The sequence below is a fragment of the Manis javanica genome, chromosome X (assembly GCF_040802235.1).
Source record: "Manis javanica isolate MJ-LG chromosome X, MJ_LKY, whole genome shotgun sequence".
NCBI classification, from domain to species: Eukaryota; Metazoa; Chordata; class Mammalia; order Pholidota; family Manidae; genus Manis; species Manis javanica.
In genome coordinates this window covers 10,901,986-11,043,415 of record NC_133174.1, presented here as the reverse complement: position 1 = coordinate 11,043,415, position 141,430 = coordinate 10,901,986, and the positions used below count along the sequence as shown (strand labels likewise).

The 141,430-nt window shown below is 39.9% G+C and overlaps 2 protein-coding genes and 2 long non-coding RNA genes across 5 annotated transcripts; 2 read left to right on the top strand and 2 right to left on the bottom strand.

Annotated features, from left to right (window-relative positions):
- The first annotated feature begins 2,333 nt into the window (after positions 1-2,333).
- Positions 2,334-7,705, top strand: LOC118972786 (uncharacterized). The gene is made up of 3 exons (XR_012127370.1): positions 2,334-2,647; positions 5,537-5,698; positions 6,267-7,705. It is a non-coding gene; the product is annotated as an uncharacterized lncRNA (long non-coding RNA).
- A 53,553-nt stretch (positions 7,706-61,258) lies between these two features.
- RBBP7 (RB binding protein 7, chromatin remodeling factor) lies at positions 61,259-81,746 on the top strand. 2 transcript variants are annotated; one of them, XM_037020461.2, is made up of 12 exons: positions 61,259-61,592; positions 62,416-62,560; positions 66,786-66,931; positions 70,432-70,605; positions 71,641-71,756; positions 74,011-74,171; positions 74,900-75,026; positions 75,142-75,219; positions 75,805-75,881; positions 77,621-77,678; positions 80,423-80,533; positions 81,296-81,746. In XM_037020461.2, exons 1-12 carry the CDS (start codon positions 61,577-61,579, stop codon positions 81,362-81,364), a joined length of 1,278 nt encoding a protein of 425 aa, XP_036876356.1. In that variant the 5' UTR covers positions 61,259-61,576; the 3' UTR covers positions 81,365-81,746. The 2 variants fall into 2 exon arrangements, with proteins under 2 accessions (XP_036876356.1, XP_017513539.2); XM_017658050.3 differs by lacking the exon at positions 61,259-61,592 and adding an exon at positions 61,968-62,132.
- A 602-nt stretch (positions 81,747-82,348) lies between these two features.
- TXLNG (taxilin gamma) lies at positions 82,349-140,029 on the bottom strand. The gene is made up of 10 exons (XM_037020460.2): positions 139,859-140,029; positions 105,679-105,982; positions 103,376-103,467; positions 98,952-99,122; positions 97,467-97,661; positions 95,107-95,226; positions 93,537-93,611; positions 88,296-88,388; positions 86,238-86,333; positions 82,349-85,278 (listed from the first exon to the last, which is right to left on the bottom strand). The coding sequence occupies exons 1-10, from the start codon at positions 139,958-139,960 to the stop codon at positions 84,976-84,978; spliced, it is 1,551 nt and encodes a 516-aa protein (XP_036876355.1). The 5' UTR covers positions 139,961-140,029; the 3' UTR covers positions 82,349-84,975.
- LOC118972766 (uncharacterized) lies at positions 127,065-139,852 on the bottom strand. Its single transcript, XR_005061846.2, has 3 exons — positions 139,676-139,852; positions 130,595-130,711; positions 127,065-128,482 (listed from the first exon to the last, which is right to left on the bottom strand). It is a non-coding gene; the product is annotated as an uncharacterized lncRNA (long non-coding RNA).
- Positions 140,030-141,430: the final 1,401 nt, after the last annotated feature.

The following is a 141,430-nucleotide window of genomic DNA, read 5'->3' as shown; positions in this document are numbered from 1 at the left end:
GTGTTTAAGATATGGAATTGTATTACTAATCTATTGCTGCATAGCAGCAACTGGAACAACAAACACAGTTTCTAAGGGCCAAGAATTCGGGAGTGACTTCGCTTTGTGGTTCCAGCTTAGGGTCTCCCAGGGGGTTGCAGCCAAGCTGTTGGCCAGGGCTGCAGTCATCTAAAGGCTGGACAGGGGCTGGAGGATTCATTTCCAAGATGGCGCACCCACATGGATGCTGTGAGAAAGTCTCCATTCCTCCTTTTGTGGGCCTCCCTCCACAAGGCTGCCTGAGTGGCTTCAAGACATGGCAGCTGGCTTCCTCCAGAGCTACTGATCCAAGACAGAGTGTTTCTGCCCACCGTCTTCTATGACCTAGTCTCAGAAGTGACACAGCACTTCTGCCATATTCTGTTTGTTAGAAGGAAGTCATTAAGGACAACTCACACTCAAAAAGAGGGGAACTGAGCTCCAGCTCTCGAGAGGAATGTCAAAGAATTTATGGACACATTTTAAACCACCACACCACTCTTCACGGAACTGGTTCCTAACTGCTTTCCTGTTCTTCACAGAGTCCCTCTCAAATTTGCAAAGGACTTTTTCATGTAATTTTGAGTTCAAATTAATACCACTCTATTTATAATGTTACAGTGAGAACAGACAGGATTTTTTAAATTCATAGGCATTATTTCAGTTTATTACCTTTTTGCAGTAATTTCAGAATCACAGAAAACTGCAAAAATAGTACAAAGAATTCCTATATGTATTTCACCCAGTTCTCCCAAATATTTCCACATTTGCTTTATTATTCTGCCTCAATCTCTCTATATACTTTTTCTGAATAATTTGAGAATAAGTTTTAGACATAATATCCCTTCACCTCTGAATACTTCAGTGTACATTTCCTAAAAACAAGGATATTCTCTTGTATTACAACTGTACAATTATCAAAATCAGGAAAGTAACTATCATCTGATCTACAAACTTTATTTGATTGTCAACAAATGTCTTTTAGAGTAAAAGGGGAAAAAAACATTTTTCCTCATCCAGAATCACATGTGGCATTTAGTTGTCACGTCTCCTTAGCCTCCTCTCATCTGAAGCAGGTCCTCAGGCTTTGTCTTTCATGACCTTGGCAATCTTAAAGACTACAAGCCTTTCATTACCTCAGCTTGGGAGCAGATAGTATTTGATTTGTTTAAAAACCTGTAATGTAAGTTTGTATATTCTTCTGAGAAGCACATGAAAACAAGCCCTGCTCAATATTTTTAAAGTCTATCAATGGCTTGTGAGCCAACTGATACTTTTGAGAATTGACAAATAAAGGGAAAGAAGCAAACATTGAAGCTGCACCACCAGGGAACCAAACAGTAGATGAGGTCGAATTACAGGAGGAATGACAGAATTAAAATATCGCCATTTTGCAACCCCTAATGAGAAAAAAAATCCAAACATTGATTAATCATCAATGACTGCTAACATTCCAAAAAGAGTCAGATATTATATGCTCTGGCTAGACGTACCCAACACTACCTATGACATACAATTGCTGGACAGCAAACATGAATTTCATGAAGTCTCTCTGAGTCAGCACTGTCCAACAGAAACATGATGCAAGTCACTATGTCATTTTAAATCTTCTAGTTGTCACATTAAAAAATTAAAAGAAATACGTGATATTAATTTTACTACTACATATTTATTTAAACCAATGTATTCAAAAGATGATCACATCAACATGAAAAATTATTAAAGAGATAGTTTACATTCCTTTTTTGTACCAAGTCTTTGAAGTCTGGTACGTATTTTACACTTATAACACATGTCAGTTGGGACTAGTGTTAAAGAAGATAATTATTCAGACTCTTTAGTTAAAGATGGTAAGTCAGACTTCATTCAAAAGGGAACACTACTATGAGGCTTTGAGGTAGGGGAGAGAGATGGGGCTCAACTCCAAACACAAGGGCAAATGGAGATATACAGTCAAGGAGCAGAGTGGAGATCAGTGGATGGAAAACTACTCAGAGCAAACAGCAAGGCTAGGTGGATTTTTGTAAGAGGGATTTGACAGGATTCTTGCTGTAGGCAGGCCAGGGTGATAAGATATGAACGTCTAGAGATGAGGAATTTGATCAGCTATTAAGAATGGGAGATTTTCACTAAATTGACCTGGCAGGATTCTTGCTAAAATTGGACTAAGAAAGCCAAGGACAAAGCCAAAGCCCGAAACCTAGTCAGAAAAAGGACTCAGGAGAGCCTGACTCAAGTTTGGTCAAGGACAGAGTATTTGTCACTAATCACATCTCAAATGCCCAATAACCACACAGTGGTCAGCATATTGGACAATGCAGCCCTAGACAGAGCTGTTAATGTGCAGGAAACACAAGACAGAAACACATTAGACACCACCACAGAGAAGCAAGCAGCCAAAGCCAGATAGTAGGAGTGTCTGCAAGACAATTTGATTTCTTCAACAAATAAACTGCAAGAGGAGTAAGGAGATGGAGGGGGAACCTCTACACAAAAAAAGATTCAAGATGTATAGAATCCAATCACATCTGTGACTCTTGTTTGGATCCTGACTCAAAAGAACTAAAACAAATGTATGGCACTTACGACACAAATGGAAATTTGAACACTGGCTGGATATTTTGTAATAGTAATTATCATTTCAGTTTTTCAGGTATGATAACAGACTTGTAGTTATGTTTAAAGAAAAGGATAAGGATGTTTTTTAAGGATACATAGTGAAGAATTTGTGGATGAAATTATATGGTGTTTCAGATTCAAAATTATTATAAGGGGTATCCATTTATATGAAATATCCAGAATAGGCATAGCTATAGAGACTGAAAGCAGATGAGAGGCTACCAGGACAGGGAAGATGGCAGAATAGGGAGTGAGTGCTTAAAGGATGTACGGTTTCCTTTTGGAGGGAATTAGGTAGTAGGGATGGTTGCACAAAATTGTGAATTTCTAAATGCCACTTAATTGTACACTTTAAAATGGTGGAAATGATGAGTTTTATGTTAGATGAATGTTACCATAATAAAAAAAGAAATATATTTGAAAGAAAAATAAGACTATATGGAGAGGAGCATGTGGGACTATAGATGGAGCAAGGAGTTAGAGTTGATCATTGTTGAAAGTGGGTGATAGGTCCAAAAAAAAAGGAAAGTGGGTATAGATGGGGGTCATTTTATTATTCTCTTTATGTTTGTGTATGTGTAACATTTCTCATAATAATAACACTAAAGAACAAAGTCTGTCAACCATGAGGGAAATTTGAGTATGGACTGAATATTTGATGATCTTGAAGGATATTATTTAAAGCGCAATAATGACAGATGGCATAGTGCCTACGGAAAAAAACAGCCCTTATGACTTATGGATGCATTCTGTATTATCTGCAGGTGAAATGGCATGATATTTTGAATGTGCATCAAAATACTCAGGCACAAAAGAAAAAAGTGGGGAGGAGTTAGTTTGAAACAAGGATTGGAAAATGTTGACAATTGTTTAAGCTGAGCAATGGGTACAAGGAAGGAATTATATCACTCTCTCTAATCTTTTATGTTTGAAACATTCAAAAACAAAGTATTTTTAATATATGTCAACCCTTATCAGCACCCCTTAGTAGTCCCGTTTTTCATTCCAAAATATAAGTTCTCACCTGGACTCCTGTATCTAAGTGGTTTTGAACCTTAACATTAAACAGAAATGTTAAACAAAATAAAATGTTAGGTTCATGCCTTTCTCTTTGAAAATAGTGAAATACCTGGCAACTACTCACACGTGTTTGTTGGTTTAGAATGTGACTGTATGAGAAAGCTCAGCACATCTGGCCAATAATGCCCTGCCTTCCTTTTGCACTGGATGAACTAGAAGAGCATGTTCATTTCAAGAGGATGTTTATTTTGGATGCGGTGTATTCACTAGACTTTGCCTCTTAACTCAGATGGGAGCCAGGAACAGGAGCACCCACTAAAAAGCTGGATTTTTTTTTTCAGCTTCAGAAAGCCTTGAGGGAATATGTGTTTGCAAAAAAAATTTTCCATATTACCACACATGCCAACTCAGTAACTACGAAAATAACACCACCAGATTAAAAAAGAGTTTATCACCCCTGTAATTTCCATTTTGGAGCCAGAGTATTACATTGATGGAAAAAGGCCTTAATGCACAATGAGGCTTTAATGTGAGACCTTGTGCAACAGAAAAACTGGAAACATTTTTGAGTTCATGAAGCTCATTCTCAATTTTGACGTAAACCAGCTGTTTCATTTAAGCCAATGGATATTAAAAAACAAAACAAAACTATCTTTTCTGGAGCCAGATCCCACCTAGCAAAGCCTCAAGAGACTTGTGCTCCTTTAGGAAAGCACTATTAGAAAACTTCTACAAGTGTGCTCCATCCCTGGGACTGTGCTTAACAACCTGCATAAAATATATATAGCCAAGTGTATGAGAGTTCATCAGACACATAGCGTGACCTACTAGGTTGGCTAGAACCAAAAAGACAGACAATAACAAGTGCTGATGAGGATGCAGAGAAACTGGAACCCTCACACACCAATGATGGAAACATAAAATGGTGCAGCCACTTTGGAAAGCAGTGTGAGTTCCTCAAGAAATTCAACAGAATTACCACATGGCTCAGCAATTCCCCTCCCAGGTATATACCCAAGAGACATGAAAATATCTACATAAAAGTTATACATGAATGTTCACAGCAGCATGATTCATAATATCCATAAAGTGGAAACAACCTGAATGTTCATCAACTGATGCATGGATAAACAAAATGGGGTATAGACACACAAGGAAATACTTTTTGATAATAAAAAAGAATGAAGTACACATACAGGCTACAACATGGATGAACATGGAAAACATTATGTTAAGTGAAAGAAGGCAGACACAAAGGCCACATATTGTATGATTCTATTTATATAAAATGTCCAGAGCTGACAAATCTAGAGAGATGGAGTGGTTGCCTAGGGCTGGGTTGGGGAAGGTTGGAAGGAAATGGGGAGTGACTGCTAGTGGGTACGAGATTTCTTTTTGAGGTGATGAAAATGCTCCGGAATTAGTAGTGATGCCTGCACAACCTTGTGTATGCTAAAACCAACTGAATTAACACACTTTAAAAGGCTGGATTTTACGGTATGTGAATTATGTCTCAATAAAAAAAGTGTTTTCAAATACATAGCACTTCACTGCCACCTCCCCATCGTTTCCTTGTAGGAGCAAATAAAGAACAGTGTGTAGTGAGTAAGATAACAATGTAGTTCCTCTCCTTTGCCTAAGTCATGCTTGGAATTTAACGCCCAGCCTATACCAATCCACACTGATCCGAAAAGGTAACACTTCACACTGGAAGTTGCTGCTCTTTCACCACTGCATTACACCATGCAAATGCCATGAAAACTGTGGACTATGTCAGTTAAAAGCAAATGTAAAAACTGGGCAGTGACAGCATGGAATTCAGCCTTCTCAAATGGTGCCCTTCTAAATCTTGCTTCTCCCTGCTTCTGTCTTACCCCAGATCCGAGGCTCCAACAGAAGTACCACATGAGGCAGCTCCATCTGGTGGTCCAGCCGGAGAGGGCAGGTCTCCAGCCTCGTCCCAGGCTTCCTGACAGGCATTTCTCTTTTCCAGCCTGTGGGGAAAACAGTTAAATAGCTCAGTCATGTCTCACTTGACACAGTGGGTATCTTTCAGATATGCTTCTGAAACTGTATAAACCAGATTTTCAGAAGGATAAGTGAAATTTGAACAAATTCAGGGCAGGCTTAAAAACTAAATATTATCAATCATTTTGTCGAATGGCTAGTTACCTCTATTTCTTTGTTGGGTCATATTGATTTCATATATCTGGTTTACTTTGAAGAACAGGAGATGTATAATATAGAGATTCTGTATTATAGATACATGTGTACATATCTGAATATTTATTTATACCTATAATTCATCCAAGAAGAGCTTCCTGAACCCAGAAAATAATTAGGTTAGGGTCTTAAGTAGAGAGGTGAATTTTAAACTTTCTTTTTAGCAACTTTCAAAACCACACATCTAAAACATACTTCATAAGTTAGGCTAACTTATTAAGTTAGTAAGGCTAACCACAAGTGGGTTGTGTCTTATTTTCTTCATTCTTTTTTTAATTAAGTGAAAATTCTCTCTCAAATAAATGTATATAAGAATGAGGCACGGTAAAATATATAAAATAACAGCTAAATTAAAAAAATTATCTTGCCCAAATTTCTATCAACAGGTGAATGAATCAACAAAATGTGGTGTATACATATAATGGAATAGTGTTCAGCCATAAAAAGAAGGAAATCTTGACATATGCTACAATACTGATGGACCTTGAGGACATCCACAAAACAAGTTCAAGACAAATACTGTATGATCTCACCTACACATGAAATCTAAGAACATCAACTCATAGAAACAGGGAGCAGAATAATGGTTGCCAGGGACTGAAGGGATGGGGAAATGGGGATATGTTGGTCAAAGGGTACAAACTTCCAGTTATATGATGAATAAGTTCTAGAAGTGTAATGGTGACTATAGTTAACACTGTATTGTATGTTTGAAATTTGCTGAGAGTAGATCTTAAAAGTCTCAATCTGTGGGCTACCGATGTTTTGGTAAATCATACTGTTGACACTAATGGTTCTCCCCCCCACTATCAAGGCTTTCCTGTCCCAAGCCATGTCCTTGGTCACCCTCCAACAAGTATCCTCTGAGAAGTGCAGGCTGCGTACAATCTTCAGATCACTGGTAGCGGCTGGAGTCCACAAAAAGATCTAAAGTCTTCAAGGAAAAATAAAATATTTTTCTCCATATACTTCTGATAAATTTGAATTTAAGAAAACTTAGTATTTTTATAGAAACTGCAGTTATCACAAACCTAAAGTGTGTACATTCACCATAAACACTCAATTGATCAGTAACATTGATTTGCTAGGATGCATTTGATCTTAGCTAATGTATTTTTATATCATCTGCATATTATTACTTACATTTGTCCAGTCGGCAATTTTTGTTGTTACTACAGTGCTTCATCATATTCCCAATTTGTAAAAGTGGATCAGCAGTCCACTGAAGCATAAGAGTACTTAAGAAAAAGTTATCTAAATATTGCCATGCAGAATGACTTCATAAATACAAATGCCTAAAAAAGTCAGTGTGAATATAGAGCTGACTCTGTATTGCTGGGGCAAGAGAATGTGTAATGTGATGGGCAGACAAAAAAAGAATAGGAATAAGAAATAGAATAATCATATGAAAATTAGATTTGTCTCTAGATCCCTGTTCTGTGCCTGTTATGAAACTGTCAAAGAGTGGCAGGAAGCCACCAAAGCCTTGAATACTTTTCATAAACAAAGAACAATGACCTCTGGTAAACCAACTGAGATTTTTCTAGAATAAGCCAAAAACTGTGTTTTCCTGGATGCTAAAGGTTCAAGTCGTACTACTGCCAAGAAGTTTGCAAAACCACTCACAAAATTAATGGAAATGTTATGCTAGAAAGGAAAATGGAATAGCCTGTTGGCAAAATTCTCTGATCAAATGATGGTGTTGTACATCCCCTAATATCAATGGCATTCTGTATAAACAAGCACTTATGGTGCTTATGTGAATAGGAATTTCACATTACAGCTATAATAAATTTGCTCCTGGCATATGAAAGGAGCATGTGTGAGTGAGAATTGTTCAGTTCTCTTTTGTCTCTGAGTATCCATATTACAAAAGCGATTTCTCATAAAGGTAAAAATTATGGTGGCAGCCAATGCCAGGGTAGCACCAGCTATGCAAGCAGCAATGCAGGGCTTTGCTAGGTGAACCAGATTGGTGGCAAGTGATAGAAAAATATTGAAACTGCCTTACACCACAGAGCATTTATTGGCTCACATAACTTAATTCAGGCATTCAAGCAATATCATCCCAAAGCTGTTTTATCTCCATCTCTGCTCTCTGCTTTCTGCTCTGTTAGCTTCATTTTCAAACTCTGAAGAGTATCTCTCACCTACTCTAATCACACATGCTCTCAGGTTGAAGTCCAATTTGCCACTCTTCCTAAAGCCCCAACCAATGTCTACTTGAATCTCACTGGCTAAATCTAACTGGGTCACATGCCCATCCATGAATCAGTAGTTTCTTTGGCCAAGGGCATGCAGTGCTTGGGCTTGCCACACTTGAGTCACCATCCATCCCTGGAACTGGGGATGAATTCAACTCTCACCATAGACCACAGCCTGAGATGCAGGAAGGGCTGATCTTCCAAAAGGATATCAGGGAATTACACCAATGAGGGTTGAGTGGGAGATGGGGAGGGGGGATGATAATAGATGGCAACTATAGTGTGTGAATAAGATGACATTTTCCATACAAGTAAAATGAGCTTTTTCATGCTCCTTTGTGCACTTAGGACAGCCTGATATCAGCAATATGTTTTTTGATTCAGTATGGAAGTAATCTGACAAAACGACTACCACTCAGTATACATTTTTTCCAGTATGCTGGGAAAGTAAGATGCAGCATGCACAAGATGGTTTTCCCATACTGGGGTGCATTCACTATCAAGAAAAAGGTGCTCATATAAGCAGGACACCAATAATGCCAGTAAAGGCCATTTCTGCATATTCCAGTGCTTGCAGCTTTCCAAAGAGCAGTTCAGTGATGCATTTAATACATTGACTAGTCTGAAGTTGTCACTTGAGATGCAAAACTGTGGTTTCTAATGTTCAGCGTAAGATATTTGACTTTTAAAAGATCAGACTGAGGCACAAATCGCTGTCTAGGACTTTCACCCTCTCTCAACCTTTGATGAGTTTCTTCATTTGGTGGAGAAAGAAATCACTGCTATATTTGGGGGTGTATTTTAGAATCACAAGGGGTTCTAGTTAAACAAGGCAAACTGACCTCATACATATACCTTGGATCCCTTTTGAAACCCCATTAAAAGACAAAAATGAAATTTTTAAGACACACTCTCACAGGGAAACAGAAAGCCTTCAAAAAGTTGATGGCTGATATGAAAACAAAATTTTGAAAGCTGGAAGGTGGATAGCCAAATAGCATATGATATAATGGAAAAGAGAAAGCTAAGTGCCTGCAAGGTGGGAAACCAATAAAAAGTAAGATGATTCATGTCAATAAACCCCCAGAGAAACTTAGGAACTAGAGAGAGAACACTTGGAGGGTGGGATGCAGGGTGGTGCCAAAAGCAGAGCTGGGGAAAATTCTTCTAAAGGAACAACTAGACCTTAAATCTCCAACCTACCCGTACCCCAAAATGGAATGAATGCAGGTAAAAAATTAACTTAATTTATAATAAAGAAACCTGCAGCTTAGCAAAGCTGGTTCCAAGACCATTTGAGAAACCAAAATGTATACCTTCAAGCAGGAAAAAGATGCTGAAGTAAGTTTATTTAGAAACAAAACTATTAATAATTTATAGGACAGAGAAAGAAGAACAAAGCTGGGGTATTATGCTTCCTGACTTCAAACTATACTACAAAATTACAGTAGTTAAAAGAGTATGGTACTGGCACAAGAACAGACCCATAGATGAAAGGAATAGACTAGAGAGCCCAGATATAAACCCAAGCATTTATGGTCAATTAATATACAATAAAGGAGCCATGAACATCCAATGGGGAAAAGACAGCCTCTTCAACAGCTGGTGTTGGCAAAACTGGACAGCTACATGCAAGACACTGAAACTGGATAACTGTCAAATTCCATACAAAAAAGTAAATTCAAAATGGATCAAAGACCTGAATGTAAGACATGAAACCATAAAACTCTTAGAAGAAAACATAGGCAAAAATCTCTTGAACACAAGTATGAGTAAATTTTTCCTGGACACATCTCCTCGGGCAAGGGAAACAAAATAAAAAATGAACAAGTGGGACTATATCAAAGTAAAAAGCTTCTGTAGAGCAAAGGACACAATCAGCAGAAAAAGGCAACCTTATATGATAAGGGGTTAACATCCAAAATATATAAAGAACTCATATATCTCAAAAACAAAAAACAAATAACCCAATTAAAAAGTGGGTGGAGGACCTGAAAAGACAGTTCTCCAAAGAAGAAATACAGATGGACACCAGGCACATGAAAAGATGCTCCACATTGCTAATCATCAGGGAAATGCAAATCAAAACCACAATGAGATATCACCTCACACCAGTTAGAATGGCCACCATCCAAAAGACAAGAAATAACAAGTGTTGGAAAGGATGTGGAGAAAAAGGAGCCCTCCTACACTGTTGGTGGGAATGTAAATTGGTGTAGCCACTGTGGAAAGCAGTATGGAGGTTCCTCAAAAAAAACTAAAAATAGAAATACCATACAACCCAGTAATTCCACTTTTAGGAATTTACCTGAAAAAACCAAAATCCCTGATTCAAAAAGATATATGCATCCCTATGTTTATAGCCACATTATTTACAACAGCCAAGATATGGAAGCAACCTGAGTCCATCAGTAGATGAATGGCTAAAGAAGAAATGGTACATATATACAATGGAATATTATTCAGCCCTAAAAAAAGAAATCCTGCCATTTGCAGCAACATGGATGGATCTAGAATGTATTATGCTCAGTGAAATAAGCCAAGTGGAAAAAGACAAATACCATATGATTCCACTTATTTTGGAATATAAAAACAAAGCAAAACAGAATGAACAAAACAGCAGTAGACTCATAGACACTGAGAAGTGACTGGTGGTTACCATGGGGGAGGGGTTGGGGTGGGAGGTTAGGGAGGGAGAGGGGGATAAAGGGGCACAAAAATTTTCAATCATAATATAAGTTGGTCACGGGAATAGTAGTACAGCATGGAGAATATAGCCAATGATTCTGTAACATCTTCCTATGGTGACAGATAGTAACCACACACTAGAGGGGGTCAGGATTTAATAATATGGGTAACTGTTGAGCCATTATGTTGTATATTTGAAACCAATACAAAATTATACATCAATGATACTTCAGTAAAAATTAAAAATTTTTAAAAAATAGTAATAATAATCTATGTGACAATAAAACCATTACCTTTGGGGTTATCATTTCTGCTAGATACCTCTATTGAATAAAAATCTACAAGTTAATATGTAAGTTCAGAGTATGAACCCTAATTAATAGAAGGCAATATGTCAAACAAAAGTACATATTCCTAGAGAATGGGCAAGACAGCACTGCCATATGACACTGAAAGGACATTCAGTCATCCTTTTGCCTTGTTTACATGTTTTGGATAATTTTTCTTAATAAGAGAAATAAACATCTCTTTGAAAAGCCATAAATTGAATACTTACTTACAAGCATTCACCATATTACAGTAGTAACATTAATATTATCTCACATGTGGTTTCAACCTTTTCTGCTGTTCTAGCTCCTTCCCTCTTCAAACACTGGTTCTTCAAACTAAATGTGTAAAACATAACTCGGGGTGCTTGTTTTTTAAAAAAGACAGATTCAAGCCCACCAGAGATCTTGATCATATTTTAATTTTTACATAATTTTAATTATTACCTAAATGTATTATGTGGACATTCATAAAGTAAAGAAGGATTTCACCACTGACTGGGCAGAGTCAAGGGACCAACACAAGGCAGCCATCGTGCCCATGAGGATCCCGGCTCTGCCTATAGTCACATTCCAGACTGTCTTCTCCACGTTCATCTGCAGGCCCTCAAGTTTCCACTGGCCTCTTTCTTGCTTCAGTTTTCTCCTTCCTCAAGCCTGTCAGCCCACCATCTCCCAAACCAGGATAATCTTAATCCCGTCCTCATACAGCATCATTCATCCCTTTCTCCTCTCTCTTTTAAAGTCACTGTTTACAAATAAACTTTATTCCCAACTCCTTTAAAGTTCTACCCTTTGATTTACAAAAACCTTATCTTTTCTCAAAAACCCTGGCTCGTGCAAATCAAAGCACCGGCTTTCATGTTATGTCCAATACTGACCTTTCCAAATACCACCAAAATAAACTGTTGATAAGCAAAACTGAGCTTATTCCATATTGCAGTAAGGGAGACCGCTACGTTGGCAGTCTCAAAGCATATCCAAAGGGTGAAGGCCAAAGGCCAAATTGGGAATTTTACAAGGTTGTTTTTTTTTTTTTTTGGCAGGTCTGGTTTAAGGCTGGTCTTTCATACGGGTTTGAGTAGGAATGAGAAAGGATCTGATCTTGATAATAATAAGATACAGTAGTTTTAGAATTGGTGGGCACAATGAGGGGAGTGTTGGGTCAAGTCTAAGAGAACAATTGAGCTATTTAATGCTATCTGTTGAGATGTTGAGTAGTGTGACATTCCTTTAAATCAAAGGCTTCTGAACAGAACACTAAAGTGATTTCCACTTTTCTCTTCCTCCGTGAGAGTTACATGGGGTAGTTAAGTCATATTAATAAAGACATTGGAATAGCAAAGGCATGTTAATATATACAGGTAGCAAACTGGGTGAATAGATGGACTTCATTCTCAACCACTACCTCTGAAATGGGTTTCAGAGACTAACTTGGTGATTAAAAGCTAGACATTGACTTTCTCTTCGCATTCCTGCTCTAAGAATCTTTAAAATCCTCAAGACAATGCTTGCCTCTGGCTTAATATGGTAAGGTTCAGTTTTTTCAGGTACGACCTTGAAAACACAATTACATATCCGTAGCTTTTCTCTTCCTACGTAAGTATGTTAAAGCCTCTTGGATATTTAAAAACACATCTTTCCAGGTAACCTGGGAGCACATGGGGCATTCATCATTTTCTGTGATTCCTGCTATGTCTGGCTTCTCATCATGCTCAGATACCTGTTTCCGGAGGACAGGGAGGGTCCTTGCCACCTCTACATCCCAGCAGCTCTGGTAATAGCTCCTGTGCATGGCAGATGTACACTAACTGCTTGGACAAGAAACAGCAAACAAACGAAAACCCCAAATAAACAAAAGTAATAACGACCTCCGAGCCTTTTGAAAGAGGCCCATAGTCACTGTTGCTATTAAAAAACAAAATTCAACCAAGTAAACTTGAAGATCTAATTGGCTTTATTCATGAATCCAGCAGCATCCTCTCTAGTGGACAGAGGCTCTGAGGAGCTGTAACAAATGGAAGGTTTTTATAGGCAGGAGGGTGGGGCAAGAGGTTATTAGCAAAAGGAAAGAAGGAATCATTTCAAGCCAGGTCACCCTCCCTTAGGTGGACATGCAGGGGGGCTTATCACACAGGTTACCTCATCTTCTTTTGGGGGTGTGTGACAGATTATGTCATTGGTATTGACCAGAAAATTCCTGCCCAACTACATTTCTGGGGGAGGTCGAAACTGCAATTAGGTTATGTATTAAGCCCCGGTTTGGTGATTTGGCCTAGCAGAAGTGACTGCATTCTGAGCCTGTGGTTTTCTAAACACTAATCTCTTCCCTCTGTCCTTTCTAATCTGTTTTCTGTCTCCTCCACTCCACAACTTTTGCTAAAAGTGTGGATGACATGATTACTAACCCAACAGTCATTTCTTTATTGCTTATCTTGCTTGATCTCTCTGCACATCTGGAATTCAGAAGGAATTAATCAGAGAGGATGAAAGATAATCTGGAAAGCACAGTATCATGGAAGTCTACAGAAGAATTTTAAGAAGGAGGGAGTGATCAACATTATCAAATACTTCAGAGAAATAGGACTAAAAAATCATCCCAGGCTTTCGGCAGGTAGGGGGTGATTTGTTTGGAGAGAGATTGCAGTCTGTTGGGATCCAACACTTCCCCAGTGTTCTTGTAAGCAGTTTCCACCATTCAACCATGGTTTGGCAAGAAGTACAAATGCAGGCAGAAGCCTGTTCCCCTCAAATGAAGGATGATGGCTACTGCTGTTGATTTATTACTAATTCCAAGGAGTCTAAACTAACAGAAACTCCCTTCAAGTTGTACTGGGGGATGTTCTTGTTTTATCTTTTCCTCCCACTCTTCACTTTCTGTACAGTAATACAAAGCATACAGACTTTGTCAAAGTTCACACAAAGACTACCAGAGCCATCCTTTAATCACATAAAGAGGGGGGGTATGAAACTTGCTGAGTAAGGGTGAACCCCAAATTCACAAAGTCTCAGTAGTGACTTACAAGAAAGAAGTTAGATAACCTACATACATATAGGGTTTTGGAGGCTGGCCTCAGATGATTCTAAGGCTGGTCTGGGCAAGAAATGAACATGTGCCAGAATTTGTGAACCACCCAAGTTCCTGAACCTTGGAATACATGGGTCTGAATTGGCTGATGTTAAAACAATTTGAGCTTAAGCAGTTTTTGCTGCAACTTTGTGGTTTGCCTTTCTGGGACAGACAGTCATGTTGTCCATTTTAAGAAATTATTCTGTGAACAGTGTTCCAATAATGGCACTGAAAGAACATGAAGCCATCATTGTGCCTGTTTTTAGGTTCCACATACTTTTTTCTTAATAAAACTCAGAGCTACGCATTAGAGGTCCGGGAGCAGCATGATCTGCTGCAGGGATGACAACCTATGGATCCACTCCGCGGCACTGGTCCACAGTGCTGGGTTGAGAAGGATTTTCAGGTTGTCTCTGGGGTCTTAAAGAAGGAATCCTATAATCTATTACAACTCTCTTTTAGGGGGCTTCCTGTTCTATACAAATTGGAAAGCTAAACACTTCATGTATTAGATTCCCCTGGAGCTAGAGTTTCAGATGTGTTTTGGGTTCTGCCAGTCAGATCCCCTCAAGCCAGCAGGGCATGAGGCATCTCTGTGCCGGCATGGATTGTGGCCCCAGACCCAGGGATTCCTTGGTTGTGCCCTTCTGGAGCATGGCTTCCTTGAATTCCATGGGCCAAACCAAAACCCTGTCATCAAATCTTCTTTGTTACTTAAGTGAATCCTAGTTGGGCTTCTGTCACTTGCAACCAAGTCCGTAGTGATATGTTAATTTACACAAGTATTTTGTATTCAATTTTAGGCCCTCACAAAACCTACCTGCAAACCCTAGGTTTAAAAAACATATCCCCACAGAGGGCTGTACAACACAGAGAAGACAAGTAGTGATTTTATAGCATCTTACTACACTGATGAACAGTGACTGTGAAGGGATATGTGGGGGGGAGTTGGTGAAGGGGGGAGCCTAGTAAACATAATGTTCTTCATGTAATTGTAGATTAATGATACCAAAATAAAAAAGTTAAAAAAATTAAAAATATACTCCCACAATCATGGGGAGAACAGTGTAACCCAGAGAAGGCACACAGTGGATCTGTGGCATCTTGCTGCACTGATGGACAGTGACTGCATGGGGCTATGGGTAGGGACTTGATAATATGGGTGAATGTAGTAACCACATTGTTTTTTCATGTAAAACCTTCGTAAGAGTGTATATCAATCATACCTTAATAAAAAATTCAAAAAAACATACCCCCACAAACCCAATGTAAGAACTTAATATCATTTTACTCTTGAGTGTGTCTATATTATACTGAAAATCTAGTAGAAAGTTTATGAAATTGCTATCACATGCCTATAGTAAAGTGGTTATAAATAAGTCTTTTCCTTTTCCATTGACTCACCAAGTACCTAAAAATCCAGTCTTTAGGATATACTTCTCAGTGTTAAACTATGATACCTTATTCATTCTTTTTTTCCTTCCAGAAAATAGATACTGCATCCCAACTACAGTGGGCACTACACTACACGAAGAACATAGAAATGGTTCATGCCCCTGTGGAGCTTTAATTCAAATGAGGGAGAAAGACAAGTAAGTTGGGGGAGAGATTTCTTATTTAAATGCCCCTGGTGTACCATTTATCATTTATTAAACAAAATAATAAATTTATTTACAAAATGTTTGATCAGTTTAACATTATCTCCTAAAGCTAAACATATGCCATCCCATGACCCAAAATCCCACTGCTAGATATAGAGCCAAGAAAAATCCTGCATGGGTCTACTAAAAGACTTATACTATAATGTTTAAAGCAGCTTTATTCATAATAGCCAAAAGCTGGAAACAACCCAAATGCCCATGAACAGGACAATGGATAAACAAAGAATGGCATATTCATACAAATAAAAAACTACACAGCAATAAAAAAGCACAAATCCTAGCTACCCCCCAGTCACATGGATGAATCTTACAGACACAATGATAAGTGAAAGAAGCCAGACACTAGAGAGTACATACTGCATAATTCCATTTCAATGAAGTTCACGAACATGCAAAATTAATTGATGGTGATAGAACTCAGTAGAGTGGTTACCTCTGGGTTGGGGAGTGGTACTGCCTGGGATGGGAGCATGAGGGAAGCTTCTGGGTAGCTGTAAATGTTCTATCTTCTGATTTGAGTGGTCTCTACATATGGGTTTATAAATGTCAAAATTCTTTGAGCTTTATGTATGAGATTAGTGCATCTTACATACTTGGCTGTTGTTTTGGTTAGCTATTGCTACAAAACAGACCGCCCAAAAACTTAGTGGCTTAGAGCAATGATAACAATTCATTATCACTCACTGTGGTGTGGGTTGATTGGGAGGCTAATCACATGTTTCAGTCACATGGTAGCTGAGGCTGGAGTCATCTGGAGGCTCACTTGGGATGCTGGGGTAACTGGGCCTTGCACTTTCTCTATATGGCCTCTGCAGTAGAGCAGTACGTGTGGTGGCTGTGGGAGAGCGCCACTCACATCTCCATCTAAGAGAGAACCTGCTGTGAGGTTGTAGCTTTGGGATCTACAGCAACTTTCACACAGAGGCCGTGTTCTCCCTGGGCCTCCTCTAGCCAATGACTGAGTGCAGTGGGGGTCCTAGCGCTGGGCCATTCCAGCCCACTGCAGAACTTCTCTAACAGGTAATATTTTCTCTGGGGCTCCCCATCAGCCTGGCCAAGAATTCTCAGAAGTAAAGTGCTTCCTACCCAGTCCTCCTCTTTCCCTCTTTCCTTTCACAAGTGTCAGACTTGCAACGTGATCTGAAAGCTTTCCCAGGCTATACCTGCTCTTTCTCCCTTTCCTCCTTCATTAGCATTTCCCCTAATGAGTTTCTTGCATCTATGATTAGGTCTTGGTGTTTGCTGCTCAAAGGATCCAAACTGAAAAGCCTCCTGACAATGAGTGTTTCAAGAGAAAGGAAGCAGAATCTACCAGTGTCCATAAAAGCAGGCCCAGAGCTGGCTCAGGACCACTTCTGCCACACTATTGCTTAATTCAAGTCATAGAGTTAAGCCAGATTCAATGTGGGAGGGGAACACCAGAGCATGAATTTGGGGCCATTTATGAAGACTATCTACACTGTATACAGTATGTTACACCCCACTTTTAAAAGCTTTTTTAGAAGTCTTATCATTTAGAGAGGCTTTGAACTCTGGAGCTGGAGGGAGGTTGTCTACTGGGGAGGTAAGAGCATCAGAAATAGAGAGAGAGACCTCTCAAGGACACCACCTGTATTCCTGCCATGTGGCAGTGTTGAAAGAGAGATTTGGAAGTGTCACTGCCCATGTTTGGCCTCATATGTGGGCTTAACTGTGACCTAGATGTATTCCATTAACAGGGGCCATTTATCTGTCAGCTCAGCCTTGTATACTTCCTGGTGATTGAGGCCGGATACACGAAGGATGGGTTAAGACAAGAACTGGTTGATTTTGGTTGATTTCACCTGTGAGCCCTTATCAGGATATTTTTCAGTTTAATCATTATTTGAGATTAATATAAACAGTAATCTGATCTAATTAAGTTATTATATTGCATCGGATTTGGCAGTTAGAAAAGCCAGAGACACCATTGTGTTTCCTTTTCAAAAAAATTAGAGAAGAAATAAAACTCAAAAGAGACAAAACATTTTTAGTTTTTCATTTCTATTGTGTTTTAACAGCAAAAGCTAAGACAGGAAATAAAAATAGAACTTGAGGCAGGTAGGGCAGCCTTTACTGAATCCCAAAGTGAGATTGGAGATAAACCACAAGATCGTCAGGTTCCAATAGGTAACCCGTGTGGAGGAAGCAGGTCAGAGCTCCGGTGCTCATGATACCGGACTACATAGAGGGTCTTAGCCTCAAAGAGAAACTTTTGCACTGTAGGTTGGCCTTGCATTTTCTTGGATGGTGTGGGAGTGGGAGGGGCTCTTATTTTTGAATTACAATATAGTTGACTTTTAAAAAAAGCCACATAGATCTTAAGTGTACAGTTCAATGGGTTTTGACAACTATATACCCATGTAACCAATATCCTAATCAAGACATAGAATATATCCTTCATCTCATAAAGTTTCTTGTGCCTCTTTCCATAGGATCTCCATCCAATCCCAAACCCCTTTAATCACTCTCAGATTTTTATCACCATAGGTTAATTTTGCTTGTTCTAGAATTTCATTTACATGGAATTTGACAGAATGACCTTTTTCCTTCAACCTAATGTTTCTGAGATTCATCTGTGTTGTTGCGTGAGTCCTACTTATTTCCTTTGCATTACTCAGTAATATTCCATTGTATAAGTGTATCGTTATTTGATAATCCATTCCCCGCTGATACATACTGAAATTGTTTCCAGTTTGGGGCTCTGATGAATAAAGTTGCTATGAACATTTTTGTACAGGGCTTTTTTGGACAAATGTTTTTCATGACTCATAAGAAAATACCTAAGAGTGGGATTCCTAGATCCTAGAGTAGATGTATGTGTAACTTTATAAGGAACTGACAAAAAGTTCTCCAAAGTTGCTGTGCCATTTTACTCTACCAGAAATTCCAGAAAATTCCAGTTGCTCCACATTCTCATCAATAGTTGTTGTCAGTCTTTCTTATTTTAGTCACTGTATTCATAGCTCAATTAGGTTTTAATTCCATTTCCTTGATGATTAATGATTTGAGTACCTTTTCATGTGATTATTGGATATTCCCATATTTTCTTTTGTGAAGTGTCTGTATTTTTTTAATGCCTTCAATTTGCCTTTTTTATAGTCTGCTTTATCCACCTTAAAGAAGAAGATATTCAAGTTCACTGCCTAAAAGAGTTCTGTGACAAAACAGATCAATTCAAGCAATATTTTTAGCCAAAAAGCTTTTTATACTTGTCCAATTTCACTGTTAAAAAGCAAATACTCTTGCTCAAATAAATTGGTGTGACCTCCAAAAAGTAAAATGCTGACTCTAGTATTTTATTTCCAGCTATGGGATTTATGTATGTACTCTAAATAAACAGTTTCACCACAAGCGTGACAACTGGAGGCTATGGTCTCTTATAAATAAATTGTTTTAAAAAACTAGTCTATTTGCTTTTAAATGAATTCTGGCCTGGGGGAACATTGAAAGTCATAAGTATTTCTATTCCTACAAAATAAGGCTGAGACCCTAGGTCCCTCCTGACTGCAACTTATGGTGGAGTGAGGGGTTGGGAGGGCTGCTTAAAACTTACCAGGGTCTTGAGCTCTGTCTGCCTGCATCCCACTAACACCTGCCTCAATAGCATGTTTCAATAAAGAATTAAAATCTTACAGAACACAAGTCTTAGCTTTATGCTGTACATGTAACTTTAATGTTGGGTATCAGTAGTGACACCAGATCTTGTTTTCATACCTAAGGATGAATCAGTTTGAATGTTTGATTACTGCATCTTCACTGGTGAAGACTTGGTACTTTTATGTGCTGTAAGGAATTTAATATTACTGAATGTAATCATAAATGTGATGGAAGGGTGTGGTTCAATGGTCATCAGGTATCTTGTTCCACTTAAACTTGACCAAAAAAAATCATCTCTTTTCTTCGTTATGCATTATGTTCACATTACAACATTTCAAAGTTTTCTGATTTTTGCCTACTATTCTTATATTTAGATTTGTCATTTTCTGTGTATATGAATACTGATGCCAATTTGTTCCTGTTTTGTAATAGCAACTTGCTTTATCTTGAGTACTTTAGTCATCGCATACTGAGTCACCTGGATCAAAGCTTCTTAAACCTTGATGTGCATAGGAATCACCTGGTGATGTTATTAAAATGCAGATTACAATTCAGTAGATTCTGAATTTCTATCAAATTCCCAGGGGATGCTTTTTCTGCTTGCCTGAGGATTCCACTTTAGGAGCAAGGGGCTACAGAATAATCATAACCTTGTACCCGTTCTGAATTATATTCAAATGTAATTTACCAATACAAATTTTTAGCTATACAAGTATCACATTGTGGCAGATGATGTATTTTACCTCCCCAATTGCCCTCTCTTGTCCCTCAACCCCACGCACCTTCTGTTTGTTAACAGAACTCCCATTTTATTTAGAGCAGCAATCCAACCTTGGCTATTCTGCTCCCTTTGCTAAGTATCCACTTTCCCAGCGCCCCTTGTGGGCATGTGACCCAACACAGGCCAATGGGGTGGAAAGGAAAAAGTCTCCTAGGAGGCTTCTGGGAAAGCTTTTATTTCCCTGCTGAAAGAGACTCTGACACAAGAAACACTGTTTCCTCTCCAAAGCAAATTAAATCTCAACAGCTAAGCACTTCGTCACTGACACAGACCCATTAGTTTCCTGGGGCTACCAGTAAAAACTATCACAAACTTGGTGGCTTAGCACAATAGAAATTTATTCTCTTCACAGTTCTGGAGGCCAGAAGCCCGAAATCAATGCGTTGCTAGGGTTAGTTCCTTTCTCCTAGCTTGTGGGGGCTGCAGGCAAACCTTGGCATCCCTTGGCTTAAAGATGCATCACACCAATCTCTGCCTCCAATTTCATATGACCTTTTCTGTTCTGTATGTGTCTCTGTATATCTTTTCCTTTTCTGTCTTTATTTATAAGGACTTCTGCCATTGAATTTAGAGCCCACCCTAACCCAGGATGATCTCATCTTGAGATCCTTACTTTAATTGTACCTGCAAAGCCCTTATTCCAAATAAAGCCACATCCTGAGGTTCCAGGCAGAACCTTTCGGAGGGACCCCATTCAACCCACTACACAGCCCTAATCTGTGTTGTGAGAGGGAGACCGTCCATTAGCTCAGACTTGAACCATGGGGCTTGAGAGATACAGCATATTTGGAAAAGGATTCTTTCCCATCTACCATAATTACTGTCCAAGCTGTATGTGCCTACAAAAGCAGGGGGTTCCTCTAGTGGATCCACGCATTCCTTGCCAAGTTCTCCTTCGGGAATCCTCACAATGTCAGGGAGGAAAAAGTCCCTACCACTGCCACCCCTTACGCCTTGGTCTTCCCAGCAGACCTTGCTATATAAATTCTGGGCCCAATGTAAAATGAAAATACAGGGCCCCGTGTTAAAAAGTCATGAAGAATTTCGAGATAGTACCAGCAGAGCATTAAACCAAGCACAGGGCCCCGTGTTACTGCATGGGTCTCTCCCCCTTGAAGCCAGCCCTGTTTCCCAGTCTCCAAGAAGCCAACTCTCCCTTCTGGGTTGGCCAAATCCATCAAACTCTCCCCTCCATTCTCTGTCCCTCTGGAAGATGAAACACAGGAGCCCTCACCACCCCTTGGAGCCTAGAGACTGTAATTCAGAGTGCAGGGCCTGGCCGGATAGAACAGAAGCAAGGAGAAGGCTGTCTGAGTAGTCATCTTTCTGATGAGTCCAGAGCAAAAAGATCCAGTAATATACAAATCAGTACGCAAAATAATGTGTCAATTACTTACTGTGTTACAAAAGAATGGTTTTTAAAAGCTACCTTCAGGTGTTCTGAGGATCCTGGAAAACATCAGGGTGGGTCTAGAAGTGAAAAACAAGGGAAGAAACGACATAACAACATTTTTAAAAAACCACCACCTACCAAAATATCATATTGCTTTATTTTTTTAGTCCAATTTAAATGACTTTTTAGAAGTTCTTAAATGTTCTATGGAATAGGGAAGTTAGCAAATTCTTCTGGTTCATGTTTTAAAAACAGTCACCAAAGAAAATGTTAACCTTGCAAAGCCAACCACAAGCTGAAATGCAAAAAGAAGTGAGAACTTGACAACTTAGGGTGTTAAAAAATAGGAATTGTAATTACTAATAGTATCTCCCTGTTTCTTGGGTTTTTCATCTTCATTTCTTTCAGGAACACAAGTATGAAAAATACCTAGGCTGTTAAAGTGATTGGTTTTTCTAAATTTAAGGGTTATAACTCTTAATGGATAACCAAACTAAAGAAAATTGACAAAATTTTAATTTTTCCACCTCAGTAATGATTTCTATATTTAACATATCACATCAAGCTGAGTTCTGTTTCTGTGAGAGCTACAGAGCCATATATTTCTGCTTTCAGTGTAAGTAAACAGACATTTCCCAACAAGTTTGCTATGAACTTCTCAGAATTTCAAGTTTGTTGTTTTTAAAAAGTAAATATAACAAAATATGTATGATTTGGAAACAAGTTCAAGTTAATCTCTTAATAGGTACAATCCTATAACTCCATTCCACTAGTGATTCAATTAACCCATGAGAAAAATGTGTGAGTAGTAAATAAATACATACATTTCAAAAAGGCCTGATTTTATTAGTAATTTTTAAATGTAAGCTTTTTTTTGTATCCTTTTACCAACCTCTATTTCCCCCACTCCCCATACCTTGGTACCACTTTTCTACTTTCTCTGTATTACTTTTGACTTTATTTTTAGATTCCACTTAGAAGTGATACCATATGGCATCACTTCCTCTGCCTGGCTTATTTCACTTAGCATAATGCCTGCTATGTTGTGGTAGAATTGTAACATTTCCAAGATATCTCACCTGGCTTTGGTGTATTTGCATATCCCCAGGGGTGGAGAGAAGTTCATCTCCATGTCAGTGGATAATTATCTGGGCAAAGGAGGGTGTGTCTGAACCTGAGAGGTTAAGGGGAGGAGCTTGTTCACTTGCTTCTTCCGGAGCAGGGGAGAGAGACAGAGCTGGACTGCAGTTTGTAAGCAAGAAATGGGTTTTAAACTTTATTTCTCTCTTTGACTGATTTCAGTTTTTAGAAGTTATTTTGCCCCAGGATTTCCTCTCCCCGGACTCACATATGTCCATCCACGTTGTTGCAAATGGCAAGTTTTCATTCTTTCTCATGGCTTAATAATATTCCAATGTATAAACACCACATCTTCTTTACCCAGTCATCCACTGATGAATACTTAGGTTGCTTCCATATCTTGGTTATTGTGAATAATGCTGCAGTGAATATGGGCATGCAGATAGCTCTTCAATATCCTGTTTTCCTTACCTTTGGATATATACCTAGAAGTAGGATGGCTCGATCATGTAGTGGTTCTATTTTTAATTTTTTGAGGAACCTCATCACTGTTTTCCATGGTGGCTGTGCCAATTTAATTTTCCATCAACAGTGCACAAGGATTCCTTTTTCTCCACATCCTTGCCAACCCTTACCTCTTGTCTTTTTGATGGCAGTCGTTCTAGCAGGCATGAAGTGGTATCTCATTGTGGTTTTGATTTGCATTTTCCTGATGATTAGTGATGTGGAGTATCTTTTCATCTACTTATTGACCATTTGTGTGTGTTATAAAAATTTACATTAAAACAATTTATCTAAACACTCATCATCCAATAATTGCCAGCTAAGAGATTCTAGGGATAGAAATATAAGAAAGATATAATGCCTACCTGCGAGGAGCGTTAGAGTCTACAAAAAGAGAGACAAGCATGTTAACAAATAAATACTAAAGTTATGTAGGTGCAAAATTAGAAATCTGTATGTGGCGCTACAGGTTCCAAAGAAGAGAATGGTTAATTTTATCTAAAGGGCATGGTGGGCTTCCTTAAGGAGGTACACCTTCTTTTGTCTTCAAAGATGTTAAAAGAAATCAATGGTAGATTAGTGTGTGTGATTCAGAGTGGGCAACTGTGCTGCAGTTGAAGTAGCAAGAGCAATGAGAAATAGCAAGGTGTATTCAGATATGTATAAAAAGCACAGTTGCCTGGTATCTATGGTTTTAAGATGGGGGAAAGGAGTAGAGTGAGATAGCATGGGGCAGGTAGTCATGTGTCAGACCTAAGGACTCATAAGCCATGGACTGATCATTTATATTTATTCCCTAGCCTAAGTCATCCTGATTGAGAGTGGCTATATGGTTAGTGATTACTGTGATAGATTGTTTGCAAAAATGGTTGCCATCATTCTCCTTTCTGTATCTATGCCTTTGGTAGTTGCCTTCCACTCTGACTCTGTGCTTGGCCATGTGACTTGTTTGGGAGACTGGGACAATAACAAACATGAGACTTGAAACATGTTATGTTTGCACTTTTCCTGTTCCTGAGAATCATGTAGCCATAACCATGCAAATAGGTCACACCTAGCCTGCTGGAGAGATGTGACCCTTCATCCTTGCCATCCCAGCCAATACCGGCAACCACTCTAGATATGTAAGAGATGCCATATTTGGCCAATAGTTTCTATTAATACATCCTTACTGGGAAAAATCAAAAAGAAACATGCCACCAAGGGCTGTACTATCTAAATATAACCATTATAATATAATGGTTATATTTAAATATAAGCTTTCTTAGTATCTTTAACTCCAATCTTTTTCTCTGCACAGATTTATTTTCTTCATGGTTACAATAATTCTATATGGATAATTTTGCAACCTGTTTTCAAATTGTATTAAATATGTATATTTTCTTTTTACTCTCAAAAACACCATGTTTAATGGCTGGGTAATATTCAGTCCAGTGAAGGACCTGAAATTTCTTTAGCTGTTGTTGGGCAATTAGGTATATACCACAATGAACCTTTATAAGCATAAAGCTCTTTACCAATTTAGGATTATTTCCTTACAATAGTCTCACTAAGTAGAGAACTTGGATCAAAACATATGAACAGCTTTTAGAACCAATACACATTGACAGCTTTCATTAAGGCTTTCATAACAATTTACACATCCATTGACATTGAGCACCCATTTCACCAAAGCCTCAAAGGCTCATGGTTTTTTTTGTTTTTGGTGTTCATTTTGTTTTCTATGTTTGTTAGTTTGGGTGAGAAATGAATTCTGGTTTCCACTTTAGTTATTTCCTTAATAATTAATAACGTTGAAGAGTTGGAAAGTCACATTTTCTCAAGGCCTATCAGAGCTCTCAGATAGTTGATTTCTCAAAATAATTTCTTCGGATAATCAACAGAATAGTTTGTTGATATACTCCACACAACAGCTGCTTCAGAATTTCTATGTAGGAACTATCTAGAAGTACCTATCTGTTTGAATCTGTGTTTGCACAGCAATTTACAAATACTGAGATGTCAGGTGTGCATATCTAAGAATGAAAATTGGTGGGAAGCCCAACTCCCCACCACCCGCCAAGACTTAGTTTCTCTTTTGCAATAGTCTTTTATTAAGACTATTGCAAAAGAGGAGACTTCAGTATAGAACCAGGTTCAATTCTGAATGCAGCATGGACCAGTGGGAATTTATATCCAAGGAGCAGGGAAGGAGTCAGCGGATAGAAAATTACTAAGAGGAAACGTCAGTGTAAGGGGGATACTGGCTAAACCAACCTAGCAGGATTCTTACTGAAGACAGGCCAGGGTATCAGACATCACCTGGGGAGCGGTGGAGTATTAGGAACCAGATTAAATATGCAAGGGGATCAGATATGGAGTAGGGTGGGTACTGGCTAAACTGACTTAGCAGGATTTTTGCTAAAACTGGATTTTCTAAGGAAGTGCACCGATGGGTTTAGGAGAAGGTTCAGGAGCCTGACTAAGCAAGCAAAGAATCTTTGTCAGCATCACCAGGGAATTCACACCACAATATTGTTCCAATTTACAGATGAGTATCTCAGGCCTTGGAGATTACAAGAAACCTGCTCAAGAGTCCCATGGATATACAAACATCAGAGAACGTAAATAGAGTATCAGGCAGAGTGGATGGGGCTCCTCAGTTCACAGAATGAAAATCAAATGAGGTAGCAAGAAGGAGAATACTTCATTACAAGATCTTTCTTGTATATCTCAAATGCAACCACTTCTCACATCTCTGTGGCTGCCACCCCAGTCCAAAGCACAATCATGCTCTCCTGGGCTACCACGGTAGTCTGCCAACTAGCTGCCCACATCCCACCATTGCTCCTCTACAGTCTATGTTGCACATGTCTCCCAAATATTTCAGCAATCTTCGTGTTCTTTTTATTCCTTTGGCAGAAAAGGAACCTTGCACAGGTCATTCTGGTTGACCTCATCTCACAACCTGTTAGGCCCCGCGACCAAGGGAAAAAAGAATTAAAAGTGGGTGAGTCCAAGCTGACCCGTTCCCTACCTTAGGACTTGGGATGAGAAAGGCAACCTAACCGTGTGTCTCAGCCATCTTAAACATCTCCCTCACTCTTCTTGCTCAATCCCCAGCCTGCCAGATTAAGGGAAAGCCCTTCATATTAACTTCCATTCCATAAATCCCGATTATCTGCTATGGGACAGGTTGTTGTGCTATTTACTAAGGTGCAATGGTCCTAGTATTTTGAAGCCTACATTCTAGCAAGGGATACTGACAAAACAAGTAAATAAATAAAGAGAAAGTTCATGCAGTGTGATAAGCATTAGGAAGAAAGCAGAATGTTGTATTAAACTAGAAAATAATAGGGAGGGGTCTGCCCTAGATTGGGTGCTTGGCAAAGGTCTTTCTGGGAAATGACATTTAAGCTATGACCCAGAGGAAGAGAAGAGGGGCTGAAGTTGGGGTGTGGAGAGGCAGAAAGAAAACAGTAAGTTCGGCATGTATAGTGTGGGTGTGGGGCACGGGGAGGGCTGTGTAACACAGAGAAGACAAGTAGTGATTTTACAGCATCTTACTAGATTGATGGACAGTGACTATGAAGCGGTATGTGGGGGGGGGACTTGGTGAAGGGGGGAGCCTAGTAAACATAATGTCCTTCATGTAATTGTAGATTAATGATACCAAAATTTAAAAAAAAAGAAAGAAAACAGTAAGTTCAAAGGCCCTGAGGTGGAACAAAAAATGTTCCATGTTCAGTAAACTGAAAAAAGACCAGAATGTTCTTGGTGCACAGGGGGCATGAAATCTACCTGAGAGGCAGTCAGGAGTCCAATTATGTAAGAACTTAGAGACTATGGTGATGAGCTTGGATTCTATTTGTACAAATGGGAAGGTATTGAAGAGTCAAGTAGGGAAGAGAGATAATCAAATATCTCTTGACAGTTTGTGGGGAATGGATTACAATGGTTAAGGGTGACAGTGAAAAGACCAGGTGAAATGAGAGATAATGGTGGTTGTGACTGGGCTGGTGGTCATGAAGGTGGAAAGAAGTGGAGGGATCTAAAGATTTATTTTTTAGGTAGAATCAAATGAAATTGCTTTTAAAAATCTACCTTTCATCAAACAGTAATGGACTTAGTTGTTTCATTAATAATTTTTAAAAACATTAAATATTCTTAGATCAAAATTGCAAACACATATGTAAGGAGTATTCTAGAAAGAAAAGATAAGTTATATTGCTATATGTGATTTAAATTTAAAGAAAATCTGAAGGACTTGGATGAAATATGGCATAAGAATCTCTGCATTGTTATACAACTGCCATCAGACTTGGAAAAACACATCATTCTAATTCACCTGAAATGTAAAAAAAAGTCATATTCAGGCAGTTATAACTGGTTGACCAATGACTCACAAAATGTTTAATCATTTAAAAACATTTTTTTAAAAATTAATTGCTGATGGATTAGATGTAGACAGTAGAGTCAAGATGGCTCAAAGGTTTCTGATTGGGCAATCTGTGGTTGATATTTACTTTTAATGACATAAGGACAAGTGAGCAGGATATGAGATAAAGGCTGTCCACAGGGATTAAAAATTCAGTCCCGGACATTTTAAATTTCATACGTACTTAGTCTTCTTGATTCTAGATAAGGTAAACACAAGATGGCTCTTGATGAAAATGAACGTGACCTAAATTATAACAACAGCTTGAAAAGTAGTAACAAAGGGGGAAAAAGAGGGAAATTTGTATAAAAATAAAAGCACCCAGAATTATTGGGTTTCACAGAGAATTTATTTGAAACTTGCAAATTAATATCGCTATCAGGTAGGTGCAGGATTATTACTCTCCTACAGATGAATAAAGGAAAAGAGTGGAAACTTAAAAAAAAACTCATCCAAACTACACAGCTAATAAGGAGAGGAGTTAGGAGTATATAAATTGTATAATATAATTGTACCATAAATACCATAATATAATTGTACCATAAATAATTTATGGTAAATGTAGGAAAAGATTACCTTATTTTCCTATGACCTTGTGTCAGACAGTAAATTATTGTCCCCAGCTCCAATCCAGTCCTGTATTCTGGCTGATGATGCACATCTCTGACAGTAGGGGGAGCTAGAGAGAGGCCCTGAAAAGCTGGAAAAGGAGGAAGAGATTTACTCCTCCAGTCTCCTCCCCCCACAGTGGCAGCAGCCGTTCCTTCCCACAGCAGCACCTGAATCCAGCTGGCAGCTTTTCCAACATTTGCAGAATCAGCTTCATTACTGCTGTACCTCGACCCCAGAAGACAGCTGCCCCAGTTGGCAGCACTGCTCCCATGAGGTCTGGGTCCCAGTTTCTGCCTCTTAAGTTTCTAAATTTTAATAATTCCAACCTCTTCTTTTTGTTCACTCAGCCATGATGCTGAGTTCTCTTTTTATCGTTTCATACTTAACAATTCTTTGTATTTAATTTTTTAATTGTAATCTATTACTTATTTTAGAACTGAATACAGAGTTATAGGATGTGCCTTTAACAGTGACTTTCCTAGGTTATCTAAAGTAAAAGGGACAACTGCAATTTTTCAAGAAAATTTATTGTATAAAAGCTTTCTTTCGTCCAGTTGATATAATACAGCTCAATCTGAATTCCTTACGTAAGTAGAGCCCTCTTCCAGGTGACTTTTTTTCCCATCCAGAACTTGTGTTTTTTTGCATAACTGAAACTTTGTACCCTTTGACCAACACCTCCCCATTCCTCCCCTCCCCTCAACCCCTGGCACCACTGTTCTGCTCTCTGCTTCTATGCGTTTGACTGTTTTATTTTCCACATGTAAGTGAGATCATGCAGCATTTGTCTTTTGTTTAAATAACTGGTGTGGTTTCTGTCTCCTAAATGACCCTGGTTGACACAGGCCTGAAAAGTTAAAATTACCACCCAATGTCACCTACAAATACAGATGCTGAATCCTAGAAAATTTTAGTAAACTCAGAAGCCTAACAAGGCACTGCCTGTAGTCATGAAATGATCATCTTGGTGGAGCACGTCTCATTAGCTAAACCATTCATTTACTATATTCTTACAGAGCACCGTCTACGTGCAAGACGCAATCAGGAAGAGGCCACACGGCTAGGAGAAAATGTTTGCAAATCATGTATCAGATAAAGAAGAATTTCTCTCTAGAATACATAAATAACTCTTCCAACTCAATAATAAGAAATCAAATAAGCCAGTTTAAAAATGGGTGAAAGAATTTGCAACAACATGGATGGAGCTAGAGGGGATTATGCTCAGTGAAATAAGCCAAGCAGAGAAAGACAAGTACCAAATGATTTCCCTCATCTGTGGAGTATAAGAACAAAGCAAAAACGGAAGGAACAAAACAGCAGCAGAATCACAGAGCCCAAGAATGGACTAATGGTTACCAAAGGGAAAGGGACTGGGGAGGATGGGTGGGAAAGGATGGATAAGGGCGGGGGGAAAGAAAGGGGGTATTCCGATTAGCATCATGTATAATTAGCATGTAGGGGGGCATGGGGAGGGCTGTGCAACACAGGGAAGACAAGTAGTGATTCTACGCTGATGGATAGTGACTGTAATGGGGTGTGGGGGGGTACTTGGTGAATGGGGGAGCCTAGTAAACATAATGTTCTTCATGTAATTGTAGATTAATGATAACAAAATTTTTTTAAAAAATTCACAGCAAAAAAAAAATAGGTGAAAGATCTGAATAGACATCTCACCAAAGGAGATAAATGAATGGCCAATAAGCAACATCATTAGAGAAACAATAAGATATGCAACATCATTAGGGAAACAAATTAAAACCACAGGGCCATACCACTTCACACCCATAAGAATGGCTATAATAAAAAAAAAAACAGACAGAAACAAGTTTTGGTAAGAATGTGGAGAAATTGGAATCCTCATAGATTCTTGGAGGGAATGTAAAATGGCACAGCTGCTTTGGAAAACAATTTAGCAGTATATTAAAGAGTTCAACATAAATTTATCATATGATCCAGCAATTTCACTCCTAGGTGTATACCCAAGGGAAATTAAAACATGTCTATACCAAGATTTGTATTCACATGTCCATAATAGCCCAAAATTAGAAATTACCCAAATGTCTACCAACCAGTGAATGGATATTCAGAATTCTGAGCTGGATAAATGATTGGTTCTTTCCCTTTATTTACCAGCTTTAAAAATAACCATTTGACTTTCTAACATTCACTAAAGAGGACCGATCATTTTTCATCGTTATTTGTTTTCAAGTAATCATGATGAATTCCTTGATTGATGAGTATTTGATGTGTTTCGTTGCTATTCTTAATAGTTTCCAAACTGATATATATTCATGCAAAGTACAGAAAAGAAGAAAAAAGTCATCCATAATCATATGTACCAAAAGCATGTTAAGATTCTGGTTTGTGTCCTTCCAGTCTTTTTTCTATGAGTATAGCTTTATTGGGTGAGAATGTACTAGATTCCAAATATTTCAGCATTTCTTCAAGACAGTGAGAATACTGCCATGTGCTAGTAAGTACTAGGAAAAGGCAAAGGGCCAGTCTCTGGCCTTTCAAGAGCTCAGCAGAGTGGTCCTGCTATCTTGACAATAGTACACTGTCATTTTTCCATGAATCCTGTGCTCCAGGAGTCTGCAGTCTCCTGAGAAAGAAAAGATGATGCAAATAACTGTAATTCAAGGTAAAAAAAATGTTAAGTGGCATGAAAGGGAAATTTTATCGAAGTTGAGAGGAAGGAGGGATGATTTCCACTGATCATGTCTCCTTCCCAGGACACTGCCTTCCAGAGCTGAGTCACCTCTGCTCTGTGCATCTCCTAAGATGTTACTATGATTACCCAAAAAAGAAAAGAAGGACTATACATCAGTTCTTGCCCTTGGCCACACATTGGAATTATCTGGGGTGCTTTTAAAGATCTCAGGCTGCACTGCAGACCAATTATGTCAAAATCGGGAGTGGTGGTGGGGAAGGGCAGAGATCAAAGCATCAGCATTTAAAAAAAATTCCCCAGATGATTCCAATGTAAAGCCAAAGTTGAGAACTGACAAACTATTATTGTATCTCAAGTCTATGCTAAATTCTATATGGTGCCATAAAAACATAAAGTACATGCCTGTATATGGAGGCACTTCACTTTTTAATAACATTCTATTCTTATATGAAGTCATTTTTCCTTGTGCATTTTTTTCCAAGCACTTAAAAATAAACAGGTTAGTCATTCGAACTCATAGCTATTTGTACCCTATTAATTGCCCTCTCTGAGAGAACTAGCGGACTAAGATACAAATGGAAACAGCAAGCTCAAAGTTATCAAAAAGTTAATGATTTATCCTCCCCCCCAACTCCACCTCCTGTTGAAGAAAGATGACTATTTGATAACACTCCTGTTTACTTTGAAAGCAAAGGAGATGCCTGTTACAAAGAGCGATTCCAATCTCCATTCCTTTCATCTAAAAGTCTAAAATGTAGCTGCCTTTAAAAAAATTTTTTATAGTGAAATCGTTTCACACTTACAGAAAAATTCCATATATCCCCTTCACCCAAATTCATCAGTTGTTCACATTTTACCACATTTCCTTTGTCATTCTATAGATAGATAGATGGTTTTGATCCTTATGAGAGTAAGTTTACCATGTGCCTTTATCCCCTAAGTACTTCAGAGTGTATTTCCCAAGAATAAAAACATTGTCTTACAGAACCACAGTCCACTCACAGGGATCAGAGAATTTAATGTCAGTATTATACTATTATCCGATCTACTGTTCATAGTCACAGGTTTCCCACTGTCCCAATATTGTCCTTTCTATCACTTTCTCCAGTCCAGAACCCAGTCCAGCAGGACCCCGCATGGCACTTAATTGACAAATCTCTCCAGTCTCCCTTCATCTGAAACAGTGCCATGGCCTTCTGTGCCATTCTTGACACTGACAGTTGTGACGAGTGTAGGCCAGTCATGTTATGGAGGGTCCCTCAGTCTGGGTTTATCTGATGTTTCCTCACGATCAGACTGAGTTACACATTTTTGGATAGAGATACAACGGAAGAGAGCTCATGTCTTTGGATACATTAGGAAGCTCCTGAAGTCAGCTCATCCCATTACTGGGAGGTTAAGGTCGATCACTTGGTAAAGGTGGTGTTGGGTGTCTGCCAGTTTTCTCCACTGTAAAGTTACTAATTTTCTCTTTGTAATGTCATTTTTGGGGACTTGCATGAGACTGAGGCACTTGGGGCACAAAATGCACAGAGAAGCCCCCTTTTGGGGTGGGCAGGTGCCAGTCCAATCCCTGATGAGGAGGTCCTCTTCTCCCTTTTGGAAAACACCTTGTCACAGCATTTCATCTGCCTTCTCTTATCAGGTTCAGGAGGAAGTCTTGCTAACTTAAAATTAGGTTACCAAATCTGAAAAATAAAATTGAAATCAAATTTGGCCTAAATTTAGAGAAGAGGAAGCAGGAAGCACAATCCAGGTGGATGGGCATAAAAACAAGCAAAGCAAAGCAAGTGGGAAAGTGTGTGTTGGGCAAAATGTCACTGGTGCTCAGAGCAGAGAGTGCGGGTCAAGGTTACTGTGCAGGCCTCCTAATTGGACCCCTGAGTCCATCTCTGTCTCCCTTCAGCCCATCTCAACACAGAAACATGAGTGTGCCTTTAAAACGAGAAATACCATCACGTGGATCCCTTTGCCCTGGGCGTGGAGGCTAATGGCTCCCCAGGCCCTGCACAACCCCCACCCTCACCCCCAGCCTCTTCCCCACCATTCTCCCTTGCTCATGGAGCTGGCACTCTGCTAGAACAAAGCAAGCTCATGCCACCTTGCCTCGGAGACTCTGCAAGGGTTCCCTGGCCTAGGACGTCTTGTTTCAGATGGTCATGTGCTCCCTCCCTCCTCTCCTTCAGGTTTCTGCTCAAACTCCCCAGTGAGGCCTTTCTGACCACCCCTCAAATTCCTCCCTGCTCATGCCCAGCCCCCATCTCCTTTCTCTGTTCTACTTCTCTCCAGAGCACTTCTAAATACAGAAGTGTTTCTTTGTTTATCTACTCCACCCCACCGGAACAGAAGCGCCACCAGGCTAGGGGTTCCTGCCAGCTTTTCTCCCTTCTGGAGATCCCCAGGGCCTGGAGCATATGCCGGATACCTAAGAGCTCAGTAAGTGAGTGAGTGAGTGAGTGAGTGAGTGAGTGAGTGTGTGTGTGTGTGTGTGTGTGTGTGTGTGTGTGTGTGTGTGAGAGAGAGAGAGAGAGAGAGAGAGAGAGAGAGAGAGAGAGAGAGAGAGAGAAAGGAAGGGACGCAGAGAAAGGGAAAGGAGATCAGATAAGGTTGGGAGGTAGGTTGGAACGGAATGCTATTGGCTCTCTAACAGGATGGATTTATCAGGAGGTTAATGAAGCTTAAGGAAAGGTCTTAGCAACAAAAATGTTCATGGGGCCATATGTTTACTTTTACTAAAGTAAAACGCTTAAGCTGCAATCAGCTGAAAACACCATCTCTTTCCGTTCCGGCGTCTCCTCTCTCTTACTCACTGTAGTGGCTTTGTCGTCCTAGTTGTCCCCCACCACCGCCCGCTTCCGCCTCTCATCAGTTTAGCCTAAGCTGGAAGGCTGCTCTTTTCTCTGTATGGCTTCAGGTTCACACTGGCCATTAGAGTCATTTTGTGGAAGCAGATGTGCACCAGCAATCATATCTTAGAAGTTCTGAAGGTGTTTTCCGGAGTGCCAGGCACCGTGGCAGCTGGCACACAGTGTTACTGATCTAAGTGCCTCCCCCCTTAAATGGTAATGGGGAGCCCTTTGGCCCACAGCTCCTTCAACTGCCTCCAGATCCTGTGCTTCCACATCTGGCCCGCCTATCTGCTGGTCTGGGGGACCTGCAGTGACTTTGGCCTCAGCAACAGACACACAGGCAGCCGCCCACACAGACTTGTCCACCAGCTCCCACAGCTGCCAGAGACCTCGCCCTCTAATGAGTCCCTTACTCTTTAGCACTCATGGCAGTTCTGCTTCTCTGACAAAACCTGACCGAAGCACTTCCGGTGTGCTCAGTGGCACTGGAGCGGCCACAGGCACTTTGGGAGGCCTAGCTAATGGGAAGTGGAACTGGAGACACATTTAGGGTTCAGAGATATACTTATGTGATTTACAATCACTTCCATAAATGGTGAGGTCATTGATTGCCACTGCAAATAGGGTGCCATATGCCCTCTGATCATGTCTTAGGGGACCTGGCACCAGAAGATGTGAGTAGTGGGTATGGAATGAGGTTTCAAGTGTACAGAGCCAGAAGCAAGTCTGTGGAAAGTTCTTCCAATCCTATTACGTGATTTTTTTTCAGAATGTGTGATGTTCCTGGTATTTGTCAGCTTTTTAACCTTTATAATTTGTTATGATTTATTTTCTCATTCCAAATAATTATTCACTTTTGTACCTAATATCATATTACCAAGCTTAAATTATTGTTCTTAAAGAGGGGCCCCAAACTGCAAAGGCTTTAGGACCCATGAGGCCTGAACCACCCCTGCTCTTAAATATCAAGCTGGAGAAGTTGGCTTCTATCCTGGAGGCAGTCAGGAACCATCACAGGATTGTGGCAGAAGAATGGAATAATCAGACCTGTACCAACTGGTGGTAGGCGGGAGCAAGGTCATACTGGCTCTTGAGAGCTCACTGTTACATTTTCAGGAATTTCACACAGTGGCTGACATCATTTTGGTAGCTTAAAATCAGCTGCTGTGGGATATTTATACCAGAGAAATTGGCAAATGCTACAAATCAGGCCTTCCTCCACCTCCACTCCCAGAGAGTCAGTTGTTAAATGTATGCCAGTACATCACTGGTACCAAGTGATTTATTTGGTCATAAATTTCCATGAGAAAATGTGCCCATAATTAATTTCCTATCAAGTGTAGCTGATAGAGATGGGAGTAGGGAGGGAAGAAAGGATAGAGGGCATCACAGAGAAGACAGTGCTGACTTAAAAGCTTTCAGTATCCAAAAAAAAGAAATAATAAAAAAGGATGGAAAACTGTCATGACCAATAAAACTGCACCCCTCCCCCAAACTTTGCTGCAGATGAATCCTGTGAATCTTCAATTCTGTGGGGGTGAGGGTCACTGCAGCAGAGGTTTTTGAGTTTGTGTGTTACACGCTATGCCTTGGCCACTTGGGGAAGCACTGCTAAGGACATATGCAATTTAATATGCTAAACTGGATTTAGAATCACAATATACTGTTTTTGTCCCTGCCTCTGAGGGGTTTTCAAAATGTGTATTGAAGTAAATACAAAGATAAATGATTTTGCTGATATTCTAAAATTACACATACCATATTTCATCTAAAGTGTCATGATTCTGAATTACACCATTACTTTATATGTATAGCTAAGAAAAATGCTGTCAACTAAACTGTGAAGTGCCATTGACTGTCAGATGAAACCAGATGTTAAAACGTGGAAAAATGTGAGTTTCACTCATCCCATGCTCTTGGCTAGGAAGAATTAATATTGTCAAAATGGCCATCCTGCCCAAAGCAATCTACAGATTTAATGCAACCCCTATCAAATTACCAACAGCATTCTTCAACGAACTGGAACAAATATTTGTAAAATTCATATGGAACCACCAAAGACCCCGAATAGCCAAAGCAATCCTGAGAAGGAAAAATAAAGTTGGGGGATCTCGCTCCCCAACTTCAAGCTCTACTACAAAGCCACAGTAATCAAGACAATTTGGTACTGGCACAAGAACAGAGCCACAGACCAGTGGAACAGAATAGAGACTCCAAACATTAACCCAAACATATATGGTCAATTAATATATGATAAAGGAGCCATGGACATACAATGGGGAAATGAAAGCCTCTTCAACAGCTGGTGTTGGCAAAACTGGATAGCTACATGTAAGAGAATGAAACTGGAACATTGTCTAACCCCATACACAAAAGTAAATTCAAAATGGATCAAAGACCTGAATGTAAGCCATGAAACCATAAAACTCTTAGAAAAAAACATAGGCAAAAATCTCTTCGACATAAACATGAGTGACTTCTTCATGAACATATCTCCCCAGGCAAGGGGAAAAAAAGCAACAATGAACAAGTGGGACTATATCAAGCTGAAAAGCTTCTGTACAGCAAAGGACACCATCAATAGAACAAAAAAGGCATCCTACAGTATGGGAGAATATATTCATAAATGACAGATCTGATAAAGGGTTGACATCCAAAATATATAAAGAGCTCACGCACCTCAACAAACAAAAAATGAATAATCCAATTTAAAAATGGGCAGAGGAGCTGAACAGACAGTTCTCCAAAGAAGAAATTCAGATGGCCAACAGACACATGAAAAGATGCTCCACATTGCTAGTCATCAGAGAAATGTAAATTAAAACCACAATGAGATATCACCCCACACCAGTAAGGATCGTCACCACCCAAAAGACAAACAACAACAAATGTTGGCGAGGTTGTGGAGAAAGGGGAACCCTCCTACACTTCTGCTGGGAATGTAAATTAGTCCAACCATTGTGGAAAGCAGTATGGAGGTTCCTCAAAAAGCTCAAAATAGAAATATCATTTGACCCAGGAATCCCACTTCTAGGAATTTACCCTAAGAATACAGCAGCCCAGTTTGAAAAAGACAGATGCACCCCTGTGTTTATCACAGCACTATATACAATAGCCAAGAAATGGAAACAACCTAAGTGTCCATCAGTAGATGAATGGATAAAGATGTGGTACATATACACAATGGAATATTATTCAGCCATAAGAAGAAAACAAACCCTACTATTTGCAACAACATGAATGGAGCTAGAGGATATTATGCTCAGTGAAATAAGCCAGGTGGAGAAAGACAAGTACCAAATGATTTCACTCATCTGTGGAGTATAAGAACAAAGAAAAAACTGAAGGAACAAAACAGCAGCAGAATCACAGAATCCAAGAATGGACTAACAGTTACCAAAGGGAAAGGGACTGGGGAGGATGGGTGGGAAGGGAGGGAGAAGAGGGGAGAAGAAAAGGGGCCTTACGATTAGCATGGATAATGTGGGGAGAGGCACGGGGAGGGACACAGAGAAGACAAGTAGTGATTTTACAGCATCTTACTATGCTGATGGACAGTGACTAATCGGGTATGTGGTGGGGACTTGGTGAAGGGGGGAGTCTAGTAAACATAATGTTCCTCATGTAATTGTAGATTAAATATACCAAAATAATGATAATGATAATGATAATAATAATAATAATAATAATAATAATAATAATAATAATGTAGATCAGAAGTTCTCAAACTTTTTGGTCTCAGGACCTCATTATACTCCTGAAAATTACTCTCAAGAGGTTTTGTTTGTATGTGCTACTGCTGCATTTATCAAAACTTTTGAAATTAAAATTGAGAAACTTAAAAAAAAAGTGAGTTTCAGAATCAGTGAAATACGAAATCGCCATTGGAGATCTCCTAGACTAAAAGCATTGTTTGAGAAACGAGGCAATTCTAGCTGCAGAAAGGCAAACCATCTACTTAAGGTTATAGGCCTTGTTAGTAATGACAGAACTGGAAAGGGAACCCCGTTTTCCCCCTGTCTATATCAGAGCTCATGCTGATAATTTCATTCATCAGAGATAGCGTTAAGGGTTATTCTGGACGTTCCTTCCAACTCTGAGAACATGATGGGCAAAAATGTACAAGTCATCCTCAGATAAATCAGAAAATGCTATATAGGACAGAATGATAACATTTACTAAAAAGGCCCCCATATCAAGCATTGGTTCCTATTGCAGATTTCCAGTGTCTATAATAGTGCCTCACTGATATATTTATTGGCACATTGTAGGTTCTCAAAAAATATTAAATGGGTATATCTGGCTCAATGACTACCTCAGTGACTTTGGGCCATTTACTTCTCCCTGGAGTATGCTTCTTTGTTCATAATATTGGCATATGGATATCCACCTGCCAGGTGGGTCAAGTGAGATGGGTATATAAGTATGCCTGGCACAGTAACTGGCCAATGAAGGGAATATCAATGTTAGTTTCCTTTACCTTTTAAATGATTTCTGTTAGATTCAGTCACTTAAATGCCAATAGTATAAAGATACCAATATTCAGAAAACCCAATATTCCTAGCAAGTCTAGTGCTCTAGACTTGCACAGTCTGATATAGTAGCTGCTAGACTCATGTGGCTATTAAGATTTATAATTAAATTAACTAAAATAAAAAATTAATTTCCTGGGGTGCATTAGCCACATTCAAGCATTCAATATCCACGTGTGGCTAGTGGGTGATGTACCTAACAGCACAGATATAGAATATTTCCATCATCACAGAAAGTTCTCTCAGACATTAAAAGGAATACAATACTGCTCATGGGATTTTTTCTCAGCCCAAGGATTGTCCCCAACATCTTATACAAAACTTCACTCTATTAATGTATTTGTGCGCCCTCGCGTGGCTAGAGATAGAATCTAGTCTGTGTTTGAGGTGAAAGCACATTTATAAAAGGGATAGTTGAGAAATCTTTAGTAATTTGGGCACTAAAAAAAACACATCAAACAGTATATGTATTTTGAACAAAACAAACGAACAAACAGAACAAAATAGAAACAGACTCATAAATATAGAGAACAAACTGGTGGTAGCCAGAGGTGGGGAGGAATGGGGGATGGGTGAAATAGGTGAAGAGGATAAAGGTGTACAAACTTCCAGTTCTAAACTAAATGTATGTAAAGTACAGCAGAAGGAATATAACTAATAATATTTTAGTAACTTTGTATGGGGACAGATGGTAACTACATTTATGGAGGTGAGCATTTTGTAATATATATAAATGAAAAATCACTGTGCATACCTGAAACTAATATATTGTATGTCAGTTATATGTTAATGAAAAATAAAAATATAACCTAAAACAGTATATGCATTTTGAATTCTCCAGAGACTACTAAGGAATATCTATGTGAGAAGGTCTAATCTCGTATTCATTCCTAACTCTCAGTATTTTCTGAACTATTTATGCTTGTGAGATAGACACTCCCTGGTTTAAACAAAGGACAGTACTGTGTAAGTGTTTAACAGTGAGGGGAGACAAGCAGGATTATTGGATAAATGATCCCAGGAGCTCAGTGGCAGCTGGCAACAAGCTGGACCCAGGGCTCCCCAAGAGTGAGTGTGTGTGTGTGTGTGTGTGTGTGTGTGTGTGTGTGTGTGTTCCCGCGCGCACGCGCGCTCACACTAAACGGAAACTCATTTCCCACCGGATGAAGGGGACTCTTGTTTCTGGGCACCAGGCATAGGGCCCGTCACGGCACACCCCTACACAGCTGCCTCCTAGGCGCAGCCTGCTTGGTGTGATCCCAAAAGATTCTTCCCCACCTCTCACTGGCCATGCCAGGCTGTTCTAAGGCTTGCACAATCAAAACGCAGAACTGGAGCAGCGGGTGCCAGAGTTCAGCGCCCCACCCAAGCACCGTCTCCCCCAGAACACCCAGAGTATGGAAGCCTGGGTAACTGCGACTCTTCTGCCCAGGGTTACGGCCTCACCAGTGACACTCCCATATGTGAAAAACAAAAATGCTAAACTCGTTGTAAAGGCTTGTTTTCTCTCAAGACATTAATATGTCATTTCTACCAAAAAAAAAAAAAAAAACCCAGAGATTCTGGGTTGGTGAACATGTGGAGGTCCTGGGAAGGCGACCTGCTGGGAGAGAGCATGGAAGCTCCATCTAATTCATTTTATGAAAGCCGTACAACCCTGAAATATAGTCTTGAAGAATATAATGTGTGTGTGTGGGGGAGAGGGGACCAAGCACTAGATGAAAAACTATAAATAAAATAATAGCAAACTGAATTCAGTAATACATTAATAGAATCATTCACCATGACCAAGCGGGCTTTAGCCCAGGAATGAAAAGACTTGTTTTTCAGATCATTTTATTATAAAAAGAAATAAAATCTTACAGATTTTTTAAAAAGTCAGAAAACACTAAGTATAAAGACAATAAAGATCACTTAGAATTTTGTCACCCAAAGCGAGTCATTTACTAATAGCTAAATATAAGGTTGCACTACACATTGTGGCATTGGCCTGCAGCCCCTCCCTGCTACCCACTAGTTTACAGAGTTTCAAAAAATAACGCTTTTGGCAACACACCCAGGCCAAAAAGAAGCTGCCTCCTGAGGGCTGGCCCCACGGTTGCAAGCACAGTTGCAAGCATTGGGCTGAACCCAGGCAGCCATTCCTTGATTCAGCACCTATGCATACACCATGCTTAGTGCATTGTCTTTGAGAGTAGTAAGTGCCAAGTCACATCCCTTCTCGGCAGCTGCAACTCATCAGTCAGGGGTTTCACAATGCATGTTTCTGAAAACCAGGTACAAGCTGACCCGTTAAGCATTCCACATTTATCTTAGCTTACTACCTTCTAGGGAGACAATGCACGCAGTGTTGCTTTTCTTGTTTTAAAAATAGCTTTATTGAGATATGATTCACATGCTGTACAATTAATCCATTCAAAATGTACAATTTGACTGGATTTTACTATATTTACAAGTTTGTGCAAATATTGCCACAATCTAATTTTAGAACATTTTCATCCTCCTTAAAAGAAACAGGACCCATCAGTAATCACTCCTTCCCCCCCTTCAAAACCTCCCAACCCTAAGGCAATCACTAACCTACTCTGTGTCTCTAATGGATTTCCCTATTCTAGACATTTCATAAAAACAGAATAATACAATACGTGGCTTTTTATGCCCACCTTCTTTTACTTAGTATAATATTTTCAAGGTTCATTCATGATGTAGGATATATCAGTACTTCGTTTCTTTTTTTTCCTCACATTTTTTATTGATGTATTATTGATATACACTCTTATGAAGGTCTCACATGAAAAATATTATGGTTACTATACTCACCCATATTATCAAGTCCCCCCCACCCCACTGTAGTCACTGTCCATCAGCGTAGTAAGATGCCACAGAGTCACTACTTGTCTTCTGTGTGCCACACTGTCTTCCCCATGATCCCCCCACACCATGTGTGCCAATCGTAATGCACCTCAATCCCCTTCTCCCTCCCTCCCTCCCCACCCACCCTCCCCTACCCCTGCCCTTTGGTAACCATTAGTCCCTTCTTGGAGTCTGTGAGTCTGCTGTTGTTTTGTTCCTTCAGTTTTGCTTCGTTGTTACACTCCACAAATGAGGGAAATCATTTGGTACTTGTCTTTCTCCACCTAGCTTAGTACTTCATTTCTTCTTATTGCCAAATAATATTACATTGTATAGATATACCACATTTGTTTATCCATTCATTAGTTGGCAGACATTTGGATTGTTTCTACTTTTTATTGTGAATAATGCTGCTATGAACATTTCTGTACAACTTTTTATGTGAATATATGTCTTTATTTCTCTTGTGTACATACCTAGAAATGCAATTGCTGCTTTTGCATACATACCTAGAAGTGGAATTTCTGGGTCATATGGTAGCTCTATGTTTAATTTTTTTGAAGGACTGCTAAACTGTTTTCCAAAGTGGCTGGATATTTTACATTCACACCAGCAATGCACAACGGTTCCAGTTTCTCTATGTCCTTACCAAAACTTGTTATTGTCTTTTTTTATTATATCCTTTCTTGTGGGTGTGACTTAGCATCTCATTGTAGTTTTATTTACATTTCCCTCTTCATGGGCTTCTTGGTGATGGGGTTCTTAGCTCATACCCTTTTTGTCTTATCGCAGTTTTGCACAACTCTCCACTCTTCATCAAACCTAGCATAAAATCATTCAGGCTTAAATGCTTCTTCAGGTTTTCATTTCCTTATGAAAGTTCCTGTGTCATGTAAAACTTACATTAAATAAATGTGTGTGCCTTTTTCTTAATCTATCTTTTGTTACAGGGGCCCCAGCTGAGAATTTGGAAGGACAGAGAAAAAATTATTTTCCCCCTTACATATGCCATTTGTACATCTTCATTAAAGAAATGTCCCTTCAGATCTTTTCCCTATTTTTAAATTGGGTTGTATTTTATTATTGAGTTGTAAGAGTTCTTTCTCTATTCTGGATACATTCCCTTATCAGATATATTATTTCTAAAGTTTCTCCCCTTCTGTGGTTTTTTTTTTTTACTTCCTTGATGGTACCATTAGTAGCACAGAAGTTTTTAATTTTCATAAAGTCCAGTTTATCTTTTTTTTTGTCACTTGTGATTTTGGTATCATATCTTAAGAAATCATTGCTAACACAAGGTCACTAAGATTTACTCCTATACTTTCTTCTGAAGGTTTTATGGTGTGAGTCCTTCAACTTTGTTCAGATTGTTTTGGCTTACTTGGGTCCCATGATCTTCCATATGAATTTGAGGATCAGCTGACCAATTTCTGCAAAGTTAGCTGGGATTGTGATAAGGATTGCACTGAATCTGAATCAGTAATACTGTTCTATAACATGCTTTTCTTCAGCTAAAAATATTGTAAACACCTTTTCCACTTCAGTAATTACAGAGTGTCATGCTCTTCTTCTTTTATGTAATAATTCAACAAATATTTATTAAATAATTATAAGACATGAGGTGGTCTGGTTGCTGATTATATCTAGATGAATCACACATGTTTCCCATCTGTAAAAAGGAGCTTTCTACCTTGGAAGGGAACTAAAACGTGAACACAAATAGCTATATTCCAAGTATGAGAGAGATATAGATAAAATGATACAAATAAAACATTATTTACAGATACAAGGGAGGAGGTAAATCTTCCACACAGATACAGTCATTTGGCTAAACTAGGGGTTTCCAACCTTAGCACAGCCCCCCCCAGTTGTAACAACCCAAAATGTTTCTGGACATTGCCAAATGTCCCCTCAGAGACAAAATCGCTCCTAGTTGAGAACCACTAAGCTAGATCTTACATCATCATTTTTAATGTCTGTGTAGTACATCCCAAGGATAATGTACAATTTATACAACTAATATCCTATTATTACACATTCCTGCTATGTCCAATGTTCCACTACTTTTTATAAAACATAACTTTTAGAATGTATGACATCAGCTCCCTGAGGTAAATAGCTACATCATGCTAGATTTTTTTTAACTCTAAAAGTTATATATACTAAAATTATCTTTTCGAACAATTGGAAGATAAAACAAAAAAGCTCTATCTCTCAATCCCAGGCCCCAGAAATACAGTCTGAAGTACATCAATTTTAAATTTTTATCTTTATTCAGAACTGAAGTGGTAAAAGCCTTTTTAATGCAATTTTATCATTACATGTGATAATTTGGTCTATTCACCACACATTACATCTGGAGCTTTCTAAGCCATGTTTTTTTAAACTGCAGGTCTTGGCCCACTAGTGAAATCAAATTAGAGGGTCATGATCAGCATTTTTTTTATCAGCATCTTTTTAAACGAAATAGAACAGAACAGTTCAGACCAGACTATTACACAAAGCAGTTGTACACAAAGTACAACTTTGAGAATTTTATTTCACTACCATGGAAAGGTAAATAAATAGATAATGTAAAATATATATGTTACTGTAGGCTGCAGCCCAGAAAAGTGTTAAAGCCACTGCTTTAAACAATCTAAATATATATTTAACATTCCTTTTCTATAATGGGAGTGAAGTGGTAGATGGGGCAAGCCTATTTTTTCTCGAAAAAATAATCTTCTAAAAGAAAATAATATAATGTAAGCAAAAAAACTTAGTGTTAACAATTACTCCCCCCAGAAAAGCAACACTGATTTCCATACAAATACTGGCTAATATAAATTTAAAGCCAGGGCTCCATCAATTCAAATTGCCCTGACTTTTTAAGAATTAAATGATTCAGTAAGAATCATCCATAATGCTTTCATACATTTGCAATTTAATTAGCATTGTGGTATACATTGTGGTTGCTGATGTTTTTCAATCTAGTTCTCTTGGTACCTCTTTCTTCACTCGGTTTGATTCGTTACACATCACCATCAAACATTTATGACTGCCTGTGGGGAACATGGGAAGCGGCGGCTTACACAGATGTTATACCTCCCCTCGGTGAGTGTAAGTTAAAGTGGCGGGTTATATGGCCATGATGCTCTTGAGTATCTTTATTTCATACCAGGATAACACACTAAGGGCCACATGACAACTGACTTTACATTAGTAAATAATCATTATGTTCATTTAAGACTAAACTATTTTTAGTTCCAAGGCATGGTTAACAAAAAGTTTCACTGGAATTATAATTAAGATCTCTCCCAAAAGTTAGAATATTTATTGTAACTTGAAATGATCATATTTGCAATGTCACTGAAGCCAAAATTGTAGATGAACACACAAAATGGCTTTCAAACTAACAGACAGGTAACATTTAGTAGACATCAAAATGACTTTTCCCTAAAGTTTTATTTAAAAGATCACCAAGAAGACTTGATAAAGAAAACTTTTTAATCTTCTGTGTGCATCATTCTTTACCAGAACACCCACAGCCACTGAAAGCCACATGGCAGGGACAGATAAAAATCATCAAGTAAATGCTTTGGGAAATGAAATAGTGAAAAAAATTCACCTCTACTTCTAAGAACATAATTTCATTCTGAGATCTAATTCAACTCCTCACTTTTGAGGTGAGGAAACTGAGGCTTTCTTTAATTAATAGATAGTAGTTTTTAAGCTGTTTTAGGTTTACAGAACAATTGAGTGGAAAGTACAGACTTCCCAAATAGTTCCTTACCCCACCAAACCAGTTTCCCATGTTAATTCACACGTGAATGTCTATTAATTCAATCTCACATGTTAACTTTCCTGTGTAGTACATTCCTTACAATTGATGGATCAATATAGGTACTTTATTGTCATTAACTAAAGTCCATAATTTACATAAGCATTTGCTCTTTGGGTTGCACATTCTGTGGGTTTTGACAAACATATAATGACATGTATCCACCATTATGGAATCATACAAAATAGTTTCCCTGCCCTAAAAATTCCCTACATTCCATCTATTCATCCCTTCTTCCCTCTTCCTGAACCCCTGGCATCCTTTTCATTGTCTGTGTATTAGTTTTCAGCCATTTTAATAGGTGTGTGGTAGTATCTCATAGTTTCAGTTTGCACTTTAATGACATGACACTGAGCATATTTTCATATGCTTATGTGCCATTGGTATATCTTTGTGGTGAGATGTCCTCTCAGATCATTTGTTCATTTTAAAATGTGTTGTTTTCTGATTGTTGAGTTTTAAGAGTTCATATATCTTGGATACCAGTGTTATTTGCCAGTACGCTTTGTAAACATTTTCTCCCAGTCTGTTGCTTGTCTTTTCATTCTCTTAACAGAACAAAGCAGTTTTTTTACTTCAGTGAAGTCCATCTTATCAGTTTTTTCTGTCATAGATTGTGCTTTTGGCCTTATATCTAAGAAGCCATCACCAAATCCAAAGTCATCTAGATTTTCTCCTGTGTTATCTGTTTTCCGTAGTGGTTGTACTGGTTTACATTCCTGCCAACTGGTTTACAAATTGCCAGCAATTTACATTGCATATAAAAACTTCCTACAGTGCCATGAGGGTTTCTTTTTCTCTACATCCAGCATTTATGATCTCCTGCCTTTTTTATTATAACCATCTTAACAAGTGAGGTGATAGGTCATTGTGATTTTGATTTGCATTTCCCCAATGATAACTGATGTTGATAACTTTTTTGGGTGTCTATTGGCCATTTGTATGTCCTCTTTGGAAAAACGTCTATTCTGGTCTTTTGCCCATTTATTAATTCTTTTAAGACTTTTATGGTTTCACATTTAGGTCTATAATTCACTTTGAGTTAATTTTTGTAAAAGGTGTAAGGTCTGGGTCTAGATTCCATTTTTGGCATGTGGATGTCCACTTGTTACAGCACCATTTGTTGAACAGACTGTTCTTTGTCCATTAAATTGCCTTTGCTCCTTTTTGTCAAAGAAAGGGTAAGACTTTTTAGCAATACACCCAGGTGTTTTTCTCATGTCACTTCTTTTTGCTGATAAAAGTAACTACACCTGTGTTTAAGGGCATTGCTCTTCAGTCAAAGACCCATTTTTTAACATAAGCTCCCCTTCAGTTATAAGCTGTGAGATCATGGGCAAGTCACCTCCGAGCCTCAGTATCCTCAACTGTATAATGGACTTAACAGTAATAGAATTGATGATAACATAGGGTTATCATGAGACAAATTAGAATATATGCAAAATACCTGGCACATACTAAGTGCTCGATAAATGTAAGCTGTTATTCTTATAGTATTCTAAATTTAACTTGCTCTCTGACTCAGGGGCTCACCATCAAAATATGTATCAGACAAGGATATACACATACTTTTCTCCATTCTCTAGGCTCCCTTCTAATTTTTACAAAATCATGTACCATTTGTTTTTCAAAATCACATTCTCTGTAAACTCATCTGTGGTGACAAAATGCAGATCAGTGGTTGCTCTGTGGCCATAGATGGGGTAAGAAGTAGAAGGAAATTTTGGGGGGGTTGACTGAAATGTCCCATTAAAAAAATTGTGGTGGTGCTTTCATGGATGTTTACATCTGTGAAAATTTAATTTGTATACTTCAAATGAGTGCAGATTATTGTACATAAATTATACTCAATAAAGCTGAAGCACACACCTTCATTACAAGAATAGCCAGTAAATGTAAATGCTATCTGGATATTGATATCAAGGAATTGTTAAATTTTTTGCCTGTGAGAATGTATTGTAGTTATTTAAAATTTTTTAAAAAGAGGAGCCCTTAGGAAATGACAGCCTCTTCAACAGCTGGTATTGGAAATCTGGACAGCTACATGTAAGAGAATAAAACTGGATCATTGTCTAACCCCAAACACAAAAGTAAACTCAAAATGGATCAATGACCTGAATGTAAGTCATGAAACCATAAAACTCTTAGAAAAAAACATAGGCAAAAATCTCATGGACATTAACATGAGCAACTTCTTCATGAACATATCTCCCTGGGCAAGGGAAACAAAAGCAAAAATGAACAAGTGGGACTATATCAAATTAAAAAGCTTCTGTACAGCAAAGGATAACATCAGTAGAACCAAAAGGCATCCTACAGTATGGGAGAATATATTTGTAAATGACATATCTGATAAGGGGTTGACATCCAAAATATATAAAGAGCTCATGCACCTCAACAAACAAAAAGCAAATAATCCAATTAAAAAATGGGCAGAGGAGCTGAACAGACACTTCTCTAAAGAAAAAATTCAGATGGCCAACAGGCACATGAAGCGATGCTCCACATCCCTAATCATCAGAGAAATGCAAATTAAAACCACAATGAGATATCACCTCACACCAGTAAGGATTGCCACCATCCAAAAGACAAACAACAACAAATGTTGGTGAGGTTGGGGAGAAAGGGGAACCCTCCTACACTGCTGCTGGGAATGTAAATTAGTTCAACCATTATGGAAAGCAGTATGGAGGTTCCTCAAAAAACTCAAAATAGAAATACCATTTGACCCAGGAATTCCACTCCTAGGAATTTACTCTAAGAATGCAGCAGCCCAGTTTGAAAAAGACAGATGCACCCCTATGTTTATCGCAGCACTATTTACAATAGCCAAGAAATGGAAGCAACCTAAGTGTCTATCAGTAGATGAATGGATAAAGAAGATGTGGTACATATGCACAATGGAATATTATTCAGCCATAAGAAAACAAATCCTACCATTTGCAACAACATGGATGGAGCCAGACTGTATGCTCAGTGAAATAAGCCAGGTGGAGAAAGACAAGTACCAAATGATTTCACTCATCTGTGGAGTATAAGAGCAAAGAAAAAACTGAAGGAACAAAACAGCAGCAGACTCACAGAACCCGAGAATGGACTAACACTTACCAAAGGGAAAGGAACTAGGGAGGATGGGTGGGAAGGGAGGGATAAGGAGGAAAAGGGGGCATCATGATTAGCAGACATAATGTAGTTGGGGGGAGACATGGGAAAGGCAGTATATACAGAGAAGACAAGTAATGACTCTATAGCATCTTACTACGCTGATGGACAGTGATGGGGTATGTCGGGGGCGGGGACTTGATAATAGGGGGAGTTTAATAACCATGATGTTGTTCAAGTAATTGTACATTAACGATATCAAAATAAAATAATAATAATTTTTTAAAAAGAGGAGCCCTTATATTTTAAAGATGCATGTATAAATATTTACAGATGAAATAATGTGAGGTCAAAATAATGAGGGATGACAGGAGTGGATGGGGGTGGGGAGTAGAGGAAACATACTTGACCATGAGCTGACAATTATTAAAGCTGGGTGGTGTGTACATGCATTCATTCCACTATTCTCTCTTTTCTGCTGTGCATGTTTGAAATTGTCCATACTTTAAAAGTTGAAAAAAAACCCACACATGCAGGAATTCTTGTCTTCGGTTAATAAATGGAACAAGACTGAATGCATTGCAAAGGTTTTTTGACTGTTGCTACACACTGTTTTTAATTTTAATTTTTAATGAAAATTTTTGAAATATAGATTCACATGCAATTGTAAGAAATATTATACGGACATCCTGGGTACATATGTGTTTCCCCCAAAGGTAAAATCTTGCAAAACTATACTATAATATGACAACCAAGATACTGATACTGATACAATCCACTCAGCTTATTGACATTTCCCGTTTTACTTGTACTCTTCGGTGTGTGTATGTCTGTTTATGTGTTAAATGTTATACAATTTTATCATTTATGTAGGTTTATGTAGCCATCACCACTGTCAAGATGCTGGACCTCTATAGCCAATCTGCAAGCATAAGGATTCCTCATTTTGCCCTTTCAAAACCACACTCACATTCTCAAACCCCCACCCCCAATCCCTAAGCTCTGGCAACTATTAATCTCTCCTTGATTTCTAAAATGTTGACATTTCAAAACTGCTGTGTGAATGGACTCATAAAGTTTGTAACTGTAGGGGACTGGCTTTTTTTGCTCAGCATAATTCCCAAGTTTTATCAATAGTTTCTTCCTTTTTATTGATGAGTAGTATTCCATGGTAGGTGAGTACTAGTTTAACTATTCACCAGTTAAAGGACATCTGGGATGATTTCAGTTTTTGGCTATTACAAATAAAGCTGCTATGATCATTCATGGATGTATTTTTCATCTAACATTTTGCTTTGCTAGTAGTATAATAATTTCCCTACTTATTAATCTTAGAAGATTGGTAATTTTGCAGACTTTTCAAATAAAATCTGTTGGTTTAATTGAGCTACACATTTTAAACATGTGTAATTTCCCTTAAGTGAGATCATGAAGTATTTTCTTAAAGAAATAATGAATTTCTCTGGATTTTTTCCTAACATATTTTGAAAAGCAATTCTCAATAGAAATTTGTAAATGACCTCATAATTACAGACATTTTGATGACTAAGATAGCTTTACAACAATGCTGGTTTCCTCTTTGTAATAATCAAATGGAACAATCTTGCTGTACCTCCTGTACCTCATAAATATGTATTAGAAGACAAACTTTGCAACTGATGCAGCCATATGACATCACTTAGGGCCAGAGAACATGTTACAGATATTTGTGCCCTTAGGTCTTCCAGCAGAAAGTACAATAATGATGTAATTTACATTTAGCCACAGATATATTGAAAATTTCCCATTTACTAAGGAATTCTATTTTCAAAAGCCATTACTGATCCTTCTAAAAGCAAAACCTACTTTTGTTGTGATTATTTACCTGCTGTCTCTTAGCTCTAAGCTATCCCCTTTTTTAAATCTGCTCTGTGATGCAAGGGCTGGGCCTCTGCAAACTGCTTTTCCCAAAACTCCCAAGCCAGTTGCCACCCTGGTAGGTTTTGTCAGTGGGAGGTTCTGATGGGAGATGAGGAGGGAGAAGGGGCCTCTGGTTGCCAGTTTCCATAAATAGCCTATCTGTCATGGCTCCAGCCTCTAGCTTCTTTTAGCCTTCACAACATCACAATACCAGATCATCATAGAGGCACCAGCACACACCAGCCACCCATTCCTTGGTGGTCTGACCTTGAACCAAATACTGTGCCTCATACTAGACATCTAAGCAGGGGCTATGGTGTGCCTCCACCACGTGTCAGCCAGACCAGGGCCTTTCCTCTATGTTCCAAGGTCATGGTAACCCAACTTCTTTCCTCAGAGTAAGCGCTCAATAAATGTTAGCTGTTATTATTATAGTAATCTAAATTTAACTTGCTTTCTGCATTGGGGGCTCACAATCAAAACATCAGACAGGAATATACACACATTTAGGGAACGGATTAAAGATAGCTGTGTGAGAGGTGAGACAGAGGCCTCCTCCCAAAACCATATATAATACAAAAATATAATTAACACAACTAATCCTGAAAGAGCAACAGGAAAGAAGACTGCACCACACTGCATACATCTGGAGAAAAGAACAGACCTCACAGAACAGGATAACATACCAAAGCCGTGATCCAGTGGGACCCCAGCCCTTCCCCCACCCCAACTCACCAGCAGGAGGAAGAGAAATGGAATAGGGAAGGAGTGGAGGCTTGGGACTGCTGAACACCTAGCCCTGGAGATCTGCCCTGGGAGCACGAACCTACATTGCATGGTGCTCTGGTGATTAGTGGGGTTGGAAAGCTAAGACAGGCGGAATACCTGGACAGACTGAGATTCCAGCCACTTGTGAAAAACAGGGATCCATATCTGGTTGCTCTGGGACAAAAGAAAGGTGGGCAGTCTTAGAGACTTCCTAACAGTGAGAGGGCTGCTAAAGGAGCAAGGACTACATGGAACTTACTGCTCAGGAGAAAGGACAGGTAAACAAAATTCTCCAGGTGCACTCTGAACAGCAGGTTGGGAGCTTTCATGATCTTCAGGTGTTCCAGCTCCCTGGCTGGCTACACAGGTCCAAGGACCCCCTCCGTGATACACAGCCCAGTGCATCTTTCTCCCGGCCAGCCCCACCTGGCTCGCAAACCGGCAAACCGGCAAACCCTACCCTGGCATTAGGCCAGCCAGAGGGAAGACCTGTCTACAACAACTACAAATGCAAAGTATAGAGACTTATACCTGTGTGCTCAGCCCACTGGTTCAGGCAGTGGAGACAGGCATAGCAGCCGGAAAGCAGGAAACAGTTCTTTCCTCCCCACAGGCATCAATACCATTCCTCTGCAACCCCCAACATTACTTCAGGGGCTGAGCAGCTCCAGAGAGTAGAGATTCTGGGCACTAGAGGGTGCCATATACAACTATAAAATGCCAAAGGAACCTGGTTCAAAGTAAAATTACTACACCTGAGAAAGATTTACATGACATCGACTTCATGAATCTTCCTGAAAGGGAGTTCAAAATAAAAATCGTTAACATGCTCATGGAAGTACAGAAAGATATTCAAGAACTGAGGAATGAACTCGGGTCAGAGAATCATTGTTGAAGAGAACAATGGAGGGTATTAAAAGCAGATTAGATATGGTGGAGGAGACGATAAATGAAATAGAAACTAGAGAAGAGGAATACAAAGAAGCTGAGGCACAGAGAGAAAAAAGGATCTCTAAGAATGACAGAATATTGAGAGAACTGTGTGACCAATCCAAACAGAACAATATTCGCATTATAGGGGTACCAGAAGAAGAAGAGAGAGAAAAAGGGATAGAAAGTGTCTTTAAGGAGGAAATTGCTGAAAACGTCCCCAATCTGGGGAAGGAGATAGTCTCTCAGGCCATGGAGAGCCACAGATCTCCCAACACAAGGGAACCAAGGAAGACAACACCAAGACATACAGTAATTAAAATGGCAAAGATCAAGGATAAGGACACACTATTAAAAGCAGCCAGAGAGAGAAATAAGATCACATACAAAGGAAAGTCCATCAGACTATCATCAGACTTCTCAGCAGAAACCTTACAGGCCAGAAGGGAGTGGCATGATGTATTTAATGCAATGAAGCACAAGGGCCTCAAACCAAGATTTCTTTATCCAGCAAGATTATTATTTAAATTTGAAGGAGGGATTAAACAATTTCCAGATAAGCAAAACCTGAGAGAATTTACCTCCCAAAAACCATGTCTATAGTGTATTTTGGAGGGACTGCTATAGAAGGAAGTGTTCCTAAGGTTTAATAGCTGTCACCAGAGGTAATAAAACCACAGTAAAGAAAGTAGAACAGTTAATTACTAAGCAAATGAAAAATTAACTATCCCCAAAGTCAATCAAGGGATAGAAAAAGAGTACATAATATGATACCAAATATATAAAGAATGGAGGAGGAAGAAAAAGGAGGAGAAAAAAAATAAACTTTAGATTGTATTTGTAATAGCATATTAAGAGAGTTAAGTTAGACTCTTAGATAGTAAGGAAGTTAACCTTGAACCTTTGGTAACCACAAATCTAAAGCCTGCAATGGTAATAAGTACATACGTATCGATAATCAACCTAAATGTAAATGGACTGAATGCACCAATCAGAAGACATAGACTCACTGAATGGATAAAAAAACAAGACCCATCTATATGCCACCTACAAGAGACTCACTTTAAACCCAAAGACATACAAAGACTAAAAGTGAATGGATGGAAAAAGATATTTTATGCAACTAATAGGGAGAAAAAAGCAGGAGTTGCAGTACTTCTATCAGACAAAATAGACCTCAAAACAAAGAAAGTCACAACAGACAAAGAAGGACATTACATAATGACAAAGGGGTCAATTCAACAAGAAGATATAAGCATTATAAATATCTATGTGCCCAACACAGGAGCACCTACATATGTGAAACAAATACTAACAGAATTAAAAGGGGAAATAGAATGCGATGCATTCATTCTAGGAGACTTCAACACTCCACTCACTCTGAAGGACAGTTCAACCAGACAGAAAATAAGTAAGGAGACAGAGGCATTGAACAAAACATTAGAACAGATGGACCTAACAGACATCTACAGAACTCTACACCCAAAAGCAGAATACACATTCTTCTCAACTGCACATGGAACATTTTCAAGAATAGATCATATAATAGGCCACAAAAAGAGCCTTGGTAAATTCAAAAAGATTGAAATTGTACCAACCAGTTTCTCAGACCACAGAGGTATGAAACTAGAAATAAACTATGCAAAGAAAATGAAAAATCCCAGAAACACATGGAAGCTTCACAACATGCTCCTAAATAATCAATGGATCAATGACCAAAAAAAAACAGAGACCAAGCAATATATGGAGACAAAGGACGACAATAATTCAACACCGTAAAATCTGTGGGACACAGTGAAGGCCATGTTAAGAGGAAAGTATATTGCAATACAGGCCTACTTCAGGAAAGAAGAACAATTCCAAATGAGCAGTCTAAACTCACAAAAACTAAACTAGAAAAAGAAGAACAAATGATGCCGAAAGTCAGTAGAAGGAGGGACATAATAAAGATTAGAGCAGAAATAAATAAAATCAAGAAGAATAAAACAATAGGAAGAATCAATGAAAGCAGGAGTTGGTTCTTCGAGAAAATAAACAAAATAGATAAACCTCTAGCCAGACTTATAAAGAGAAAAAGAGAGTCTACTCACATAAACAGAATCAGAAATGAAAAAGGAAAAATCACTATGGACACCACAGAAATACAAAGAATTATTAGAGAATACTATGAAAAATTATATGCTGATAAACTGGATAACCTAGAAGAAATGGACAACTTTCTAGAAAAATACAACCTTCCAAAGCTGATCAAGAAACAGAAAATCTGAACAGACCAATTTCCAGCAACGAAATTGAACTGGTAATCAAAAACCTACCTAAGAACAAAACTCCTGGACCAGATGGTTTCACCACTGAATTTTATCAAACATTTAGTGAAGACCTAATACCCATCCTCCTTAAAGTTTTCCAAAGAGTACAAGAAGAGGGAATACTTCCAAACTCATTCTATGAGGCCAGCATCACTCTAATACCAAAACCAGGCAAAGACACCACAAAAAAGAAAATTACAGACCAGTATCCCTGATGAACATAGATGCAAAAATACTCAACAAAATATTAGCAAACTGAATTCAAAAATACATCAAAAAGATCATCCATCATGATCAAGTAGGATTTATTCAAGGGATGCAAGGATGGTACAACATTTGAAAATCCATCAACGTCATCCACCAAATCAACAAAAAGGACAAAAACCACATGATCATCTCCATAGATGCTGAAAAAACATTCAACAAAATTCAACATCCATTCATGATAAAAAACTATCAACAAAATGGGTATAGAGGGCAAGTACCTCAACATAATAAAGGCCATATACAACAAACCCACAGCCAACATCATACTTCACAGCGAGAAGCTGAAAGCTTTTCACCTAAGATCAGGAAAAAGACAGGGATGCCCACTCTCCCCACTTCTATTCAACATAGTATTGGAGGTCCTAGCCACAGCAATCAGACAACACAAAGAAATATAAGGCATCCAGAGTAGCAAGAAAGAAGTTTAACTGTCCCTGTTTGCAGGTGACATGATATTGTACATAAAAAACCCTAAAGAATCCACTCCAAAACTATTAGAACAAATATCTGAATTCAGCAAAGTTGCAGGATACAAAATGAATACACAGAAATCTGTGGCATTGCTATACACTAACAATGAACTAGTGAAAGAGAAATCAGGAAAACAATTCCATTCACAATTGCATTGAAAAGAATAAAATACCTCAGAATAAACCTAACAAAGAAAGTGAAAGACCTATACTTTGAAAACTACAAGACACTCATGAGAGAAATTAAAGAAGATACGAGTAAATGGAAACACATCCCATGCTCAGGGATAGGAAGAATTAATATTGTTAAAATGGCCATCCTGCCTAAAGTAATCTACAGATTCAATGCAATCCCTATCAAAATACCAACAGCATTCTTCAACAAACTAGAACAAATAGTTCTAAAATTCATATGGAAGCACAAAAGACACCAAATACGCAAAGCAACTCTGAGAAGGAAGAATAAAGCCGGGGGGATTATGCTCCCTGACTTCTACCTCTACTACAAAGCCACTATAATCAAGACAATTTGGTACTGGTACAAGAGCAGAACCACAGACCAGTGGAACAGACTATAGAGCCCAGATATAAACCCAAGCATATATTGTCAATTAATATATGATAAAGGAGCCATGGACATACAATGGGGGAATGACAGGCTCTTCAACAACTGGCGTTGGCAAAACTGGACAGCTACATGCAAAAGAATGAAACTGGATTATTGTTTAACCCCATACACAAAAGTAAACTCAAAATGGATCAAAGACCTGAATGTAAGTCATGAAACCATAGAACTCTTAGTAGACAACATAGGCAAAAATCTCTTGAATATAAACATGAGAAACATTTTTTTGTGAACACATCTTCTTGGGCAAGGGAAACAAAAGCAAAAATGAACACATGGGACTACATCAAGCTAAAAAGCTTCTGTACAGTAAAGGACACCATCAGCAGAACAGAAAGGCATCCTACAGTATGGGAGAATATATTTGTAAATGACATATCCAACAGGGGATTAACATCCAAAATATATACACAACTCACATGCCTCAACAACCAAAAAACAAAGAACTCGATTAAAAAATGGTGGAGGATATGAACAGACAATTCTCCAAAGAAGAATTTCACATGGCCAACAGGCACATGAAAAGATGTTCCACATCATTAATCATCAGGGAAATGCAAATTTAAACCACAATGAGATATCACCTCACAACAGTTAGGATGGCCAGCATCGAAAAGACTAAGAACAAATGCTGGCGAGGATGCGGAGAAAGGGGAACCCTCCTACACTGCTGGTGGGAATGTAAGCTAGTTCAACCATTGTGGAAAGGAATATGGAGATTCCTCAAAAAAACTAAAAACAGAAAAACCATTTTACCTGGGAATTCCACTCCTAGGAATTTACCCAAAGAATACAAGTTCTCAGATTCAAAAAGACATATGTACCCCTATGTTTATCGCAGCACTATTTACAATAGCCAAGATATGGAAGCAGCCTAAGTGTCCATCAGTAGATGAATGGATAAAGAAGAGGTGGTACATATACACAATGGAATACCATTCAGCCATAAGAAAGAAACAAATCCAACCATTTTCAACAACACAGATGGAGTTGGAGGATATTATGCTCAGTGATATAAGTCAGGCATGGAATGACAAGTGCCAAATGATTTTCCTCATTTGTGAAGTATAACAACGAAGCAAAACTGAAGGAACAAAACAGCAGCAGACTCACAGACTCCAAGAAGGGACTAGTGGTTACCAAAGGGGAGGGAGGGATAAGGGGATTGAGGGGATTATTATTGGCACACATGGTGTGGAAGGATCATGGGGAAGACAGTGTAGCATAGAGTAGACAAGTAGTGACTCTGTGGCATCTTAAGACACTGATGGACAGTGACTGCAATGGGGTGTGTGGGGGGAACTTGATAATATGGGTGAATGTAGTAACCACAGTTTTTCATGTGAAACCTTCATAAGAGTGTATATCAATAATACCTTTATAAAATAATAAAAAGACAAAAAGAAGAAGAATATAGACACATTTAGAAAAAATAGAAGGGAGTACCCTTCTATTTTTTTCTAAAATCGTATACTAGTTCGGTTGAAGTTTTTCAAAACGACATTTTTTGTATACTCATCTACAGTGACAGAAGACAGATCAGTGGTTGGTCTGTGGCCATAGATTGAGGAAAGGGCAAAATGAAATTTTGGGGCATGATTGAAATATCCCGTTTTTTTATTGTGGTGATACAAATAAAATATAGCAAATTTTTTAGCATCTTACCTATTTCCTCTCCAACTACAGGGTTCATGTTCCTTATTCAGAAGCATCTGTGGCTGAACTCATGACTTGGAATGGGAAGATGGGTAGGTGAATATAAGACATTCTTTGGTTCTAACCAACAAACGGACTCAGGCTAATTAAAGCCAAAAGGGAATCTGTAGAAGTCAGTTTGGAAAGGATGGGAACCACAGCCATTCCTGAGATCTAGGAAGTGGAGCCAATGGACGAACCTTAGGGTGCTTCACCAGCATGAAACTATGGAATCCACAGTCCAGCAAGGGTGTGGCTGGCTGCCCCGCTGAGGTTAAGGGCCCACCTTTTGGCCAATGGAGAGAAGGGTATCCTGATGAGCAGTCCTACCAAACCGTAAGAATGAGGAAGAGGAGCTCACCCAAAAGATTCAGCATGCTGTTTCCTGGAGAGGGAAGAATGCATGAGGGCCAGTAATTACAACAAATTTTCATTACAGTAAACTTCAGAGGCAGTTTTCCGTTGTCAATTACTACACATTGTATACTAAAACTCTGAATAAAAGAACAACGTGCTTGGGGTAGAATGTTGGCAGCAATTTTTTTTTAAAAGAACTTTCCAAATGTGAAGCCTCCTCTTTGCTGCCCATGGATTGGGACAAGGACAGGAGGAGTTTCCTATTCAATATTTTTTGTTTGACACATACTTATTTACTATGCACCAGTGATTCTAAGTCCAAGCCCCAGGGATTCTAGTCTAGGTCATTTCCTTTATTCACTGTCACAAATGAGGACGTTGTGTTGCTTAACATTAACAGCTAGCACAACAGGGTAAGTTTGGCTTTTCAGAAATCCAGAGGGACACCCCACATAGGTTAAAAATTAACTCATTTATAAGTATAAACCTATTACTTCATTTTACTGAATAAAGTATCAGAATTGCAAATGAAAACAAAGTGTAAGTTCAAATAAGTACAGTATGTTTTCCATTTTATAATAATTTTCCTTCAACTCCCTCTCACACAATTGCATTAAACAATATTTTAAGGGAAATTACTTGGAAGTCTATCACACTATGACAATTCTTTTCATTTGTCAGCATTACTTTATAATTTCTTTATATTTTTTCTAAAATGTGGGGGAGACTTTTTTTTGTTTGTTTATAAGAGTACTACCTGTCCACTGGAGAAAGTTTTTAATTAGCACAATATACAAAGAATATAATACTAGTTATTCAAATTACCAGTAACCAAGAGACAATGGCTATTAATGTTTTCCCGTATTTTCTTCTGCTCCTAGTGATTTGGCCAGTAGCAAAGTTGTTATTCTTTATGCTCCCTTTTGCTTATGTAATTTTCAGATTTTTCTGAAATGCGCTTTGCCTGTGTAATAAAACAAACAAACAATAAAGGAATGTATACAAGAGCTGGAGCTCTGTATGTCTTGTTCATTCCAGGTATCTCCGGTTCTCAGAACACTACTTGACACACAGTAGGTACTCCAAAAAATTTTTTTTAATGGCTAAGATTTTCACCAAAAACTAGTGAGACAAGAATGCTAATGAACACAGAACCACCTGCAGCTATGTCTGGTATTGTTTCCCTTTCTCACTCCTTCTGGTAAATAGTTCATTCTAGCCCATAGGATCACTTTTGCTGTTTTAATATAAGACTGACAGAATTTAAATTCCAACTCCATCACTCACTGGCTATGTGACCTTGGCAAGAAACCACTACTCTGTCTGAGCTTCCTCATCTGGTAAGCACTGGTCCAGGTGCCGGGGATACAACAAAACAAAGATTCCGCCCTCAGTTTACATTCTAGTGTATCGGGGAAAGCCTATAAACAAACACTTGTCAGGCGGTGATATGTGCTATGAGAGAAAGAGAGTACAGGGGATAGAATGTGATTACCTGTGGGGGTGGATGAGGGCATGTTGCTATTTTATAAAGGCTGGTCAGAATCTGGTAAGAGGTTTCAAAACTATCCTAGTATCTATGTTCCTCAAATTTCTAGTTGTGACTAGGAGTGATCAAAAAATCAATGTAGAGGGTAATTTGCATGTTTTTTAAATGAAATAAAATACGAGAGTGCATCCAGACATTAAAGGTCAGCACTGTTTAGTGTAACTTGTTTCTGTTTACATTCAAGCGTACTGGTCTGTAAAACACGGAGAAAGTGGTGGCTAACACTGCAGCAACTTTGAGGGAAGTAGTCTTAGAGAAAGGTACCTAACCAGGGACTCTCTCGGTTAAGGTAGCCCACACTTCTGCATATGCATATGTTGGTGCCTTACTCGATTAGTTGACTTAGCTGAGTGCAAGAGGCCAAAAAGACAAGCACAAAGACAGGCGGGAGAAAAGATTAGGACCAGAGCTAAGAAATTGGGGTGAAAGGCAAAAACCAAAGCTGAACAGTTAAGCAATTCGAGAGAACTGGTTATTACATTTTTCATGCAAAAAAGTACCTGACTGGAAAAAAGACCTCACAAAAAGAGAAACAGAATCGACAGATTCAATTTAACAACAACAAAATCCAAAACTAACAAAATATGCTGTACGGGGATACTTTCGGATTAAGCGTAAAATAGTGCCTGAATATTTTCAGAAACTCCCCAAATAATCTACTCCATACTTCTCTGACCCTCAGTGAGGTGGATATTATTAAGATTATAAAGCCATACCCTTTAGGAAGATTTCTTTCAACGCTTTAAACATTTAATAGGTTTTGGAAATCGTGCCTACCCATCAGAAATCACGAAAATAAATTAAAGGGAGACTGGAAATCATCTGCCAAGCCTTCTCTTGCTGTGCACATGAAGAGGGTCCCACTGAAGCAGAGCTGTAAGACACAGTTATTCTAGAACAAGGAGAGCAACAAACGACAGTCCTCTGACTAAACCTAACCTGCCACCTGTTTTGTATGGCCCACGAGCTAAGAATGATTTTTCTGTTTTCAAGTGGTTGAAAAAAATCTTTAGTCCCTAACAAGATTTGTGGGCCTGACTTGGAGGCAGAGCATTATAATAATGCATTGTATCATATCGGAGACCAGAGATACCAGATGATAAATTTCTATATAAGGGAAGAAAAGTGGTTCTGCCACGACTAGAGTAACGTCTGGATTTGTTTCCTGGTCAGAAAAGTGGGCATCACAGCGGCAACTGCACGATTTCATTTGAGAATCACCATGATCACTGGTATGAGGGCACTTGGAAAATATCAAGGCAGCAAATATTCCGGGGGTGCTTTTGCAGGGGGTAGCGTCTCTCAGGGTCTGCGAGTGGAGTAAGAATCCCTTTGCACGTAGGCTCCCCGGCCACCTCCCACTACCCCGTCCCCTCTGCTCCTGGCCCTTCTGGCCTTGTATCCCGCTTTCTCCTCACTCTCACACACTCCTCCGGAGCTACCAAGTTCCCGGGAAGAGCGGGGCTCAGGCCAGCCAGCCCCGGTCGGCAGCGCAGCTCTCATCAGCTTCGCCAGCTTAGGGTGGGGTCGCCCTGGGACCCCCGAAGGTGACAAGAATGACTCAGCAGGGTCTGGGGCTAGAACGGTGACAGGAACGCCAAAATCCCCTTCAGCGAGAGGCCGCAAATCATGATTTTAGGAACCCAAATATGTAAACAAACGAAATGTAATTCAAGTCAGCTTAGGGGCCTTGGCGGCCTGTGCCAGCGCAGGCCGCAGGTTTAGCCTGACAGGGAAACCCGGAGGCTCTTGCAGTCATAAACACCCGCTGCCTCTGCAAAAGGTCCGCTTTGCTTCAGACAAACCCCACCTCGGCCCCACCGGGCTCCAGGAAAGACCAGGCGATTAGAGGGAAACCTTTCGGGGTGCACAGAATTGCATGCCCCCAATTATCAGGGAGACTTTGAGGGCACAGTAATCTCTCGAGACTAGAAACCATTTTCCTCTCTCGCTCTGAGATTTTGCTTGGCTAAGCGGTGGTGGCCTCCCAGCCCCCCTCTACCCCCACCGCCAAGGCCGCCGCAAGCAACCACGCCCCGCGGCCCCAGGGCTCGCCCCCCCCCCCCCCCGGCTCGCAGCCCCCGCGCAGCCCACACGCCGAGCCTCCACTCACCCCACCCCCTCGCGCCCCCATACACCCCCGCGCCCGGCCCTGGAAGCGCCGGGCGAGCCCTCGCGCCTGCGCCTCGTCGACTTCCTGCCGCGAAACGTCCCGCCCACCCCCAGAAGCCCGCCTCCGAACGCCGCGTGAAACCTGCCTGCCGCACGTCATTGGTGGAAACCACCGAGCCGTTGGCTCCCAGGCCGGCCTCTCCATCGCCTCTCTCTTTTCCCAGGGCGGGTGCGCCTGCGCTTAGCTTCCTGGGCGGGCTGGGAGGCGCGGGTTGAAAAGTCTCGTTCCAAGTTTGGAGAGAGAGAGAGAGAGAGAAGAGCGCCTCAGACCTCGGTACCCGTAAGCGGGGAGGAGGCACGAGAGAAGGACGCGGCGTCTGGGGAGCACCCAGGCTGTGAGACGGAGCTCCCGCTTCGAGAGCTGGAAGTGTGTGACGCGCCTGGGAAAGGCAGGAGCGCCTGCGGTTGGGCTGCTCTTGGCTAGCGAGGGGAGTCTGAGGCGGCGGCGGCGAGGGGCGAGCGACCCGACGCAAGATGGCGAGTAAAGAGAGTAAGAGGCCCTGCGGGGCGGCGCGCGCCGGGGCGGCGGGGGGCGGCGGGTGCGCGAGGCCGCGGCACGCGCCGGCGAAAGGCGCGAATTGGCGTGCGGAGCAGGGGGCGGGGCCGGGCGCGAGGCTGGGCGCGCGCCTCGAGGGGCCTACGCGGGACGGGCCGCGGCGCCGAGGGCTCCGAGCACTTCCGGAGCCGGGCGCGGGGCCGCGGTTTGGGCCCCCTTCTTTCCGCCCCCCTTCTCGGCGGCGGCGCTCCCTCTCGCGCGCTCGGCCCCCGGGCGGAGGCGGCCTGTGCTGCCGGAAAGCGAGCACGGCGGGTCCTTCCATGCACGCGCGTCGAACGCCTCGGGGTCGCGGCCCTTGTCCGGGGGATTCTGGGACCCGCCGGCTTATGGCTGCCGACGCGGGCTTCGTGGGAGCAAAGGCCTCTCATTGTGGCGGACGGAGGGCGCGGGCCTATGGCCTTTCGCTGCACGTGGATTCGTCTCCCGGGGCGGGTCGTGGAGCACCTCTACATACGGGTCATCCTCATAGAACAGGTGCGAACATCTGTAACCGGCAAAACAATTTCGATGTCCGTGTAATTAATTACTCAATTACGTATATGCAGGCGGAATTGATCTCAAAGTGCACAAAATAAGCTTGCTGGTGTTAATATTCTCTCCACGTTCTGGTAGAGTTGTTAGCTGTTTTTGTCGAAATTAGACGTAAAGGGAAAGTAGATTAGGTGTGGCCATCTCGAGGTGACCCTCCAGTATCTACGATTCTGACTTCGATCCCACACCCAGGCACTTAATCGTATTGGCTTTCTCCAAATTTCAGTGTTTGAAGATACTGTGGAGGAGCGTGTCATCAATGAAGAATATAAAATCTGGAAGAAGAATACACCGTTTCTGTATGACCTGGTTATGACCCATGCTCTTCAGTGGCCGAGTCTTACTGTTCAGTGGCTTCCTGAAGTGACTAAGTAAGGGTTTCTGGCAACTTATTTTGCGTAAATTTAACTGTTGTCGTGAATTTCCTGCTTTTGGTGTTTTATATACATCATAGACCATAAGCGTGTGATCAGGTTAGCGCTTGAATGAGGTGGCAGGTGATTTTTATTTTCAAAACCTAAGCAATTTGGGATGATTTCTGACGTATAAGTGTGACATTAAAAGGGAAGAAAGAATCTGTTGTGAGAATAATGATATTTGTAGGAAGCACCGGATATATTTGACATTTTGGGGGCTTAAATATAGAACAGCATCTTTGAGCTCCTGACTAACGTATTTCTTTAAAGCTTTATTGAAACAGCATATGCACAGAAAAAGAAAAGTGCACGAATCATAAGCATATGGCTTGGGGAATTCTTACAAAGTTGAACACACCCATGTAACCAGACCCCAAAATGAATACGTTTTAATTGGCAAAGGGGGAAACAATTTGGCAACAGTTCATCAAAGAAAAGGTGCTGTTATTGGCAAACAGTATGGAATACACTTGGAGGTTTCTGTTGGTCTTCATAAGAGTGTTCTTTGCAGTCATTTAAAAAATTTCTCTGGTGGTGATTGTTGGCCTTTATCGAGCACTTACAATAGGGTCTGCCATACCCAGAGTTCTGCATCCTGTTATTTAATACTCGTGATAGTACTGATTGCTTTTTATCATCCTTGCTTTATCGATGTGGAAACTGGTGGTGAGATGTTAAGTAATGTGCTCAAGATTATACAGCTGGCAAGTGGTAAAGCAGGCTTTAGACCCAAACTGGGTGGCTCTAGTTGAAGCAACCCCAGCACTAGACAGCCTTTCTCATACACTTGTACTTTTTCCAGTAGGAATTTGGCTGTGTACTAAAAGTGTATTAAATTTGGATATCATGAGCATGAAGTTCATATAAAATAGGCTTATATTTTAATGATGGAGATGAAAGGATTAATCAATCTCTAATCTGAAGAGGGAATTTATGGCAAGTTACAAAAATAGTTAATTTTATATACAATTACCCATGTAATGGCCAGATTCTCCATATCTGAATGTTGACTTCCATAATGATAGGAACTTCTTCGGGGCTCCCAAAAAATCTCAGTGTATACAGATGTGGAGTTGCCAAGAACTAAATAATGGAGGCTTCTAAGCATTGATGTTTATAACAACTTGGAGTGTCAAATACTTAAGGGTACTCAGGTCCTGCATTAGAACATTGAATGCATTTGATTCTGTGTGTCTTCCTGTTAAGCAGATCTAAAACTATAACAACTTAATTTACATTCCCTTGGATCTTTTGACCTACTGTAACAGAAAAGAGCCAGGGCTTAAGATTAGAGACCTGAGTTTGAATCCTGCCCCCTGCTTGGTAGTTTTGTGAATTGGCGTGTTGGTCTAATTTGTGAATTGGTCAGTCTCTGTATCTCACAGTTGTCTGGTCTGTAAATGGAGGTGCTGACGGTTCTGACTGCCTATATTTGAGGGAATTAGATTAGATCATGCACGTTAAAGTGCTGGCACAGAGTAAGTGGTGACTGATGCTGATTCTCCCGTCCCTTCCTGTTCAGAAATAATTTGTTAGGGTGGAATAACTTTCTCCATTTGTATTTCAACGGAAGCTGCTTACTGAAGTCGTTTTAAAATGCTACTTATACTGTGTTTTGTGTAAAGATGTTGAAGATAATAGATCTGTATGTTATCAGCCAGGTACTGCTTTTATATTAACATGTAGGAGCTTAACAGAAAATAAATTATGTATTCTGTGGTGTTCTTTGCATACAAAGAAGTGGGATCTGGTTGTGGGACGTGCAGTAGCTTTGGGAATGCAAGAAAATGCCAGCCAGCCTGCATTCTTGGGTGTTGAGGACGTCTGTGTGGTGCTTCTGCAGGGTTCTGTCTGGAGTATGAAGGGACTGTAATTGTGCTTTGTCGCTATTATCCAGAACAGTTGAAATGTTGGCTACTTTTATTATCTGGGTCTTTGAGGAACTGGACCTTGCTCAACCTCATTTTTAAGGCTGGCCTTCTGCCTGTATACAACATGCTTCTGAGTGATTGCTTGCACTTTCTGAGCTCTTGTCTATAAATTGAGTTTCGTAATTGTCCAAATAATTGACTTGACTTTTAAATTTTTTTCTAAGGTATCTCTAAGAAGTTATTTTTCAAAACGGGTAGTTCATGATTTCATATCTCTTACTAAATAATTTTTTTGATGATACTGAGACTCATTTACTCTCTACCTAAAAAACTTGGGAATCGTTCAAATTCAGATGGTACATAAGTGCATAGGGTGAAAAACAAATCCCCCTTCCACATTCCCTGTTCACCTAGTTCCCTTACCCAATGTGGAGGCAGTCATTGAAATTTCTTATCTTTGCTGCAAGGATGAAGTGCATACCTCTATCTCTCCTCCATCTTTTTTGCTGGTAGCAAGTTTTTCGCTTGGCTTTTAAATTAGGAGTTTTTATTGGAGACTTTTTCCTATCAGCATGCTTAGATGTACTCATTTTTTTAAAGGATGTCGTAGAATTCCATTTGTGGATATACTCTAATGTCACCAGTTCCTTACTGAAGGTTAATTAGGTGGTTTTCAGTCTTTTGCTGCTTCAGACAGTGCTGCTGAGAATAACCTTGTGATAATCTGAGGTTGTTGGGTGACTGTCTTTTACCAGTGGAGTCAAAGTAGTCAGATTCTGGCACTGAAAATGATAGTCTTCATCATTAGTGCTTTTGCAGCCTTAGGTGCAGCCAGTATAAGAGGAAAATAGTGTAGTATTGATTGGTTCAGGAAAATAGGCTTGTATTTTAATGATGAAGGTGATTTGTAGTAAAAAGAAAAATCCTCATATGATGATTGGGTTAGGGGAAACTGGAATAATTGAATTTTAGAATTACGAGAAATTTTCCAGATCCTCCAGTCCATTTTGGGAACTGTGCTTCTTAGAAAGGTCCTGTGATGACTGATCTGTTTACCTGTCACTCCTACCTGTTGGTCTTGGTTTTTCTGCCTAACCCCATAACAATAAATCCCTTCCTTCCTTTTTTATGTCAGCCCTAATGTTGCTCTATGGTGCCTCTTTTCTCTCAAGCATTCCTGTATGTTTTCAAATGGTTCTCATGAGACGGTTAAATTTCCCTTTCATCTTAAGCCACTATTCCATGTGAAGGTTTCTTTTTGTCTGAGTCCTAAAGGACATTGCTGAGAGCCTAATTTTCTGTGTGGTTTTTCTAGTTGAAAACAAGTAGGGCAGTGCTGCCTCCCCCTTCCCCATATAAGTTCATCTGAGATGGAATTAATTATCTTTTTTGATCACCACATGATATTCTTGGCCACTGAACACACATCAGCTAAGACCCTTGTCTTTTTAAAGACAAGCTGCTGTTGCTTAGCTAGGCTGCCTTACTGTTTTTCAAGATGTATATGTATGTACTGTTCTTTTTTTTTCTTTTTTTTTTTTACCTTAAGCCAAATCTTGGTAAAATTTCATCTTGTATTTTTTTTAGTTACTACTAAATTGCATGCCTAGAAGTAACCCTCAAACTTCTTTTTTTTTTAACCACTGAATTCTTCGTACACCTGGAATTTAGAAACAAATAAAGGGCCTAATCTGTCTGGTGTTGGGGCCCAGAGCCCTACTTCTGAGCTCTACTCACTGAGGTGGGACCGTGGAGCACAGGTGAAAATTGCTATTCTAGGTAATATGAACGGGAAAGCATTGTTAATAGATACAGATGCAGAAATCACTGCTTGGACCTGGGTGCCAAGAGGCATCAGCAAGTTCTTCCGCCTCAATATGAATTTCTATAAACAAGGTAACAAAAATACCTCCCCCCTACTCTGTAAAAAGGAGAATGCCCATTTCATCAACTTTAAGCACCATAAACATACGTACATAAGAGGTTTTCACATCATGCCATTTGCACTCATAACCTGTTTTTTAGTTGAAGAACAGAGGCCCACAGGGAAGTTGTGATTTAAGGAATTGGATGTAGCTAATTTTAGTTCTGAGCCAGGATTTAAACCTGGTTTTTCTGATTCAATAGTTTAGTCTTTCCATTCTACCTTGTGCCTCTTATTGGGAAATCAGAAACATCTAGTATATTAAAATGGAAGATATTTTTTAGGTGGGAAGTCATGATTTTACAAGTATGGGGATTGGTGATGGACTGAATTTGTTAGCAACTAATATCTTGTAGATTAGTGTGACATTTTCTTTCCTAAACAGACCTGAAGGAAAGGATTACGCCCTTCACTGGCTAGTGCTGGGGACTCACACGTCTGATGAGCAGAATCATCTTGTGGTTGCTCGAGTCCATATTCCAAATGATGATGCACAGTTTGATGCTTCCCACTGTGACAGTGAGAAGGGAGGTAGGTATACCATATATTCCAGTATTGGCGTCTAAGGGAGTATGCCTCTTTCTAATTCTTTGGTTAAAACTTTATACTAATATCTTTTGTCCCAGCAGTTTAATTTCTAGGACTTTTTCCTATATAGGACTACTTGCCCACATGTGCACAAGGATTTCACAATAGCATTATTTGCAGGATTGGAAAAATAGGATCGACCTAGAAGCTGCAATATTAGTTGAAAGGAAATTGGTTAGACATTTTATGGTATGTTTACAGCAGCAGTTACTAAGAATGAGATAAATCTAAGGTTTTACACACAAATGTATAAAGAATGAGATAAATATGTATGCACTGGTATGGAAGGATGTCCAAGATAATGAGTTGACTAACTGCTGTATGTGATTATAATACCCATTATATCGAGTTGTGTGCGGATTTTCGACTTTGGGGGTTAGTGCCCATAACCCCTGCATTGTTCAAGGGTCTACTGTATACCAAACAGTTAATCAGTTAATAGTGGATTTTTAATGGAAGCTGTTGACCCCCAACAACCACCCCACCCCACCTCTGAAAACATGCATTCATTCCCCTATTTTGGTATTCCCACCATCACCCAAGTTTGATGATTTTGCCAGAAGAACTCGCAGTACTTGATAGCAAATTATAGTCATGGCTAAAATCTGTTGCAGTGAAGAATACAGAACAAAAGCCGTAGGAAGATACACATCGCGGAGTCCAGGGAGGTCTGGCACAAGTCTCATCCAGGGCTGCACAGAATGTGATTTTTATCTGGCAGCACATAACAAGGACACATGCGGAATCTCTTGCTCTGCCCAGGGAAACCCATTTGAGTGTCAGGGTCTGAGGCTTTCGCTGCTGGGGGTGGGAGTTGGTTTTGTAGACCTGCCGTGCTGGCAAGCAGCCATGACAACTGAGGCTTGCAACCCCAATACCGAAAGCCAGATGCATATCATCAATATTGATATTTGTGCAAAGCAGTCCTGACAAACTAGTATAGCATGGTCCATTGCTCCAGGTGCACACCACAAAATCATTAATCTGTCAGGGACATAAAGAACATTCTGAGGTCCATGTTCCCTGGAGTTGGCCAAGGGTCAGTCCTGTCCCGGTGTTCCTCAGAGCTACCAGGGCTAAGCAGGCAGGCCTATGGGCTTAGCACTTTCCACACAGCCCCAAGTGGTTTCATCTTCACGTTTTCCAGTATTTGATTTAGTTCTTTCTTTATGAAAATTATGTATTATGTTATAGCTTAAGTCCCACCACCCCTATCCTATTCCTCTCTGCCTTCATATCCAGAATTCATCACTGTCCATAGTGTGCTGTTTTCAACTATTGTATTTTTATTACTCATACAGTAGTAAATATACATTGTGCTGTTTCAAGCTTAATTTTTTCATTCAGTGGTGCCTTTATGTGTGTGTATACCATGTAGATGTCTTACCTCATTCTGTTTAACTGCTGTGTAATATTCCTTTGTAATTAAACCTCAGTTTGTCCATTCTTCTGCCAAGGCATAGTTGGATTTTATCTGGATTTTTGCTGTTAGGAATAATGCTTCAGTGAACATCCTTGCCATGTTTCTTTGTACACATGTGGGAGAACTTACCTAGTGGAGTGGAATTGCTGTGTTGTATGGTGTATTCACTGTCAACTTAAAATAATAAAAATAATTTTTTTTATTTTCCAAAGCAATTTACCTAGTTTACTAGTTCCACAATACACAGACCAATTCCCCTATAATGTTATGCATAATTTCTGTAAATATTATTATAATGAGAAATTTTCAATTGACTTTTAGTCCCAAAGTATGTACTTAGTGGACTTTCTGTTTAAGAATTAGTCTCTGTGCATAATACATGGATATATTAAGTTCAGGTTACTTGTTCAAGGTATTACATTAACGAGTGACTGAACTCACAGTTAACCCTTTTTTTTTTTTTTACTTTCAGTTATGGTATTTTCTTTTTAACAGATGCTAGAATTAAGATAGTGGTTTTTCAGAATTGCGTTTGAGTTTGAGAAAACAAAGCCCTGGCTTCAAAATAAATCTTAACTGGAAACCCAATTTTCTCCCTAAAGGAGAGCTAGTCAGGTTGTCTCAACTAAAGGAATTGGGAAACTTAAGTATCTTTATATCAGAAGGGTTAGAAAGAACTCTTGGGGTCCACAGGGGGGTGGGAGGTTGAAAACCAAAGTGGAAGTAGAGTGGTTTGGAGCAAGGTCTCAGGAGGTAGGAGGTGATAGGATCAAGAGGGGTAGTTTTAGAAAGGTTGAGGCGCATTTCCATTGGCACAATGGAAAGGGTAAGTGGTAAGGAAAGAGGTGATTGCTCATGGTAGTGAAAGAGTATTGTTTGGAACAGGATGGTACGATTTTTAGCTACACCGAAAGAGTAAGCTGTATTTGCCAGAGAGAAGAATGGCTAAATGCTGACATTAAGCCATGGGAGCCAGTGTTCGTTAAGCATTCCCTCATTGCAAGAATTGGCTGAAACAGAAATGGTTTACTGCTTTTGGTGTGTTTTCTCTAAGCCCAGGCTAGCCTGTTTATTTTACTTGTTCACCTGCCTGGTTCCATTAGGCATTTGAGTTAGTGTTCCCTAACCTGAGACACTGGATGAACTAAAAAGGAATGTGCAAAGAAGCAAGACAGGTCAGGAAAAAATAACACAATTATAATGGGAAGCCTCTGAACTTTTTAAGTGTCAGCAAGTAATTCAAGTTTTTATCTATGAGCACAGAAAACAGTGTTCTTGTTTGCTATTATCTACTTCAATGTTCTTGTATTCTTTCTTCTATCATCTTGCTGCTTCTCAGAAGTTACCATACTTTTGATGTGGCTTTGTCACTTTCCAAAGCCTTCTTAATAACTACTTAATGCTATAGTCTTATTCACACACCGCAAAGAGAGGTTAGCCCCCTTGTTTTAGCTTTGGCACTCCACTGGTAGTTAAACCAGATATACTGGTGGAACCAATGTATGTGAGTGTCTTAGGATTGAGTGGGGGTCGGTTAGCATGGATTCCTGATTTGAGGATGTTTTTGACTTGTAGACATAAGGAGTGTTCCATAGTCCTGAGGGTGAAACCTTCCCTGTCTAAATAGAAACCTAAAATGAGGTGCTAATTTACTGTAGTGCTTCCCAATGAGTTGTATTTGAACTAAACGGCTGAGGTGTGTTTTATTACATGGTTGTTCGAATTTTAGTGAGTAGCTACATCATCTTCACAACTAGAAGAGACTGATTTGTAAGTGTTTTAAATGCAAAGTGGAACTGAATTAAATTGACTTAGTGAACTCTAGCTGTCAACATTGTACAGTGCAAATCGGCTTTGAGAATAAATTAATTCCAAGTGACAAGTGAACCTGTATTTCTGTTTTTTCCCTGGCCGATTTATGTTCTTTGTGTCAGGTTAAAGTCTGTTGGGTTGATTAAACTAAGTGACTTGTGAATTTTAATCATAAGTATATGTGTTTATTTCTTTCTTCTCACATTAGAATTTGGTGGCTTTGGTTCTGTAACAGGAAAAATTGAATGTGAAATTAAAATTAACCACGAAGGAGAAGTAAACCGTGCTCGTTACATGCCGCAGAATCCTCACATCATTGCTACAAAAACACCATCTTCTGATGTGCTGGTTTTTGACTATACAAAGCACCCTGCTAAACCAGGTATGTGATAATAAAGTCAGGCCAATTGCTTGACCATTTTTCTTGATTCAAAATGTAATTGCTCTGAGGTCATTCAAACTAGTATGCTCTATAATTTTTAAAGATTTAAAAACTGTTCTGTTGTGGGGGGAGGTCCCATAACCACCTTCAAGTTCAGTGAGTTGCCAGAAGGACCTCACAGCAGGTTATACCTGCCTAAGGTCTATTGCAGCAAAAGGTAAAGACTGAAAGCAGAAGGAAAAAGATACACATCAGTCAGAGGTCAGGGCACAGGCTTCTGAGTCCTTCCCCTCCACGGCCACATAGAAAATGCTTTTTCTGTAGCTGCAGGCCACAGGGGTCAGTGATAAATGACTGCCCAGGGAGCCCTGTTGGAGTCTCAGGTCTGGGGTTTGTGGAGGTCTGGTCACTTAGACGCACCCTGCTCTATAACCAGCCATAGTAAGGGAAACTCAGGACCCTAACAGAGATGCCAGTTACATCACACATCTTGCTAAACAACCCTGCAAGTCTTGACAAGCTGCTACAGCAGGCCTCACTGCTCTGGGCGTACACAGCTTCAATCAGTCAGCAACATGAAGAATTTTGGTGAGGGTCACATTCCTAGGGGTTGGCTAAGGGTCAGTCATAGTTGCAGGGTACCCTGGAGACATGCAGGGAGTGAGCAACCAGACCTGTTAACCCTTTCTTCACAAAAATATTTTTAAAAATTGACCCAGAGGTGGGGCAGTTTGCCACCATGCAAAGTTGTGGGATAGCTGTAGTTTTCAGTATTTTGTGTTGAAGCTAGAACTGTTTTGCAAAGGAACCAGTCATTTCTGGTCATGAGACTTGGTTTGCATCTCATATTTGACATGAAGCACAGAGAGTAGCTTTTCAAGGCAGCTCTGGGTCGGACCAAGTCCACGTTCTAGTGCCGTGCTTTCTCAGGCGCCATAAAAAATGTTACAGCTCACTCAGGAGTGGGGATTGTTCTTACCGGTTCTGATAAACAGATAATCATTTAGTAGTTAATATATTTCTTACTTTCTTTAGACCCGAGTGGAGAATGTAACCCTGATCTCAGGTTAAGAGGCCACCAAAAGGAAGGCTATGGTCTTTCCTGGAATTCTAATTTGAGTGGACATCTCCTAAGTGCATCTGATGACCATGTGAGAAACCTATTCTTCCTTAATGTCATGTACTGGGAATTAAAGAGAGTATCACACAGCTCTGCATTGCCTCAACACTACATAGATGACAGGTTCTCTAAGATAATACTGCAGATGATAGTGATAACATTTTCACAGGATTTAGAAGAATAGTGATCAGACTGCCCCATTGGGGGGGCATCAATGGGAAGACAATGTAGCACAGAGAGGACAAATGATGGCTCTGTGGCATCTTTCTACACTGATGGACGGTGACTGCAGTGGGGAATGGTGGGGGACTCAATATGGGTGAATGTAGCAACCACATTGTTTTTCATGTGAAATCTTCATAGGTGTATGTGTCAATAATACCTTAAAAAAAAAAAAGAATCGAAAGTACCGCACTGATGTGGTCTTGTTAGTTTATTGTAGGTCAGTGTTGGTAGCATTCTTGCCAGTAGCAGCTCCATACCTTCTTTTGTTGTTTTTTTTACTGTAAGCAGAAAGTGTTTGGTGTGACTCCAACCAGAAGCTGAGAGTAGATTTCTGGAGCTTTTGAAAGCTCGTGTAACTTGGTCACAGTTAGCGTTTTAATGTCAGTTTTGTGAGAGCAGCTTACCTTGCCGTCTTCCTTAGTATCTCCCCATGCCTAGAACAGGGCATGTCACATCTCAGACCTTTATATTTCTGTTGATTGTAATTCATGTTAGGTTTTTTGAAATATTGAAAGTAGATAATTGGCCCAGTGAAGATTCTTTAGTTGTAGGCAACCAAAACTAACTGGGTGATTTAACCAGAAAAGGAATTTACAGAACGGCATTGGGTAGTATTGCTGTGATGGCTAGAAAATGGCCTGGAACAGAGAGGAGAGCCCAGATCCACAAACCAAATCAGGCCAGTGGATGTTACCTGCCACTCCCACCCCCCATCGTAAGAACAGTTCTCCCATTGCTGTTCACAATTCAAAGTCCTAGTCGGACTGATGGAGTCTGTGCCATGTTCCAGCAGCCCTACCACAAAGGAGGCCGGGAAGCAAGGGTCTGCCTTGGTTTCTAAGAGGAAGCTGTCCTCAGCTTCCCTCAATGTGGACATGAGAGTCTTCCAGAGAGGATGGGTTATATACTTAGTAATTTAATTACTAATGCCTTTTGAAGATACCAGACTGAGAGTTGTTAGTTATAATAAAAGCTGCCATTTCCCAAGAACTGTGCATGTGCCGTGCATCTTACTGATCTTCCCAGGATCCTTCTGAAGTGAGGAGCAGGGGATAATGGCATGACCCCCAGACGTTCCTTTTTTTTCAGTGCATGTGAATTGTGCATCTGAGTGTGTGTCAGTAGAGACCAAGGGCATGTGTATTGATGTAAAATTATGTTTTTGTTACTGCGAAAATAGCTGTTCCTGGGAAATAACCTAGTTACAGAAATCTTTTTGGATAAGAAAGTGATTTAAAAAGAGAAGTCAATACCAATGTCGGTGGAATTAGTGGGAATATACCTTAATGGAGTTACCCTTTATTTTAAACGACTGGATGAAAAATCTTTGTCCTGTATCTTGCAAAATTTTTCATAACTTGTCTTTGCTCTTAACTTTTTTGTGATGGGATGTCAAGAGAAGACTCAGCTCCTAGAGCCTGCTGATCTGTGATCTTAGCGGCCTGGGTGAAGGCCTAGTGGCCTCTCCTTGGGCTCTGCTGACATTTTAAGGAACATGGTGGGAGATCTCTCTGCAGGCCCTAAGTTTTGGCCTCTCAAAGTAGCCTAGTAGGGATTTCTGGATCACTCATCTATTACACTTCCTGATGTCTATAGTCGTTTCTAGTGTGATATGAGAGGCTTATCTGAAGGTGTTTGCTTTTTAAGAGGCACATTGTATTTTTAAATCCCAGTGTTTGAGCCCAGTGTGAATGTTTATGACAGACATCTCTCTTTGGTAGACTCTGAATGTTGGGCTCTCAGTATTGTATAATGTAGATAAATTTTAGATACTTGACTGAATGTATGTGGGTAGAAATTCAAACCTGCTTTTATCTTGCCTGCCGCCATGCTCAGTCTTCCCCCATCCCCATTATATAGTGTGTTTTCCTTGTCTTTGCCATCTTGGATCATGGAAGGTGCACACATACACTCATATTTCTGAAGCTTCACTTTTTGTTAATAGTTCTCCCTCATGTTCATTTCTAACTTTCATATAGTTAATTTTTTTAAACAAACGTGTGTTATTAAGATGTCAGCGTTTAAATTCAATCTCTTATGGCTTTTGTTGTTTCCTTTAGACTGTCTGTCTGTGGGATATAAATGCAGGACCAAAGGAAGGCAAAATTGTGGATGCTAAAGCAATCTTTACTGGCCACTCGGCTGTTGTAGAGGATGTGGCCTGGCACCTGCTGCACGAGTCATTATTTGGATCTGTTGCTGATGATCAGAAACTTATGATGTAAGGTGGAAAGTTCATTGGGGTCTTGTTATATGGGTGTTCTGAATGGTTTGATTTCCTTTTTTAAAGTTATGTTCTGTACTAAAAGAAAAAAAGCTTTAGTGAGGTATAACTGGCATGTAATAAACTGCACATAATAGTAGTCCTTTTACATAAAAGTTACTGTGCTATATGAATGAACCAAGAAAGAAAATAGGTATATAATGTAAGGAAACATAGTTTTGATAATGGTATGTAGCAGAACTAGGATTAGGGTGATTTCTGTTAAAGATGAGAGAGGATGATTGCTTCAGGGTGTGGCCACAGGACTGCATTCAACCACCTACAACACTTTTTATCTCAAACTCAATCTCAAACTCAATCTGAGGCAAATATGGCTAAGTACTGAAATTTGATAAAGCTAGGTTGGTAGGTATCAAATTGTAACATTCTGTAATAATATTTTGTGTATGCTTGAAATAGTAGGTGATTAAGACAGGAATCTAATAAGTGAGAAACCAGAAATAATAGCCCTAGTTGTTCTCCCTAGGTATAGAATGCTTCGGTTAGTCGGTGAAAGCATGCACTGCCTTCTCTGCGTATTTGGTGTGTCTATGAAGGGGCAAGCGTGGTGGAGGCAGTGGCCGTTGGGCGTGGTGCTGATCTGGAAATGAGCATGAGCTTGCGAGAAGCTGGGGAGAGCCGAGTGGCCTCCTGTGTGCTGTGTGCCTTGTACCTTTGTGTTTTAGATGGGATACCAGGTCCAATACCACCTCCAAGCCGAGCCACCTGGTGGATGCGCACACCGCTGAGGTCAATTGCCTGTCATTCAATCCCTACAGCGAGTTCATTCTTGCAACTGGCTCTGCTGATAAGGTTTCTAAGTTTTTGTATATTTGGTGTTTACAGACCCAGTTGTCTTGTACTGTAATCAGATAACTTTATTATGTAAAGTGCAGAAATGAATTCCTTTTCATGTATTTTTCTTCAGACTGTAGCTTTGTGGGATCTACGCAATTTAAAATTAAAACTCCATACTTTTGAATCTCATAAAGATGAGATTTTCCAGGTATGTGACCGTTTTGTGGTGTCTCTGTGTCTGGTTTTAGTAACTTTTTGGTGGAGGGAGTTTTTTTTTCTTTTACGTAGTGGGCATGAGACTTTTTAAAGCTCCTTTTATGGTATATAAATAAAACTAGTAGGAAGTAACTTGGAGCTTTTTGAGGAGCTCTTAGATCAGAAGTAGAAGAAAAAACCTTGCAAGACAGGATCAGTTTAAAAAGTGAACTCCAAGGGTCCTTCAGTTAAGGTACACTAGTGTTGCAGGGCCTCTAGTGAAAAAATATCTAGTATGTGATTTAAAATAGAGATTTACATAGGCTAAGGTACACTTCATTGAAAGTTTAAAAGCTTTTGGGTTGGTTCATATGAGGCTGAATAAGTTGATTTGGGGTCCTAGCTGAGCTCCCTGCTTTGGGGAGTACAATCTTCTGGGGACAGGTGGATGAGATGGGCCATTTAAGAGCGCTTGAAAGGATATAGGACAAGGAGTTTCAAGGGCTTAGGCCAAGGAGAGGTGGGAAAATACTGTAGAACAATATTCACAAACTGTAGGAACAGGTGATTCTTTACATTTTCAAATCTGCATTGGTAGGTCCACTGGTCTCCACATAACGAAACGATTCTGGCTTCAAGTGGTACTGATCGCCGCCTGAATGTGTGGGACTTAAGGTAACTCAAACTGGTGACAAACTGCATTAATGTGCTAATCTGACAGGTTATGTAGTTATTCATAAGCTGGAAGAGCAATTTGCTGACTAGTAAGTCTAATATTAAAGTAACTTTTAAGTACCTTTCTGAGGAATCTTTGCTTTATAAGAGAAAAGTGAATCCAACAAATGGACTACAAACTAAATTTATGCTCTGAGGTTTGTTTTCTGTTGATACTCAGGTGTGAAGTTGGGGGTGAGGGGTGCTATGTGTCTTAACAGCCAAATGATTGCATTGGAAACACTTGCTATAGAAAGGGGTAGAGATGTTAGCTGTTCTTGTCTCCCTTGGTCTCCCGTACAGTCTAGTCAGGAGAGTTTTTTTCCGACTGTTTGCTTGTTGGCTTTTATTGACTTCTTTTGCAGATAGGAGTTTTTGCTATGGGTTGCATAACTGCTGGGGACACTCTTGGGAGCGGGATTAGCATAGCCCATGCCGTCAGAAAGCTTCTGGGGGCTCATTGTGTAAGGAGTTGGTCTCAATTCTTCAAGTTCTTGATTTCAGAGTTGCCATTCTAATTTCAGACTTTTTGTCTGAGCCTTTAGAACCATTAGTAAATTTGCTGTTATATACTTCTCCATAAGATTTCATTATCCTAAGTTTAAGTTACTAAATCACCAAAAAATAACTCCTGCTTGTATTAAATGTACTGTTTTGAATTGGACTAAGTTCTTAGTATATTAAAACCAAAGCTGCCTTATAGAGATAGGAGATCCATCCTTCAGTGTATAGAACAGACATTGCAGGATAAAATGTGTGGGTTAAAGAAAGAACTTCTAAACATCTAATATTCTGTGCTTTTATGGAACAAACTCTGTCCATGACAGAATTCTTGAAAATGTAGAGAATCTTTAAAGCAGACATTTGAGTATACTTTTATTTGAAAACAGTTTTAGTAGTAAAATTAGAAACCTAAAACAGAAGTCTATATAGTGGTTATATGAAGTGGTACAGCAAGGTATGGAAGTCTGGTGCCAGTAAAAAATTTGTGGGCATTGTATAATTTCTTAAAATTACATTCGATAAAATTAGATTAAAATGACAAGTGTTAGCAGTTGTACGGGGAGGGCTTGCAAGGCCGTGTATGTTGGCTCTCTTTTCAGCAGTTACTGCTAGCAAAGTCTGTTTTTGGGCTAGATACCAGGTAGGGCTGATGTCGCTGTGTAACTTGAGTGATTTCACTGTTGGGGCTGCTGGCAAATTCTACAAATTGAGGATTTTAAGAGAAGAAAAAAAAAACTTGACCTTTTCTTGGCTTATCCATTCTGTAGTTTAAAGTTGTGTTATCCTGTCTATAGGCAGATCTACAGTACTGGCGTGTAATTGTACTTCACTCTGGGAATGAAAAAGGCTTTGATTAAAATGAAGTGTAGGGGCCAGGGATCGATTCTTCTGTAGATATTTTATATACTTTTACTCTTAATGCTGATGCAGATACCACAGTCAAAATAGTGAATTTTAAGTTAATATTTATTAAGAATTTCTATACTGCACCTTCTGTTATGAGAGGTTATTAGCCACTTCCAGAAAATAAATATCCCACCCTCCTAAAATAGTTAATGTAAAAACTAATTTAGAACAAAAAAGTTGTTTTTAGAGTGTGTGTGTTTTAAGATGGGCTTTCTGGGTTGATACTGGTTTGGCAGACATTCGTGCTACAAGGTTTTCAATAAAGAAAGCATTATGTTCTTTGCTAACAGCAAAATTGGAGAAGAACAATCAGCAGAAGATGCAGAAGATGGGCCTCCAGAGCTCCTGGTATGTATTGGCTTTCCTAAGCAATGTCACAAGCAGATTGGACTATTTGTCATTAATCCATGTATCTGAAAAATGAGTCAGAACTTCAAATTCTAGCTCTTGAAGATGACTCAAATTGGAGGTTTCAGAGGTTGTGATTGGGTTTTGACATTTATTGAAAGTAGTAAACAGAACACAGTAGATCTTTACAAATGTTTCACTAAGAAGAACAATTGCTACTGGAAAATTGTGTGTAGTAATTTCTCACTGATTGTCAAGTGTTTTGAGAGTGTTGGGGCAGGAGGTGGTGTTGATACTTGTTAAGTGATACCACTTTTAGCACTATGAAAAAATATAATAACCTGATTTTTAAATTCCTTGCCCAGAAAATGAATGCTTTCTTGATCTCATTGATGTCAACAGTGTCCACCATCTCCCCCCATTTCCTCACTGACTGACTTGGTGTTGCCTTGGCTTGAGTTTATGTGGTAGCGTCTGTCCTGTCCATATTCAGCCTTCCTGTCCTCTTGAGTCCCTGTGTGTGCACTTCAGTCACTTTTCTATTGCCAGACTTAGTGGTTCTTTGTCCCTTGTTCTGAATTCAACATTTGTCTCCACCAGCTATTGAGCAGATAGTCATTTGTTCCTCTGTAACATAGTATTTAGCTGTTATGCCATTACTAAATTTTTGTACAGATTTGTGCTTGCCTACCACTTTTAAAAGGTAAAGGTCCCTGAGGGTGAATGCTACAAAGAGAAGATGCTCACTAAATCCCACATTGTATGGACATCCAGACCCCCTTACTTGTCCAGTGTGTTACTATTCCCAGTAGCACTGGACAGAAAGTGCCAGAGGATGTAATGAGTCTCAGATGTGCCAGCATATTCAGCATTATTAATACCACTACTGCTTAAAGAATAGTAATTTATCAAACTGCTACTCTAAACAGATTACAGCATCTGAATAGTGTATTCCCTATAAAGTGACTTAATCCAAAAAGTCTGTTTTGTGATGAGGCTTTTATAGTTAAGTATTTTCTAGCTAAGGTGTTGCTACCAACTGTTTTGTTATTTTTTTGTACACCTTTATTGAGATGAAATTCACATGCCATACAATTCACCTATTTAAAGTACTGTTGATCCTTAAACAACGTGGGGGTGTTAGGGGCACTGACCACCACATAGTTCAAACTCCTTACTTTGACTCCCCAAAAACTTAATTACTGATAGCCTGATGTTGACTGGAAGCCTTACTGATAACATAAACAGTTGATTAACACCTATTTTGTATGTTATATGTATCAATATATTTATGGAAAAAACTCTTGTGTATAAAATGAACCTGTGCAGTTTAAATCTGTGTTGTGTAAGAGACAGGTGTATACAATTCAGTGATTTTTTAAATATTCAGAGTTGTGCTTCCTTCACCACAAATCAACTTTCAAACATTTTCATCATGTCTAAAGGAAACTCCATACCCTTTACTGATTGCCCCACGAGCTTCTCAGTTCCCATCTTCTGGCAACCAGTCTGTTCCGTCTCTAGATTTGCCTGTTCTGTACATTTCATATAGTGGAATCATAATGTGGTCTTTTGTGACTGATTCTTGAACTTAGCTGGAAACCTTAAAACATTATACTGTTTTTTCATATCACAGGAAGCCAAGAGTATGTGACTTTGTATATTACGGCTCTGTAACAGTCTCATAGTCCTTAAGAAAATCTGCTAGGATTTTGCTCTTTTCACAAGAAAGCCTGAAATAAAGGGGACATTCAAGTGTAGAAAACTGGATATTAACTGCAATTTTAATATAACAATATCTTGATGACTCCTGTATAAATTCTAAGCTGTGGTCTTAAAATATTTTCACTTACGTTCCCCTTGAGACTATTTTGAAACTGATAGGTTATTCGCAAAGTAACTAGTTGCCCTAATAATTCTAATGAACAGAGACCTCATTGTCAAACTAGTTAAGTCACAGTTCCTGACAGTCTGATTTATCAGTTCAAAACAATGTGTTCATACTGTCCTTGTGAGAATTGTTTCTTCTAAATCTTAATTCTAAGATAAATGAGGCCTAGTGCCTTCCCTTGAGGTTGTCTCTTACAGGAAGTAAGACACTGCCCCTCAACATTTCTTAGGAAATCTGTCCAGAACTAGGTTTTTTGGAGCTCGTGGGATTCTTTTTCCCCTGCCTTGGGGCAGTGTGCCTTGGAAAGGTTGAAGATGGCTGAGGTTTGCCTTTTTTTTAGTAGGAGGGAGAAGGGGAACTGTGGTAGAGGCCACAAAAGAACCAGGAGACTCCTCAGGTGGCCATTTTTAGGAAAAAGTATATGACATTCTGGAAATTTACCACCTTAAATATTTGTGCTGTTATCATTTGATAATGGGATTGAATTAACGTTTATTATATTAGGTATGGAAATGGCATTGAGGGGTGTAGGAAAATGTCCTTATTCTTAGGCAATGCAGGCTCAAGTACTTAGGGGTGAGGGGTCCTCTCTCTCAATTTTGTTGTGGGTCAGCAGGGTTGTGTAAGAAATCACATGTTAACAAAACAGCATTTGGGGACTCTAGGTGAAGGGTACTATCACCTTTTTTGAGGGTTTAGAAATTTGCAGAATACAAAGTGGTAGAAGGGTAGAACACTAAGCCTGTACTGCCCTGCCTACAAACCCCCAGACTGCACCCCTCAGTTGCAAGACTGATGCTTTAAAAACTTAAAATAAAAAAAACCTCTTGTTTTCATATCTTATTACTAACAGTTTATTCATGGAGGACACACTGCCAAGATATCTGACTTTAGTTGGAACCCCAATGAGCCTTGGGTCATTTGCTCCGTGTCTGAGGATAACATCATGCAGATATGGCAAATGGTGAGCGGAGATAACTTGTTTTCTCTGAATGACTGTCCTGTGAAGGAGAGGTTTACCTATACATTGAACATAATAGAAATATCTTGAATATTTAGGTTTGCATAGTATACCAAATCTTCATAGAAGCAATCTTAAAAGACCTTTTTCCATTTTAATACCACAGTCTTTGTTTGGTTCAGTATGCACCTGTTGGGTCAGGAGAGATGGTGTGTGTGTATAAACACAGATGTAAACATAGCACATATTGTGCTTTTCCTGGCTGTGCACTATCCCACCCTCTTCATCAACCGGGCTCTTGGCACCACTGCTCCGTCCAGTGTCTGCTGTGCCATCGGCACGGAGGAGGCAGGAGGGAAGTGTCAGTGTGTTCACATGGTAGTGCTTGGTACTTGACATTTCTGAGGTGTTTTGTTAACCCACCCTTTCGTAAACTTCAGGGCTGGCTAGCACTTCCAGTAAAAGATTTGGAATGCTTTTGGGAAACTGAAGTAAGTAGTACATGGGTGAGTAGGTGGGATTGTACACTAGCAAGTCATTGAGAGCACTGGTCTGATTTCTCCTCATTAAATCATTAGGTAAGAAAGCAAAAAGGAAACTACTACATTAATTCCTTAAAAATGTGTCCATGTTTGATTTCTGACACTGAAGCACATTGACCAGTGAATCCTAAAATCTGGATAGACAGAATTATTAAATGTTATTTTTAGGGAGTTTTGTAAAACCTTGCAGATTTTACCTATTAATTTATTTGGTGATCTCCAGGCTGAAAATATTTACAACGATGAAGAGTCAGATGTCACAACACCAGAACTGGAGGGGCAAGGATCTTAAACCCAAAGTACAAGACATGTTTCTGTTGAATGTAATGCTACATTGAATGCTTGGTTTATCAAGCGCCAAAAAGGCATTGTATAGTAGGAAATGTTAAGTGGGTGGCATATGGCGTTCTTTACCTTCTGATTCTAGCACTTTCAAGTGAGCTATTGCGTACTGTATCATATTGTAGCTTTTAGGGAAGAAAGGAATGTTGCTTAAGAAAGAACATCACTATTGTTAAAATATAAGTAGCAGGGGTACTGCCTTTGATTCAACTATTTTAAGTCCTTGTTTTCTCAAACTGCTTGCTGTTCCCAAATATGCAAAATTTAACTTTTACACTTTTTCCCTCCAACACTTGTTGATTGGCTTTGCAGAAATAAAGTTTTAAAATAAATTTTGCTTTGTTCTTTGGAAACTTGGGTTGGCAGGGCTGTGTGTCTCCCTTCTTGTGAGGAAGCTGTTGGGTATAGGGCCTTCCAGCTAGAATTATTTTTCACATGTAATTTTAAAGGGTTCTAAGCCACCCAATGACTTGTGTGGCCCACTAAGTTCTAAAATACTTAGTATACCTAATTTGAGAAAAAGTCTGCCAGCCTTACCATTTGGTTGTACGTGCTTAAATACCTGTTCCTCATCATCAAAGAAGATCTTTGCTATGTGCATCTTGTGTATATATACACTTAATTCAGCCATTCAGATATACCCTGGAATGTGCTAAGAGCAGCCAAGATTGCAGAAATGCATATATGCATAGTCCTTGTAGTTTAAGCTTTGACAGAATTGTCCCAAAGGAAAAAACAAAGACAACAGGTGTGGATACATAAAATGAGTCTTCTGCCACCTACTCGGATGGTGGCCAGCGCTCCATTCCTTCTTGCTAAAATCATGATAATGAAACTACCTTCTAAGGCCTGAGAAACCAGCTATGTACAACTATCTTTGGACTTGACTGCTATACAATTAAGGTAACATGGTAACAAAAGAATACACAGAAGCTGTTAAATTTGTACATATTTACTTAATCTATACAGAATTGAGTAGATAAAATCAGATTCACATTAGTGAAAAATCTCTACAAAATGTCTTTGAAAAGCAAAACAAGACTGCCTCAATTCATTTCCTCATGAAAGACATGGGCTGTAAAAATAAAGCAGTGTTTAGCACAAACTAGAAGATATCTGCATCTTTTCACAGTTATTTCCATCTACAGTCTGAAAGAGGTAGATTTTTCTGCAACACCTGAGAATTGAATTGTGATAACCAGGTGTAATAAAGGCAGTTACATACACACATAACTAAAAAATACTGGTCTCAAGACCAAGAAATGTACTCCTACAAGTCTGAGGATGAAACGGTCCATTATCCAAGACCCAAGTGTTCTCTACTCCTTGGAGTCTGCTGCCACTATGAATAACACACATCAAGATTCCATGAGGGTGCAACAAATGCAGCTGAAGTGAATTTGACGTTAAACCTTCCTGGGCCAGTTTAGTAGCATTACAGTGTTCTAGAATATGGTAGATACAGGGCGTGCTACAAAGCCACGACACTGGGCTCGTGAGGTGATTGTTTTAGGAGGATGTCCTTCTCAGAGTGTCCCTTCTGTTTTTATTCACAGGGTAATGGGAGGAAAGATACTGTAAAGGACAGCAAACGCATCCCAGACAGAATCTATTATCTCAACACCATGGTAGCATCTAGCTAAAAATACACAATTAAGCCAAAAGCAGCAGGCTAGGTACTGTTAATCACATTGCTTTATAAAGCCCTTGGGAATATGCAACAGGTCCAAGGTTTACAATCTTCCACACAGGACAAGCACCACAAAGAAACGTGGGCTATACAAATAACTTCAACGTTGAAGAGCTGTACATCAGCAGAGTCCTTGTGAAATGTGATCATTAGAACTAATTTTAAAGTATACACCTTCCTCTTCAGAAAGTAAGTCCAATATTTCATTTAGTAACTAGAGAGGGTATGTACGAGACGCTGTTGGAAGACGGAATGTTTGTATTTGCCTCTGACTCATTTTGACAGAGTAGATAACCTACTTTGTGGGTTTCTTTTCCTCCAGGCCCCTCAATTACCGCGACTGATGGTGTGAGCTTAGATACAACCCTCTACTCCAGGCACTGCAGGCACTCTTCCCTATCAATGGGACAATTTTCAATTCTTTTCAATCCAGTTCAGACCACGAATGTGACAGGACTTTACAAATAAAAACTTTTAACAAAAAAAAAAACCCTTTTAACTGGACACAGGAGGTACAATTCAGGTTCAGTAAGCAACTGAAGAACTATCAGTTTGATAGCTTTGTTTAGTGGAATGTGCTTAGCATCAGTTCTACAGAGCCTTTGTATTTCATACAGTATTTCAATGCATATGATACCAGGGATAAAGTCAGAACTTCCATGGTGTACCTGATTAATCATTTGCATGACTTTAGCCACATCAGTAGTATAAAGAGCAAAGGAAAAGTTGCAGGCAGGACTAACCAGAGACATGCTTAATTTCAAGTTCCCCCATTCCAAGTGTAGAGACCTTGATATAATACTGTTAAAGAAAAACAGTAACTAGGGGTGAGAAACAGATTGAAAGCGCTGTTATAGACCCTGACCACCTCAATGCTGTGTTTTCCCAAAGGTAAAAGTGTTGGTTCCAGTCTTTGTTTTGGAAATGAAATCAGTTTCAGTTAGCATGACCTACAATTAAAACTGTCTAGAGAACTTCGCTGGTGGGATTCATAGAACAGCTGAACAACCAACTTTCAAGTAGCCAGAAGGTAAAGGCAGTGGAGGGACTTGTACTTTAGGAAAAGCTACCCATGGGTATCACCCTCACTGCCTTAATCCAGCAAAGGACCACCAGCAGGGCTCTGTACCCAAATCTCTTAACTGGCAGCAGCTGGTTGTCCGTGTTCACACACTAGCTCTATGAAACCTAATTCGAGATCACGTAAACATTAAGCATGTTTGTCCAATGATCTGCCTGTATATACTTTGTTTATAAGTGACACCTTTATATAATCTGCCAAAACTTTGAGGAATTTGAGGCTTGCACCCATCTCAATTTATCAAATGATAAAAATACTATTCAAAAAAACTAACTTGAATCAAATATGCTATGCTGGTTTCTGACCCAACCCTAGAGTTTAATTTCTACTTGGCATTTAAATGGGCTATTAGACAAAATTAGTCATCTTGATATTTTCCTTAGAAAAAAAAAAAGCTAACAGAGTCTAGGACATTTAAATGAATATTGTTTCCACATGAAGGAACCACTATCAGAACACAGTTCCCTTGTCAAGGTTGGCCCTGTCTTGAGTGAAATTTTTATTAGGATGATTCTGTGCAAGGAGCCAGAGAAGAAAGCACAAGACAATGACCACATGCATTCCAGTGGCGGGAGATGAGGCAGATGTGCAACACAGCTGAGGAAAACATACAGAGTAAAACTACTCAAAACTGCTAAGCAGCTTCCTGTACCACATAAGTCCAGTAGTTCTAAGAAAATACAGATATGGTAGAAAAAGTAAGAAAATTTTCACACAAAACCAATAGTTACTACTAACAGAGAAAGATATACACAAAATATAGCTCTCGAAACAGTGATCACACTTCATCTCAGTCAACTGACTCGATACCGGGCCCAGTGCCCACGTACGTGGTCTTGGACGCAGCCTCCAGTGGGGCTCCCGGGGCGCTTTTAGAAGCAGTGTTCGGCTCCCTGGAAGCAGCCAGGGCAGCGCAGGGTTGTGTCCCAGGCGGTGCTAGATCGGCACCTGCGGCCCTCCCGGAGACCTGCTCCTTCAGGACTTCCACCCTTTCGTTGAGCTCATTCCTTTCCATCTGAAGGGCCCTGCACAGCTTCTCTAACCGGTCCAGTTTTATTTGAAAGGCCTTGTACTCTTTATCACGGACAGTTTTCTGTAAGAAAGAAAAAAAAAGGATTTATGTAACCTTGCTGAATACATATTAGGTTACTGGATGCAAAAAAATTAATCTGAGCCATACTTGAAATTACGTCTTGAACATGTCCAACCTCTTCAAACACCACCTAACATTCTAGCTAGCTTCGCGGCAATCACTTACCTATGCATACCAAATAATACTTAAGACAATACTGGTCTAAGGCAGCACAACCAAATTCCCTTTGTCATGTTCCTTAAAAATAGCCCAATTGCACTTTTAAAAACATTCTGTATTGATGAAACATTAAGGAAATTCAAGATACCACGAAGACTAGCAGATAGGAAATAAGACCCTAATTAAAAACAAATGGACTCATTTATACATAGGTTTCTCTCTTCTAACAATTTTTTTAAATGAGAGCAAAATTTAAGGTGTGAAATTTAGTGTTCGCAAACAACACACTCCAACTTTGTAAGACGGGCATGGAGGACTTTGCTGCCTATTTGAAAAGACTAAGTAAAGGCAGAAAGAACGGCACTGGAGTGGTTCGCATGTGCTCACTCAGGGAAATCTGGTCAGGGCCTGTCAAGCTGGGGGCCTGCACCAGCACCCCCTTAGTGGACACTTGTTAGAAAGTCCGATTCCCTGACCCCACCCGAGACCTAGTGAGTCAGACTTCGGGCAGGGCCCAGCAGCCCTGGTCTCAACAGGCCAGAGTTTGATATAAGCTCAAGTTGGAGAAACCACTGCTGTAGAAGAAAGCAAAATCTAGATGCTTCGTGGCTACCTCCAACACAAGCGTGGTCCAGTTACCTGGGTAGCAGGACACTTAATACCCCCCTCAGGGCTTTACACCTACAACCTTGAAAGACATCATGGATTGTGTTCAGCCAACCCCCCAGCCCTGCTAGGTACCTAACTTCCTGAGTCCCCATGACTAAGAACACAACCTCGGTGGTAAGAAACCATCTCACCTCTTCAGCCATTTGCAGAAGGGCTTTGTTGTTGTTTTCCCATTTGGTACGCCATATTATTGTTTCTTTTTCCAGTTTTTTAATTTTCTTTGTCATCTGTAAATCAACACAATTGCAAATTCAAATTCTAAGTTCCACTGCTGAACTCGACACCCTGTTCCCCTGGAAAAAGTCTGACAGCTGTGCCTGTCTGCTGGCACAGCTTATCTCAGAACCTCCTAGGGTGGCAGCAGCAGGAACCAAAGTGAGGGTTTTGTATGATGAGAAAAACAAATCTGCTCAATTTCAGAGGCAGTGGCACATGGAGGAAGCTGTCGGCACCCTCTGAACTCAGTTAAGGCCGCAGCGAGTCTTCCATTACAGCTGGGGCTAAAAAAAGAGACCAGGCCTCTTCTCCCCAAGTGATAAAAAAAAGCCATCTTTGTGAGTTTTCTGGTCATTACACTATTCACCTGATTCTTGAAAAGATGAGGTTTCCAGCCCCTCAAAAGATCAGAAATTGGTGCTGTACCATCAGCTCTGAGACCACATGAGTTTCAGAACTAGAGGCAGCATAATTTAGGTAAGAGTCCAGTGACCCAGAAAAAGATAAAGTAGGTAATCCTCAGCTTTGGTCATCTTCACAATTCCCGTGATTGTTTTACTTCAGGTTGTGCTAAAGATAAAACAGTTCTAAAAATAAATGGGAATGTTCTTAAACCTATGCTCCAAGAACCCAGTTTTTAGACATTCAGAATGAGATTTAGCTATGCTGTCAATGAACCCAGTTTTCAAGGTTTTTTTTTTTTATAACTGCTGACTGTGCCCTAGTTCTGATCGCAGGTGGGGCACTGAGCCAGGCACTGTTATGGGCAACAAGGGTAGGACAGAGACAATGCCCTGTGCCATGAGTAAGTGTCCACAAAACTGAACCCCAAGGTGGGGTGGAGAAGAGCTTGTGGAAGATCTGGGTCAAGTGCTGACCGAAAGTTATCTCCATAGCCACTAGCAGACAGGAATGTGCACCCCGAGGATTCTCCAGAAGGGATGGCAAATCGGCTGTTCTTGTCTTAAACTCCGTCCCACCTCAACAGTGCGCGTGCTCAGTGAAGCCCAGCTCGGGTGTTCCCTGTGCCTGAGATTCCCCTCGACTGGAACCTCAGCTGAAAGGACCGGCAGGCAGGACTAACGTGCTGCCCCCCGACACTGCTGGAGCTCTAGGTCTAAAAACACCTGCAGGTGGGAACTGAGCATTCGGCATGGCCAAGCACTGTCTGAACTATTCTACTTTAGGAAGGACAGGCAATTTTGTTATTTTTAACAAGGAAGAAAACAGAATGTCAAAAAAAGGTCAAACAAGTTGTTCAGAGTCACGTATTACATGATGCCACTGGGGCGAGAACCCAGAGCACGCGCTCCCGACCAGTACGTGGACGTGGTCACAGTCTGACTGCCATCTGCTGAACGCTTACAAAGTGCCAGACCCTGCTGTGCTGCTCCCCAACCCAGCACCAGTTTTACAAGGCCTCTGTTTTCAGGGGAATATACCAAGTAAAATAAGGATGAATAGATGGATATATGTATACATTTTGCTTCTTAGCTTGACAGCAAGGCTCTCTTTCCTTAACACAGGCAGGAAAATGAAACCAAAGCCAAAGAATTGGTCTGGCTGAGGGAGAAAGAATTCAGTGGGAGTGCAGTTAAGAGAAAAAGAAAAGTGATTACTCTCCAAATAATTTAATCTCCAAGGACAGAGCTCTGTGAAAGGCAGGAGCGAGGTCACCTGCAGTAAATGAAACAAGACACAGCAAACAAAAAAGAAACCACTTCATGTCTAATGAACTGCATTTCATAGAGGAATTCACTTTAATAAAGTTAGAATTTTAAGAGCATAGAGCTCACTAGCTATCTGGGGTGCACTTAGGGCAAAGTGGCCAAATACAATGCCACTGTATTCTGATTGGAAGGTCAGAAAAGATGAAATTAAGACATAAACTTGTCCAAGTACTAATTATGCTTAAAACAGCTTCCCATAGAAATCCCTTTTTAGGTGACATTCGGCTAAAAACATGCAAATACCTTTTCCATTTCCTGCCGGAAGGTTGTAAACAATTCATTGCTTTTTGCCATGGTAGTCTGGAATTCTTCAAACTTATCCATATAAAGAGAAAGCTGCAGAAGAAAAATAAATACCCTGAGTTCCAAGTAAACAATTTAAAGTCCCAAAAACTTTCAGAAAGAACATAATATGGTTAAACATTAGTTACTTGTTATAGGGACAGAAATAAGAACAAATGCACACCAATCCTTGGACACCAGACACTGACTGCTGAAGGTCTACAACCCACCGAAAGGCACTGAAACTGAGCAAGTTTTATTGACTTCACCATTTTTTGATCCAAGTGTTTAAAATGTACAAATATTTACTAGCTCCATCCCACCAATTATAATAAAAACTGAATCGTGTGGTATAGCTATAAATTTCATACAAGTCATCCTTTGTGAACTACCCCCTTCTCTCCTTGTATCTGACAAATTGTCCTTAGAAGATTATCTTTTAGAACACCACCTGCACAGTTCTTAGCTTGATAGCAAGGCTCTGTCCTTTGTTAACGTAGGCAGGAAAATGAAACAGAAGCCGAAGAATTGGTCTGGTTGGAGGAGAGAGAATTCAGTGGGAGTGCAGTTAAGAGAAAAAAAGCTCAGAGAGGTAGAAACACCATTTTTCTTTTAACTCCCACCCTCAAGGAAATTTTATGCTTGCTGGAAAAATAATGTGAACTGACAAGCCAAGCAGAATAGAGCAAGGCGTCACCTTCTCCCCTCTAGAACAGTTCAGAGAAGGGGTCAGGATACAGCAGGGGTCAGAATAGAAGAGCTAGGGAAGGCTTCAGGTCAGCAAGGCCCGAGCTAGGCCTCAAGGGTAGGCTGAATTACTGCATTTTAGACTAGGAGGAACCCTCTAGATCGTATCTAAGGTAACTATTATTTTCAGGCTGAGGAAACAGGTCCAGAGGAGTAAGGTGTTCTGCTCCAGATCATACAATACAATACAATGAAAGCAGAGAAGAACAAACATAACCAGAGGCCAGGAAATAGTATAAGCGATGCCTTTCCACTCTGAGCAGTGCTGTGCGAGGAATATTAGACGTAGCCACGTAGACAGGATGAGGCGGGGCCAGGGTGTGATATGATGGAAGCAGCCCACCCAGGTATCAGGTGGAATGGACCGCATGAGAAGCATCAGAAGCAACTGTACGTATGGGAGAGGAAGATGCAGAATGCAGGCGAGACAAGACAACTGGAAGACAGCCAACGCACACCCGCACAGAGGTGGGGGCAAGGGCTAGGGGGCACGGAAGTCGAAAGGCAAACTGAGAAAAACGCAGAGCACTGACGACCAGTCTGTAGAGCGGCCTCTGAGGCTGCTGGCCTGGAGTCCGGAACAGGGGGAGTGGCTCAGGCAGATGAAGGGAGCAGTTCTGGTACTTGTGGGGGATCAGGAGTTACGGCAGCCTTAACACGGTCTGTTTTTACTGAAGGTGGAACATCCAGGTTAGACTGGTGCAGAGAGTCCAGTGCTGGCGCACACTAGGTAGTAAGTGGCACCTACCATCACACCTGCACTTCTGTGGATGGATTACAAAACACTAGGTCAAGATACACCAATAAGACTATGAAATCATCAACAAATGTTGGAAACTGACATGGTGAGAGCATGAGACCAACTCTTGGAAAGAACTGCCACCACATTTCGGGAGCAGGAAAAGGTAGAGGTGACAGCAAAGGAAACAAACTAGTGATCAGGTAACGTGACCCAGAGTGACACAGATCACAGACAACAGCACTGGAGATGTCTGTAAGCTTGGAGGAAGGGCCCTCTGGCACCTCGCACTGGACAGTGGGCAGTGACTCCAGCATTAAAGCCCATCCTCCAAAGCCAGATAGAGATAAATAAAGCCAGATACAGATAAAACTTTACATGCCTAATTTTACCTCTCCATAAAGACACGGGAAGTATTTTCTGTACCTTTTCTTTAAGTAGAGGCAACAGCTGGTGCCCTTACTCCACACAAGGCAAGCACAGAGAAAGACGGCATTAGGGCCGCCCGACGGCGTGGGGCTCGAGAAGCAGGGAGGCAACAAAGAAAATCCTGGGCCCCAACGGCTTCAGGGGTGGACTCCACCGAACATTTAAAGAAGAATGAATGCCAGTTCTTCTCAAACTCTTTCAAAAAATTGAAGAGAACACTCCCAAACTCATTTACAAGGTCGGCATTACCCTGATACCAAAGCCAGAAAAGGATACTACAGACAGAGATAACATCAGGCCAACATCCCTGATGAATACCGATGCAAACATTCTCAACAGAATTCTAGCAACCCAAATTCAATAGCATATTAAAAAAGATCACACACCATGATCAAATGGGATTCATCCCTGGGATGCAAAGATGGTTCAATATATGCAAATCAACAAATGTGATATACCATGTAATAGAATAAAAGACAAAAATCATTGATCATCTCAATAGACACAAAGAAGCATTTGACAAATTCTATCTGTTCATGATAAAACACTCAACAAATTGGATACAGAAGGAACAGAAGGCCGTATATGAAATGACCCACAGCCACCATCATGCTCGACAGTGAAATGTTGAAAGCTTTCCCTCTAAGATCAGAACAAGACAAGGGTGCCTACTCTCACCATCTCTTTTCAACACAGTACTGAAATCCCCAGCCAGGGACATCAGGCAAGCAAAAGAAAAGGCAACCAAAACAGAAAGCAAAGGGTCAAACTGTTTGCTAATGACATGATCTTATGTACAGAAAATCCTGAAGGTTCTGCCAAAAAAACTGTCAGAACAACTTTGGTTTCAAGATACCAAACCAACACAGAAATCAGCTGTGAAACTTCCTATACACTAACAACGAAATATCTTTAAAAGAAATAAAACAATACTACTTACAAGAGCAGCAAAGAACAATAAAATACTTAGGAATAAATTTAAACCAAGGGCATAAAAGATATATACACCAAAAACTATACAACACTGATAAAAACTGAAGACAAAAATAAATGGAAAGACATCCTGTGTTCATGCATCAAGAGTTAATTTTGTTAAAATGTCCATGACTACCCAAAGCCATCTACATATTCAATACAATCTCTATTAAAATTCCAACGGCATTTTTCATAGAAATAGAAAAAAAATTCTAAAATTTGTATGGAACCACAAAAGAGCCCAAAGAGCCACAGCAATTTCTTTTTATTGTAGCATGGTTGATAAACAATCTTATCAAAGCAATCTTGAGAAAGAACAAAGCTGGGGAGGCATTATGCTCCTATACCACAATGCTAAAGTAATCAAAACAGTATGGTACTGGCATAAAAAAAGACCAATGAAACAGAACTGAGAGCCCAGAAATAAGCCTACACAAATATGGTCAACTAGTATTTGACAAGGGAGCTAAGAATCCTCAACTGGGAAAGGACAGTCTCTTCAATAAATAGTGTTAGGGAAACTGGAGTGCAAAAGAATGAGAAAGAGGGAAACTGGACCCCTATCTTACACCACTCACAAAAATTAACTTGATAGATTAAAAAAGACAGACCTGAAACCATGTAACTCCCAGAAGAAAACACAGGCAAAAAGCTCTTGACAGTGGTCTTGGGAATGGCTTTTTTGGTTATGACACCAAAAAATTCAAGCGATATAAGCAAAAATCAACAAATGGGGCCAGGACTACATTGAACTAAGCCCCTGCACAGTAAAAGAAACAAAATGAAAAGGCAACCAAAGGGAGAAAGTACTTGCAATCCATGTATCTGATAAAGGGTTAATATCCAAAGTATCTAAGGAACTCGCGTAATTTAATAGCAAAAAACCCCAAATAATCCAATTTAAAAATGGGCAGAGGACTCTATGAACACAGTTTTCCAAAGCAAACATACAGATGGCCAACAGGTACATGAAATGGTGCTCAACATTGTAATCATCACAGCAGTGCAAATCAGAAGGACAATGAGCTACCACCTCACACCTGTCAGGATGGTTATAATCAAAAAGATGAGATAACAAATGTCGGTGAGCACGCACAGGACAAGGAGCCCTTGTGCACAGCTGGTGGTAATGTACAAAGACACAGCCCCTCTGGAAAACTGCATGGAGGCTCTTCAAAAAATTCAAAGTCGAACTACCATATGATCCAATGCCCCTCCTTTTGGATATATATATATCTACTAAAGGAGATGAAATCACTATCTCAAAGAAAATCTGTACCCTGCCCCCCCTGCCATGGTCATTTGAGGCAATATTCACAATAACCAAGAAGTGGAAACAGCCTGTTAACAAATGAATGGGTAAAGATAATGTGATAATATATACGATGGAATTCTTATTCAGACATAAAAAAGGAGGAAATCTTGCCATTTGTGACAACATGCATGGATCTTGAGCATTACACTATGTGAAATAAGGCAGACAAAGACATATATCATATGATGATGTCACTTATATGTGGAATCCAAAGAAGTAAAACTCATAGAAAAAGGAGAGTAGAATGGTGATTGCCAGGGGCCAGGGAGTGGGGGAAATGAGATGTTGGTCGAAGGATAGACTTCCAGTTATAAGATGAATGAGTTCCAGGGATCTAATGTATAACATGATGACTATAATTAACAATACTATTTCCACATTTTGAAAAAAAGAAGAGGAAAAGGAAAGAGGGACCCCACTGAAAGCACAACCTCCACAGCTCTACCTGGGAGTTGGGACTACATGGTCAACAGGCGGTTTACAAAATAGGTTATATGCTCAATGTACTCACAGCACAAAACTCTAAGGAGCTTAGGTTAAACTATAAGAAACTGACATTATGTAGGGCAAAGAAGTCAAGTATCAGCATCTTCATATGGCTCAATTTAATACAAAGATTGATGAGTTTTTCTTCAGTTGGAAGTTAGCTGACACATGTGGGAACAGACTGAGAAAGGGAGGCAATACCCGAGATGGTGGAAAGGGGGACCCTGGAGATAGGGGGACCCTGGAGATAGCGTGACCAACTGTCTGGTCCGCCTGAAACTTGAGTGCTTCTGGGGACCCAGAACTTAGAGTGCTAAAACCAGGAATGTTCTGGGCAAATCTGGGATGAGTTGATCCCCCTAACCGAAGAGGAAAAAACTCCAAGACACGTGGTCTACTCTCAGTTCTGGCTGGGCACAAGCAAAAGCACCTCAGAGAGAGAGTCAAGGTCCACATCAAAGGAAGCACAGATTTTTCTTAACAAGCGCTACTACCCCTGCTTTCAAGTTACCTGCTGTTTTAGCTGCACTTCTTGCTGTTTCATCTGTTCGTATTTGTGCCTCGATTCTGTTGCTTCTTTTAACAACTAGAAAACAGAAACATTCTGGCAAAATACTAATGGTAATTACAAATATGACTACAATGTCAAATGACCGGATAGTTAGGCTGGATCCTCCCGCTCGTTATTTCAGCAAGGACCACGAGTCTGTGGATGAAACATTCTGTTACATCAAATGCCAATTTCCCTGTATCTTCCATCTGTTCCTCTTTGGAATGTGGGAATAATCTCTTATTGTTTAGAAAAAGTACCCTGGAGGCCTAATAACAGGTTTACAAAACTCAGGGTTAAATTGTTATGTTTTAGGTGAAAATAATTAGAAGCCTAGTATTAGCAGAAAACATGGCTAGGAATCTTGACATTATCTGGGTGATTTAGAAAGCGCCTAGACTCCACAAGAGGCAAGATGAGGTGGGGTGAAAGGAGATGGAGCAAAGCAATGAATCGGAGACCTGGTTTCTGAGCACTTTTTAAGAACTGGGGTGAGGGCAGAAGGGAGCTTTATTTATATACTTGGGTTTTCATGAAAAATCTATAGCGAAGTTGAACAGCAGACAGCTGTGAAATTCAGTCCCTGAAGTAGAATGTCACACACAAACCGAGTAAGCCTCGAAATGTCCCTGAACCGACCAGAAAGTACGTACATGTACTGTGCCCCATGTGTGTGCACATGTATGAAATTCATACTTCAACTTTGGAAAAGACAACACTTTCTTCAGTTATGCACAGGATGGTACTGTCAGCTCATGAGGAAGGACGCTGTGAAAAATGCGTCTCTCTTAACCCTACGTTCACACTTAGCACGACACATTTGTATCATGAGGGCTGCTTCAGAACCAAGCCTTCGTACCAGGGTTTCTGGCCTCAAGGCCTAGGCTACTCCAGTGAAAGCTGGATGGAACAGTCCTCATTTTCATAATCATTTCATTTGGGGGGTGGGGGTGGTGAAGCATCTATAGGTGAATTTGCATATGTTAAATATATATACCCAGTGAGATGTCAGTATACTCACAATTACTGACAGGCAATATAACCTGAGCATATACTAGTAGACAATGCTACTGATAAGGGTATAGAGAATTCTGTTAAAACTTTTGTCAGAAAATTATACCAGAGTAAGTAAACAGTTTCCCTAGTTTTAAGTTACCTATTTGAAAACAAAATATAACAGTATATAGATATCCTTGTGTGGCAAGCTTGATATTAAACTTCATTGCCAGATTTATCGTGCTAAACTTGGTGACCATTACCCAAGAAGTTAAATAAAAATTCTAAGCACAGAAAAGTCAAATGAGTGTGGGTCTTTCCACAAACTTGGCCTAATCTCTCCAGTGTATCTTCTGTATAAAAGGCTAAATAGAAATCAAAAGTAAAACACTTTCTAACATACACATGCCCTTCTCAATCTAGAGCAAAAAACCAATTAGTATGACTCAGGTGCTACATTAAATGTAGAGTAAGTTTCAATGTCTTAAACAGCTTTGGTTATAATTTTGGTAATAATTTAAGAAATAGAACTTACAAACTCTCTTTCTCTTTGATGTTTTTCATCAGCTTCTTTTATGAGCTGTGTTGTCTGCTGAAGTTTGGCGTCCACGAGCTGTTGCTGCAGCTCCTTATGTTTGAACACTTTATCAATGTGCTATGGGAAAAGTAAAATTTCTTCCATCACTTACTGAAAAAAGGAACACAATGACGAGGAGACAACACCGGTTACAACGCCTTGCTTGTTACCCTGCTTCTCTTGCTAACGCCACCATAGCTAATGACACTGAGTCTTAACGCCACCATAGCTAATGACACTGGGTCTTTCTGGCCACATGCTGGCAGCAGCAGGTGCTTTCCACCACCTGGCAAAGCCTCCTGCACCTGCAGGAACGAAGCCCTCACTCCCACCCTGTGCCCTCCCTTTCGGAGGTGGGCCATCGAGCGAGCCTCAGCAGCCACACGCTTGTAGTCTTCCCATTTCTGCCCTACAATGAAAATGAGCCTCCAACTCTTATCAAGGAGAAGATGGATAGGGAGATCAGACTGTTAAAACCATGTATCATACACGTAAATCCTAGGTATTTTTTTCTCCCCATTGAATTTTCCTAATTTCTCAGCTGGAGGCAGCATGTTATGGAAGGCAGGAATGGTCCCAGTTCAAATCCTGCCTTATGCGGGGATAACCATGCCTACACTGCAGAGTTGTAAAAGCAAATGCAACGGTTACGCTATGTAAGGTGCTTGGTACCTGGTACCTATTAGACATTTGGTAAAAGGCCATTATTATTTCCAAACAAAATTATTAAGGGGTTGTGTGTGTACAATAGTCATCAGAATATCCCTTTCTCAGATGCAGAAAGAGTAAACTCTTCCTGATCGAAGGAAGAACGTACAGTAATATTCAAAATAAATAAGACTCACAAGTAATGTGATTTAAATGTGTAATTTTAAATTTTCTACATCTTTGATGTGGCAGACTGTCATTAAACAACAAAACTAAAAGAATAATTTTAAGAAAACTGAGCTTTATCATCTAGTAGAAAAAATTTATTCTCTAGGACCAAAAAATGTTTCTTCAATAAACATGCTGTAAAAATGAAAAAAAAAAGAAAAGGAAATCTTTACGTTAGAGACTTGAGATATATCAACCACTGAAATGATAGACTTCAATTGGATCTTGATTCAAACAGCATTTTTTTAAAAGGCAGGGAATAGAACAATCAGAAAAATTTGAACAATGACTGGATATTTAATATTAAGTAATCATTGTCAATTCTTTAGGTGTGAAAATGTTATCGTAGTTATGCTTGAAAAATAATTCTCAGCGTTCCGAGGTACAGCCTCAAATAGATCTGACTGGAGCGACACCTTGGATTTGCTTCCGAATAACCCAGGGCAAGGCGACGGGAACATAGCTGCAACTAGGGTCTCATCTGCTAAAGCCAGGTGATAACAGTCTTTACTTTTAAGTTCGTAATTTTCCATAATAAAAAGTCAAAAAAAAGGGAAAAGGCAAAGAGTGATAAATAAGAATACCTTTAAAAAAATAGGTTTTGAAGGGTTGTATGTAAAACACCAAATTAATATAAAGTTTGCCTTGAGAAGTATATAAAGTAACTCACAGAGATGCCACAATTTTTTAAATTCAATCAGGTATTTTAATCAATTTGTGCAAGGGTTACTACACACATAAAAGTATATTTTCTTGACTTCAAAGGCAGGGGATGCATCATTTAAAAAGCCTGATGCCTCTAATCCTGCCCAGTGAGGAAACTTAAAGGGCAGGTCACAGCACCTATTCGCTTTCAATCTAAACACCACCTCCAAATTTCCTGATTAGCTTGTGAAAGTCTTCGTTGGAGGCCAATGACCAAGATCAGCAGCCTTAGATCCTTCCAGTAAATCTCTTGCTTCAATGGGTGGGTGTATGAAGGTTTAGAAATAGATACTTTTTTCTCCAAAACAGTATAAAACCCCATTTAAAAAAAATCTGAGATCATGTGTAATACAATGGTAGACTGCACAGATTATCACAGATATCTGAGACAACGGGTATTTTGGAGCCAAATATTTATTATTAGTCCAGATGAGCAGAAAAAAATCTGTATGTTAACATCACAGTCTTCCAGTATCCCATGGAAGACAAGTGGTACTTAACACGTCTCCACGACACTGCCTCATGGACCCAAATCCATGGACTCCTGCACCATCAGTGCTGATCCCAGAGCATCCTGTTGGGGTGAGGGCAGAGGCTTTCCTAATACATGTCGAACATCTGCTACACACATGCCCAAGTTCTAGAACACCCTGTGACGAGGGCTCTACTTCAGCAGTGAGTGGCAGGAAGTTCCTGCTCACAGTGAGCAGCTGAATAAACAAACAAAAGGGCCTTACCTCCTCCCTCAATGCGTACTGTTCGATGAGCTTCTTCAGCTTCTCTCCCAGCTCAATGTTTTCCTGGCGGAGTTTGGCATTGTGTATGTCGTGTTGTTCCAGCTGGGCCTGGATTTCGTTTAAAGTGATTTGGAAGTGTGCAGTGGCTTCTTTCCGTCTTTCTTCCTCCTCTCGTGCCTGCTGCATATTTTCTTCCTTATTATTCAAAATAATTTGTTAATGGTACAGACTTACAGGTAAGATGTTCATAAAAGAAGCTGTGCTGTGTGGGTTCATTTATTGCTGCCCTGGCGTGTTGCTTCTGAACCATAATTCCTTCCCTTTACTTAGGACCAGAAGGCTCCTGTTTAAAAGCAAGCAGCTTTTTCCTAAGTACCTAACAGTAATCAGAGACGCACAGTGCCCTGCTATACACTAAGGGTGATGTGCTCATCTAAAACTCACGATGCTGAAGGGCAAGTGAGGAGCCTCTCTGCGCAGCTAGCTCCCTCCACGTCATGTTCCCAAACACCCTCTCCTTGCTGGCCACACAGGGCGGCATCTTAAATCAGACTGAAGAGAGGAACCCTTCTTGCAGCTTATTTTGGGGTCGCAGCAACTCCCCAGAAGGCAAGGGACAAAAGGAACATGTACCTTAAAAAGTGTACTTCCAACTCTTGCTAGGATGCAAGTGTTAAAGACCTTTACATGTCTAAACAGTTTATCCCTACAATCAAAATGTTTATTTGCTGTGGGGAAAAAAACCCCTACCTACTTTAGCAAGTATCTAAATCTAAGGGTCCAAAAGCAAAGGAGAAATCATCAGCTCCCATATCAAGTGACGGTCCACTTTCTGAGTGCCCCTGTACTCCAGGGCTGGGGAGCGTGCTGCGAGGTCCTGCTCAGGGGAACCACACCAACACTGTACATGAGGACAAGCCTGTCCATGTCTCTGCTCTTCACCCTTCTTCCCCTGTTGGTACCAGTTAATCTTTAGGTGCCTGCTACCTCTTCCTTTATAATCAGCTGACATATAAGTGCTCTTCTAAAAGTACTTAGCAACCTTGGCTGATTACTCAGGAACTGGGGTGGGCAAGGGCAGTTCGGCAGTGTAGCCCAATAACAGCCCTCAAGGAGCTCAAGGGGTGTTTTCCCTTCCCAGACTCATTCAGCCTCATCTCTTTCTACTTGGCTTCTCATTTTATGTCAGCTTTTCATATACAGTAATTAACTACATCAGTACTCAGCAGAAAATGGGCAACTTTGAGCTTCCTAAGCCACAGCTCCAAGCAGGAAAGCTGTGGTCTAAACATCAATCTCATCTAGACTCCCCATGACCAAGTATGAGGTATTAGTTAAACAGTTAAACAGCATCAGGCCAAGTGAAATAAAAACGTGGTGTCTCTAAGTCCAGGTAGAGGTAAGGATTTATGTCAAATAGATACCTGTTGATCATAAAACAAGCTAAGTCAGTCCCTCTTGAAAAACAAAAATGAACTAACTAACCTTTAACGTCTTGTTGTGACGCTGAAGTTCTCTACAGAGAGATTCCAGTTTGCTTCTTGCCAAGATGGCCTTGCTGTGTTCGCTCTGCAAGTGAACTTTCTCTTTTACGATCTGGGCTTGTTTCTTCTGCAGAATCTTCATTTGCTTCTGAACATTCCGGCTCTCCTCCAGCTAAAATTAGTAAGCACTTCACATTTAACAAGTATAGTGAAACTCTGAGATATAGCTGGGAAAATTACATTAAGAACTATGAAAAATATTTTTAAAAACCAAATACTATAGTGTAATATCTTATTGAAATTGTTTCATGCCATTCTACTCTGCCAACCTCTCTTTTCCAGTCGTTGGAGAAAAGCAAATAATTCAAGGTAGGAAAAAAATAATCTTAATCCCTTTACTTTCTTACTAAAAACAAAAAAATGTTTTTTGGAAAACTTGAGGAATCAACACCACCAGAGTTTTACTTTTCTAAAAAATACGCAATGGCTACTTTATTGAAAGGCGCCTCCAAATTAGAATTTAATAAGCACCACCCAAGGTTCTTTGTGAGTAGGTGGATAATTCCATTTTTAGGTCTGGAGCAAATGAGTCTCTTTCAAGGTTAAATCAATGCTAACAGATAACATGGCTGCCTTACTGACTGACCTCTTACTGAGGAAGGAAACGATGCTGAGTCTATTTCAAGACCCAAGAGTGACACCTTGTGGCTGATCAAAACATACTGGGCATCCTTACTAGCCATATGCTTACAGTCACTAAAGATATCTTAATGGAAATTCCTGCAGGAAAAATAATTTCGTTTTTGTCTAACACGTTTGTAAAGTAATCTGACCATGGACTGTGGACTGCAAGATAGTTCCAAGAGGCCGCTGATTCTGTGCACACTGCGTATAAAGCCACCAAGGGCTGGAATGTCACCTGCCCTGCCCTGACTCAAGGTAATCACAACCCTGAATTCTGGGTTCACTATTTCTTTGCTTTCCTCATTTGTGTGTGTTCCTAAATTGTTTTGGTTTTGGTTGTTTTGACTTTATTGTGAGTAGTGCAATGAAAAACTGAATTTTAAACTTTGTTTAAATTAATCTTAAATAGCCACATGTGGCTAATGACTACTATTTGGATAGCACAGCTGTAGATGATATGCTATGACTCGTCCGATGGTTTGCACATAGTTATAGATCAGGGGACAGCAAACTTTTTCTACAAAGGGCCAGAAAGTAAATATTTTAGGCTTTGTGGGACACTGTTATACTGTCGTCTTTTTTAAAAATAACCCTTTAAAAATATAACACCATTCTCAGCTTGTGGGCAGTACAAAAACAGGCCTTGCCAGACTTGGCCCATGGGCTGTATAACATTCTGCTCTTTCACATGGAAACATACTTTAAAATTGAAAGTATGTTCCACACACAACATACTTTACTGACACCACCCCCCAAATCAATGGACATTTGGGTTGTTTCCAGGTTTTATCACTTACAACGACACAAACATTCTCAAATGTATTTCTTTTAGACGCAGGCATGGATTTCTCTTGGGTGTAAACCTAGAAGTGAGGTTGCTAGGCAGTGCCAAACTGTTCTCCAGAGTAGCTGGCAAATTTATTCTCCCATCAGTGATTTATATGTAGATGGCACATCCTCTCCAAAATTTACTATGATCAGAATTCTTTATGCCCCTACAATGGGCATAGAATGGCATCTCAGTGTGGTCCTGATTGGCATTTCCCTGATCACTAAGATAGAACATCTCTTTATATGCTTATGCAACTTTGTGTTAAGACAGCTTTGTATCTTTGTTTTTCCACTTCTATGAAGTGCCTCTTACATCTTTCTTGCCCAGTTTTCCATTGGCTTATCTGTCTTTTTTCTATTCATCTGTAGGTGTTCCTTAGATATTCTTAATACTAAATCTTCTGGTGGTTGTATTTGTTGGAACTATGCTCCCTCAGTTTGTAATGTGTCTCCTCATTTTCTTCTAAAGCGCCTTTTAATCTACTGAAAGTTTTTATTTCAGTGTAGCCAATTTTTGTATCTTTTCTCTGATAGTGAGTGCTGTTTGTATTGTAAGAAATCTTTCGTTTAACCCAAGTTTGGAAAAATATTTACCTATTAATATAGCTAAATGATATCTAAAATTTTTAAAGCCTGACTTTTAGACATTTAAACCCTTAATCCAGCTGGAATTCTTCATTGTGTATGATGTGTAATGATCTCATTTCATTTTTTTCCCATAAGGATATCCACTTTTTAAGTTCCATTAATTTTATGAGGATGGCAATTCTCCCCCAAATCCATCTATAGATTCCATGAAATGCTCTTCAGAATCCCCAAGTGGTGTTTTTTTCCCCATGTACTATTATGTTGAATCTAAAATCTTATCAAGAGCCAAAAATAGCCAAGATACTTCTGACAGAAAGAGTAATAAGGAGGATGATATACACCTACCCAACCAAATACCAAGATCTGTCACTACGCTGTAATAATCTACGCAAACCAACTAAGATCGGCACTATAACATGTTACAGGCCTAATGGTATCTACACTTAGCAAGTGAAATGTGACGACTTCATGGACCCATGTTTTCTGGTGAATGTGGTGGCCCACAAGGTCTTCCCAATAGACAACCCCAATTACAGTGCCAGGCGCCACTCCACCTGCTCTACAGGACTTCTCTAAGTGTCCACACCACAAGCACCCGTGACGTCAGATGACACTGTCACAGAAAGCGGAGGGGACAGTGATGGCAAAAAGGAAGTTTATGCAACAATTCTTAGGAAAAGGCTATTATTCCCTTGATGGTCTCACTGCTATATACCTTTATACACTTACATATACTCTACCTTTTAAAAGAAATCAATGTTGTGTCAAGAAATAAAGCTTTAGAATATTTTCTGAGAACAGTACACGTTTCATCCTTCATATTTTCAGCATAAATGTAAATCAAAAGTACTCACTAGGCAGGTCTTCAATGTATCACATTCTAAAACGAATGTAGTAATTTATTACCAGTGCTTAAAAACAACCATACCCCCAACCCCACCCCCCAAAATAACACCCAAGACCCTAGCTACTTCAAGTGTGAGCCAAGGGCTGACAGCATCACCACCACTACCACCTGGAACTTGTTAAAATGCATACCCCCAGACCCCAACCCAGGCACAGTGAATCAGAATGTGCCTTTTAACCAAAGTCTCAAGGACCTACTGGGTCTGAGAACCACCCATCAGCAGTCTCTTTGCCCTTTCTTCTGATCCATTCACTGCTGTCTGCTGTTTTCACAACACAGGGTCAAGTAGTTAACCCTCTGCACTGCTTTCTTTCTTTTCCCTTTTTGGTTCGTGTCTTCTTTTTCCACTACTTCTTGCATGCGTCTCCTCCTGTGGATGGAACCCACAGGGATGGCCTTCCAGAGCCAATGGAAGTGCTCCTTTCTGAAGCTGACAGCCTGACCACACTATGTTTTCTGCCATCTTTGCATTAGTACAATTCTAGGCCATTTTCACTGATGCACAGGGGTTCCTGTGAAGGTGCCAGACTGCTGAATGCCAGCTATGTGGGGGCACTCACGCACTACTTTATAAACTGAAGGAAAGTAAATGTAGTTCTCTGAGTAATAAGTAAACAATTCACTTTAAGTGCTGGTCATTGACAAAGTCATGTTTATGATATGGAATAACTGCTTTCACAACACATGGAAATGCATAAAAATTGTCAATGATAATTCATATAAGTATTTCACAAAAGGCATTAACTGTAGCATTTATATTAGAACAATTCATTCTAAAAATGTCCCACAACCCTTACTTCAAAGGGTTCTATGACTTTCTCATTCTTCCCCTTAAATAGGATAGCAGTGTTTCCATGTTGAGACTGCTTTCAGAATTTTAAAAAGAGAATTGATGCTCCTTGAAATAACACAGGCCCAGAACAAATGAGGTCCATTTCTTTGGAAGATGGAAAAAGGAATACCTGCCACATGGTAGATGCTAAATAAATATTTCCTGAGACACAGTTTTAGTAGATGACTTCATCTAACTCACAATTTCAACCACAATGGGCAGAGCCTTTATCTCTAGAATTCCCTTGGGAAAAGTTAAAATATGGTAACCACTACACCCCAGCTGACTGGCATCTGAAGCATCACAACACAGGAATGAAAAGGGTGACTTAGAAATCGAAGACTGAATTCCAGACAGCTTATGCTGTATCTTAGCATTATGATGTTCTGTACTTATAACCTTGTAAGATAAAGTCATACAAGCAATAAAAAGCCCCAAGAAATCAGATTCTCCTCTTCAATTCTGGAATAAAATATAATTTTACATTTAAAGCTACATCAAAATCATATTTTAAAAGCTTATCAAGCACATAACATTTTGCCATCTATTTTATACGGATCTTGTGCCTTGATTTAATACTCACGAGATCAGCGCATTTCTTACAGAGAGCTGCCAGCTTCTCTTCTGGAGTTGAAAGTGTGTTTAGGGCTTGCATCAGTAATAACACTTCTTTTCCTGATGATTAACAAGATAAGAAATAAGTCCCGGAAGAAGAATGACATCAAATGTAACCTGTAAATTCTACGTAACACTTCCTATGTTCTGACATCCAGGGCAAAATAATTTAGGCCTAAAACTGGAAATAATAAGAACTATAACTAGAAGTAAGAGCTAAATTAAGAAATCCATTTTTAAATTCTGGATTAACAGGTATCCCTCCCTCCCACCCCAAATTTCTTCACCCACTAACATTGTTAGCTATTTGTAAGAACTCTTGCTGAAGGCTTAAAAATACTGCTGCTTAACCACCAATGTCCAAGTTAAGACAAAGGACAGAATATTTTTAAAAGCTTCCTTCTAATCAAGTACAAATATAGAAGTTCAGAGGCAATTTCAGATGGTTCTCTCTACATATCTGAGGGGCATGTAATCACTTGTGACACCTATCTTCTCCTATGAACAATTTAAGTAACTTCTGATGATTCAGTAAGCACATTCCGTGTGTTAACCAAGTTTAGTGTAAATAAAAGGACGTAAAGATAACTGTTCCCTTGGGGGACAAAGCTTAACAGTATTTTAAGGACTTTGGCAAAGAGAAGCAAGTGACTGAGGACAGGAGGGGACAAATGGTGTTTCTAAATAAGTAATAATGCCTTAAATGTATAAGTAAGGAAAAAAAATAAGTGATGTTTTATTTCTTAAGCTGGGTGGTAAGTACCATTTTAATTTTTTAAATGTTTGCTATTTACATGTAGGATATTTCATTTAAAAATATATATTAAAATTACTTTGCTACATGGTATAGACTGCTATAAGGAAAAAAAGCAGGTTGACTTTAAAATAGAATACTTTCCCATTCACATAAAATATTGGTAACAAAACCTTCTCTCATCCAGCCCAAGGCCAGTAAGGATTTTAAAAGAAACGTCTATAATATGACCTGCAATTTTTAGGAAGATTTTTTTCCCCAGTCACTCTTTGAAGACTTTAAAACTCACACTCAGTTTTTTTTCCCTGAGATACAATTCACATAGCCACAAAATTCACCTTTTCACTTAAAAGTGAACAACTGAATATATTCACAAAGTTGTGTAACCATCACCACCGTCTAACCTCAGAACATCTGTATCACCCCAGGCCCACCAGAACTCCCCCCACTGCTCCCTCCTACAGGCCACCACCAACCTCTACTTTATTTTCTGTCTCCACGGACTTGCTGATTCTGAAAATGGAATGATAGTATGTGGCCTTTTGTGTCTGGTTCCTTTCACTTAATGTTTTCGAGGTTCACCCATGTGGGATTAACATTCCCTTTGTGCAGATAGATCACATTTTGTTAATCTTTTCATCAGTTGACACATAACTGTGTTGTTTGAACTTTTTGGCTATTACAAATAATGCTGCCATGAGAACTCCTGCACACGTTTTTGTGTGAACACATTTTCCATCTTCTTGGGTGCATACCTGGAGGTAGAATTGCTGGGTCACATGGTAACATCATGTGTAACTTTTTAAAACACTACCTGCTTTTACACATATACTTGGGGCTGCTGGTATTGAAGAAATTTGTCTTGTTTATAAGCAGTTTAAATTATTTTTCATATTTCTACAAATTTCTACATTTCCCAAGTTAGCAAAAAGTAGATTTAATAAAAAGGGTAATTCTACAGAGAAAACCATACAAATCAAACACTGAATCTTAGTATTAAAAACTTTGGGCCAACCAGTAAGGATAAAATAAAGGGATTTCAGATTTTATAATGAGATTTAACATACCATGTTCTTAGTCCTCAATCTCAAACAGCAGGAAAGAGAACATATCACTCACTGAAAGCCAGTTTTAACCTACTTGCTGAGCTACAGACGACTTTATGTCATCTCTAGTTTTTTGACTAGCTTTTCTATGAAGTGATTGAATACACAGTTTGCACACTAAATTTTGGTCAGACTACATTAAAGATGCAAACAAGGCAAGTCAAATACTGCTTCTGTCAAGATGGCCCCAAATTTTGTCCAGAAAGCCAATTCTTGCTTATTCAGACAGAAATCACTTCCTACTCTGCACATACTGCAGCAGATGGGCAGACTGGCCCCACTGAGGACAAGAGGTTTATCAGCTAAACAACACCCACCTCGGTCATGTTCATAGTCACCTGTGCTGAAGAAAACAGAAGTCAAAAATGAGCAGCATGTGAAAATGTCCATTCACTGAACAGAGACTATTACCTAAGGTTTTGTCTTTGTTGCGTTTGCACTCCGAATCTTGCTGACCATCAGGGGGATCTGTTCGGGCTCCGCGCCTAGGAATTTCCTCTCTTGACTCTTGTGTGCAGAATGCCGGGCTCATCAAACTCCTGTTCTTTGTTATAAAGTCACTGCCTTCCTCCTCTTCCAGTGAATGCTTGTCACTTTGGCCACCACAATTTGAATCTTGATGTTGAAGAATATCATTTGATTGAGAGTTACACAACATATCTGCTTTTACCCCTAGCTCACATATTCCAGCTTCTTCCATTGTGCCAATCACAAACTAGATGGAAGAGGAAGGAGAAAAAGATGGAAAAGGGGGTTAAACCAAATGTAATCAATATTTACAACCAGTGGCACACCATAGGTGGGCAGCTCTTTTCTTTCTTTGTGGTTTGTAAAATAAATGTGACTACGGTAGTTTCTAAGTTTCACTGAGAGGTAACCTACCTGTAAAGTATAAGAAAACTAAAGTTAAAACTAATTACACAATTCAGTGGTACCAAATGAACAAGAAATGCTATTCAGCTATAAATCTACACTTACCTCCCTATAACAATTCACCACTTAAAACAATCAACACCTTAAAAGATGAAATTATCACAAGTTAATGCATATTAATTATTCTGCCCTTATCTACAATGAGATGATTGAGATGGCTCACTAGTTATCCAGCAGAAACCTGTGCTCCACCAATCCTGTGGAGCTGGCACTGCTCAGCCCAGGACTACATTTCCCAGCCTCTTACTTCTCCATAGTGGGGCACCCATGTGAAGTTCCCACCAAAGGAATGTGAGCTAGAGTGTTGACTGTCTCTTCTGCAACAAGACTTTTATTCTTAGAAGCACATGCTCTTTCTCCAGAGTCTCTTCCCCACTCTGGCTGAATGCAGACTGGGCCCCCAAATCCCACATACACGTAAGGAAGGCTGCCCTTCTTACAAGAAATCCCATGTGGCCTGTTAGATAAGCAAGAAAATATATTTCTCTCTCATGTTAAGCCACAGAAAGTTTGAGAAAAAAATATTTTCAGCAGCTATCCCTGCCCTAACAAATATAGGTAGTAAGCATGGGAGATGGCTTTATTCTAGTATTTTATTCTCAAATCAGTAATTTTACCTCTCTCTTCTATCATATTATTAACCCCATATACATAGGGGGCTCTTTTCTCCCCTTAACACTACTTGGTCATATGATGTGGCACAAATTTAAATTCTGTTAAATTCCTCTGTATGAAAGGGGCCTCTTCCTTTTCCAAATAATACAATTGAAGCAGGACATGTGTCATCTTTGTTTTATCACAAATGGACAAAAGCTACTTTCCAAAGTTAACAGGAGAACAGAGATTTATTATCTGAATTCACAATCCAACTGAAGAACTAAAAATAAAGTATCAAGTAGCAGGGGATGAAGAGTTTAAGAAAACTAAATTCTTATATTTTATAGTCAATGTTGATAAATCAAGTACTGTGCTTCTGGAAGAACAAACTGGTATAGCCACTTTGAAAAACTCTTTGGCAATATGGATACCTTCCAATCCAGTTAATTCTATTCCTGGATTTTACCCAAGTGTGTACATATGTGAAGCCAAAGGCCAAGAATGTTTAAAGCAGCACTATTTGTAATTGCCCCCAAAAGGAATCAACTCAAATTTCTATCAACAGAAGAATGGTATATTAGAGTATGTTCACACCATCTAGCAATGAGAATGAACTACTGCTAGATGCAGCAACAGAGATGACTTTCATAGAATGTTGCAAGGAAGGTGCCAGAAGAATACATATCGTAGGAAACCATTTATATATAAAGTCCAAAAAAAGCTAATTGGTGGTGCTGGAAATTAAGATAGTGGTTACCATTGTGGGTAGAGCCTTCTGGGGTGCTTGGTAATATTCTATTTGTTGATCTACATGGGGTAACACAGATGTTCACTTTGTGAAAATCCATCAAGCCTAAACATTTATGATCTGTATACTTTTCTGAATGTGTTTTACTTCAATAAGGCTTATTTTTAAAGTTGTGATTTATACAAGAGTTATGAAGAACCTAAACAAGTATTTTCCTCTGGGGAGAGATTAGAGATTTGTTGCTTTTCATGGTACTTTTAAAATAATGTGCATGTAATACTTTTCATTTCTTAAAAAAAAACAATGCATTAAGGGAAACGGGTTGTTTATTTTCAGAGTTATGGTTTGATGCCACATTCTAAGCCTAAAAACTTATAAATATTGAAAAGACTCTTATATTCTTTCAACAAAATTTAAAAATTCACTTCCACATGTAATGCATTCCATAGAGCAGTGTTTCCCAAGTGTAATCCATGGGTATTAAGTTTACAAAATATTTGTGAGGAAATTTTAGGAAACATCTTTTGTTAAATTTCATTACTGCAGAAACTTCTTAAAGCTATTAACATGCCCAAATGACATACTACAAAAGTATTAATATCAAACCAAATGCAAACTGATCGTTTTAATACTGCATTTAATACTAGTTCACCTCTACTTTATATTGAATATTAAATTACCATATACTAGTTGGGCACATGGATAATATTAACAGAGACCTTTATACAAAAGCAATACAGAGAAAAAATGAGTACTATTAATACTATCTTCCCGATTTTTTTTTGGTATCATTAATCTACAATCACATGAAGAACACTATGTTTACTAGGCTCCCCCCTTCACCAAGTCCCCCCAACAAACCCCATTAGTCACTGTCCATCAGCACAGTAAGATGCTGTAGAGTCACTCAGTGCTTGTCTTCTATGTTGCACAGCCCTCCCCGTGCCCCCCACACACATTACACATGCTAATCGTAAGGCCCCCTTTCTTTTTCCCGGCCCTTATCTCTCCCTTCCCACCCATCCTCCCCAGTCCCTTTCCCTTTGGTAACTGTTAGTCCATTCTTGGGTTCTGTGAGTCTGCTGCTGTTTTGTTCCTTCAGTTTTTCTTTTGTTCTTATACTCCAGAGATGAGTGAAATCATTTGGTATTTGTTTTTCTCTGCTTGGCTTATTTCACTGAGCATAATCCCCTCTAGCTCCATCCATGTTGTTGCAAATGGTAGGATTTGTTTTCTTCTTATGGCTGAATAATATTCCATTGTGTATATGTACCACCTCTTTATCCATTCATCTACTGATGGACACTTAGGTTGCTTCCATTTCTTGGCTATTGTAAATAGTGCTGCAATAAACATAGGGGTGCATCTGTCTTTTTCAAACTGGGCTGCTGCGTTCTTAGGGTAAATTCCTAGAAGTGGAATTCCTGGGTCAAATCTTCCTGATTTTTAAAAAAGTTCTTAAACCTATTCCCTGAAAACCATCAGTGTAAGAATAGGGCTACAAAAATCACAATGTTGGCTTTAAATATCGATGAAAGTCTGTTAAAAGATAATTAAAATGGAAGATTGCTTATTTCTAATAGAATTTCTCACACATGTAATAATAAAACCCACATAGTGACAGAAAACGTGGTGCTGAGTCATATCAAAAAATGTAAATGAGCAAGCAATTTGTTGGGAGAAGGAGGAGCATAAATAATTTTTACCAAGGAAATCCTGAGGGCTCTCCTAGGATCAATTTTAATAAGAAAGTTACCTCAGGAATGGAATTGATTTTCAGTTTTTCAGTTCTATTAGTGATTTTTTATAACATCTTTATTGAGATGCAATTCACCAGTTTAAGTGCACAGTTCACTGGTTTTTAGTGTATTCAGAGTTGTGCAACGATTACCACAATTTTAGAATGCTTTTGTCACCTCAAAAAAGAAAAACAGTACTCCTCAGCTATTAACCTCAAGTCCTCCCATTAACCCCCCAGCCCTGGGCAACTAATGTACTTTCTGTTTCTATAGATGTTATTCTGGACATTTCATATAAATGTAATTATACAATACATAGCCTTTTGTGTCTGGCTTCTTTCACACAGTATAATTATTTCAAGGTATATCCATATAATTTCTTCTTATTGCCAAATAATCTTCCATTGTATAGATACACCACGTTTTATTTATTCATTCATCAGTTGATGGACATTTGGGTTATTCCCAACTTTTGTGCTATTATGAATAACTTACAATATTAATATATAAGTCTTTGTTGGGGGTATACGTTTACATTTTGCCAGGGTCTATACCTAGGAGTGGAATTACTGGGTCAAACGGTCACTCCATGTTTAGCCTTTCGAGGAACTGCCACACAGTTTTTCTGAGCAGCTATACCCTTTTACATTCCCACTAGCAGTGTTATGAGGGTTCCAATTTCTTGACTTCTTTATCAACACTTGTTATTGTATATTCTTGTGATTATAGCCATCATACTTGGTGTGAAAGTATCTCATCTAATAACTAATGGTGTTGAGAATCTCTCCATGGGCTTATTGGCCATTTGTATACCTCCTTTAGAGAAATTTCTATTCAGATCCTTTGACCATTTTTTAAATTGGGTTATTTGTTGTTTTATTATTAAGTTTTAAGAGTTCTTTATATATACTAGATACAAGTCCCTTATCAGATATATGATTTGCAAATATTTTCACTTATTACTGTTCTTCATTCTCTCAATTTTGGGAGGAAAAGAACAATATATTCACCTATTTCAAAATGTATTTATGTTACTCTGGCTTTCAGATTAAAGGCTTATATGTCAATTACAACTACCACTGAGTTGAAGACGTCTGAAGACATGAGAAAGGCTAAAACATTCACCTAACTCAAAATAGTAGCTGCTGGCACTGAGCATAAATAAGGATATTAAATCAAACTCTATAGTACACAACCATCACATCTCATGTTGTCCTTCTAATTTTAATTCATCATTCTCTAATTTTAACTAGTACCTCTTTTTTGTCTGTCCAGACACTCCTTTCACCTTTAAACTGTCACACATATTACATTATCACTTATTTGGTATGTATAACCTCTTAGGTAACAACAGCTTATGCATAAAAGATACTTAAATGCCAACTGATGGAGAACACAGGGGCCAAAATGGCTGAAAACAAGCCATAGAAAGTACCCAAGCATTACTACACAAGTCAGAGAAAAATACCACTCACATTATCATGAGAGGCAAGATAATATTATATTTCCCTTCTCTCCTATGCATCTAATTTTGATGTATTTTTCATACTTGCCAAGGAAAGCCCTACTTTGGCTCTACAAAATCTTTTTGTTTATGTATAAGCCTAGTTCCGGCTGGGCTTGATTCACATCCTAGTCTACAAATACTCTTGAAAGAGCAGGCCCCAATTTCTCTATTGAAAGGACTATTTGTTCAAGAACCTACTTGAAGCTCTGCACTACTTGACATGAAATGAATTCTTAGGCCAACAACTTAAAATTGTAAATTATTCCTCAGCCCTAATCCCCTAAAGCAGAGAAATTCCACATCATATGTCCAATACAACTTCCTACTCTGCCCTCTGATACTCATCCTGTATGTCTTTTCTTGGGTACAATCTCTTAAAAAAACCAGCAGCAGCTATTAACATTTCAATAGCAAATCCTACATCAAGGCACTACTGTGGGAACTTTCCGATATAAACTAATTTAATCCTCACAGTAATATCACAAGATGGGCAGTATTATTTCCATTTTGCAGATGAGCAAACAGGCATGGTAAAGTTAAGTACCTTGCTTAAGGTCACAGTTAGTAAATAGCAAGGCACATATTTGAGCCCTGGCAGTCTAGCTTCCGAGTCCATGCTCTTAACCATGACAATATTACTGCTTCATGACTACCCTTTGTCTACAGCACAAACATCCTTGTTCTGGTCCAGCCATCTTATAGAAGTCTCTTTAGCAATGGGGAAAGAAGCTCCCAAAATACCATGCATAAAAACAAATTGCAAAACACTATGCACCATATATTTCATATACACACACATATGTGTTGGGAGGAAATACATCTAAACATTAATAATGGTTTCTTTTAAAGGGTACAATTATGGATGGTGCTTCTTTTTCCTTCACTATATTTTCTAGTGTTACTACAGTGAATTTTTACTACTCCTGGAATTTAAAAATATTTTTAAAAAGACAATGACTTGGGGGGCGGAGCCAGGATGGCGGCGTGAGTAGAGCAGTGGAAATCTCCTCCCAAAAACACATAGAGCAATGAAAATATACCAAAGAAAAATCTTCCTAAAATAGAGACCACAGGACACAGGACAACATCCAGACCACATCCACACCTGCAAGAACCCAGCGCCTTGCGAAGGGGGTAAGATACAAGCCCCGGCCCAGCGGGACCCGAGCGCCCCTCCCCCCGGCTCCCGGTGGGTGGAAAGAAACCGGTGCGGTTTTTTTTTGGCGAGTGCTTTTTGGAAGCCTTAAAGGGACGGGCCCCCGTTCCTAGGGAGGCAGGGTGGCGGGACCGGTGAGCAGGTGCCTGGACCGGCGTCTGAGGACAAAGAATATCCCGCGTTTCTCCCTGCGGGACCGGCGGGCAGGTGCCTGAGACCGGCGCCTGAGGACAGAAGAAATCGCGCGTTTTTCTCCTTTTTTTTTTTCTCTTTTTGGCGAACGCTTTTTGGAAGCCTTAAAGGGACAGGGACCCCGGTGCTAGGGAGGCAGGGTGGCGGGACTGGTGAGCAGGTGCCTGGGACCGGCGCCTGAGGACAAAGAATATCCCACGTTTTTCCCTGCGGGACTGGGGGGCGGGTGCCTGAGACCGGCACTTGAGGACAGAGGAAATCGCGCGTTTTTCCCCCTTTTTTTTTTCTCTTTTTTGCGAGTGCTTTTTGGAAGCCTAAAAGGGACAGGGACCCCGGTGCTAGGGAGGCAGGGCGGCGGGACTGGTGAGCGGGTGCCTGGGACCGGCGCCTAAGGACAAAGAATATCGCGCGTTTTTCCCTGTGGGACCGGTGGGCGGGTGCCTGAGGACGGAGGAAATCGCGCGTTTTTCCCCTTTTTTTCTCTCTTTTTGGCGAGTGCTTTTTGGAAGCCTTAAAGGGACAGGGACCCCGGTGCTAGGGAGGCAGGGCGGTGGGACTGGTGAGCGGGTGCCTGGGACCAGCGCCTGAGGACAAAGAATATCGAGCGTTCCTTCCCTGCGGGACCGGTGCGTGGGTGCTTATTGGAAGCCTTGAAAGGACAGGGACCCTGGTGCTAGGGAGACAGGGCAGCAGGACCAGTGAGCGGGTGCCTGGGACCGACACCTGAGGACAAAAAAAAAAAAAAAAAAATCGTGTGTTTTTTCCTTTTTTCCTTTCTGTTCCCTCTCTCATTGTTGCTGTTGTTGTTTTGGTTTGGAGAGTGCTTTTTGGAAGTCTTAAAGGGGCAGGACAGGTCACTTAGACCAGAGGCAGGGAATCTGGGGATCTCTGGGCACTCTAACCCCCTGGGCAGCAGGGAGCACAGAGGCCCCTTACGGAGATAAAGAGCCTCCCGGCCGCTCCCCCTCCAACGGGGCTCCACCATTTTGGAGGAACAGCCCCAGCCAGGCCAAGCCCACAGCAACAGCGGAGATAAACCCCAAAGCAACTGGGCAGGAAGCAGAAGCCCTGTCTGCGCACAGCTGCCCAGCACAAGCCACTAGAGGTCGCTATTCTCCCAGGAAAAGGCTACAAACCAACAAGAAGGGAAGCTCTTCCAGCGGTCACTTGTACCAGCTCTGCAAACTATCTCTATCACCATGAAAAGGCAAAACTACAGGCAGACAAAGATCACAGAGACAACACCTGAGAGGGAGACATACCTAACTAGTCCTCCTGAAAAAGAATTCAAAATAAAAATCATGAACATGCTGACAGAGATGCAGAGAAAAATGCAAGAGCAATGGGATGAGATGCAGAGAAAAATGCAAGAGCAGTGGGATGAGATGCAGAGAAAAATGCAAGAGCAGTGGGATGAAGTCCGGAAGGAGATCACAGATGTCAGGAAGGAGATCACAGAAGTGAAACAATCCCTGGAAGGATTTATAAGCAGAATGTATAAGATGCAAGAGGCCATTGAAGGAATAGAAGCCAGAGAACAGGAACGTATAGAAGCTGACATAGAGAGAGATAAAAGGATCTCCAGGAATGAAACAACACTAAGAGAAATATGTGACCAATACAAAAGGAATAATATTCATATTATAGGGATACCAGAAGAGGAAGAAAGAGGAAAAGGGATAGAAAGTCTCTTTGAAGAAATAATTGCTGAAAACTTCCCCAAACTGGGGGAGGAAATAATCGAACAGACCATGGAATTACACAGAACTCCCAACAGAAAGGATCCAAGGAGGACAACACCAAGACACATAGTAATTAAAATGGCAAGGATCAAGGACAAGGAAAGAGTTTTAAAGGCAGCTAGAGAGAAAAAGGTCACCTATAAAGGAAAACCCATCAGGCTAACATCAGACTTCTTGACAGAAACCCTACAGGCCAGAAGAGAATGGCATGATATACTTAATGCAATGAAACAGAAGGGCCTTGAACCAAGGATACTGTATCCAGCACGACTATCATTTAAATATGATGGTGGGATTAAACAATTCCCAGACAAGCAAAAGCTGAGGGAATTTGCTTCCCACAAACCACCTCTACAGGGCATCCTGCAGGGACTGCTCTAGATGGGAGCACCCCTAAAAAGAGCACAGAACAAAACACACAACATATGAAGAATGGAGGAGGAGGAATAAGAAGGGAGAGAAGAAAAGACTCTCCAGACAGTGTATATAACAGCTCAATAAGCGAGCTAAGTTAGGCAGTAAGATACTAAAGAAGCTAACCTTGAACCTTTGGTAACCACGAATCTAAAGCCTGCAATGGCAATAAGTACATATCTTTCAATAGTCACCCTAAATGTAAATGGACTTAATGCACCAATCAAAAGACATAGAGTAATAGAATGGATAAAAAAGCAAGACCCATCTATATGCTGCTTACAAGAAACTCACCTTAAACCCAAAGATAAGCATAGACTAAAAGTCAAGGGATGGAAAAACATATTTCAGGCAAACAACAGTGAGAAGAAAGCAGGGGTTGCAGTACTAATATCAGACAAAATAGACTTCAAAACAAAGAAAGTAACAAGAGATAAAGAAGGCCACTACATAATGATAAAGGGCTTAGTCCAACAAGAGGATATAACCATTCTAAATATATATGCACCCAATACAGGAGCACCAGCATATGTGAAGCAAATACTAACAGAACTAAAGAGGGAAATAGACTGCAATGCATTCATTGTAGGAGACTTCAACACACCACTCACCCCAAAGGATAGATCCACCAGGCAGAAAATAAGTAAAGACACACAGGCACTGAACAACACACTAGAACAGATGGACCTAATAGACATCTATAGAACTTTACATCCAAAAGCAACAGGATATACATTCTTCTCAAGTGCACATGGAACATTCTCCAGAATAGACCACATACTAGCTCACAAAAAGAGCCTCAGTAAATTCCACAATATTGAAATTCTACCAACCAATTTTTCAGACCACAAAGGTATGAAAGTAGAAATAAATTCTACAAAGAAAACAAAAAGGCTCACAAACACATGGAGGCTTAACAACATGCTACTAAATAATCAATGGATCAATGAACAAATCAAAATAGAGATCAAGGAATATATAGAAACAAATGACAACAACAACACTAAGCCCCAACTTCTGTGGGATGCAGCGAAAGCAGTCTTAAGAGGAAAGTATATAGCAATCCAGGCACACTTGAAGAAGGAAGAACAATCCCAAATGAATAGTCTAACATCACAATTATTAAAACTGGAAAAAGAAGAACAAATGAGGCCTAAAGTCAGCAGAAGGAGGGACATAATAAAGATCAGAGAAGAAATAAACAAAATTGAGAAGAATAAAACAATAGCAAAAATCAATGAAACCAAGAGCTGGTTCTTTGAGAAAATAAACAAAATAGATAAGCCTCTAGCCCAACTTATTAAGAGAAAAAGAGAGTCAACACAAATCAACATAATCAGAAATGAGAATGGAAAAATCACGACAGACTCCACAGAAATACAAAGAATTATTAAAGACTACTATGAAAACCTATATGCCAACAAGCTGGAAAACCTAGAAGAAATGGACAACTTCCTAGAAAAATACAACCTCCCAAGACTGACCAAGGAAGAAACACAAAAGTTAAACAAACCAATTACAAGCAAAGAAATTGAAACAGTAATCAAAAAACTACCCAAGAACAAAACCCCGGGGCCGGACGGATTTACCTCGGAATTTTATCAGACACACAGAGAAGACATAATACCCATTCTCCTTAAAGTGTTCCACAAAATAGAAGAAGAGGGAATACTCCCAAACTCATTCTATGAAGCCAACATCACCCTAATACCAAAACCAGGAAAAGACCCCACCAAAAAAGAAAATTACAGACCAATATCCCTGATGAATGTAGATGCAAAAATACTCAATAAAATATTAGCAAACAGAATTCAACAGTATATCAAAAGGATCATACACCATGACCAAGTGGGGTTCATCCCAGGGATGCAAGGATGGTACAACATTCGAAAATCCATCAACATCATCCACCACATCAACAAAAAGAAAGACAAAAACCACATGATCATCTCCATAGATGCTGAAAAAGCATTTGACAAAATTCAACATCCATTCATGATAAAAACTCTCAGCAAAATGGGAATAGAGGGCAAGTACCTCAACATAATAAAGGCCATATATGATAAACCCACAGCCAGCATTATACTGAACAGCGAGAAGCTGAAAGCATTTCCACTGAGATCGGGAACCAGACAGGGATGCCCACTCTCCCCACTGTTATTTAACATAGTACTGGAGGTCCTAGCCACGGCAATCAGACAAAACAAAGAAATACAAGGAATCCAGATTGGTAAAGAAGAAGTTAAACTGTCACTATTTGCAGATGATATGATACTGTACATAAAAAACCCTAAAGACTCCACTCCAAAACTACTAGAACTGATATCGGAATACAGCAAAGTTGCAGGATACAAAATCAACACACAGAAATCTGTAGCTTTCCTATACACTAACAACGAATCAATAGAAAGAGAAATCAGGAAAACAATTCCATTCACCATTGCATCAAAAAGAATAAAATACCTAGGAATAAACCTAACCAAGGAAGTGAAAGACTTATACTCTGAAAACTACAAGTCACTCTTAAGAGAAATTAAAGGGGACACTAATAAATGGAAACTCATCCCATGCTCATGGCTAGGAAGAATTAATGTCGTCAAAATGGCCATCCTGCCGAAAGCAATATACAAATTTGATGCAATCCCTCTCAAATTACCAGCAACATTCTTCAATGAATTGGAACAAATAATTCAAAAATTCATATGGAAACACCAAAGACCCCGAATAGCCAAAGCAATCCTGAAAAAGAAGAATAAAGTAGGGGGGATCTCACTCCCCAACTTCAAGCTCTACTACAAAGCCATAGTAATCAAGACAATTTGGTACTGGCACAAGAACAGAGCCACAGACCAGTGGAACAGATTAGAGACCCCAGAAATTAACCCAAACATATATGGTCAATTAATATTTGATAAAGGAGCCATGGACATACAATGGCAAAATGACAGTCTCTTCAACAGATGGAGCTGGCAAAACTGGACAGCTACATGTAGGAGAATGAAACTGGACCATTGTCTAACCCCATATACAAAGGTAAACTCAAAATGGATCAAAGACCTGAATGTAAGTCACGAAACCATTAAACTCTTGGAAAAAAACATAGGCAAAAACCTCTTAGACATAAACATGAGTGATCTCTTCTTGAACATATCTCCCCGGGCAAGGAAAACAACAGCAAAAATGAGCAAGTGGGACTACATTAAGCTGAAAAGCTTCTGTACAGCGAAAGACACCATCAATAGAACAAAAAGGAACCCTACAGTATGGGAGAATATATTTGAAAATGACAGATCTGATAAAGGCTTGACGTCCAGAATATATAAAGAGCTCACACGCCTCAACAAACAAAAAACAAATAACCCAATTAAAAAATGGGCAGAGGAACTGAACAGACAGTTCTCCAAAAAAGAAATACAGATGGCCAAGAGACACATGAAAAGATGCTCCACATCGCTAATTATCAGAGAAATGCAAATTAAAACTACAATGAGGTATCACCTCACACCAGTAAGGATAGCTGCCATCCAAAAGACAAACAACAACAAATGTTGGCGAGGCTGTGGAGAAAGGGGAACCCTCCTACACTGCTGGTGGGAATGTAAATTAGTTCAACCATTGTGGAAAGCAGTATGGAGGTGCATCAAAATGCTCAAAACAGACCTACCATTTGACCCAGGAATTCCACTCCTAGGAATTTACCCTAAGAACGCAGCAATCAAGTTTGAGAAAGACAGATGCACTCCTATGTTTATCGCAGCACTATTTACAATAGCCAAGAATTGGAAGCAACCTAAATGTCCATCTGTAGATGAATGGATAAAGAAGATGTGGTACATATACACAATGGAATACTACTCAGCCATAAGAAGTGGAAAAATCCAACCATTTGCAGCAACATGGATGGAGCTGGAGAGTATTATGCTCAGTGAAATAAGCCAAGCGGAGAAAGAGAAATACCAAATGATTTCACTCATCTGAGGAGTATAGGAACAAAGGAAAAACTGAAGGAACAAAGCAGCAGCAGAATTACAGAACCCAAAAATGGACTAACAGGTACCAAAGGGAAAGGAACTGGGGAGGATGGGTGGGCAGGGAGGGATAAGGGGGGGAAGAAGAAGGGGGGTATTAAGATTAGCATGCATGGGGGGGAGGGAGAAAGGGGAGGGTGGGCTGCAGAACACAGAGAGGACAAGTAGTGACTCTACCACATTTTGCTAAGCTGATGGACAGTAACCGTAATGGGGTTGTTAGGGGGGACCTGATATAGGGGAGAGCATAGTAAACATAGTATTCTTCATGAAAGGGTAGATTAAAAATTTAAAAAAAAAAAAAAAAAAAGAAAGAAAGAAAGAAAGAAAAGGGGGATTACTCGTTAACAGGATAAAACTATTGGTAAATCAAAGATCAACGCATGCTTTAAATATCCTTAATGTTGATCACTTAAAGGGTGTCAGATGATCAGCTATGGAGGTACTCTTTTCTGATAATATTCCTTTCTCTTAATTAAAAAAAAAAAAAAAAAAAAAAAAGCAGTTACTGTGTGCTGACCTCCAATGAGTTCTGCACAGTGGTATAGAGGGCATGTCAAAGTGTGGGCAAAGGGTCTGTTTGTTTCTACGCAGAAGATCAAGGCCTAGCTTGGATACCCAGAAAATGAAATAAGATACGATATGAGGAGGAGCTTCCGGCATCAGCACTCTCTGGAGGACTCGTGCCGGGGGATGATCATCAAAAAGCCTCCACAGGGATCCGGACGATGCTGCGGTTGTGGCTGCATCCAGCCCACCGTCTCCTGGACTTGCCATAAGAATGAGGAGGGAGATGTCTAGGCTGGCATGTGCATACAGTGAGACAACGAATTTGACTGGATCTGTACTGTTGGAACTCAACCAGGAGTTGGGAGGGGTGCAAGTTGTAGCACCCCAAAATCTCATGACTATAGACTATCTATGGTTAAAAGAACATATGGGATGTGAACAGATCCCAGAAATGGGCTGCTTTAATTTGTCTGATGGTTCAAGTACAGTTGGAAAATATCCATCATATTATAGATAAATTTTCACAAATGCCTAGGGTGCCTAAATGGTTTTCTTGGCTTCACTGGAGATGGCTGGTAATTATAGATTTGCTTTGTTTATGTCACCGTATTCCTATTATGTTAATATGTGTGTGCAAATTAGTTAGTAGTTTAAAACCTATACATACTTAAGGTACTATACAAGAAGATATGTCAAAGAAATAATCAATCCTCCCAAGTTTCCTTCATATGCTACATCTATAGCTTTTCTTCTTCCTTCCTAATTACAAACCTTAAATAGAATTCGTGCCTCATATCGAATTTACCGAGTATCATAATTCCTCCAGGTGGTAAAGATACCTCGAGACAAGTGCTGGGCATAGAAGCCACAGGGCATAAATCTGCAAAGAAGTAAAAAGCTAACCTTTGCAAACAATATGGCTTCTCTCTCACTTACCAACTTTACATTTCCCTGTATGGCCCCGGAAGATGACTGGTTAGCCAGAGACGGGTAAGATTCCTCAAGGGAGGAACAACCTAAGACAGGCACAGTCGCAGGGGGGCCATCAGGTGAGAATTTGGGGATCAACAGAGGTGAGGCTCAGAACCTCACCCCCCCTGCTTTGAGAGAAATCTTCTGCATCCGTGGATGTCTTGCTGCCCTTGTCTAGCCTGGATTAATACTTGGTCCATGGGCACACACCTGATCATCTGATCATCTACATTTGCCTTCTTACGGCACTGGACTATGTTTTCTACCTTTGTCTTGCATCTACCTACCACTTCAGCATTTTATTAAAAATAAAAATAATAATAATAATAGGAGAAATGTGGGATCAACATATAAATCAAGTACAAAAATCAAATGAATATTCATATTTGACCTGATGGTTTATAGGTCATATTGCATGATCAAAACCGAAAGTTTCTGTGATGAATGCCCTTGTACTGTTCACCATGTAAGAATTTATTCACTCTGTAAGAATTCGTTCACCATGTAAGAACTTGTTCGTTATGCTTCAGAAGATTGGAGACTGACGAGAATTAGGCTTGAGATGGATTAAAGATTGTACATTGAGCATTGACCCCCCTATGCTGAATTTTGTTGTTGTTAACAGCCATTTGATCAATAAATATGAGAGATGCCCTCTCAAAAAAAAAAAAAAAAAAAAAAAAAAATGAATCCAAATCCTACTTCTCTTCTTATAGTCTCCTGGTATCTCCAGCACCTGGTATCAACAATATAAACATTGTAAAGCACCTATGCTATTTGTGCTGGTAGTTGTGGTCTTTTGAGGATCTGGACTGACCTAAAAGAAAACAGACCAGTCCTACTAGCATGATCCTGGGCCAAGTTCCAGACTCAGCAGCCTGAAGTGTTTCCAGGAGAGGGAAATGTGGGGAAGATGGAAGTTTCTAAGGCCAGGATCCTCACCTGACCCTAAATGCCTTGATGATGTCACTGACCTACTGCTAGGTTACTGCTTCCACACCTGTAGGCAATGAGCTATTATTGGCTGAGTCACTATATAAAGAGCTCTGCCCAGTGTTCTGGGTGGAGGCAGAGACCAAGGAGGATTATGGACCTGAAGACTGCTGGTCACAGCTGTGATCTTAGTGCTCAACCTACCCCCCAGGAGAATAAAGCTGGATATAAACCCTTTTACCAAAAAAAAAAAAAAAAAAAAAAAAAAAGTCAAGGGATGGAAAAACATATATCAGGCAAACAACAGTGAGAAGAAAGCAGGGGTTGCAGTACTAATATCAGACAAAATAGACTTCAAAACAAAGAAAGTAACAAGAGATAAAGAAGGATACTACATAATGATAAAGGGCTCAGTCCAACAAGAGGATATAACCATTCTAAATATATATGCACCCAATACAGGAGCACCAGCATATGTGAAGCAAATACTAACAGAACTAAAGAGGGAAATAGACTGCAATGCATTCATTGTAGGAGACTTCAACACACCACTCACCCCAAAGGATAGATCCACCGGGCAGAAAATAAGTAAAGACACACAGGCACTGAACAACACACTAGAACAGATGGACCTAATAGACATCTATAGAACTCTACATCCAAAAGCAACAGGATATACATTCTTCTCAAGTGCACATGGAACATTCTCCAGAATAGACCACATACTAGCTCACAAAAAGAGCCTCAGTAAATTCCAAAATATTGAAATTCTACCAACCAATTTTTCAGACCACAAAGGTATGAAAGTAGAAATAAATTCTACAAAGAAAACAAAAAGGCTCACAAACACATGGAGGCTTAACAACATGCTACTAAATAATCATTGGATCAATGAACAAATCAAAATAGAGATCAAGGAATATATAGAAACAAATGACAACAACAACACTAAGCCCCAACTTCTGTGGGATGCAGCGAAAGCAGTCTTAAGAGGAAAGTATATAGCAATCGAGGCACACTTGAAGAAGGAAGAACAATTCCAAATGAATAGTCTAACATCACAATTATTAAAACTGGAAAAAGAAGAACAAATGAGGCCTAAAGTCAGCACAAGGAGGGACATAATAAAGATCAGAGAAGAAATAAACAAAATTGAGAAGAATAAAACAATAGCAAAAATCAACGAAACCAAGAGCTGGTTCTTTGAGAAAATAAACAAAATAGATAAGCCTCTAGCCCAACTTATTAAGAGAAAAAGAGAGTCAACACAAATCAACATAATCAGAAATGAGAATGGAAAAATCACGACAGACTCCACAGAAATACAAAGAATTATTAAAGACTACTATGAAAACCTATATGCCAACAAGCTGGAAAACCTAGAAGAAATGGACAACTTCCTAGAAAAATACAACCTCCCAAGACTGACCAAGGAAGAAACACAAAAGTTAAACAAACCAATTACGAGCAAAGAAATTGAAACGGTAATCAAAAAACTACCCAAGAACAAAACCCCGGGGCCGGACGGATTTACCTCGGAATTTTATCAGACACACAGAGAAGACATAATACCCATTCTCCTTAAAGTGTTCCACAAAATAGAAGAAGAGGGAATACTCCCAAACTCATTCTATGAGGCCAACATCACCCTAATACCAAAACCAGGCAAAGACCCCACCAAAAAAGAAAATTACAGACCAATATCCCTGATGAATGTAGATGCAAAAATACTCAATAAAATCTTAGCAAACAGAATTCAACAGTATATCAAAAGGATCATACACCATGACCAAGTGGGGTTCATCCCAGGGATGCAAGGATGGTACAACATTCGAAAATCCATCAACATCATCCAGCACATCAACAAAAAGAAAGACAAAAACCACATGATCATCTCCATAGATGCTGAAAAAGCATTTGACAAAATTCAACATCCATTCATGATAAAAACTCTCAGCAAAATGGGAATAGAGGGCAAGTACCTCAACATAATAAAGGCCATATATGATAAACCCACAGCCAGCATTTTACTGAACAGCGAGAAGCTGAAAGCATTTCCTCTGAGATCGGGAACCAGACAGGGATGCCCACTCTCCCCACTGTTATTTAACATAGTACTGGAGGTCCTAGCCACGGCAATCAGACAAAACAAAGAAATACAAGGAATCCAGATTGGTAAAGAAGAAGTTAAACTGTCACTATTTGCAGATGATATGATACTGTACATAAAAAACCCTAAAGACTCCACTCCAAAACTACTAGAACTGATATCGGAATACAGCAAAGTTGCAGGATACAAAATCAACACACAGAAATCTGTAGCTTTCCTATACACTAACAACGAATCAATAGAAAGAGAAATCAGGAAAACAATTCCATTCACCATTGCATCAAAAAGAATAAAATACCTAGGAATAAACCTAACCAAGGAAGTGAAAGACTTATACTCTGAAAACTACAAGTCACTCTTAAGAGAAATTAAAGGGGACACTAATAAATGGAAACTCATCCCATGCTCATGGCTAGGAAGAATTAATATCGTCAAAATGGCCATCCTGCCGAAAGCAATATACAAATTTGATGCAATCCCTCTCAAATTACCAGCAACATTCTTCAATGAATTGGAACAAATAATTCAAAAATTCATATGGAAACACCAAAGACCCCGAATAGCCAAAGCAATCCTGAAAAAGAAGAATAAAGTAGGGGGGATCTCACTCCCCAACTTCAAGCTCTACTACAAAGCCATAGTAATCAAGACAATTTGGTACTGGCACAAGAACAGAGCCACAGACCAGTGGAACAGATTAGAGACCCCAGAAATTAACCCAAACATATATGGTCAATTAATATTTGATAAAGGAGCCATGGACATACAATGGCAAAATGACAGTCTCTTCAACAGATGGTGCTGGCAAAACTGGACAGCTACATGTAGGAGAATGAAACTGGACCATTGTCTAACCCCATATACAAAGGTAAACTCAAAATGGATCAAAGACCTGAATGTAAGTCACGAAACCATTAAACTCTTGGAAAAAAACATAGGCAAAAACCTCTTAGACATAAACATGAGTGATCTCTTCTTGAACATATCTCCCCGGGCAAGGAAAACAACAGCAAAAATGAGCAAGTGGGACTACATTAAGCTGAAAAGCTTCTGTACAGCGAAAGACACCATCAATAGAACAAAAAGGAACCCTACAGTATGGGAGAATATATTTGAAAATGACAGATCTGATAAAGGCTTGACGTCCAGAATATATAAAGAGCTCACACGCCTCAACAAACAAAAAACAAATAACCCAATTAAAAAATGGGCAGAGGAACTGAACAGACAGTTCTCCAAAAAAGAAATACAGATGGCCAAGAGACACATGAAAAGATGCTCCACATCGCTAATTATCAGAGAAATGCAAATTAAAACTACAATGAGGTATCACCTCACACCAGTAAGGATAGCTGCCATCCAAAAGACAAACAACAACAAATGTTGGCGAGGCTGTGGAGAAAGGGGAACCCTCCTACACTGCTGGTGGGAATGTAAATTAGTTCAACCATTGTGGAAAGCAGTATGGAGGTGCATCAAAATGCTCAAAACAGACCTACCATTTGACCCAGGAATTCCACTCCTAGGAATTTACCCTAAGAACGCAGCAATCAAGTTTGAGAAAGACAGATGCACTCCTATGTTTATCGCAGCACTATTTACAATAGCCAAGAATTGGAAGCAACCTAAATGTCCATCTGTAGATGAATGGATAAAGAAGATGTGGTACATATACACAATGGAATACTACTCAGCCATAAGAAGTGGAAAAATCCAACCATTTGCAGCAACATGGATGGAGCTGGAGAGTATTATGCTCAGTGAAATAAGCCAAGCAGAGAAAGAGAAATACCAAATGATTTCACTCATCTGAGGAGTATAGGAACAAAGGAAAAACTGAAGGAACAAAACAGCAGCAGAATTACAGAACCCAAAAATGGACTAACAGGTACCAAAGGGAAAGGAACAGGGGAGGATGGGTGGGCAGGGAGGGATAAGGGGGGGGAAGAAGAAGCGGGGTATTAAGATTAGCATGCATGGGGGGGAGGGAGAAAGGGGAGGGTGGGCTGCACAACACAGAGAGGACAAGTAGTGACTCTACCACATTTTGCTAAGCTGATGGACAGTAACCGTAATGTGGTTGTTAGGGGGGACCTGATATAGGGGAGAGCATAGTAAACATAGTATTCTTCAGGTAAGTGTAGATTAAAAATTTAAAAAAAAAAAGAAAGAAAGAAAGAAAAGGGGGATTACTCCTTAACAGGATAAAACTATTGGTAAATCAAAGATCAACGCATGCTTTAAATATCCTTAATGTTGATCACTTAAAGGGTGTCAGATGATCAGCTATGGAGGTACTCTTTTCTGATAATATTCCTTTCTCTTAATTTAAAAAAAAAAAAAAAAAAAAGCAGTTACTGTGTGCTGACCTCCAATGAGTTCTGCACAGTGGTATAGAGGGCATGTCAAAATGTGGGCAAAGGGTCTGTTTGTTTCTACGCAGAAGATCAAGGCCTAGCTTGGATACCCAGAAAATGAACTAAGATACGATATGAGGAGGAGCTTCCGGCATCAGCACTCTCTGGAGGACTCGTGCCGGGGGATGATCATCAAAAAGCCTCCACAGGGATCCGGACGATGCTGCGGTTGTGGCTGCATCCAGCCCACCGTCTCCTGGACTTGCCATTGGAATGAGGAGGGAGATGTCTAGGCTGGCAGGTGCATACAGTGAGACAACGAATTTGACTGGATCTGTACTGTTGGAACTCAACCAGGAGTTGGGAGGGGTGCAAGTTGTAGCACCCCAAAATCTCATGACTATAGACTATCTATGGTTAAAAGAACATATGGGATGTGAACAGATCCCAGAAATGGGCTGCTTTAATTTGTCTGATGGTTCAAGTACAGTTGGAAAATATCCATCATATCATAGATAAATTTTCACAAATGCCTAGGGTGCCTAAATGGTTTTCTTGGCTTCACTGGAGATGGATGGTAATTATAGATTTGCTTTGTTTACGTCACCGTATTCCTATTATGTTAATATGTGTGCAAATTAGTTAGTAGTTTAAAACCTATACATACTTAAGGTACTCTACAAGAAGATATGTCAAAGAAATAATCAATCCTCCCATGTTTCCTTCATATGCTACATCTATAGCTTTTCTTCTTCCTTCCTAATTACAACCCTTAAATAGAATTCGTGCCTCATATCAAATTTACCGAGTATCATAATTCCTCCAGGTGGTAAAGATACCTCGAGACAAGTGCTGGGCATAGAAGCCACAGGGCATAAATCTGCAAAGAAGTAAAAAGCTAACCTTTGCAAACAATATGGCTTCTCTCTCACTTACCAACTTTACATTCCCTGTATGGCCCCGGAAGATGACTGGTTAGCCAGAGACGGGTAAGATTCCTCAAGGGAGGAACAACCTAAGACAGGCACAGTCGCAGGGGGGCCATCAGGTGAGAATTTGGGGATCAACAGAGGTGAGGCTCAGAACCTCACCCCCCCTGCTTTGAGAGAAATCTTCTGCATCCGTGGATGTCTTGCTGCCCTTGTCTAGCCTGGATTAATACTTAGTCCATAGGCACACACCTGATCATCTTATCATCTACATTTGCCCTCTTACAGCACTAAACTATGTTTTCTACCTTTATCTTGCATCTACCTACCACTTCAGCATTTTATTAAAAATAAAAATAATAATAATAAGAGGAGAAATGTGGGATCAACATATAAATCAAGTACAAAAATCAAACGAATATTCATATTTGACCTGATTGTTTATAGGTCATAATGCATGATCAAAACCGAAAGTTTCTGTGATGAATGCCCTTGTACTGTTCACCATGTAAGAATTTATTCACTATGTAAGAATTCGTTCACCATGTAAGAACTTGTTTGTTATGCTTCAGAAGATTGGAGACTGACGAGAATTAGGCTTGAGATGGATTAATGATTGTACATTGAGCGTTGACCCCCCTATACTGAATTTTATTGTTGTTAACAACCATTTGATCAATAAATATGAGAGATGCCCTCTCAAAAAAAAAAAAAAAGACAATGACTTGCACTAGTAACAGAACACTGGAAGCATCATAGAACATATGTAAACTTTATCAAAAATTCTAAGCAGTCAGTAGATAAATATGAATGTTTTATTGAATGTAAATGGTTACTCAAATGAAATAAAGCATGCTAAGATCTACAACCCAACAAAAATGGGCAAAGAATATGAAGAATTCACAGAAAAGGAAATACAAGTGTCTTAGAAACTGTATGCTTAACTCACAATAAGAGAAATGCAGCTTAAAACTATCAAATACCATTTTACACATCAAAAACTTTAACTGCACAGTGTCAGAAAGGGTGCAGGATACTCTCAAGCACTTCTAGTTGGGGGATAAATTGGTTTAACCACTAAGGAGTCTAATTCAGGGTAGGGACTGTCTGGGAGGGGGCAAAAGGGAATATTCTGGGGTGATGGGAATGCTCTATATCTTGATGGGGGTTTGGGTTAGAGCTACACGTACATACTTAACATGGCTCCATGGGTGAAGGGACAGGTATATGGACACATAAGTGAAAAGGCAAGTATAGTTAAACTGTCAGTGGTAGAATCCAGGTGATGGCAATATAGACATCCAGTATCAAACTCTTTCAACTTTACTGTTATGTTTAAAAATGTTCCTAAAAAATGTTGGAAAAAATCATCATGCCACATATGCTTTGACCCAGCAAATTCATTATCAATTTTTCCTACAGATAAATCATTACAATTGTGAAATGATATATATAGGATATTTAGGCAGCATTATTTGTAATAACAAAAAAATCAGAAATACTCTTAATGACAATTAATATTAATCTGGATAAATTGTGGTACATCCATACAATGGAGTACTATACAGTATCTGTTAAAAAAGAATAAGGTAGTTGTATAATTACTGATCTGTAAGGATAGGCTGAAAAGGGGGAAAAGAAAAATACCTTATAGTATGTACTATATGCCACAATTTGGGTGCAGGCATGCCGGGAGTGGGGGCTGCATAAGTTTATGAGTGGGGAGCATACACAATCTTTAGAAGGATACAAAGAAACGTATTACCAGAGAGAATCTGGATGGGTGAAGACAGGAGGGAAAGGACACTGAGATTTTACAATATGCCTGCTTTTATCTTTTGAGTTAGGGACAGACCATGAGCTACCTTCTTAACAGTTTGTTTGTTTTTTTTTTTAATACCAAGATGAATAGAGTTCTCCAATGTAATACCTATTATAATACCTATCATTAGGGAAAGCAAGAGGGGAAGGAAATGTTGACTTAAATTCCAAACTCAAATGAAAATGAAACCAACATAAGTAGTTTCAAGATGGATTTCTATTAGAACCTTTCCGTGAACAAAATCACAAAACAAAAGCTATCAGATTTTCATTTTATTTATCAGCGTATAGTCATGAGCAGCACGTGTAGCTCTTGTAGCATGACAGACAGTAGAGAGAGCAGGTCATTCAGCCACAACCATGTTTACAGTGTTCTAAGCCCCAACAATTTCCCACCCCAGCCATTCCCCTTCTGTCAAAGGATACATTTCTCAGTCTTCCTTTCACGGTTCTCAATACATGGAGTTAAGATGACTCCTTAAGTGAAGAGATGCCTTCAAAATGGACAGCCACCAGTTTGCCAACCACTAATTGTAGGAGCAAAAAGTAACTATTATGGAAATTTTTGTAAACAAACATGAATACTCTATATGCATCTACTATGTGTAATAGCTTTTTGGATCAATATACTTGAAACTTGAGATCAAATGGGAATTAAAAGTCTAAAGAAAAAATTTTTAATTAGTTTCTTTCCCTTCTACTCTGTGAATAAAGAGAAAGATGAATAATTTTTAAGTTCAATTGTTTACTTATGATCTTTCAAATATTTTTGAAGCTAAAGAACCATTATTTCTTTGGCTTATTTTGCTTAAGAGCTTAAATTAAACGTTTTTAATAATGGTTGTTCACTTACTAAGACTGGCCTAAATAGAAAACAAAAAAGCCACACCCACACTCACTTCCTAATTATTTTAACTATCATCTGCTTAAATAAGATTGAATGCTTTTAACCAGTGCATGTGTCGAGAGCAGAAATCACTCAGTCCTTGCCATGGAGGGCTAAGCTGGACCTTTAGAAGGAGCACGTGGCAAAGGTTGTGCACATTTACACACTGTCCTAGGGAGAGATGATTATCTTGCCTTGGGTTACCACAGAGTCTCAGAGAAACTTATCAAGCAGGTAAAGAAAACCCTGAGAACCTACAAGCCCTGTTACCCCATTTAACCTACCACACCCCACTGAGGGGTGGGTCTTACTGTTCCCAGATAAGGAAAATGAAACTTAGTGAGGTTAAATAAATTGCCTGAGATCATATTAAACTCGGTAAAAGGGGCCAGCATAATTCAAAATGAGGTCTGTTGAACTTAAAGGCCTATGTTCTCTCCATTACCAGTTCCTCTTCCTTCATACATCAACCTTAGAAAATGAAAGGTCAAACAGCTCTCATGCAGTTATAAAATAAGGCGAAGAAATTAAGTATCTAAAAATACACAGCATGCTTTTATACCAGTATGAATTTAGTAAAACATTGAGAAAGAGCTGCAGAATTTTTAACAGTGATTAACTCTGAGATTTATGGGGACAGGACAGGACTAATTTGGGGTTAGGGATATTTTTAAATAATTTAAAGTGATTATTTAAACCAGTCAGGTGTTTTGTTTTTTAAACTCTTTTCTAACAATAAACTAAATTATCTCTAAAAATCCCTTCAACCCCATGTTTCTAGTAACTTACCTTAAGGGTTGTCAACTACCAAACAGGAACGTGAGGACAAGAGCGCATGCTTGCCCAGCCACTGTGGGCCAGTGACGGCAGACTGCACTGGAAGATACCAAATGGTATCAGCGATACTCTACAGCCCTCAGAACATTAGCTGTTGGTCTTACTTGGTTTTTTAAATATAAACCTCCCTCCGAAACATTTCCAGTATTTTTGGAGGCTTTTACATTTCCACACACAAACTTCACAAAGCTATTAAGAAAATGACATTTCATGTGCTTTTTAACTTTTTAATTTTTTTTTATTGGTAGATGGAGTTGATGGGTTCATGTGCTTTTTAAATTAGAAAAGTGACTTTAGCTATCTATGTCATTTAAAATAGTTTATATAGTAAGGTTATTTTAACCTTACAAAGAATTATTCTGGATAGCAAAGTTTTCCACATAGCTAACACTTTATCTATCATTCATTTCAAAATTGTTTTAACCATTTTAGACCAAAGTCTTTAAAATATGTATTACATAACTCAATGCCTCTTCTTAAACAGTCTGTTTTACTATTTACTTTGTTCTGTGTCACAACAAAGGAATAAAATGAAATTAAAGAGTTTTTAACAGGTAAAGTGATATATTAATAAAACAGTACATAAAATTCAATAGGGTTTCAGATTCCACAATGGCAACTAACCTTCAAGAACTACTATTTGCCAAGTTCTGGTGTAGTATCAAAGAATTTCCACAATTATCTAAAGAAACTATTAAACACTCCTCCCTATTCTGACTATATGTGAATACAGATTGCCTTCATATACTTCAAGTAAAATGGTATATTGCCACAGACTGAATGCAGAAGCATGTATGAAAATTCAGCTGTCTCCTATCAAGCCACTCACTGAAGTCTGCAAAAACGTAAAACAATGCTATTCTTCTGACTTTTATTTTGGAAAATCAGTGATTTTTAATTTTCAAAAAACACTTACGTTAATGTGTGGTAGGCAGCTTCTGATATGGCCCCCAATAATCCCAGTGATCCTCCTGGTATCCATGACCTTCATAACCCCCTCCCCAGAGTGTAGGCTGGACCTGGTGACTGGCCTCTAATGAAGAGAATTCGGAAAAAGTGAGATGATGTCACTTACATGACTATGTGACAAAAGACTGCAATTTCCTTGTCTCTTGTGCTGGGACTCTCCTGCTCTTTCTGGTGAAGTCAGCAGACAAGTTGTGAGATGCCTATGGCAAGGCCACGTGGCAAGGTACCAAGGGAAGACTTCGGCCACCAGCTCACAAGGAAATGAGGCCTCAATCCAAGAGCCCATGGGGAACTGAATCCTGCCAACAACCACATGAGCGACGTAGGAAGTGGATCCTTCCCAGTGATGCCTTCAGGTGACTGCAGCCCATGAGACACCCTGAAGCAGAGGACCCAGTGAAGCCACACCCAGATTCCTGACCTACAGAAACTGACAAATCCTAAATGTTGTTTCAAGCACTAAGTATTGGTGTGATTTGTTACACAGCAAGAGATAACTAACACAACACCATTTCTTAAATGGGTAATAATTAAAAATGTTTGTTTAATTTCTAATCTGGGAAATATTAGATATAACCCACATCAGCAAAAGCTTCTTGGGGTTCTCAATAATTTTCAAGTGTGCAAAAGATCCTGAAACCAAAAAGTTTGACACCTGCTGTCCTGGAACAAGGGAGACAGGAAGGCCAGCTCAGTCAAACCAAGGTCTGAGAGGGGTCCTTATGTTGGCCCCTATAACCAACCAAATCCATTTCTAGAGAATGTGCCCTGGGGCCAGGTGGGAGGACAGGAGAGAGTGCCATTTCCTGTGGCTCCTTCAGAAACCTCTCCAACAGTACTTGATGTACTTCCTAATTTAATCCCCAGAACCATCTTACGGGCAGGTATGATGAACAAACCACCTCAGTGTTAAGTTAATGTTAAGTAATTTGCCCATGGTCGTAGGACTTGGAAAGCAGAGATTGAATTCTTATCTTTCTCTGTAACATTCCAGAGAGTATGTTCTTCCAGGGTTAGATTAAAAGTAAGTGTAGTGATGGTCACACAACTCTGTGGATCGTACACTTTAGGTGGATGAATTATATGGTATGTGCGTTATACCTCAATAAAGCTGTTATCCCAAAAAATTAATAAATGAATATACGAGTGAAGTGAGAGCAATGACAGAGTTCTGAGGAGGGATAAAATGGAAGCAAGATAAATTCTAGGAGTTGTCCCAACTCCTAACTTATGGCAGCCGAAGGCTCCATAAACACTGATGCAGTACGTGTGAGGACAGGGGAGCACAGAGGCATTAAAAGGTAAATGAGAAAAAGTGAGGGGCAAACTAATGCTGAAGTTAGGGTGAGAGAACCTGATTTCCCTCACTGGTGAAGCAGCCAAGAATGAGTACAGGTCTGGTAAAGGTCTAGTTAGGACACAGCCTCTTTGGCCTCATGATCTCTTACAGTAAAAGGTGCTACTATCTATAGTGGCAGGTACTAACATCCGTATCAGACTGCACATTATTTGCCTTTTCTAATGAGTATGATGTCATTAGATTTCACATTTAGCTTCTACGGCTATGGTAGAGGACTCCATGATTTGCAAAATTACTCCTAGCTCTAAAATTAAAATTCAGTGATCAATCTGAGAAATACCTGTATTCACCTAAACACCTAGGCAGCAAAAACGGATCAGGAAATCTGAAGATTTAACACCAAAAACTACTAAAATATGTGTGGGGCTAACCTATTTTGCAGTGGGGCAGGAGCTGGGTCACACAATTAGCATCAAGCCACAGGCTCCTAAGATGTAAAATGGTCCCCTACTCTTATGGGTTACCTATACCTAAATGGAATATCCCCGTCCTAGTTTTATGAAGTCACCCTCCAGTAGTTCCATGTGAATCGATCATGATGCATCTCTGAAACATAAAGCCTTCTCTTTTTAACTTGTCCTACTTAGCCAGACCACTTCAGCTCTTTGTTAGTATCATGTCAGGTGAACTTTAAGACTATCATGTCAGGTGAACTTTAAGACAAGTTTTTAAAAAGGGTCTCTCTAAACCTTCTCTACCTTTTTCAATTTGTCCAAATTATACTTGGAGGTACCTTTGCAGGGAGTTACAGCACATCTCCTAAATCATTAATCTTTTTTTTGATATCGTTAATGTACAATTACTTGAACATTATGGTTATTAGACTCTCCCTATTATCAAGTCCCCCTCCACATACCGCATTACAGTCACTGTCCATCAGCATAGTAAGATGCTATAGAATCATTATTTGTCTTCTCTGTATATACTGCCTTCCCCATGTTCCCACCCCCTACATTATGTGTGCTAATCGTAATGCCCCATTTTCCCCCTTATCCCTCCCTTCCCACCCATCCTCCCCAGTCCCTTTCCCTTTGGTAACTGTTAGTCCATTCTTGAGTTCTGTGAGTCTGCTGCTGATTTGTTCCTTCAGTTTTTGCTTTGTTCTTATGTTCCACAGATGAGTGAAATCATTTGGTACTTGTCTTTCTCCGCCTGGCTTATTTCACTGAGCATAATACCCTCTAGCTCCATCCATGTTGTTGCAAATGGTACGACTGTTTTCTTCTTATGGCTGAATAATATTCCATTGTGTATATGTACCACATCTTCTTTATCCATTCATCTACTGATGGACACTTAGGTTGCTTCCATTTCTTGGCTATTGTAAATAGTGCTGGAGTTGCATATGTCTTTTTCACTAAATCATTTATCTTAAGGTCAACCTAGGGCCTAAGTGAATGGAACAGAAGATATTAAACCTGTAAGCTCCAAACTCCCCCAATTCCTAGATTACAATAACTTTGCTATACCTACAATGGCCCAACCCCACTATTCACAATTTGTCTTCATTTAGCAAAAACTATTATTTGTTTTATCTACTAGCAAGTTTTGCTCACATTCAAGAGGGAGTACATATCCTCAAGAAATATGTTAAAGAACACAAGACACCTGGGATATGAGTAGCAGCTTTGGTGCCCAAAGAGCGTGCCCTTTGAATATACCACTTACTACTTTCTATGTGGCCATGGGGAGCATGGGAAGGTCAACCTTTCAGTTTCCTTATCTGTAAACTAGGGCTGTACACCTACCATCTAGTTATAAAAAGATTAGAGATTAATGAAAATCAATTACTACCATGCAGCAGAACTGTTATAATATCTGAACAAGGATAGGATATATTTGAAAATTATACAAAGTAACTGTATCCTCACTTTAATACAGCCCACATGTCAATCCAAAAAATCCTTAAAGAAATGTGCATCTAAGCTACTGGTACATCTTCCTTTTCAAACTATTCTACTTTGACCTTTCTGAAAAGAGAGAAAGAAGAAAAGTGAGCAAGTAGTGGTTTAGCAACATTACTTGTGGTAGACTACAGAGTGGGAAGTTAGGGATAGTGGGAGTCATTCCAGGGACATTTTGGAAATTTAACTGAATGCAATCAACACCTTGAGCAATAAATGCCAATAGTGTTATTTTGATAGCATAAGAGAACACTGCTCATGTTATGTGTCTTTTGCCTCAAATAATAAAATTTCAGTAATTATAAATACCAAGAGAATTTCAAGTAGGAAATAAACTGAATCATAAAAACATACTTATGGGATTCAAACCCTTTAAGGGTCACCTCATCTGTTTTAATCTGCTTTTAGAAATACCCACTTGGGAAAATTTTAAACATAGCTAATTCTCCATGTTGATGAACACTATATAAAGTATGTACACTACTTTACACATTTTAAATACTGTTACATCCATTAATTAAAAGTTACTAATAATCATGTTAGAACCAATCCTACATAATCATGTCGGGAACTGCAGGGGTTGGAAGGGGAGGAAGAGGCAAAGGATTTCGTGGAGATACCAGGTTAGAACTCACTAGGTGTGATATGTTATAAGAAATACGTATTTGGTCATTCATATGACCAAATACGTATTTCCCAGGTATACTGGTCTTCATCCAGTTCCTGAAAACACTGCAGTCTTAAAAGTGGAACAGGTGTTTTGTCATGGTAATGAGCTATTTGGACCCCCATGCAAGGGTGGGAAGGCGGGGTGTAGAGGTGTATCAGCCAATGGCCAATAATTTAGTCAATCATGACTATGCAATGAAGCCCTCACAAAAATGCTGGAGAAGAGCTCGCTGTGTTCTGCCTGCTCTGCTCAGTTGGATCCTGCTTCTTGGTTGGAGAGAGCTTCTATGCTTGGGGAACCAGATGCCTCCATGTGCCACCAAGCCAGGCCCCAAGCTCCACAAGGAAAGAAGCTCCTTTATTTGGGACCTTGCCCTATGTCTCTCTTCATCTGACCGCTAACTTGTTTCCTTTATAATATCCTTTATCAAACTGGTAAACGTGTTTTTCTGAGTTCTGTGAGCCGCTCTAGCAAATTAATTGAACATAAAGGGGAGGTCATGGGAACCTCCAATCTGTAGCCAGTTGGTCAGAAGCATGGGTAACTGCCTGGGGCTTGTGAAAGGCGTCTGGAGTTGGGGGGTAGAGGACAGTATTATTGTAGGGCGGAACCCTTAACCTGGGAATCTGGTGCTGTCTCCAGGCAGATAGCAACAGAACTGAGTTCTCCGATACCCTGCTGGTGTTCGAGAATTTCTAAGTATGTGTGGGAAGACCCCCTCCCACATATTTACACACACTGGAATCGGGTCCGGGTACCCGAATGAAGTCATACTATTACTGCTGTGTATAATATTGTTATTGTCATACATATATGTAGGGGAAAAATTCACCATTGAATTTGGTGTTGGACATGTGGGAATTGCACCAGGCAAGCAGAGGGCACCCATGTACTCAGGTTCATCAGTTGCACTACTGATTACACAATTATATACCACTCTATGCCAACTTCATCGTTAGCAATCGTATTTAAGCAATTTTTTTTTTTGGCCTGGGCCTCAGATGCCTTATCTGTATACCTGGGGATACTACCTACTCTGCAGAAGTAAGGAGGTATTAGAATCCAAGTATGTTTTAAGTGCCTGGCACAGTGCAGGAACAACGAGAACTCCACAATTTCTTTCCTCTGAAACACAACTCCCTGAAAAGTGTAAAATCTGAACAGCATACTTAATGAAAAATCCATCAGTGAAGAATCCCACACAAAAGCAAAATCACACACACCTTATTTATCGCATCTCTATTTGACCTACACATTCCTAAGTAAAACTACTGTAGTCAAGACCAATATAAATGACACACAAAGTAACACATAAAACACCTTCCAGTGACATAATAAATAAAGGTGGCATATTATGATCAAAAAACATACTACTAGAGAAATGTGCTGTATCTGGGCTGCTCTCATTACTGCTTTGCCTGCTTAGTTCCCCATGAAAATGAAATTTACCAAAGCTTGATGACAGCCAACAATACTTTGACTCTTATTACTTAAATCTTTGTGCCAGAACAGTGGAAATTCATCTACTCTGCAAATGGGAAGAAAAACAAGATAATGAAATATTTTCTTTCTACCCTATACTCTTGTCCTGCTCTGACCTGATTTCTTATTATTTCTTCAAAGAGAAATTCTAGGAAGAGTGAAGGAAGAAAACAAGAGTTGGAAATGGATTTATAAAATTAATAGCACCTTAAAGCAAGAGGAATGGATCCTTCCTCTTGCTCCCACCAAATCAAGTAAAATTCTACATGCCTGGTATTGTGCTAAATGTTCCCATCAGCTCTTATTCTTCACCCACATGGTAGGTATTAGCATCACCCTCACTTTACAGATGATGTAGTGAGGCTTAGAAAGATTGAGTATCTTGCCCAAGGTTGCACAGCTAGTAAGTAAGTGGCAGAGAGCCAAGAGTCTTGACTTCAAAATCCACACTATTTACCTACTACTACACTACTTATTATTGTAGTGTAGATGAAAGGGTATTGGGTTCCAGACTCAGCTTCAACCCTTAGGCAAAACACTTGACCCTGCTGAACAGTTTGTCACCTGTAAATGAGGGCAATGTCAGCTGCCCATCCTTCTCCATAGCAGCAAGTAATGCTGAAAGAGTTAATGTACGTGCAGATACACTGTAAAAACTAGAGGGCGGTATATGTAATATTTTGTTAATATGAAGCCTAGGTTCCATATATCTTTATCCTTCCAAATGGTTTATTGACCTAAAAATAAGTTAAACAGTAGTTAAATAATTTTTAACATTCCCAAATAGAAATCTAGTTTTAAAAAAGCAAAAACATAAAAACCTCAGACATTCTGGAGAAGGCAAAACTATAGAGACAGTAAAAAGATCTGTGGTAGCAGCAGTTTGAGGGAAGGGAGAGTGGGATAAACAGGGAGTTTTTAGGGCAATGAAACTACCATCTCTGATATTGTAATGGTGGATTATAAGCCATTATACATCTGTCAGAACTGTTAGAACGTACACCAGGAATGAACCCTAATGTAAGTTACAGACTTTAGTTAGTAATATCAATATTGGCTCATTAGTTCTAACAAATGCACCACAGTAATGCAAGATGTAAATAATAGGGGAATGGGTGGTGTGGGGGTGGGATATATGGGAACTCTGTAATTTATGTTCATTTGTTCTGTAATCCTAAAACTGCTCCAAAGAAAAGTTTAGTAATTTTTCAAACTCAATCCTATAAAACTAATTCTACATAGGGATTTAAGAAGTCATATGACTGAACTTGGTGATCTAAAAAATGCCTGAATACTTGACAATGTATATCCCATCTTTTCAGACCAATGTTATCCAACAGAACTTTATGCAATGATAGAAACATTCTAGATCTGCTCTAATACAACAGCCACTAGCCACACTGGCTACTGAACACTTGAAGTGTAGCTAGTATGAGCGAGGAATGGAATTTTTTTATTTTACTTAATTTAAATTAATATTTAAATAGCCATGTACAGCTTGTGACTATCACATTAGCACAGTTCAAGACAATTCAAGAGACCTCTAGAAATGTACTGTTAAGGGTTAACTTTAGAAGAAAAAGCTATCAGGAGACCAAATTTATACAGTTTTGAACCAATGTTAGAATTAATTGAGGTCAAGAATAATTAAGTAGATGTTTAAAACAGCCAGGAACCAACAAGGGCCCATCTCCACTGTTTCACTTTAAGTGTCATAATGTAACCCAATAGTACAACAGTCACTTCTCCCTTCATTCCTTCAATGTTTTCAAACAATTCACTTAAACATCTTGTCTAATTCCTGAAAAACAGAGCACGGCTCACGTTAGAATTAGGAATATTTTTTCAAGTCAGTGACCCAGAGGAAATGAAAAATTAAGGGTAATGAGAAAGAGCTTAAAAGTGATTTTTGCAGACAAATCCAACTTTTCAAAATGAAAATTCAAAAACTAATATTTAACTGTGGATTTCAATTCCATGTCACAGTCAATCATAAATCAAAGGGAAAAAAGATGTCCAGAAAAGCAAGAGCAAAAGAGAAAAAAAGGTGCACAAGGTAAGCAAACAAAAATGAGCCAGTACAGACACACACGACTATTCATATCCAGCTGGTAACCGGAGCCTGCCTCAAAGGGTCATTACCTCTTATCCTGGTTGGTTTAAAATGCCAGTTGATTAAACCTCAACTCCTAATTCACTTTTTGTCTTTATCCCAGCGGCATAAAAGGGAACTTATGTCCTCAATTGCAGTGGCTTTTTATCAGAGTCCTCCCCTGGGGGACCTATGAAATCAAACACAGATTGGCTCCCCACCCTCAGGGAGTAAGTGAGGTGTCCAAAGTGACAGTGTTGAATCCCTAGGGCACATTTGGTCCACAGCTTCCTTTTCAACCCTTCGAGTACTGGGTCTTTTAGAGTACAAAAGCGAGAGAAAAGGAGGTAACTGAGAAGTAGTAACACCCTCATGCAGAAAGACAGGAAAATACCTGACCTTAGAAATAGGCCCCAAAAGCCAATTCTTGACACGGTGCTCAGATGTAAACCTAACCTTTGTTCTACCTTTTCAGGTTCCTGAATCGCATTAAAAAAATATTATTTTGTAATTTCATACGGGAGTGATTTTTAAGAGTACTCATATGCATAATTAAGTAGTATTAAATAGCCTTCAGTGATCAAGCAGGACTTCCAATAAGTTGAACGTTTCAATCTGTTCAAATGAAAGTAAAAGGAGACAGTTTTCATCTTTCCAGCCCCTTTTCCCGCAGTTCTCCATTCCTGGGTCCTAAAAGCCCTGTACCCGACCCCGTTGTGCAATCCTTTCCGAACTCCACCCACTGACTCCAGAACAAGTGGAATTCTCCCATTCGGAAGGTCTCGATTTTCCTGTATCCAAGGAGACACTGCAAACTCGACGTGAGTCAAGTAAGGCAAGGGGAACGGTCCAGCTTGTCTCCCAGATTAAGAGAAAGAGACCAAAGGCCAGAGGGGGAGGCGCTCAAGTTTCCGCTCACCAAAAAAAAAAAAAAGGAAGGAAAGGGGGAAATAAAGAGTAAGGAGTGGGGAGAACTGGATTGGGAAGACCGGCTATCAAGTGATGCTGCTCCCAACGCTGCGGGACGCAGGTCCTCTCCAGCATCGCCTCCCCATTCCCGGCCCCATGTGCAGCCGGGCCCGTGGCACCCAGAGACCAGCCCCAGGGGCCGAGCAGCCCCTCCAGTAGCAGGGAGCGCGGGGCCGGGGGGGGGGCAGAGAAAGGGGGGCGCAGCGTAACCCCGGCTCCCGCGCAATTTTCTTACTGCGCAACAACCTTGCCCGCGCCACCCGGGCGCCCCCTGCGCACCTGCCCGGCGCGAGCAGAGCCAGGCGGTTGACCCCAGGCAGCCCCCCGGCGGCGGCGCCCAGCGGAGGGAGCATCGAGGAGCACACGGAGGGTGTAGGCTGGAAGAGAGAACACCTGGCGCCTGGGGCTCCGCGGCGCCGGCCGCACGTGGCTGTCACACCCGGCGCGCCCCCGCCGCGCACCCCTTCCCCCTCACGGCAGGCTGCGCCCCCAGCCCTCTCGCTCCCCCGTCCGCCACGAACCCGCAAACCACAACCTGTGTCCCCTCTCACCTCATTCATCCCGGTCCCACTCTTCCCCACCTGCTCCCACTGTCGTCACCCCCCGGAGGAAAGAGGGCCGGATGTTCGTCCCATGGCTAAAGGTAAACGGGGAGAGTGAAGAGGTGGATCCCGAAAAAGCGAGCCCGAGCATTCTCCCAGCGCGGCACCAACGGGGGCGCCACCAACACTGACCTTCTGCCGCGGGCTGCGTCGCCGTCCGCCCGGTCCGGCCTCAATCGCCTCCTCGGCGCCGCCGCCTCTTCCCCGCGCTGCCTCCTCTACCCGCGTCGCCATGAGGTGACGGTAGCAGCCAAACAAGCAGCCCGACGAGGGGCACTGAACCTCGCTCGGCCTCGCGCCCCGCCCCTGAACCCCCAGGACCAATCGCAACACGCAAGATTTCCCACGTGACCGGAGGAGGTTGGTACCCGAAGGGATGGAGCGGAATGGGGGTGGGGAGCATTGAAACCAGGGCTGGGCTTCTGCGGGGCCGAAGGGCAAACCTAGGCCGCGCGTGCCTGCGCGGACAGGAAAGGGAGTCTGGAGCCGACTACAAGCCCCAGCAGACTGCGCGGCTACCGCTCGCCGGCGCGGATCGGGTGGCCCTGTAATGCGGCACTCCTGGACGGGGAGAGCAGCCACTGTGCCGCGCGTGCAGCCTACTGGGGCTTGTAGTTTTCTGCGGGCGATGTACAGATACCGGAAGGTACTCTGTTATCCTGTGGGAAAAGTTCAGAACTATTGCAGTGTTTGGGAAGGAGCGAGATTCGGGATACGTTGCGTTTTTGCTTTTGATGCTCTTCTTCGGTATTGAGTCCGAATGATTTGGGGCTGAGGGGAAATACTTCTTGATTTTCAGGCAGGAGAGATGTAATTAATGACTTTCAGAAATTGAGGTTTCTGGCGGGACACCTGCCCCTCCACCAGAGCTCTCTGCACCGTTTTACCTGTCCCGAGCTTCAGCTGGATGAGGGCTGCATCCTATTACCTTGTCTGTACCGCCCCGTCTTCTAGCACAGTTCTCCGCATTTAGTTGGCGCTTAATACATGTCGAATATTTTGCTTTCTCCGCCAGTCGTTACGTTACTGAATTTTTTTTAGCAAACTCTTTCGTTGAATCGATTTTTTTCTTGACGTGACTAGAGCGGAGGGTGGAGTTTTCTTCAGAAATATTCCACTATTTCCATCTGATGGAACGAGATCGCCAATGACCGACCCTCTGAAAGTCATAGACCGTCATGAAATCCTGTCATATTAAATAACTCATGAAAATTTGTGCAAATTCTATACCATTTTTTATTAGAGATGAAGACTGAACAGCCATAACGGACGCCAAAAATGTAATAACATACATGAGAATAAAATATCAATTTGGGGGAAATTCCATCTATTAGTTTTAACTATAGGTGTAAATTAGGGTAAAGTGCTATAATGTTATTTCATGGTCAGAACACCTCAGTCTGGCTTTCAGATTTCAAAACTAGAGCAGTAGATAATTAACCCACACCCAGGTTCTATACAAAGCTAATGCCTCACCTTCTTAAAGTCAAAAGTCCCAGCAAGATGCAGAATCTATCAGTAATGCTTCTAACCCATCCAGGGACTTGAGTGTTAAAATGCACCATAATTAAATTATGGTACAATAGAACATCATATAGCTACTAAAAATGATTAACATTTTTTAAATTGATCTAAAAATGTACATACATAGTGAGCTTTAAAAAATATCCATTTATATAGAATTGCCTGTATATGTTTATAAAC

Coding starts and splice junctions, on each gene's coding strand:
- RBBP7 (XM_017658050.3), top strand. CDS start 61,985: ATGGCTGCCGACGCGGGCTTCGTGGGAGCAAAGGCCTCTCATTGTGGC. Junction 75,027..75,141: donor CAACTGGCTCTGCTGATAAG/GTTTCTAAGTTT, acceptor ATTTTTCTTCAG/ACTGTAGCTTTGTGGGATCT. Junction 77,679..80,422: donor ATGGGCCTCCAGAGCTCCTG/GTATGTATTGGC, acceptor TATTACTAACAG/TTTATTCATGGAGGACACAC.
- TXLNG (XM_037020460.2), bottom strand. CDS start 139,960: ATGGCGACGCGGGTAGAGGAGGCAGCGCGGGGAAGAGGCGGCGGCGCC. Junction 88,389..93,536: donor AAGTGCAGCTAAAACAGCAG/GTAACTTGAAAG, acceptor TTTCTTCTGCAG/CTTTCTCTTTATATGGATAA. Junction 86,334..88,295: donor TCCGGCAGGAAATGGAAAAG/GTATTTGCATGT, acceptor GTTGATTTACAG/ATGACAAAGAAAATTAAAAA.